Source organism: Oncorhynchus mykiss, chromosome 6 (assembly GCF_013265735.2).
Source record: "Oncorhynchus mykiss isolate Arlee chromosome 6, USDA_OmykA_1.1, whole genome shotgun sequence".
NCBI lineage: Eukaryota > Metazoa > Chordata > Actinopteri > Salmoniformes > Salmonidae > Oncorhynchus > Oncorhynchus mykiss.
This window is the reverse complement of record NC_048570.1, coordinates 28,441,667-28,585,845: the sequence shown is the minus strand read 5'-3', so window position 1 is coordinate 28,585,845 and position 144,179 is coordinate 28,441,667. Positions and strand designations below refer to the sequence as shown.

Below are 144,179 nucleotides of genomic sequence, written 5' to 3'. Positions count from 1 at the left end.
GAGAGAGAATAGGAGAGAAGAGAATAGGAGAGAAGAGAATAGGAGAGAAAAGAAAAGGAGAGAAGAGAATAGGTGAGAAAAGAAAAGGAGAGAAAAGAAAAGGAGAGAAGATAATAGGAGAGAAGAGAATAGGAGAGAGAATAGAAGAGAATAGGAGAGAGAATAGAAGAGAATAGGAGAGAGAGAATGAGAGAGGGAGAATATGAGAGAAGAGAATGGGAGTGAGAGAATAGGAGAGGGAGAATATGAGAGAAGAGCATAGGAGAGAAGAGAATAGGAGAGATAATAGGAGAGAAGGAATAGGAGAAAATAGAATAGGAGGGAGAGAATAGGAGAGAGAGTATAGGAGAGAGGGAATAGGAGAGAAGAGAATAGGAGAGAGTGAATAGGAAAGAGAGAATAGAAGAGAGATAATTGGAGAGAGAGAATAGGAGAGAGAATAGGAAAAAGAGAATAAGAAAGAGAGAATATGAGAAAATAGAATAGGAGAGAGAGAATAGGAGAGAGAGAATATGAGAGAAGATCATATGAGAGAGAGAATAGGAGAGAGATAATAGGAGAGAATAGCAGAGAGAGAATAGGAGAGAGAGAATTGGAGAGAAGAGAAGACAGAGAGAATAGGAGAGAGAATATGAGAGAGATAAGGGGGTGAAGTATGAGTCCTTTGCCAGTAATTCTGTCCAGAAGTAGACTGTTCACCATTTACATTCTTTGAAAACAAAGCCATAAACTGAGATTAATTAGCTCCACATGTTGATAAACCCCCCCACCTCATTTTTGTCACGGGGGTCCCCTATTGCAAACTGGCCCTGCCAAGAACATAGACTGGAGTAATAGAGAATACCCATAGAACATTTAATTCTTTGGTAAAATCATGAGAAATGTTGGGAATTTTAACAGGTGGGATTTTGTTTAAACCTTTCTGTTTATGAGTTATTTTGTTGGCGTGTGTCCAACAGATTGATGATATGCTCCATGGAAATGATAGAGATCACTATTCTGCTGCTGCCAGCCGTTACAGATGCTATCTGTGTGGTCAAACAGCCTGACCTCAGAGCCATACAAAACATACTTGAGTTTGTATTTCTGAAAAGAAAGACATAGTTAAAGAAAGAAAGAGTCAAAGAAAGAGAATGTCTCAACATCTGCCTTGCAGCTGAGAGGATTTTGGAGAGAGAGCGAGACAGCAGGAGAGAAAGGAATTAAACATAAATGGGGGAAGGGGGGGGGGGGCCTCGGGGAAGGGTGGGAGAACAGAGAGAGAGGAGCCAAAATGGCAGGAGTGGAACAAAATGGCAGGGGTGAGGGAACACTAATGCATTTACTTGCTGAAGTCAGACAGGTTTAATACCCCATGCCATTCACATCTGCCCTCCTGTGCCCTGCCCCTATTGGTTTAGTTTGGCGATTAGGCCTTGTCTTGGTGCACCCACAGCTGCAGAGAGGTCAGTAGTGGTAGTGTTTTAGCTTGTTACCTTGGAACTCACAGCACTGAAGTACCCCTTCCCTTCTTTCCCCTTGGCTGGCTGGCTGTGTGGCTGGCTGTGTGGCTGGCTGTGTGGGGGGCCCAGCTGTCACTCCTACAGGGCCTGACAGTAATCAGGAGAAGTGAGTGCTGAGGACGTGTCAACAGTAACAAACCCTGCGCTTCGTTTAGGCCAGATTAAGCAGATTGCTCATTGCCAGTGACATAATTTAGATGAATGGTGGGTGTAATCCATCAGACGGGTGTGTGGGGGGGAGAGGAGACAGAGGGGGGCCCAGGGAGTACAACCTTCTCAGTGCCTAGCTGCTAGTAGAGATCCCATTACCCTACACCTGTTAACAACACCAGTCCTGCAGTGTAAACAGTAAAGTGATCTCTTTATCGGAGAGTGGGAACAGGACAGGAGAGGAAGGAAAAGAGAGGAAAAGAGAGAGAGGTTTAGAGAGATGGAAAGATGGGAGGGAATCGTGAGGAAAAGAGGTGTTTTCTTCTGATTTGGGTGTTGGAGGGACTAGCACCTCTGGACATGATGGATGAGCTTGGGCTCTGGAGAGACAGGTCATGGACAGACGCCGCCACAAGGAAACAAGCGCCTGACACTGGGGCAACAGGGACATCTAGTGGCCAGGAGCCAGGTGCATACAAGACCTATAACATGTTCCACAGGGATGTGCTCTGTGTGAGTAGAGAAGGACAGCGGCAGATGAATACCTCCATTTCAACTTCAACCTGGTCCTGGATAAATATCACTCTGATAAGTCAATGATTACAGTTACTGTGACTGCTAGAGAGGGCTCTTGACCCCACGATGTAATTCATGGCACACAAAGTATTTTATCTGTTGAAAACCATGTCAACAACCTTAATGCAGTGCAAGACAGAATCAATGTAACAGACTACAATCAATGAGAGGCAGTACTACAGTTCTCCACAACAGCCTTAAGTATATCATAGTAGTACTATGAAGTAACAGCAGATCTGCCCCAGACACGTGATAGAGATCCGTGTAAATATGCTGCTGGGAGGTATTGTAGAATGTTCCGAGTTTATTTCTCTCCCCCTGGCTGAACCGAGGCCCTTGTGACTGAATACCCAGAGCAATGTGTTAGCACTTACAATTAAGAGGAGCCAAATATGCACTGTGTGATTACTCTAATGGGAGCTTCATCTGCACACACACAGAGCTGTTGGAATTATTCCTGGTTTTGTGGATGCTAGTGGGACTTTTTCTTCAAAGGTACCAAGTCTCAGTTGAAGCATATGATTATATGAACCTGTAGATTCTAGTGTGAAACACAAGATAAAATACTGACTGCCAGCGAAGGCATTTTGCCTTTAATTGGTAATTGCATTTGTAGAGATTAGCAACTAAATAAAAAAAGCCCAAATATTAACTTGTAAATAGTTATACAACCTCACTTTATTTTTCCATGTGGAAAAATCATGTATTCTCCAGTTTAGAACATCTCCCTCCTCATAGCCATACAGGAGTATGAAGGTATAGAAGCACATATAATTGGACACTCCTCACATTGCACTCTCCCTATCATCTCCCCTGGCAACAACACACACACCACACTAGGCGTACAAGTAAAAGTTTGGACTGAGTCACCTGACTATTCCCTCTAGACAATGCTAGCTAAAATACTTCATAGCGGCTTCATATAATCGTTTTTCCAGAGTCCTCCTCCCTCCCTACTCTGAACATTGTGTCTCTTAATTCAATTATGATGAAATTAAAGCTATTTTCCATGGCCAGTGTTTGCCTCGGTAATAACCGCGGTGAGATAGGCTTCATTCGTTCAGAATTTTAGTTCAGCTAAATTCCTGTCACATTAGGCAGAGGAGCAAAATCAGTGTCACTCAGATATTCCACTTAATGGTTTGGTGAAGGCCTGGGATTTTTTCTCTTCCTTTCGCAATCCTCCTAACCCTAGCTCCCCGCCAATTACGCCTTTTAATCTATATGTAGATAATGGTGTCCAGGACCTCCCTGTTGAAATGTCAGGTGTGAAGAGGTTATTAGCTAACTTTTAATTACTGTCCATCATTCAGCGCCGTGCCTGATAGATTGGGCCTCTCTGCCTGTCCGCTTATCTAGCCTCGCTATGTTGGCTGAACGCGGGGGTAAAGGTGACAGTTTAGAAAGCACCGGGTCGCTGACTTAATATCACCATTTTTACACAGGACTTTGGGGTGGGGAGAAATGAGATGAGGAGGGGGGGGGGGGGGGGGGGGGGGGGGAATGTAAAAGGAAACAAGACAAATTGTGTCGAATGGTAAAATGGAGGATATGAGGAGAGAGAGAGATCAGGAAAGGGGGAAGGACAAGAAGGAAGAATGAGGGTAAAAAAAAGGGTTGTAGGGAACAGCTCTGGAGCAGCATCTCTAGCCACAGGTGAAGTTATGAGGTAGATTCATTCTATGATCAGTGGTTCGGACATACGCATTTTCTCATTCGAATAATGAATTGCAGATAAAACTAATTTTTGCAAGTTTAAAGTCACATGCAAGGTGCACCATCCATCTATTCATATAGACACATACACCTGCCCTTCACTGTCAGAGAGAGATCACGCTGTTCTTAGAAATTACTTTTCAATCTCTCGCTCTCTCTCTCTGACCATTTTCCTGTACTGGCCTGGTGTAAAAGCCCTTATTGTACTTCCACAAAAAACCCAACCCCATTCATCCTCCCCAATACTTCTAGTCCTAAATCCCAGAATAACATGACCACTGAGGCTCAGAGCTCTGTCTGTATCCATTAGCAATTTAACAAGCTGCAGATTACTTTGGCTAAATTTATGACACAGGAAGGAATTAGATTACCTAGCAATAAGAAAAATAATAATAATTAAAAGGAAAACATATCTTTTGTTTCGTTGGCCATTTTTCAGGGGTGAGATGTAAAAAGAGTACTCTTGCGGTTAAACTTTTAAAAAGCAGTTTGCTTCTCAATGTTATGGGATTGGAATGAATCCACACTAAACAAAAATATAAACACAACATACAACAATTTCTATGGTTTTATTGAGTTTCAGTTCATATAAGGAAATCAGTCAATTGAAATAAATTCATTAGGCCCTAATCTATGGATTTTACATGATGCGGCAGGGGCGCAGCCATGGGTGGGCCTGGAATAGCATATGCTCACCCACTGGAGAGCCAGGCCCAGCCAAACAGAATGAGTTTTTCCCCACAAAAGGGCTTTATTACAGAGAAATCCTCCTCAGTTTCATCAGCTGTCCAGGTGGCTGGTCTCCGACGATCCCGCAGGTGAAGAAGCCGGATGTGGAGGTCTGGTGCTGGCGTGGTTACACGTGGTCTGTGGTTCTGAGGCTGGTTGGATGTACTGCCAAATTCTCTAAAACAATGGCTTATGGTAGAGAAATTAACATTCAATTATCTGGCAACAGCTCTGGTAGACATTCATGCAGTCAGCATGCCAATTGCAAGCTCCCTCAAAACTTGAGACATCTGTGGCATTGTGCTGTGTGACAAAACTGCACATTTCCCCCTGTACGGTGTGCACCTGTGTTATGTACATGCTGTTTAATCAGCTTCTTGATATGCCACACCTGTCAGGTGGAGGGATTATCTTGGCAAAGGAGAAATGGTCACTAACAGGGATGTAAACTAATTTGTGCACAAAATTGAGAGTGAAATAAGCTTTTTGTTCATATGGAAAATGTCTGTGATCTTTTATTTCAGCTCATGAAACATGGGACCAACACTTACATGTTGCGTTTATATTTTTGTTCATTGTAAACTGTTCCCCCAGTTTATAGTCCCCCAGTTTTCAAATCAGCTTGTATGCTTCATTTACTATATGGTTCATTTTAAAGCTTTCCAGAGCATAACTATTGTGTTCTTTGAGAAAAACCTAAACTCAAATCCTGTTCCCAGCAGCGGACTGAAATGTGACATGATTCTGTGTGTTTATTTGAGTGTGTTAGCTAATACAGTATATGTGCTTCATTTGAGAGTGTGGAAGTGTGTGTGTGTACATTTTCCAGTCTCCCAGAGTGACCCATCAATAACACTGGAGCAAGATCATTACTTTTAATGTTGTGCCATGGTATTAAACCCTGTGTATTAAACCATAGACGCTTCATCATAACGTTGTTGAGACTCAGTGTACTCCTGGGTTTTTCAGGTGACTTACAACCTGTAATGTAAAACACGTTTTGTTAAACAGCCTTGGCACAGAAACAGATACATGGACATGTGTTTATTGGCTGTTTTAGAGCACTGAGTAATGCTGCTATTTAGGGTGGTTTTGAGAATGCACCAGGGAGGATTTTATGCAATCTACCCACACTTTGCCCTCCTTCCCCCTCCCCCTAGAGGTGAATTGGGGGTAAATTTAAAATACTAGGCCAACCCCATTTATCCCCCTTTCCTACTGCCTGAGGTACATAGATACAAACACTCAAAAACACACATGTGCTTATTCAAAACCACAGTGAACAGGGTTTCTTCCTCTTGGTCCAGCATGGAAAAGACTACAGGACAGTCTGGGATTTATAGGTTTCCTGGTTGTCTGATATGTTCACCAAAGTGTTAGATAAACATACAGCACATACAAAAACATACAGCTGATAGACATACTTGCAATCAAGACATTGGCTGAAACATTTTCACAAGCTCCCATTCACAACTGTACACAGCCTCGCACGGGCACCCTCACTGATTCAGGGAGAGCCATCACTATTCAGCCCTTGAAATGTCTTCGATCAGATTTACTATTGTAAACTGTGCATGGCCAGGCACTGTCACAATGATTAGAGCGCTGTGGAAATACATATTTCCCAAGCTTAGTTTCTCTCTCCTCCCTCACCATCTTTTACAGCTTAGAGACTAATTATGTTTGAAGCAATCTGCTGCTATTCCAGCACACAGTATATCTGGTTATTCCAGGGAACTCCCTGCTTTAGTGTTGAAGAGGAGAGGAGCATACAAAGGACAGAACTAAAAAAGTAAAAGAATTGGTCAAATCTAAAACATTCTTGCAAGAGGAGTTAATTTAGACCAAGCAAAAAAAGAAATCTAGCCAACCTACTTTTCCCTCTGTCTCCCTCATGTCTCCCCCTTACACCAGATATATACAGCACTGCTCTTCAGCTAATTTAATCTTTATACATTTAGAAGAAATGTTTATATACAATGATAGCATCCAATATGACAGTGAATCCCTAAAAAGTCATGCTTACTGTGCAAAATAAACAAGAAACTCTACTTGATGAATATGCATTTGCATGCTTACATAAATGCCAAACAGTATTGAAAAGTATATCTTGTAAGCCCTTGAGTTACCACTTGATATGGTAATGAATAAAGGTGTGACGTGTAAATTATTTCCTGGCCTGTTCTGTGAAGGGGTCCTGTGTGTTTTGATTCTGTGGGCTGAGCTCTGTGGTAAATTAAAAGTGACCCGTGAAGACCCTGGGCCCGGCCCCGCCGCTCCTACCTATGGAAACCCCTCATCTGGATCACATTGGGCTCAAATGGAAAGCAGAACCCCTTTTCTGATACAGGGAGAGGGGAGGTGGGAGTAGGGGTCTATCGGGAGGGAACAGGGTGGGGGCACTGGTGTTTCTACTCAAGCCTGTCCCTATGTGTATCAATGTGCAATACAATATCTTGGGCTCTCTCTCACACACACACAAACACACACACACTTTCCAGTCAAGTTCTCAGTATGGAGAATGAGAGACAGGTGTGTCCTTAAACTCAGTTAACATCTGAAATGGTGTGCAAGTTTCAATGCTTTAGTTACCCGAAGCAAATAAATGACCAAGTAAGAAAATACTACGGAGTGGCTGTGGATCAGACTATTCCTGGACGTTTCTTCCTGACAGCTAAAGGTCCAAGAGGGCCTGAGCATGTGCAGATGTAAGTAGCACAAACGTCTCTGTGGACAAATGGATATTGGTTACCATTGTACAAATGGTGGCTGCATAGCTTTACCATTAGAGAGAGTCTCTCAGTCTCAGAGAAATGCAGACAGCTGACATTTTGACCATGGTATCCATGGCAACAAGGATGTGAGGAAAAAGTGTGTTCCAGGTGAACTTTTTTTGTGAGCACTCCTGAACTGTTTTTCATTAATCGTCTCGACAATGTGTATTATCACCAATCTGAGTTTTCTGAGTATTAAATAATCATTATCATCTACGTAATTTAATGGTCACAATTATGTGTGTGTGGTTTTGCTATCCTTGTGGGGACCAGAAGTCCTCACAAGGGATTGTAAAACAAGGAAAATTCAAACAACTGGGGACATTTAGTCAGTCCCCAAAAGGAAAAAGGCATTTTAGGCCAGTGTGTGTGTGTGTGTGGTTGTTTTTCTACCTTATCAGGACCCCAACGTCCTAACAATTAACCCGAATGTCCTGACAACGTATAACTTTTTTGTTCTGACAACTTTTTTCATGTCCTGAATTTGTTCAAATGCTATTTTAAGCTTAAGGGTTAGGTTTAGGGTTTGGGATCAAGGTTAGGGTTTTTGGGGTTAAGGGTTAAGGTTTAGGGTTTGGGATCAAGGTAAGGGTTTTTGGGGTTAGGGTTAAGGGTTAAGGGAACATTTTATTTTTAATGGTCAAACATTTTTACTTCCAAAAAAGTCCTGAAATGTAATGAAAGATAATCTGCTTGTGAGATCTGCTATTATGATTTATTTATAAGCTATATTCTTAAGCTCTATTCTTCAAGAATCATTGGGTACATTTGTATAGCCATTTAAGGCCATGCGATTGCATATACTATTAGTCCTAAACACCCCAGGTGGAGGCATTATTGCAACAATTGTAACTTAATCCAGGATAAACACATATGTTTAAAGTGGAATAAATGACTCCTGTAATGTGATTGAAAATTCTGAGTAAAATAGAGCTTTCTTACACCATAAAAGTGTACAAATTCACATAAATAAGTAAAGTACATGCAGTGCTGGTTCAGAATGTTATCGCCCAATCATAATATATGACATCACTTTAAAGGGGCAGTCCGCATTTTAAACAAAGCGTTTCCCCACCACTGTCTTGGTAAAAAGCTGAGGGATGGGGCTGGAGAAATGTAACCAGTCTCAAAATCATAGACAGCTGTGGCCGCAAGGACTGACCCTCTATGATATCAAAAGTATAGTCTTAACCATGTTGAGGCTATACAGTGTTTGGATAGCCTTAATATATTGGGGGTTCTGATGGGGTACGTGAGTTGAACTAAGCTCATGAGGCATTTATAAGCTATATTCTTCAAGAATCATTGGGTACATATAACTCAATTATGTAATTTATTTAAGTCCAAAAATGGATGTAGCAACTGCATATTGCCCCTTGACGTGCCATCTATGGAAAGTGTGTTCAATATAAAATGACAGTACTATCATCCTTATCAGCAGTGGTGCAGACCTTGGCCTGATATGTGTTTAGGGACGGATGGGAGGGCATATTGGTCCAGGAGAACAGCATAGTCTTATGTTGGCCTAATACCTAACCTGGCTGACACACCTGATGCTATGAGCTAAACCAAGCACAATCCCACCTTTATCACCAAGCTGTTGAACAATCACAACCAGAAGAATAATCTAAGCAGGTTTAATTTTCAGACAGCAGCAACACGGTCTTACTTGGGGCGTTACTGCCCCCTGCTGTTAAACCCTAGGAACACAATATGATAACAACATGGAGGGAGAGTGGGGGCGACTTTGAACACAAACTTATTGTAAGGTGCTACTCATATACAGTAAGTCAACAGTTTGGACAAACTTACTCATTCCAGGGTTTCTATATTTTTGCTATTTTCTACATTGCAGAATAACTGTGAAGACGTCAAAACGATGAAATAACATATGGAATCATGTAATAACCCCAAAAGTGTTAAACAAATCAAAATCTATTTTATATTTGAGATTCTTCAAAGTAGACACCCTTTGCCTTGACAACTTTGCACACTCATGGCATTCTCTCAACCAGCTTCATGAGGTAGTCACCTGGAACACATTTCAATTAACAGGCGTGCCTTGTTAAAAGTTAATTTGTGGATTTTTTTTCCTTTGTAATGAGTTTGAGCCAATCAGTTGTATTGTGACAAAGTAGGGGTGGTATACAGAAGATAGCCCCTTTTTGGTAAAATACCAAGTCCATATTATGGCAAGAACAGCTCAAATAAGCAAAAGAGAAACAACAGTCCATCATTACTTTAAGACATGAAGGTCAGACAATATGGAACATTCCAAGAACTTTGAAAGTTCCTTCAAGTGCAGTCGCAAAAAACATGAAGCACTATGATGAAACTGGCTCTCATAAGGACCGCCACAGGAAAGGAAGATCCAGAGTTACATTACCCTTCAAAAGTTTGGGGTCACTTAGAAATGTCCTTGTTTAAAGAAAATGACATTTTTTGTCCATTAAAATGACATAAAATTTATCAGAAATACAGTGTAGACATTGTTAATGTTGTAAATGACTATTGTAGCTGGAAATGGCTGATTTTTTTATGGAATATCTACATAGGCATACAGAGGCCCATTTTCAGCAACCATCACTCCTGTGTTCCAATGGCACGTTGTGTTAGCTAATCCAAGTTTATTATTTTAAAAGACTAATTGATCGTTAGAAAACCCTTATGCAATTATGTTAGCACAGCTGAAAATTGTTATCCTGATTAAAGAAGCAATAAAACTGGCCTTATTTAGACTAGTTGAGTATCTGGAGCATCAGCATTGGTGGGTTTGATTACAGGCTCAAAATGGCCAGAAACAAATAACTTTCTTCTGAAACTCGTCAGCCTATTCTTGTTCTGAGAAATGAAGGCTACACCATCAACTTTTCAGAGACTGCGTGAATCATGCCTTCATGGTCGAATTGCTGCAAAGAAACCACTACCAATAATAAGAAGAGACATGCTTGGGCCAAGAAACACGAGCAATGGACATTAGACCACCGGAAATCTGTCCTTTGGTCTGATGAGTCCAAATTTGAGATTTTTGGTTCCAACCGCTGTCTTTGTGAGACGCAGAGTAGGTGAACGGATGATCTCCACATGTGGTTCTCACCATGAAGCATGGAGGAGGAGGTGTGATGGTGCTTTGCTGGTGACATGGTCAGTGATTTATTCAAGGCACACTTAACCAGCATGGCTACCACAGCATTCTGCAGCAATACGCCATCCTATCTGGTTTGTGCTTAGAGGGACGATCATTTGTTTTCCAACAGGACAATGATCGAACACACCTCCAGGCTGTGTAATGGCTATTTGACCAAAAAGGAGAGTGATGGAGTGCTGCATCAGATGACCTGGCCTCCACAATCACCTGACCTCGACCCAATTGAGATGGTTTGAAATGAGTTGGACTGCAGAGTGAAGGTAAAGCTGCCAACAAGTGCTCAGCATTTTCTTTTTTTAAATTCCAGCCCCCTTCCCCGAAGGAGGCCTTTTGCCGTTGGTAGGCCCTCATTGTAAATTAGAATTTGTTCTTAACTGACTTGCCTAGTTAAATAAAAAGGTCAAGACTGTTGGAAAATATTTCCAGGTGAAGCTGGTTGAGAGAATACCAAGTGTGCAAAGCTGTCAAAGGCAAAGGGTGGCTACTTTGATGAATCTAAAATATAAATATATTGACTTGTTTAACACTTTCAGTTACTAAATGATTCCATGTGTTATTTCATAGTTTTGATGTCTTCACTATTATTCTACAATTTAGAAAATAGTAAAAATAAATGAAAACCCATGAATGAGTAGGTGTCCAAACTTTTAACTGGTACTGTACATATTCCCTGATTTACTTATAGTATAAGTAATTCAACCAGATGTCACACATAAATGCCACTCTGATAGCAACTTTATACTATTACCCCAATTCATAGGACACAAGATAATATTTCATTTCACAGGACACAAGATATTTAATTGATTGTGGACATTTTGACCATTAAAAGATGTTACAAATATTATACTTATGTTCACATTTGGACAATCCAATGTCTTGAAAGTATGCTTTCGTGATTTGATAAAAATATTTCCTCCAATTCAAACATTGGACAGGAAATTGTTGTTGAAGTGCTCTCCACAGTTTGAGGAGGTTTGTTAAGCACAGGTGTTTTTCAGCATTGTGAATATTAAGGGCTCTGCATGTGTCAAATACACTGTGGTAGTAATCACACGCCGCTATGATTACTGCAATTAGGAGACCAAAGACATAGCCCCAGTCACCTGTCTGTCACTCTACAGAGGCAGGCTGGGGTGGAGTGGGTGGTATGGGGGAGCAGTGACTGGCTGGCTGAGTGAAAGCTGCCTACTGCAGACAGAAAGAGCCTCCATGGGAGCCTTTCACACACTGGAGTACAGAGTGATAACGCAGTATGTTTGAGTGGCAACCTGCTGTTCCCACAGAGCGATAATATACATACAGAAAGATCATTCTTGGACTTAAAATTGGTCCAAGAAACACCAGGCCTGGAGAATGTTTAGCCGCTTTCTAAAAATAATTACAGTAGCGCTAAAACAAGACAAAGAGGCGCTTTTCAAAATGTCTGACAGTTTATTTCACAGTGAAAAGGACATGGGGAATGTGTTTTATCAATCCAGTATTCAGTAAATGGCAGTACACAAAGGACAGAGAAGCTAAGGAAGTAAGACCTCTTTCACACTGTGGTGGTCACTGATTAGTTAGGAGTTAAGGATGACCAACCTATGACTGAGCTATTCTGAAAAACTGCTTCATACAGTAGCTTGATCAATTTGATTGTCAAACTTTGACAGTGGTCTCATTTTTAGGCTAAATCACTTGTAAATAGGGGATGAGGACAACATTGCTATGCCATAATGTTACTCAGCAGAAAACTGATAAACATACTCATTAACACTCAGACACAGACAAATCACCTTGTCGTGCACACAGTTTGAGAATAAATGTACACACATGCAGGCGCACACACACACACACATGCATGCCCACACATGCACACGGACACACACACCAAAGTGAGGTGATGGTTTGTTGAACCAAAACCTCAAAACTCTGAGCACATGATTTTAGTTTGTTAGACAATTAGTAGGCTCGTTTTTGTTAGATGATTAGTAGGTTAGTTAGATAATTAGTAGGTTAGTTAGTTAGATAATTATTAGGTTAGTTAGTTAGATAATTAGTAGGTTAGTTAGTTAGATAATGGGGAGCTATCATGTCCCAAAAGAGCGATTCCATGCCAGCGGAAAATATTTTTTCTATCTCAGATTGTTCTGGCAATTCTCACAGAAACTTCATTAGGAGATGGATGTTTGACATGCTTTTTACATTTGTATCATCAGTTTTTGTTGCTGTTGAAAATCATGATGAAAGTAGCTATTTTAGACCCTTTTAAAGACCCCTTGAACAGTACATGAGACATCTTGGTGTCATTATTCTTCTTATAGTGTACTGTAAAATATGTATATTTCTTGGTTCTGAAATAAAACCTTACACAACTAATATGAATATCTCAAAACTACCTTTAGAATTTGTTTCATTTTAAGACATTGTTTGGAAGCATATACTTTACAACAGGAATCATCAACTAGATTCAGCTGTGGGCTGATTTTACTTGAGCGGATGGTCGGAACATATTTACAAATCATTTGTAGACTGCAAAATGACCGTAAGAAACCTAAACGGATATAATATGACGAAAACAATCATTTCAAACCTTGCTTAAATTTGTATATGATTACCTATCTCTCGTGTGGGAATACATTCCCTAAATTAAAACTCACTTGGAGATGATTTCCTAGTGTTTTTGAAGTATTTTATGTCCAACAATGAAAATTCCAATAAACCAAAAAAAGTTGGGGGGACAAATAAAACCACCAGTGAGCCTAATTCGGACCATGGGCCACCAGTTGGGGAACCTTGCTCTACAAGTAAATCTAATTTCCAGAGTGGGCTCTCCACTAATTCTGAAGGTATGATCAATTTGAGCATCACCAAAACAGTGAATGGACAAAATATTTCAAAGGGAACTCTGTGGGTGACCTAAAGGAGGACTGGAATTGGTTAGCGACCTATGTCAATATCTATGTATAAAAATGGGTCATATCATTAAAAGTATGATAGAGCCCACTCTGGAAATTCGACATGGTTTGAAGAGTATATTGTTACAATGTCTAAAAAATAAGCCAGACTCCAGCTACCCAAGTCATAGACTGTTCTCTCTGCTAACACACAGCAAGTGGTACCGGAGCGCCAAGTCTGGGACCAAAAGGCTCCTGAACAGCTCTTACCCCTAAGCCATAAGACTGCTGAACAGTTAATAAAATGTCAACCCTGACTATTTGCAGTGAGACCCTTTTTATTTGTACGGACTCTCTTGCACCGGCACTATGCAGACTCACTGGACTCCACCCACGCACATTGACGTCACACTCACACTATCACATACGCTGCTGCTACTCTGTTTATTATCCATCCTGATTGTCTAGTCAAGTTTAACCCCTACCTACAGTTGAAGTCGGAAGTAAAATTAGGTTGGAGTCATTAAAACTCGTTTTTCAACCACTCCACAAATTTCTTGTCTACAAACTATAGTTTTGGTAAGTCAGTTAGGACATCTACTTTGTGCATGACACGAGTCATTTTTTCCAACAATTTTTTCCAGATTATTTCACTGTATCACAATTCCAGTGGGTCAGAAGTTTACATACACTAAGTTGACTTTGCCTTTAAACAGATTGGAAAATTCCAGAAAATTATGTCATGGTTTTAGAAGATTCTGATAGGCTAAATGACATCATTTGAGTCAATTGGAGGTGTACCTGTGGATGTATTTCAAGGCCTACCTTCAAACTCAGTGCCTCTTTGCTTGACATCATGGGAAAATTCAAAGAAATCATCCTAGACCTCAGGAAAAAAAATGTGTAGACCTCCACAAGTCTGGTTCATCCTTGGTAGCAATTTCCAAATGCCTAAAGGTACTACGTTCATCTGTACAAACAATAGTACGCAAGTTTAAATACCATGGGACCACGCAGCCATCATACCGCTCAGGAAGGAGGCGCGTTCTGTCTCCTAGAGATGAATGTAATTTGGTGCAAAAAGTGCAAATCAATTCAAGAACAACAGCAAAGGACCTGGTGAAGATGCTGGAGGAAACAGGTACAAAAGTATCGATATCCACAGTAAAACGAGTCCTATATCAACATAACCTGAAAGGCCGCTCAGCAAGGAAGAAGCAACTGCTCCAAAACCACCATAAAAAAGCCAGACTACGGTTTGCAACTGCACATGGGGTCAAAGATTGTACTTTTTGGAGAAATGTCCTCTGGTCTGATGAAACAAAAATAGAACTGTTTGGCCATAATGACCATCGTAATGTTTGGAGGAAAAAGGGGGAGGCTTGCAAGCCGAAGAACACCGTCCCAACCGTGAAGCATGGGGGTAACAGCATCATGCTGTGGGGTGCTTTGCTGCAGGAGGGACTGGTGCACTTCACAAAAAAAGGCTTAATTAAGGACAACAAAGTCGAGGTATTGGAGTGGCCATCACAAAGCCCTGACCTCAATCCTATAATTTTGTGGGCAGAACTGAAAAAGCGTGTGCGAGCAAGGAGGCCTACAAACCTGACTCAGTTACAACAGCTCTGTCAGGAGAAATGGGCCACAATTCACCCAACTTATTGTGGGAAGCTTGTGGAAGGCAACCCAAGTTAAACAATTTAAAGGCAATGCTACCAAATACTAATTGAGTGCATGTAAACTTCTGACCCACTGGGAATGTGATGAAAGAAATAAAAGATTAAATAAATTATTCTCTACTATTATTCTTGACATTTCACATTCTTAAAATAAAGTGGTGATCCTAACTGACCTAAGACAGGGAATTGTTACTAGGATTAAATGTCAGCAACTGTGAAAAACTGAGTTTAAATGTATTTGGCTAAGGTGTATGTAAACTTCCGACTTCAACTGTACATGTACATATTGCCTCAATTTCCTCGTATCCCTGCAAATTGACTCGGTACCGGTACTCCTTGTATATAGTTTTATTATTTTTGACTATTTCCTTTTTATGTTTCTTACTTAAAATGGCTACTTTCATCATGATTCTCTCGAACAGTTTGTGATACAAATAAAAGCATTTCAAACATCCTTCCTCCCAATGAAGTTTCTATGTGAGAATTGAAAGAACAATCTGAGATAACAAAAATATTTTCTGCTCCCACTGGCGTGGGATCGCCCAATAGTTAGTGTTCTCACTCCATTTCAGGAGGTTAGTAAAATGTCATATGATCAAGGACACAAGGATGTCTATCCTCATGATGACTCAGGAAGTAAAGACAATATACTGCATGGCCTACTAGATGCTGTTTGATCTCACCAAGGGGCAGGGTGGAGTGGGTGACAGGATTAAAAGAAGAGTCACATATGAAAAAAATACTATAGTATACTATGCTCTAAATACTGTAGTATTACTATATTTATATACTATCGTATTCAGTGTAGTGTTTTATGGAAGTATATTATAGTTTTCACTGTAGTGTTTTTGCAGACATGACTAATATACTATAGTATTCACTGTAGTTTTTGCATAAGTATACTATAGGTTTCACTGTAGTGTTTTTGCGGACTTTACTGTAGTGTTTTTGTGGACATAACTCTAGTATACTGTAGTAAAGCTTACCACAGTATAAATACTGAAAATATTACTATAGTAAAAACTATAGCATATTCTATAGTAATTACTGTAGTTTTTACAGATATTGCTCTAGTATTTACTATGAGTTTTTTTGTAGTATTTGTTTGTACTTTTTACCCCATTTTCTCCCCAATTTCATGACATCCAATTGGTACAATTGACCCATCTTTGCAAACTAATGTTTGGACTCGGGAGAGGCTCAGAAATTGAGGATTTCTCCTTGAGGAAACCTGCTGGGCAAAAATAGCAAATGTTCCATAACCTGTAGGTAGGTAGAACTGGAGTCTGATCAGATAGTTCAGAGCATCTGTTATTTTTTTATAATCTGTAGGGAAGACAATATATGGTCTGTACGTGGCATGTATGCATCTCACTCATAGTTAGCACAAACTGAGATATGGGGCAATGATGAAGAAAAGCACAAAATGTTCATACTTGAGTAAAACTAAAGATACCTTACAAGTAAAAATGAAAGTCACCTAGTAAAATACTACTTGAGTAAAAGTATTTGGTTTTAAATGTATCAAAAGTAAAATAAAAATATTGTAAAATTCCAGGACGGCACAATTGTCTTGTTTTTTAAATTTACAGATCGCCAGGGGCACACTACAACCCTCAGACATAATTTACTAATGAAGCATGTGTTTAGTGAGTCCGCCAGATCAGAGACAGTAGGGATGTTCTCTTGATAAGTTTGTGAAATAGACAATTCTCCTGTCCTGCTAAGCATTCAAAATGTAACAAGTACTTTTGGGTGTCAGGGAAAATGTAAAGAGTAAAAAGTACATTATTTTCTATAGGAATGCAAAAGTTGTCAAAAATATAAATAGTAAAGTAAAAGTACAGATACCTCAAAAAAACTACTTAACTAGTACTTTCAACTATTTTTACTTAAGTACTTTACACCACTGTATGGGGGATGGGAATGTGAAGCATATGCAAATAAAAATAATCTAGTATAACTATAGTTTTAAAAAACTGTTTGTGGACATTGCTGTAGTATTTACTAGTGTTTTTTTGCAGATAATGCTGTATTATCTAATCTAGTATTATACAGTATACAATAAAAATATATAGTAAGCACTACACATGATCGAGGGATACTACGGTGTGTAGTATAGTATTCTACAGTATATAGTTAGCAGTACACGATAGAGGGATATTACAATGTGGAGTGTAGTATTCACCAGTATACTACACAATCCAATAGTAAGCACTATACAGTCAAGAGATACTACAGTGTGTAGTATAGTATTCTACAGTATACTACAAAAGTATATAGTAAGCACTACACGATCAAGGGATACTACAGTGTGCAGTATACTATTCTACATTTTAGACATTTAGCAGACTCTTTATCCAGAGCGACTTACAGGAGCAATTAGGATTAAATGTTTCACCTTGTCGACTCAGGGATTCGAACCAGTGTCTTTTCGGTTATTGTATACCGAAATGATATAGTAATTTCTACACATGATCCAGGGATACTACAGAGTGTACTATAGTAAAATGTAGCATTGTTTTATGTGGGAAGATACAGTATGTTAGTAAGAGCAATGAATCAATGGCCAAATTGTTAGGCCTCATATGGGGTGGTTAGTATACCAGTCAGTTAGTTGTAAAGCAGGAAAGGGTTGCTATTTCCTTTGGTTTATCTTAGAAGATAATACACATCAGTGTCTATGCAGACTGCAAACCAAGCACTGAGCTGCAACACAGGGATAAACATTTGTCAGCCATTTGTTAAGATAGAATACTTCAGCTTTAATGAAATACAATTATTGAGCATAGTTAACTGTACGATTTGTAATATATATATTTTTTTGATCAATCGTCACCCTGAGCAGAAGTGTATGGTCGACCTAGGTGCACTTTTTCTTTAAATCTATTGGTTGATCCAGCTTTCCATCCCAGATCCTGGAATCACTCACCATTGTGCTTTAGGGGGCCAAAAGTAACATGTCTCAAGAAACATATCACACTTAAGGTTATAACAGATTGATAAATACATAGTTCTTGTATATGGTTTTGGGTGATCTGTGTCTGGCGGAGAAGGGTTTCAGGAAAATGTGAGAGGACTGTCTCAGACTCAGGGCACAAAGCAAAGGGTTAGTGAGTGTGTTAGAAATTACAAGTCCAGCCAACATCATCCATAGTACAGTTGAGTATTAGTACCAATAGGTCTGTTAGCAGACGTTAGTACTGTTAGGTATTAGAGTGTTATTGTATTTATTAAGGAATGACAAGAGAGCTGTTGGCAGTTGGGGGTTTGGTTTCAGAGTGAAAGAATATTAATGATAGTAACAGCCCCACTCTTAAACACACAATGTACACCCACACACACAGTGGTTTTAACAGACCATTAGGTTAAGGATGGTTTTAACCAGGGAGAGTCAGACAAGGCACTTCTCCAGTGCTTGGGTTTCAGTTTGGTTGATTAGTGAATGTTAGACTGTTAGTCCAGGTTAGTAAACCAGGATTACCCCAGTGTTGGTTAGTTCTTTACGACTCCAGCTAAGGTTACTCAGAGTTACCAGTACATGCAGCAATCACAAGACAAACCAGGCCTCGGGAAACCATCTAAAAACTAGGGTGGTAAGATTGAGAGATCTTAGAACCCCCAACACAGCTACACACACTGACAATTCTAACATCCTCAACACTCCTGTAACGTTAGGGTAGACTAATGTTACTAAACCATCCGCACAGGCTTGTCATGGGTATGCTCCCTGCTAGCTTGCTTGGTTAGGAGCACATCATTGAAATTAACAGCAAGGCCATCTCAGCAGACTCAATCTTGTTAGTCATGTTAGACGTCAGAGATCGGAGGTGAGTAAGGCGTTAGTGTTGCCAAGGTTACAGAGAAGAGAAAGGACAGTGCTGACAGCATGAGGAGAAGCAGGCATCAGAGAGAGGTGTTAGTCAACTGCAGTGTCAGTGCTTTGATCAGCTGAACAGTGTGGAAGGGGATCAGAACGTGTTAGAGTTATTTTACAAAGGAGGGGGGAGAAAGCATCCCTCAGTTAAACAGTATTTCAGGGAAGGAAATGCAAAGCACCAAAGTGTCAGACACACAACACTACAACCCCACCCCTTATGAGTCTCTCTTATGGCATGAAATGTGGTCCTATCCAATAAAGTCCTGAGTAACGTGGCATAAAAGACTACAAGTATCCCTTTCCTGCAGTCAAATGACCAAATCTCCATCTAAATGGACTCATGGGTGGAATGTTTTTCATATATTTTATCATTAATAAACGTTATTTCAAAAACCTGCCGAAAATTCTGTGTTTCTATGGTTTTGCAATGTTTGTTCGTCTTTGATGTATATAAACTGTAATATTGGGATGCAAACTCCAAATTGAATACATTTCAAATGTATTTCTAATATGGTACAGGTATTTTTTTAAAACCCATAACCATGTGTGTGAGGTGTATACTCTTGTTGCATAGTAGATTTGTTTAACTTCTTGGTGACAGGGGGGCAGTATTGAGTAGCTTGGATGAATAAGGTGCCCAGAGTAAACTGCCTGCTACTCTGGCCCAGATGCTAATATATGCATATTATTAGTAGTATTGGATAGAAAACACTGAAGTTTCTAAAACTGTTTGAATGATGTCTGAGTATAACAGAACTCATATGGCAGGCGATAACCTGAGAAAGATTTCCCACTTCCTGGTTGGATTTGAGGTTTGTAGTTTTTCAACTCTGCCATTCCAATATACAGTGTAAATGGGGTCATATTACACTTCCTAAGGCTTCCACTAGATGTCAACAGTCTTTAGAACGTTGTTTCAGGCTTCTACTGTGAAGTGGGAGTGAATGAGAGCTGATTGAGACAGTTGTCTGCCAGAATGCCACAGGCTCCGAGGCGCGGTCACGAGAGAGTTAGCTCTCGTTCTATTGCTTTTCTACAGACATAGGAGTTCTCCGGTTGGAACATATATGATAAAAACATCCTAAAGATTGATTCTATACTTAGTTTGACACATTTCTATGGGATGTAATATAACTTTTTGTCCGACTTTCGGCTGGACCTGAACGCGCGTTTTGATTTGTTTACCCAACGCGCTAACAAAAGAAGCTATTTGGACATAAATGATAGACATTATCGAACAAATCAAACATTTATCGTGGAACTGGGATTCCTGGGTGTGCATTCTGATGAAGATCATCAAAGGTAAGTGAATATTTATAATGCTATTTCTGACTAATGTTGACTACACAATATGGCGGATATATTTTTGGCTGCTTTGTTGTCTGAACGCTGTACTCAGATTATTGCATGGTTTGCTTTTTCCTTAACGTTTAAAAAAAAAATCTGACAGCGGTTGCATTAAGGAGAAGTACAGTGCCTTGCGAAAGTATTCGGCCCCCTTGAACTTTGCGACCTTTTGCCACTTTTCAGGCTTCAAACATAAAGATATAAAACTGTATTTTTTTGTGAAGAATCAACAACAAGTGGGACACAATCATGAAGTGGAACGACATTTATTGGATATTTCAAACTTTTTTAACAAATCAAAAACTGAAAAATTGGGCGTGCAAAATTATTCAGCCCCTTTACTTTCAGTGCAGCAAACTCTCTCCAGAAGTTCAGTGAGGATCTCTGAATGATCCAATGTTGACCTAAATAACTAATGATGATAAATACAATCCACCTGTGTGTAATCAAGTCTCCGTATAAATGCACCTGCACTGTGATAGTCTCAGAGGTCCGTTAAAAGCGCAGAGAGCATCATGAAGAACAAGGAACACACCAGACAGGTCCAAGATACTGTTGTGAAGAAGTTTAAAGCTGGATTTGGATAAAAAAATATTTCCCAAGCTTTAAACATCCCAAGGAGCACTGTGCAAGCGATAATATTGAAATGGAAGGAGTATCAGACCACTGCAAATCTACCAAGACCTGGCCGTCCCTCTAAACTTTCAGCTCATACAAGGAGAAGACTGATCAGAGATGCAGCCAAGAGGCCCATGATCACTCTGGATGAACTGCAGAGATCTACAGCTGAGGTGGGAGACTCTGTCCATAGGACAACAATCAGTCGTATATTGCACAAATCTGGCCTTTATGGAAGAGTGGCAAGAAAGCCATTTCTTAAAAATATCCATAAAAAGTGTAGTTTAAAGCCACAAGCCACCTGGGAGACACACCAAACATGTGGAAGAAGGTGCTCTGGTCAGATGAAACAAAAATTGAACTTTTTGGCAACAATGCAAAACGTTATGTTTGGCATAAAAGCAACACAGCTGAACACACCATCCCCACTGTCAAACATGGTGGTGGCAGCATCATGGTTTGGGCCTGCTTTTCTTCAGCAGGGACAGGGAAGATGGTTAAAATTGATGGGAAGATGGATGGAGCCAAATACAGGACCATTCTGGAAGAAAACCTGATGGAGTCTGCAAAAGACCTGAGACTGGGACGGAGATTTGTCTTCCAACAAGACAATGATCCAAAACATAAAGCAAAATCTACAATGGAATGGTTCAAAAATAAACATATCCAGGTGTTAGAATGGCCAAGTCAAAGTCCAGACCTGAATCCAATCGAGAATCTGTGGAAAGAACTGAAAACTGCTGTTCACAAATGCTCTCCATCCAACCTCACTGAGCTCGAGCTGTTTTGCAAGGAGGAATGGGAAAAAATTTCAGTCTCTCGATGTGCAAAACTGATAGAGACATACCCCAAGCGACTTACAGCTGTAATCGCAGCAAAAGGTGGCGCTACAAAGTATTAACTTAAGGGGGCTGAATAATTTTGCACGGCCAATTTTTCAGTTTTTGATTTGTTAAAAAAGTTTGAAATATCCAATAAATGTCGTTCCACTTCATGATTGTGTCCCACTTGTTGTTGATTCTTCACAAAAAAATACAGTTTTATATCTTTATGTTTGAAGCCTGAAATGTAGCAAAAGGTCGCAAAGTTCAAGGGGGCCAAATACTTTCGCAAGGCACTGTATATCTCAAATTCCATGTATAACACTTGTATTTTCATCAACATTTATAATGAGTATTTCTGTAAATAGATGTGGCTCTCTGCACAATCACCGCATGTTTTACTACTGAACGTAACGCGCCAATGTAAAATTAGATTTTTTTTTATATAAATATGCACTTTATCGAACAAAACATACATGTATTGTGTAACATGAAGTCCTATGAGTGTCATCTGATGAAGCTCAAATGTTAGTGATTCATTTTATCTCGTGCTTTTTGTGACTCCTCTCTTTGGCTGGAAAAATGGCTGTGTTTCTCTGTGAGTTGGTGGTGACCTAACATAATCGTTTGTGGTACTTTCGCTGTAAAGCATTTTTGAAATCAGACACTGTGGCTGGATTATCGAGAATTTTATCTTTAAAATGGTGTAAAATACTTGTATGCTTGAGGAATTTTAATTGAGATTTTTGTTGTTTTGAATTTGGCGCCCTGCACTGTCACTGATTGTTGGCGAGGTGGGACGCTACACATCTCCCAGAGAGGTTAAGACAACCAAGAAACACTGACTGATTTTGCTCATTGCAGTAAAAGGTTAAAGGGGAACCAGCAATGTGCCAATTATAATCCCATTTTAAGTAGGCTAAGTAAAATATCCAAATAATCACAGAAAGTTGATACACTTCTACAACATATTGATAACTAAAGAAGTGTGGCTGTGCCCCATCAGCAGTGGGTGAATGCCAATGTTGTGCCCCTTTCTCAGTGGGTGAAAGCCATAGGTCCCAGTTCCCGTCCCAGTTCGGTAAGGATGAACCACGTTGACAACTGCAGGGGGAATGACATGACAACAGTCACTGAGTTCTGTTTTACACAATACAGTAAGATGTGTAGAAAACTGAGCAGCAGAGAAAGATGAAGACGAACTGAGTAGTAGACAGTTTGACAGGCTCTGAGAAATAGTCATTGTGGCAGTTTTATTGAAGACACCTCAACTAAGACAAATGGAGGGAGCAGAAAAGCAGGCATTGGTTCAGGCTGACATGGTGCTATGGTGAAGAGGACAACAGACATTTAGTCTGCACTTTACTGTTTCAGTCTGCACATGAAATGTCACTAATTTTGTCACAAACTTCAAGTCATAAACAAGAGGGCTTGTGTGAGTGCAATCAGGTTTTTGCCACTGGGTGGGATTCTAAGAATTACTACAGTTCCAGGACATGTGGGTTATCTTGGTCAACCACATATGTAGGTTACCCTTCCAAATGCAGCCTCTATTTCTCTCTAGCTCCTGGTTGACCTGACCCAACCAAACATTTTATAGGCCGATCTGGCATATGTCAGACATTAACTCATCAGCCATGAAAGCAGATTAGACTAATCTGATTTAGTTATGGTTCTGCTTTCAGGTTGCTTTGTTCTCCGCCTTTTTTCTCTGGCAGTATAGGTCGACTGCTCTGTTAAAATGCAGTGGATTTATATACAGTTGAATTCGGAAGGTTACATTCACCTTAGCCAACTACATTTAAACTCAGTTATTCACAATTCTTGACATTTAATCCTAGTAGAAATTCCCTGTTTTAGGTCAGTTAGGAACACCAATTTATTTTAAGAATGTGAATTGTCAAGAATAATAGTAGAGAATAATTTATTTCAGCTTTTATTTCTTTCATCACATTCCTAGTGGGTCAGATGTTTACATACACTCAATTAGTATTTGGTAGCATTGCCTAAATGATTTAACTTGGGTCAAGCGTTTTGGGTAGCCTTTCACAAGTCTCCCATAATACGTTGGGTGAGTTTTGGCCCTGTCCTCCTGACAGAGCTGGTGTAACTGAGTCAGGTTTGTAGGCCTCCTTGCTCACACACGCTTGTTCAGTTCTGCCCACAGATTTTCTATAGGCTTGAGGTCACGGCTTTCTGATGGCCTCTCCAATACCTTGACTTTGTTGTCCTTAAGTCATTTTGCTACAACTTTGGATGTATGCTTGGAGTCATTGTCCATTTGGAAGACCCATTTGCAACCAAGCTTAAACTTCCTGACTGATGTCTTGAGATATTGCTTCAATATATCCACATAATTTTCCATCCACATACTTTTCCTTCCTCATGATGCCAACTTTTTTGTGAAGTGCACCAGTCCCTCCTGGAGCAAATCACCCCCACAACATGATGCTGCCACCCACGTGCTTCACGGTTGGGATGGTGTTCTTCAGCTTGCAAGCCTCCCCCTTTTTCCTCCAAACCTAACGATGATCATTATAGCAAAACTTTTCCATTTTTGTTTCATCAGACCAGAGGACATTTCTCCAAAAAGTACAATCTTTGTCCCCATGTGCAGTTGCAAACCGTAGTCTGGCTTTTTTATGGCGGTTTTGGAGCAGTGGCTTCTTCCTTGCTGAGCGGCCTTTCAGGTTATGTTGATATAGGACTCGTTTTACTGTGGATATACAGTGGGGCAAAAAGTATTTAGTCAGCCACCAATTGTGCAAGTTCTCCCACTTAAAAAGATTAGAGAGGCCTGTAATTTATCATATGTACACTTCAACTATGACAGACAAAATGAGAAGGAAAAAAAATCCAGAAAATCACATTGTAGGATTTTAATGAATTTATTTGCAAATTATGGTGGAAAATAAGTATTTGGTCACCTACAAACAAGCAAGATTTCTGGCTCTCACAGACCTGTAACTTCTTTTTTAAGAGGCTCCTCTTGTCCTCCACTCGTTACCTGTATTAATGGCACCTGTTTGAACTTGTTATCAGTATAAAAGACACCTGTCCACAACCTCAAACAGTCACACTCCAAACTCCACTATGGCCAAGACCAAAGAGCTGTCAAAGGACACCAGAAACAAAATTGTAGACCGGCACCAGGCTGGGAAGACTGAATCTGCAATAGGTAAGCAGCTTGGTTTGAAGAAATCAACTGTGGGAGCAATTATTAGGAAATGGAAGACATACAAGACCACTGATAATCTCCCTCGATCTGGGGCTCCACGCAAGATCTCACGCCGTGGGGTCACAATGATCACAAGAACGGTGAGCAAAAATCCCAGAACCACACGGGGGGGACATAGTGAATGACCTGCAGAGAGCTGGGACCAAAGTAACAAAGCCTACCATCAGTAACACACTACGCCGCCAGGGACTCAAATCCTGCAGTGCCAGCCGTGTCCCCCTGCTTAAGCCAGTACATGTCCATGCCTGTCTGAAGTTTCCTAGAGAGCATTTGGATGATCCAGAAGAAGATTGGGAGAATGTCATATGGTCAGATGAAACCAAAATATAACTTTTTGGTAAAAACTCAACTCGTCGTGTTGAGAACAAAGAATGCTGAGTTGCATCAAAAGAACACCAAATCTACTGTGAAGCATGGGGGTGGAAACATCATGTTTTGGGGCTGTTTTTCTGCAAAGGGACCAGGACGACTGATCCGTGTAAAGGAAAGAATGAATGGGGCCATGTACCGTGAGATTTTGAGTGAAAACCTCCTTCCATCAGCAAGGGCATTGAAGATGAAACGTGGCTGGGTCTTTCAGCATGACAATGATCCCAAACACACCGCCCGGGCAACAAAGGAGTGGCTTCGTAAGAAGCATTTCAAGGTCCTGGAGTGGCCTAGCCAGTCTCCAGATCTCAACCCCATAGAAAATCTTTGGAGGGAGTTGAAAGTCCATGTTGCCCAGCAACAGCCCCAAAACGTCACTGCTCTAGAGGAGATCGGCATGGAGGAATGGGCCAAAATACCAGCAACAGTGTGTGAAAACCTTGTGAAGACTTACAGAAAACATTTGACCTCTGTCATTGCCAACAAAGGGTATATAACAAAGTATTGAGAAACTTTTGTTATTGACCAAATACTTATTTTCCACCATCTTTTGCAAATAAATTCATTAAAAATCCTGCAATGTGATTTTCTTTTCTCATTTTGTCTGTCATAGTTGAAGTGTACCTATGATGAAAATTACAGGCCTCTCATATTTTTAAGTGGGAGAACTTGCACAATTGGTGGCTGACTAAATACTTTTTTGCCCCACTGTAGATACTTTTGTACCCGTTTCCTCCAGCATCTTCACAAGGTCCTTTGCTGTTGTTCTGGAATTGATTTGCGCTTTTTGCACCAAATTACATTCATCTCTAGGAGACAACGCGCCTCCTTCCTGAGCGATATGATGGCTGCGTGGTCCCGTGGTGTTTATACTTGTTCATCTGTACAAACAATAGTACACGTGGTACCTTCAGGCATTTGGAAATTGCTCCCAAGAATGAACCAGACTTGTGGAGGTCTACAATTGTTTTCCTGAGGCTGATTTTTTTTATTGTTCCATGATGTCAAGCAAAGAGGCACTGCGTTTGAAGGTAGGCCTTGAAATACATCCACAGGTACACCTCCAATTGACTCAAATGATGTCATTTAGCCTATAAGAATCTTCTAAAGCCCATGACATAATTTTCTGGAATTTTCCAAGCTGTTTAAAGGCACAGTCAACTTAGTGTATGTAAACTTCTGACCCACTGGAATTGTGATACAGTGAATAAGTGAAATAATCTGTCTAAACAATTGTTGGAAAAATGACTTGCGTCATGCACAAAGTAGAGGTCCTAATCGACTTGCCAAAACGAGTTTATTAACAAGAAATTTGTGGAGTTGTTGAAAAACAAGTTTTAATGACTCCAACCTAAGTGTATGTAAACTTCCGACTTCAACTGTATAAACACACTGAACTAATCCCTTACTTTCTGTCTCACCCTCCCTTTCATATTCCCCCTCTCTCAGCACGAGGAGATACTGTACAGCACAATGGTAACACTGTTCTTTGTGTGAGTATAAGGCCCTTGAACCAGTGTGTAACGAGATGTCTCATTGCTCAAACGCCTAACAAAGCCTCAGTCATATCTAGAGAACAGAGAAAACAGTCTACCTCAATGTAGGTTACCAGATGGTCTCCTTAATTATCAAGGTCATTCAGCAAAAAATAGTGCCGTCTTAGTCAATGACTTCAATGGAAATCTACATTAGCTTGATAAATAGTGTTACCTGTTTAAAAACAGCTTTGTTGACAGCCTTGTCAGTCAGGACATGTTGTGGACTCATCTAAATAGGCTCTGAGGGCTGGCACCTTCCCAGCATCTTCCTCAGGATATATCTGGAGATAAACACAGAGCAGAGAGCAGCAGAAAGTGGAACGCAACCCCCTGGAACACCTGTCCCCAAAACCCTACCAAGGACGTACTGGACCATTGGCCTTGACCACTGCCAATAGATACTATGAACTGCAGTAGGCCAGAGTTACTAAATTAATCTGCAAAATCACCAAGAATCATAGGCGTTGAGGAACAGTATCTAATGGACCTGAATAACCTTTTTCTTCTAACTTATTTGACATATTTTACCTTGAACTAACCTAATTTAAATGAATAACTTGTTACGGCAGCCCCCACTAATACCAACAATAGTCAATAAAAAAATATCAAGGAATAGAGCACACAAGACAGAATTACCATCAATAACGGCTGTTAAACCTCTGCCTTTACAAGAACCCCCTCCACAGTATGAGGACACATACCCATCTGTCTCTCCCTACTCCTGTATTCACCAATCCGTCAGGGACACCAGGGAACCCCAGTCATCATGGGGACTTGCATCCTGCCAGCTGGGCTGTGGGTTTGGCCACTGTATACAGAGGGCATCCATTAGCACCATTTAAATGTCAGCAGTGGAGGTGGACAGGGGGAAATAAGAACTGTTTGTAATAAAACTAGATTGATGCACACTAGCCCTGCATCTTCACATGCTGATGCCATAGAGGGGCGGCAAGCATGAATGTCTGCCCAAAGAAAAATACATGTTGATTATTTCTATCCTATGATTACATTTTTTAAACTCCATAGTGGAACAGCAGATTGCCAAAACGGACAAGGCACGTGATGCTGTGGTGGCTCACACACACTCACTGCGCTGTTGCTGCATTCAAATGTCTCAATTATTAATGTAGGGTTAGACTAGTTGGTCCTGCGGAGCTTGTGTGTGCGTGTCTGCTTGTATTAGGTGTTTGCCTTTAAACTTCACTGAAATGGGTGTTGAAAGGGTATTTAGCTCTTATAAATCTGTCGTGCTACACGAGCGCATCATAAAACATAATTTCAAAATGCACCTCGCAATGACGATTTGTCAAACCCAGTTTGAATGATTAAACACCATACATTATGATTGTTTTAATGTTCTCCTGCGCATGATGTATATGGGACAACAATTGTATGTCTGAGGCTACGGTCTTGGAAGCTAATCACATATTAAAATGTAGAAGGAAATGTCATGTTATTAAACGAATATCAGAAAATCGGTCAATGGTCTCCCACCTTTTGCAATGATGTAAATTTGACCGCCGATCCACAATGCACCAGTCTCGCAGCATCTGTGTCAGTCAGTAAGGGTGCGATGAAGCGCTCGAGCTCTCCAATTCTCTTCGGGTAGGATGAGAGATGTGTAAAAGTATCACTCATATAGTGTAGATATTCTTAATTAAAAGCGAATCCTTACCAAATGTTTTGTGAAGCACAGTGCACAAAAACCTATTCCAACTTACCCATGCGTCGATCTCCTCTAAAATGAGGACGTGCAGTGGAGTGCGTCACGTTGCTTTGGGCAGAGGTCTGGTAAATGGCGAGCAGCTGCCTCTGATTGGCGGTTAAAAGAGAGTAAATAAAAAGACTGGACAAAGGAGTGTTTGGATGGCATGAGGAATTACTAGTATGCAGATGTCTGTATTTTGTATGCAAGCGCGTGTAGGCTACGGACTCCAGCTGCCATAAATTGTTACTGCAAACTCGTGACAGAATGCCCGTAGGTCTCCTCCACCATCTGCGTCCCCTCTGTAATCGAAACGTGTCTATGCGCTGTCCCAACCTTTTCAAATGGGCTACAACATCAACAATCTCTGCGGTGAGATAGAATATAATGAAGCATACTGTAAATATGGGTTCTATCCTATGCCACAATGTAATCCGTGTCCAGTTTGGTTTAAAAAAAGAAATAAATTATCACATGAATAGCCTTGTCTGCACAACATTGAGAAATTAAATGTAAACACACTCCTGTCTGTGACCACCTATAACCTAATCTCAATAAGAACTTAATCTCATACAGAAAACAATTATACACACACACACACACACACACTACCAGTCAAAAGTTTGGTCCCGTCTACTAATTCCAATTTTCTCCATTGTAGAATAATTGTGAAGACATCAACTATGAAATAACACATATGGAATCATGTAGGTACCAAATAAAGTGTTTTGGAAGAATCTGAAGAATCTTATATTTGAGATTCTTCAAAATTGCCTTGATGACAGCTTTGCACACTCTTGGCATTCTCTCAACCAGCTTCATGAGGTAGTCACCTGGAATGCATTTCAATTAACAGGTGTGCCTTGTTAGAAGTTAATTTGTGGAGATTCTTTCCTTCTTAATGTCTTTGAGCCAGTCAGTTGTGTTATGACAAGGTAGGGGTGGTATACAGAAGTTACCAAATAGGTCTAAAACCAAGTCCATATTATGGTATGAACAGCTGAAATAAGCAAAGAGAAATAACAGTACATCATTACTTTAAGACATGAAGGTCAGTCAATACGGAAAATGTCAAGAACTTTGCAAGTTTCTTCAAGTGCAGTCGCAAAAACCATCAAGTGGTATGATGAAACTCTCTCATGAGGACCGCCACAGGAAAGGAAGACCCAGAGTTAACTCTGCTGCAGAGTATAAATTCAAGTCAAAAAGGCAAAGGGTGGGTACTTAACACTTTTTTTTTGGTTACTACATGATTCCATATGTGTTATTTCATAGTTGATGTCTTCACAATTATTCTACAATGGAGAAAATAGTAAAAAAATTAAGAAACGCTTGAGTGGGTGTGACCAAGCTTTTGACTGGTACTGTATATACATACACACAGCACCTGTTGCTACCAGACTTAACTATTGCTAATACTGTACAATTTAAAACACTTGCCCCCCAATCCCCCTTCCCTGATACATGTGTAAATATTATACTAGAAATTGGACCTTGCTGTATTATACTTATGCTAAAATGTCTACTTCATTCATCGCACACACAGCACTTTGTAATTTCGGTAAACTATCCCTTTAAAAGAAACGCGTTGTAAGATGTGGTCACTTCGGGATTCCGTAGCGGAGAAATGAACAGACGTCACTTTACTTCTTCCTGAAAAGAATGTGAGCCCGCGAACTGAATTGAGGTAGTTTGTATTTATTTTTTCAATGTTTTATAATTGGTAAATTATATTTTGGCAAAAGTATTGAACTATTTGAATAAACATCTCTGTACAAGTTGCTGTTGATTAGCCGCTTCCTAGCAACTGGCTGGCTATGTTAGCTGCATGGAGATATTTTTACATCCCCCGGCGGCTCCCCATTAAAGCGCGTTAAAGGGGCACCTGACGCCTTTGCAATTGAATGGAGCATGTTTAATGCAGAGCCGGTCGCCGGGGGACAAGTGTGTGTGTATAGCCGGCTGCATACGTTCCAGTCGGACGCAGCTGAAACGACGTAAAAAGGAATCGCGCAGTCACCTGGTCGGTTGAGGCTAGAGATTCTGGCTACGTTCCAGGCAGTTAGCTAAATATTTCAGACTCGTTGCACAAATAATTACGAGGTTAGTCATACAGAGCTGATCATACATTTATTAGTATTTGGGATGCAAGGTCAGGGGACTTGTTTTAGTGATTCTGCTCCGTTCAATCCCCTTGAACGTGGTGATAAAATAATCAGTTAAAGCTCATTTCCTGAAATTCTACACTTGCCATGTTAATGATATCTGATATGAGTGACTAAATCAATGGGGTTCCCAAGCCCGGTCGGTATTCGGCCATAATTACTTCAAGTTTAGGTAGACGACTAATTTACCAATCTAAAATATTGTTGAGTGACTGACATAAGACCACATCTCGAAATTGCAACTTGTGTAGTCTATTCTAACTCTAAGTTGAGCCCCCGACTGAGTTCCTAAATATTGTTTCAAAAGCTGCAACATACATACTTTAAGGCCGACTTACACAGCTCTAGCACAATATTAACTCTAGTGCCCCAAAGCCTGTTTTAGCATGGTCAGTGCCATTGAAAACTTGTCAAAGTTAATGGATAAATGTCTTACTCAGGCTGCTTACCATTGAAAATAAATACACTTGTCTGCTCAAAGCAGAGTTTTCCAACTCTCTCCTTTGGGGCCCCCATCCCCAGATCTTTCACATTTTGGTTTAAACCCTAAACTGGCACACCTGATTCAATTAGCCAACTAATCATCAAGCCTTTGACTAATTGAGTCAGGTCTGCCAGTTTAGGGTTAAAGCACAAATGTGAAAGTCTGCAGGGGCCAGAGGAGAGGGTTGGGAAACCCTGTCTTAAGGGGCTACTGTCCCATAGGCACCAATACCATTGCAGCTGGGTCTGGTCTGCTTAATTCAGGGGTGTCAAACTCATTCGACAGAGGGCCCAGTATCTGCGGGTATATGTTTTCTCTTTCGATGAAGCCCTAGACCACCAGGTGAGGGCGTTCCTTACTAATTAGTGACCTTAATTCATTAATCAAGTACAAGGGAGGAGCAAAAAACCCACAGACACTCGGCCCTCCATGGAATGAGTTTGACACGTGCTGTATATGAACCAGAAAAAAGTGAGTGAGATGTCTCTTCTGTCTCTGGACTTGACTTTCACCATTGTGAAGTAGTCAACTGGATGGGACTTCCTATGGGTTAAGGAATAATCACATCATTCCCTCCAGGTCATCAGGAGAGATCGGCCAATGAATTATACTCCAGAGTAAACGTTCCATAATTGTAGAGGGCAGTAAATCAGCAACCTTGTCTTTTATACCTGTTCAGACAACACACTTCAGGTGGCAGTAAACACCCTTGACTACTTTAAAAATGGAGAAAGCCCTCAATGGTGCTGCCCATTTTAAGGTATAGCTGTGATGTTCAACACCTGGCACGTATTCATTACGCCGCTGCAAAAAGTTTCTTAAACAAAATGGTGAGGGATCTACCTGAATTTGCAAGCTGCGTGACGAATGGCGCTTTGACTCCGATCTGCAGTTGCTCTCAGCTCAACGCTAGGATTGCTGTGGAGTAAGTTTGAGGGGTGAATGTAGCACATGGGGATGTCCACATGCACTGCCAAATAACTAGCTTTATTGCGTGGCACAACTGGTAAGACACTTCGTGCGAGCGGTCACATGTGCTAACAAGGCAGAGGTCCTGGTTTCAAGCCTCGGTGTGAGCCTAATCAGGAGTAGGGGGTACTTGCTAAGCAGGCAGCGTGATGTCCGCTACATATGGCCATGACACACTTATTTGCTTCCCTTCAATAATTTGAAAGGAAATTACTGGTCTAAGAAATATAGTGGAAACACCCCTCCCTAGCCCAGCCCATGTGTGCGTCCCAAATGGCACCCTATTAGCTGCCTTTTATAGGTAGCTACTTTTGACAGGAGCCTTATGGGCATTGATCAAAGTAGTGCACTACATAGGGAGATTTGTGAAAGATGGAACCCATGTCTCTACCAAGCCAATGCTTTTAGATTTGTGTTAAATAGTCCGCAGGTGCTTGGAATGCAGCCAGATTATTCTATCAATTCATGTGTTGTTGCCTAACAAGTCTTTCTCCCATCTATTTTAAGTGTCATCTTGTCTGCCAGTCAGCTGTGGTCCACACACAACACTGCCTACGTACTTCCTTTGGTTAACCTGTTTCCATGCATCAGTCTGGTGAACAGAGACTTGCAGGTTTGTGTCAAATTACCGAACACCTTTTCCTCAGCAACGGCAGAGCTGCAAATGATAAGGCTGTCATATCTCGTTTCAACATCACTTGCATCATCAATGCCACACAAAACATCACAAACACTTCCACTGCAGAGGTGGAATATGTCCATATACCTGTTACAGACTCTCCATCTTCTCCTCTGAGCGACTTCTTTGATGAGGTAGCGGATAAAATCCAGCTTGTTGGGGAGCAGTGTGGACGCACATTGGTTCACTGCAATGCAGGTGTGAGTCGCTCAGCTACGTTATGCTTGGTGTATCTAATGAAGTACCATGGAATTACACTTTTGGAGGCACACAAAAAGGTCAAATCTTGTCGACCTATTATAAGACCAAACAGTGGATTCTGGAAGCAACTCATCCAGTATGAACGCAAGCTCCGTGGTTGTGCCACGGTCACAATGATCACATCCCCCATGGGTGAAATACCTGACATTTATGAAGAGGAGACCAAAGATATGCTTCCTCTTTGACATGCACTGTTTGTTAAAGTGATTGTCAACCCCATTGTAAAAATGCATTAGTACTCGTTTTATATCCAGTATGTTGAGTTGGAAGTGGTCCTCTCAAATGTATTTGTAAACTTTGATTCAGAAATAAAAATGACAGTTGTACAATGTCACTTTACGATTTACAACTAAAAGGTTTGTCTGTTTTGTAAAGGCTACAACTTCAATAGTGTCATCCAATGTAAGAAGTGTCCACGGGTAGAAAAGTTTAAAATAAATAAATTCAAACGACAATGAATTGTTAAATACATTTTATTCATTTCAACTCCCACCAAAAAAGAAAAACATTTGCATTGTTGTGACAGTGACCAACCACGGCAAGTATAGTAGAAAATGTCATTTCTAATCCAATTTAGCTTAAATTGGTCCAGCATACAAAAAGGATCTGTGCAAAATGACTACTTCCATTTGCCATATACTCAACTATTGAAAAGCACATTGTACGGAAAGTTCTCTGTGAAACAAGGCCCTGGGTAGAAATATAGTCATCATTTAGGACGCAGCCACAGGAGAGAAATATACACTGGCTCAGTCTTAGATATTCTTCAATTGGATAATATTTTTATCTTCTACATTCCTCGGAATGTTAATCAACTCTTAATTTTGCCAAAATGTCTACCCTACCTAAAGCCCTCAAAGGACAGCTTTGTTGAGACCATGAAAAGTTTGGGACAGATCAGCTATTTTTGGGTCCTGAGTGGCGCAGCGGTCTAAGGCATTGCACCTCAGTGCAAGAGGCATCACTACAGCCCCTGGTTCAAATCCAGACTGAATCACATCTGGCCGTGATTGGGAGTCCCATAGGGCTGCACACAATTGGCCCAGCATCGTCCGGGTTTGGCTGGGGTAGGCAGTCATTGTAAATAAGAATTTGTTCATAAACTGACTTGCCTAGTTAAATAAATAAAAATGTCCCTCTTTAGAAAGAACATAAATTACATAATGCCCCCCTTCGCATGCTAGATAGCTCAAATCCTTGGGAGAGCCCTGCACGTGCATTAATTTTCGCACTAGCCTACCCAGGCCCAATTTACTTCTGCCAAATTTAGTCAGTACATCAAGGTATTATGGACTGACTGAGAACAAAGGATGCCCCAAAGTACCACAATAACACAAGAGTGCAAACACAAGCATGCTTATCTTTCTCAGCAACAGTATCCTCTGCATAGTCATGCAATAAGCATCCAAAGACAAACATCTATTAAGTAATACCCATTTGTAAAAAAAATATATATGTTTTGATTAAACCAAGCAAGTCTTCTTTCCCCAGGAATCAGTTTGGTGCCTTATTTCATCTTAACACCTATATCCACAGTTTTCTGGCAATGACTTCATGACATTCTTCACTACTGAAGAAGAAAATAAACAAAATTAGTGCCAGACAGGGAAAGACCCTACAATCTGCTTCTGAAACCCTACAACGCACACAGGGAGCGTCATATCTTTATTCAGAACCCTCCATGTATGGACAGAGCAATAAATAAAACAATAAAAAGGGATTGAATTGACTATGGAATCCATATTTTTCATACTTACATTCTGTTCCAGCTTGGTGTACTCTGCGCCTTTGGGCCGACGTCCCGATCTCGACCTCTTTCCCTCGACGCAATAGGCAATGATCTGACAAAAACAGACAATAATAGGCCTGTGTCACAACTTGTTTAATTGACTGTTCTCTTACATGTTTTTAGCTAACACATTCATATCACTAGTGTCTTGGATGTGCTTGTTCTGGAGGTATCTTTTTATGGACTAATTCATATACTGAAGGAAAAATATAAAAACGCAATATGCAACAATTTCCGAGATTTGACTGAGTTACAGTTCATGTAAGAAATCAGTAAATTGAAATGCATGAATTAGGCCCTAATCTATGGATTTCACATGACTGGGCAGGGGAGCAGCCATTGGCCCACTCACTCGGGAGTCAGGCCCAGCCAATCAGAATTAGTTTTTCCCCACAAAAGGGCATTATTACAGACAGAAATACTTCAGGTTTATCAGCTGCAGGTGGCTGGTCTCAGATAATCCTGCAGGTGAAGGAGCTGGATGTGGAGGTCCTGGGCTGGTTACACATGGTCTGTGGTTGTGAGGCCGAGTGGACATATGGCGGCTTATGGTAGAGAAATAAACATTAAATTCTCTGGCAACAGCTCTGGTGGACATTCCTGCAGTCAGCATGCCAATTGCGAGCTCCCTCAAAATGGAGACATCTGTGGCATTGTGTTGTGTGACAACACTGCACATTTTAGAGTGGCCTTTTATTGTCCCCAGCACAAGGTACACCTGTGTAATTATCGTGCTGTTTAATAAGATTATTGATATGCCACACCTGTCAGGTGGATGTATTATCTTGGCAAAGGAGAAAAGCTCACTAACTGGGATGTATACAAATTTGTGCACAACATTTGAGAGAAATGTGTTTTGTGCATATGGAACATTTCTTGGGTATCTTATTTCAGCTCATGAAACATGGGACCAACACTTTACAGGTTGCGTTTATATTTTGGTTCAGTATAATAATGAATGTATTTTATATAGAATCTCAGACGCTCATTATGACCCAGATTATGACCAAGAATCAAAAGCTGTAATGTGTAAATCGATATTAGCCAAGTACCTTCCGCTTATTGTGGTAGCTAATGTAGAGCACTGCCACCAACACAGCTGAACACACAAGATAAGCAAAGAAGTGACTGCTCTCTGCCTCATCACGTGTGCCATGGGTTTCCTTTCCAGCCGGGTCTACTGGTGCCGTTTCCTTTCCAGCCGGGTCTACTGGTGCCGTTTCCTTTCCAGCCGGGTCTACTGGTGCCGTTTCCTTTCCAGCCGGGTCTACTGGTGCCGTTTCCTTTCCAGCTGGGTCTACTGGTGCCGTTTCCTTTCCAGCTGGGTCTACTGGTGCCGTTTCCTTTCCAGCTGGGTCTACTGGTGCCGTTTCCTTTCCAGCTGGGTCTACTGGTGCCGTTTCCTTTCCAGCTGGGTCTACTGGTGCCGTTTCCTTTCCAGCTGGGTCTACTGGTGCCGTTTCCTTTCCAGCTGGGTCTACTGGTGCCGTTTCCTTTCCAGCTGGGTCTACTGGTGCCGTTTCCTTTCCAGCTGGGTCTACTGGTGCCGTTTCCTTTCCAGCTGGGTCTACTGGTGCCGTTTCCTTTCCAGCTGGGTCTTCTGGTGCCGTTTCCTTTCCAGCTGGGTCTTCTGGTGCCGTTTCCTTTCCAGCTGGGTCTACTGGTGCCAGTGTCGTTTCCTTTTCAGGAGAGGCTCCTGGTGCCAGTGTCGTTTCCTTTTCAGGAGAGGCTCCTGGTGCCAGTGTCGTTTCCTTTTCAGGAGAGGCTCCTGGTGCCAGTGTTGTTTCCTTCTCAGTAGATACTCCTGCTTCTGGTTTATTTCCAGTAGATACTCCTGGTGCTGAAATGTCCTTTGCAGAAATGTTCTGTGCTGGCATATCTCTTACAGATAGAGAATTTGGTAATAGATCCTTTGAGTCTCCTTGAGGAGGACCTATAGATTAAAAAAAAAAAATTACACTTTGAGCTGATTTCAAATGTTTTGAAAAACATTTGCTGGACTGCTTAGTGAAAACTAAACTGAACGCAGCACTTATTTATAGTTAGACCTGGAGCGACCCCACACCCGAATACATATGAGGAAGAAATCTGCAGCAGAATACAGTGTGTTTAAACCAAAATGTGAATAAAAAAACTAATGTGGCACTGGCAGTAGTGTCTGATTTGAGCTAGCTCCCGCCATTCAACAATTATTTGATCAGATTAAATAGCCAGTTCAGTATAACATTAGGACACTAGCAAATCTAGCTTTCAAAAACACTTCTCCGCAGGGTTTTCAGCAGTTAGCGTTGCCCACGGTTGCCTGTGTTTGAACTACAATTCAGACGCTGTGTTTTAACGTTTAGAAACGTAAAAAAATCACCACTTGCGAAACATATGCTGAAATGATATCTTTCATATCAGCGAGAAAGATACTTTAATTTTTTTTTTAAATATACACTTTGTGTAGCAGTTTTGTACAGATCCACAAACTGTGTGTGCCTCCAGTTGACAAACTACACTTCCTCCCCAGTTACGCTTACACAGGTGTTCGGAGCACACTAGATAGTACAGGTGAGCACCTCTTGTGAATCGCAGACTACTACCTTGCCCCTAGCAAGTCTCTCAGAGGGCCCTCTGTTTTCACCTGTTGCTGACGAAACTGAGGGTAACTTCCAGAGAATGGCGTGGGATCAATAAACCCATGACACACTCGTGACTTAAATGATGCAATTCATGTTCCACTTTTAAATAATAAAACAAGCATGAAACTCAAATGAACAAATATCCTGTCGTTTTACAAAATGTAAACCTCAGTAACAGTTAAACATTTAATTTGGGAGGTATTTATCTTTTACGTGTCAAGTCTCGACATCAGATGTAAACAAAGCAGGTGTCATAATTAGGCACGACCTCTCCATTATTTTGCATCAAGTTGCGCAAACTCGTGGGATTCCACTTTACTAAGAAGCCGGCAGCATTGCAGGCTCAGTCAAAGTTCATACCAGAGGGGCTAATTAGTCCTTGCACCCTCAGTAATTTCCGCTCCCTCAGCTTTTGCAGATGCCTGAGTGAATGTGCAAATGGAGGGGCGAGGGTGATTTGGGATTCAGCCACCGTCTTCAGTCTGTCCGCGGTAAACAAGCACTGTAACATATGGCCAGTGTGGGAACAAAACCCTATAAAAAGGGGCCTCCTGAGTGGCGCAGCGGTCTAAGGCACTGCATCACAGTGCTAGAGGCGTCACTAGACCCAGGTTCGTTCCCGGATTGTATCACAACCGGCTGTGATCAGAGTCCCATAGAGGTCGGCGCACAATTGGCCAAGGGTCATCCGGGTTAGGGGAGGGCTTTATCTGGCTCACCACGCTCTAGCGACTCCTTATGGCGGGCCGAGCACCTGTAGGCTGACCTTGGGCGCCTGTAGGCTGACCTTGGGCGTCAGTTGAACAGTGTTTCCTCTGACACATTGGTGTGGCTGGCTTCCGGGTTAAGCGGGCGGGTGTTAAGAAGCGTGGCTTGGCATGTTTCGGAGGACGCATGGCTCGATCTTCGCCTCCCAAGCCCGTTGGGGATTTGCAGTGATAAGACAAGATCGAAATTGGGGCGAAAAAAGGGGATAAAATATAAAAAATATATATCTAATACAAAAAAATATATATAAAGACGTAGTAATTTTAGCTTTTTCAAAATTGTTGATATGAAAGATACATTCCTTAATGTTTCCAAAACCGTTCCGCAAGCGATGCGTTTTAACGTTCAGAAGGAGTGTCTGGGCTGTTAACAAATTTACACTGGACAGAAGATACTACAGATGGGCTCGCTGACATCACAAAAACGATGTGTGCTTCCATCGGACAGAAGTCAGCGTGTTGTTATTCTGGTTGGCCAGATTACTAGCAAGAATGACAAGAAACTGTCATGTGGGAAATCGTAAACTGCTCGTTTCAGCTCATTATTGATATCATGTCTTCTTTTGACTGATTTCATGTCAAAGCTAATATGGCTAAAATTCACTAGCTTGCTAACAACTGTAACAATGTATTTTAGAGATGTGCTCATTGTGCAAATGTATTTATGTTTTCAATAAACATTGGAGAAGAAATATAGCTTACATGTTGTCAACAGTCTACGGGTGTGTTTGTAAATTCACTCTGTAGAGCCAGAGTGCGCTCTGGGCGTTCGTAAATTCAGAGTGTTGTCAGATTGTCCATTCATAAATTCAGAGTGTTTCGCTTTAACACACTGGACGCTCTGGCCGAGGAGTAGGGTTGATCGAGGGTTTTAACCTCACAACAGCAGTCAAGCACACAAGCTAACTGGTTAGTTGGCTACCTTGCTTGCTACCTACCTAGTTCCAGACAAATGAGAGAACACCTCACTCTGGCCATTTTACTACCCATAGTAGAGGTGGTTCATGCTATCTACAGCGTTGGTGACTAACTGTGCTGCTAACAACAATATAATTACTTTTTTTTGCCAGTGTTTACTCATACCAACCATATTCAACGGGTGTTGTAAATTCATCAGTTATTCTACGCTCTGGCACACTCAAGTAGGCTGGACACATGAAATGTTTAACAATGCTTTTTTCTAATAAAAAGTAGTTCATTACATCCGCGGTGGAGCCCAGTTTCATAATATTACCATATCCCAGCTGCCTGCCGTAGTTTTGAAGTAATCACGAAAAAAAAACAGGCATTATTTTAGGGCCTTTTTGACCCTGCCAGCTCCTATTAGTTCTATTGAGCACTGTGGCACCAACTCGCCTTCCGAACATTCTAATCCAATTTCGTTGTACTATGTAACAATGGCAGCATTGCTATAGTTGGCAATGGAGACCTGCTCACGTTGTTTATATTTAAAATGTAAACAAAAATTACTCATGTTACTCTGAGGTCGTCCCATTGTTTACTATAGGGAAATATAGGTATGTCTGTCTATTTTCCAAATATCTCGCAATATGTATATTTAGATTTGAATTAACTGTACACCATTTTAATCATGAGAATCTCCTCTCTAATTATGTAAGGCTGGGCAGTGTATCTCGTTGTCATCAAACGCTAGTCCAGAAATAGTCAGAAGTTACAATTTTTTCCCTACTTCCTCGTTATGCAGACAAGCACACTTGGCACCATTGAGGTGCGGATGTTTACTTTCTACACAAGTTGTTATTTTTTCAGTTTCATCCTAAGAACAGATTGTAGTGGTAAAATAAAAAGGGATACATTGTTTTGGTGCCATTTAGACTAAATGGAATTCTAAGCTTCACTCCAGTCAAAACAGGCTCTGCGAACGTTCGATTCCGTTTTTCAGCTTTGGGTGAATTTTGACTCGTTCTATTGTCCAGCCTAACTCAAGCTTCATGTCCAACAGATGCATTCAACTTTTTGCGTTCCTGCGGAAGTCAAGCCTCGATCACCCCAACAGTGTTTTTGCATTTTGGTACACCAGAGGTACATTCATTTTCAATGGAACATTACGTTTGCCTTGCAGAAGCAGTTGCAGTTGTCCCGTGTTGGATTTATCAAACATATGCATCAAACGGCTTGACAGAAATGGTAGAAGGTAAATGTTGAACTTTTGTTGCACACATATCCAGATGATGCTGTGTACCATTTTGCGTAATGATCCTGTCGGTGTGATCAAGGCGTCATTCATTGTCAATAGAGCAGTCTGCAACGCTACATTTGGGATGCCGCACTAGGGTGCGGTGTATTCCATGTACCGCGTGCAATCAATATTTTCAACTTGTGCACTGCATGACTTTGCGGTGGTACAAACGCAAGATCATAAAAGTTCCCATGGCGGGGGTGACACCATACAGTTCCAAATGATGATGACTATTGTGTAGTTAGAGAAGAGACCGGCTGAACGACTAGAAAGTTGTCTCAGGTAAGAATGACACAGACAATTCATCATTACTACACTTGGGTAGTGCGCCCTGTTGGCTAGTTTTCAGGAAACCAGCAAACAGAATGGTGTGCGAAATTAATTACGCACAGAACTGTGCTGTGCACAATTTAGCCTGCCATCATGCAGGACAAGCTAGTGATTTGAAATCAGTACTCTATATCTGAACAACCAGTTCAATGTATTGATGTCTCTAGTGATGAGTGACAGGAGAATAGAAACAAACTAGATTAATTGTTGCAATGCACCCTTCTGTTTACCAGCCTGTTGGTAGCTCTGCCAGCCTAATAAAAAACTAGGTGAATAGGATAATAACTTTAATCTGTTCAAATTATTAGCTTTGGTCGAACAGGGCGAAAATTATTTTATCCCATGCTTCAAAACGCTCTGAAGCCTTGTGAAGCACATGTGCAGCAAATACAGACATCTGGCAAAAACATACAGCAAAACGCATGTGCCTCTGGTGGGCATACGGCATCAGACGAGAGTGCTCTGAAATCGGAGTAGATAGCCAGAGTCAATTTAAGAACGCACCCTAAACTAACCCAGTCTGTTTGGCCCCAATCGGTGTTTTGTCAAAAGGCACTAAAAAGTAGTTAGTTTTGCTATAACCCATTCATAGACGCTATGTAAATTGGCCCACGTCATTGGGGTAGCTAGCTAACGTTAGCTAACGTAAACTCACCCCATTCTGTACAAATGTGCGCAACCGCAACATTCAAACGAGGCTACAAAGAAAACTAATGGGACTGTGTTGACTTCAAAATCGGGGGTGTGAACTAGGTTTCTATTCAAGCGTTGAGCGACATGGTAATGGCTCTGTAGTATTGGAGAAAAGTTGAAAAAAACTGACCCTCCGTTACATCTTGACGTGTCGTAACGTACAGCACGCATAAAGCAACTATTTCTGTTTTACAATCTCTCTCCACCAGGTGTAGCACTTCTCTCATCCTTTAAAAACAATGGACGGGGTAAGGGAGGGATACCTAGTCATTTTTTGCAATCATCATTCTCAAAGCCGCTGTTTACTTCTAAGATCACTTTAGCACCGCCCTAAAAACCTGATTAAAATTCGACACAAACCTTCAAATAGGTATGTAATGACACATTATATAAACTCTTTAGTGTTTTATTTACATTTTAGAGGCGATAAGGTGATAAATTGGACAGCTCAAGTGAAAAAAAGCCATTTTCCCACACATATCCTCTTTTCACTATCACGCATTAGTTTCGCTTCCCCACCTGACATTTTTAAAAAGACCCAATGGGGCTCATTGCTGTCTTGAATCATGCAGAAACGGGCAGCGTTTAGGTCATGTAATTGGTTCTATTGGAAAGGGGAGAAATTGTGCTTTACAATGGTATTAACAATACAGTTGATCTGAAAGTATTACGTTTTGGGGGCGCTAAAATAAGGGCAATTGTTCAGATCAAGGCGATGTACGAGTTTACTATAGCTGTCTCATGTTCAAATATCCCTCAGATCAAATCGATTATCTAACGTATAGCCAGTCTCGGTACACAACACGCATAAAAACAAAGATTGACTGTTCAAAGTTATTGTAACGTTACTTGAGGTAAAGCATTTGTTTAAGTAGCGTTATATAGTAGGTATGGCATGCACCTGGTCTAGGCAAATTAAGATTAGCAGATTGAACGCTAAATTAGCTAGCTATTTAAAAAAAATATTTTACAAAAACTCTCACCTCTGACACCACCAGACAAATAAACCAGCACGATAAACAACATAGATATTGTTTTCATTGTAGCTTTGAGGCAAAACAAACCTAGTCAGATATAAGAATTTACTACGGAAAGAGTTCCCAATAATGCTTGGCTCAAAGGTGATGACTCAAATCCTGATATAAACACTTCCTTCTTCCTCCTACTGTTCAAATCTGCCAAAACCAAGAGTGTAATCATTAGTCCAAACAGTTCCGTTTTGCGAGTAAAACGACAGTTTCTATTGGACAAATTCAGCTAGATCCCGCCCCGTTTCTTTCCGTTTGCTTCCGTCTAAGAAACGTTTTGCAACAGAATAGGCGTAATGAATATACCTCTGATATCACGTCACAGATTGAATCATTGTCAAATAAATGATAAACTCACGATTTCCAATATCCGATTTTTGTACATTAAAAGTTGGCTATGCAACTGAATGTGATGTGCGTTCACACAACTCCAAGCGCTCCAAAATGTAGATTTTTTTTGTCTGCCAATTGCAATATTTAAAGGAATCCAGCAGAGATCAGTACAGGCCTACTGATGATGTGATAAACCTTGAAGTTGATCACCAGTATCATAGAATATCACATTAAACCATGTTTTCCAATATGTCTTAGAAGTGTATATTAGAAGAATATTTATACCGGTCTGTTTAGACGCCTATATATATACAGATTCATATTACATTTGTGAAACATTTCCTATAAGCATAGGCCTGCTAGCTACTAGAGCCTGTCACAACCTGTATAGGAGAAAGGCCAGTTTGCAGCTAAGGTCTAATGGGAGATGTTTACAGACCAAAATGCTACCTGGTCTCAGAGCATTTCGTATTATTCTATATGTAAATCCGAGACACTCCATTTAGTATAAAATGTTACATAAGACAGATGGTTACTTGGTCAGCGTGGATGGATGGGTGGGTGTATAACGCAAATGTATAGTAACCCAAAGGTTGTGAGTTCAAATTTCATCACAAACAACTTTCTAGCTACTTTGCAAGTTAGCTAACCCTAACCTTAACCCTTTTAGCTAACCCTTCACTTTTATTTTTTTAATGTAACCTTTATTTAACTAGGCAAGTCAGTTAAGAACAAATTCTTATTTTCACTGACGGCCTAGGAACAGTGGGTTAACTGCCTTGTTCAGGGGTAGAACAACAAATGTCTTACCTTGTCAGCTCGGGGATTTGAACTTGCAACCTTTCGGTTACTCTAACCACTAGGCTACCCTGCCGCCCCACATTGATTCTGTACCGGCACCCCCTGTATATAGCCCCGCTATTGTTATTTACTGCTGCTCTTTAATGTTTTGTTATTCTTATCTCTTACTTTTTTTGTTGTTGTATTTTTTTAAACTGCATTGTTGGTTTAAGGGCTTGTAAGTAAGCATTTCACTGTAATTTCACCTGTTGTATTCGGCGCATGTGACAAATAAAATGTTATATATGAGCCATAATAGCAGTCAGAATGAGTAAGTAATCCACATTCTACATGGGCTGTCTAGGAGGGGTAGGGCTGCAAAAAAATAAATGTAGTGCTGCTTATCTCAAATTTCAATTATGTTATTGTCTGCAGACAGAACGGAAAGAGTCTACCAGATTATCAACTAAAGTAATACATGCATACAGGGTTCAAATATAGGGTCAAATATGTCATTATTTCTGTACTTATACAATCACGCCTGCTTTTTCCTTTGCTATCCTCATCTTGGTGCCCATATCGATAGATATCAGGATGTTGGAAGTGTCTGGAAGGTTCCAGTGTGTTTGCTTCTACCCTGCTTTCTCAACGTGATATTAATTGATTGTTTCCCCCCCAGTTTGACAAGACTCAGCTGGCACCTCTATGAAGACAGGTATCACTTGCTGTGAGCTTAAGAACCCCATTCTTAATGTATTATTCATACCCATTTGACCTTAAAGAAGGGAATGCAAATGTAACTCAAGAATGAGATAGATGATCCAACTTTCTAAATGTCAAACACCATAATGAAGACACATTCATGACAAGAATCCACAGGTCTCTCGTTTCCAGCTGAGATGTAAAATACCTCTCATTAACATTTGGATGATTATCACTCCCACAATCTCAGGTTGTGTGCTCAAACAAGTTGCCTTTTATTGATGATTCCGTAAGGAAGATTATCTCAAGGCTTTTGCACATATTGAATGTTTACTTTTAATGTTTACTTTGCTGCGCCTAGGAGGATCTAGAGCTTTTTATCGCACAAATTGACAAACAGCTCCATGGTAGTAGTCAGACCCCACTGAATCTCTCTGTATTTGCATATGAATGTGTTCACAGTAAGATCGGCATGGATCCCAATGTAATTTAATATGACACCATAAAATAATAATTATATTTGTCCTATTTCACGCAACTAGCAACATTTCGTTCACTGGCCCAACACTCCAACCGCTATGCTCTGCTGACAAAATACATAAGAAACCTTTACTTAATAAAAACAATGGATTTCTTAAACCAATCCACCTTGAAGGATCAAAAAACGCTCCTTATGGGATTTGAACCAACAACATTGAAACCTGGTCTCAGCACATTTCGTATTATTCTGTACGTAAATCCGGGACACTCCATTTTGAATGATATTTACATTTCGTATGGTATGTATTAAATTGTATGATATGTTACGAACTACAATTTGTGTTATATATTATGAATTTGCAAAACTTGATATACACTGAACAAAAATATAAAACGCAACATGTGAAATGTTGGTCCCATGTTTCATGAGCTGAAATAAAAGATCCCAGAAATGTTTAATACACACAAAAAGCTTCTCTCAAATTGTGTGCACACATTTGTTTACATCCCTGTTAGTGAGCATTTCTCCTTTGCCAAGATAATCCATCCACTTGACAGGTGTGGCATATCAAGAAGCTGATTAAACAGTGTGATAATTACACAGGTGCACCTTGTGCTGGGGACAATAAAAGGCTACTCTAAAATGTTCAGTTTTGTCATACAATACAATGCCACAGATGTCTCAAGTTTTCAGGAAATGTGCAATTGGCATGCTGACTTAAGAAATGCCCATCAGAGCTGTTGTCAGATGATTGAATATTCATTTTTCTACCATAAGCCGCCTCCAACATAATTTTATGGATTTTGGCAGTACGTCCAATCGGCCTCACAACTGCAGACCACGTGTATGGCATTGTGTGGGCAAACGGTTTGCTGATGTCAATGTTGTGAACAGGGTGCCCCATGGTGGTGGTGGGGTTATGGTATGGGCAGGCAGGCATAAGCAACGGACATCGAACCCAATTGCATTTTATCAATGGCAATTTGAATGCACAGAGATACCGTGATGAGATCCTGAGGCCCATTGTTGTGCCATTCATCCGCTGCCATCACCTCATGTTTCAGCATGATAATCCAAGGCCCCATGTCACAAGGATCTGTACACAATTCCTCTAAAATGAAAATGTACCAGTTCTTCCATGGCCTGCATATTCACCAAATATGTCAACCATTACGCACGTTTGGGATGTTCAGGATAAACGTGTACAACAACGTGTTCCAGTTCCCACCAAAATCCAGCAACTAATGCACAGCCATTGGAGAGGAGTGGGACAACATTCCACAGGCCAAAATCAACAGCCTGATCAACTCTAAGAGAAGGAGATGTCGCGCTGCATGAGGCAAATGGTGGTCACACCAGATACTTACTGTTTTTCTGATCCACACCACTACCTTTTTTTAAGGTATATGTGGCTAACCGATGCAAATCCTTATTCCCAGTCATGTGAAATCTATAGATATAGGGCCTAATTAATTTATTTCAATTGATTGATTTCCATATACGCATGTTGCGTTTATATTTTTGATCAGTATAGATTTGTACAATATGTTACGAATTCTAGCTAGGTGGCTAATGTTAGCTTGCTTGTTAACGTTAGCTAGGGTTTAGGGTTAGTGGTTAGGGTTAAGTTTAGGAGTTAGGTTAAAGGGTTAGGGCTAGGTTTAGGTTTTGGGCTCCTGAGTGGCGCAGCAGTCTAAGGCACTGCATCTCAGTGCAAGAGGTGTCACTACAGTCCCTGGTTTGAATCCAGGCTGTATCACATCCGTCCGTGATTGGGAGTACTGTAGAACGCACAATTGGTCCAGCGTCGTTCAGGTTTGGCCGGGGTAGGCCGTCATTGTAAATAATAATTTGTTCTTAACGGACTTGCCTAGTTAAATAAAGGTGCAATGTGCTAGCCAGACCTGAATATTGTAGCCTATAAGCCACTACTAGGATTTTATGTCCATGCTACCTGCATATAATAACAGGATGTGAGAGTGTCTCCTGAATGCCAATCTGAATGGATCCTTCTCTATAATCCAATAGTATTATTTATTGAATTCAAGAATTAACCACTGATATTCTAACCTGAGAGGAGTCATATTAACTCATCTGTCTAATGGGGTACTTATTTGGGTCTCTACAGTGGAGACTTGTCTATGCAATGTCTCCATGTCATGCATTTGAAATATCAAAGGGTTAACCTGGAATGAATTTGAGATCAAAGGAGGGCCCAAAAAAGAACCTTGACAAGAGACTGCAAGAATTTAATGAGCAAAATTAACATGTATTAAATCTGACCTTGTGCACATGCAGATATCTAGTAGAGGCAACCAAATACAAAACTTATTATTATAAACTTATTATTATCTCATTCCAAAATCATGGGCATTAATATGGAGTTGGTCCCCCCTTTGCTGCTATAACAGCCTCCACTCTTCTGGGAAGGCTTTCCGCTAAATGTTGGAATATTGCTGCGGGGATTCAGCCACAAGAGCATTAGTGAGGTTGGGTACTGATGTTGGGCAATTAGGCCTGGCTCACAGTCAGTGTTCCAATTCATCCCAAAGGTTTTGGATGGGGTTGAGGTCAGGGCTCTGTGCAGACCAGTCAAGTTCTTCCACACCAATCTCAACAAACCATTTCTGTATGGACCTTGCTTTGTGCATGGGGGCAATGTCATACTGAAACAGAAAAAGGCCTTCCCCAAACTGTTCCCACAAAAATGGAAGCCCAGAATCCTCTAGAATGTCATTGTAGTATGTAGCATTAAGATTTCTCTTCACTGAAACTAAGGGGCCTAGCCCGAACCATGGAAAACAGCCACAGACCATTATTCCTCATCCACCAAACTTTACCGTTGGCACTAGGCATTTGGGCAGGTAGCAGATTTGCCTGTTGGAATGCCAAATAGTGAAGCGTGATTCATCACTCCAGAGTTGGTGAGCTTTACACCACTCTAGCAGACGCTGGGCATTGCTCATGGTGATCTTAGGCTAATGTGTGGCTGCTCGGTCAAGGAACCCATTTCATGAAGCTCCAGACGAACTGTTGTGTTGACGCTGCTTCCAGAGGCAGTATGGAACTCAGTAGTGAGTGCTGCAACCGGGACAGACGATTTTTACGCGCTACTCATTGGTCCCTTTCTGTGAGCTTGTGTGGCCTACCACTTCGCGGCTGAGCCGTTGTTGCACCTTGACATTTCCACTTCACAATAACTGCACTTTCAGTTGACCTGAGCAGTTTTAGCAGGGCAGAAATATGACGAACTGACTTGTTGGAAAGGTGGCATCCTATGACGGTTCCACGTTGAAAGTCACTGAGCTCTTCAGTAAGGCCATTCTACTGTCAATGTTTGTCCATGGAGATTGCATGGCTGTGTGCTCGATTTTATACACCTGTCAGCAATGGGTGTGGCTGAAATAGCCGAATCCACAAATTTAAAGGGGTGTCCACATACCTTTGTATATATAGTGTATGAAACAAGGTACATCTAATACTATTGCCTCATCACAAATTCTGCACCTGTATTCCTATGATAATTTTTAAACAATGATGCAGTGATGGATATTGACTGAAATTCATTGACATTGCTTGATGCAGCCATGTTTTAAAGCAGTATTACATGGCTTGAAGCCAGCCTGGAATAGCCAGCATATTTTAAGTCATTCACCTGGAGTCTCTGTTTTATGTGTTACTGACTATAGAGAATGCAACATTACAATAGATGTATAGCCTTGAGGAGACCGTTTCATCGGCTGTTTTTGACAACTCATTACCTGTCATTTCAGTGATGGATTGGAGAAGTAGCTGAGGGTAGGCAGGCATGGCACCAGAGACCACAGCCTCTGCCTGTGGTGACATAAACAAGCAGAGACTAATAATTAGTTAAAACATTGCTGGGAGACTGACATCTCAGTATCTCACCGCAGGGCAAAAATTGAAACAAATCCTCTGTGTGCACATGTCCGTCAGTCTGTCGTTCGCAGTTCAGGCCATAAAGAACCCAGTCTAAGAGAGAGCGAGACACCCTTGTCTGAGGGCATTGTCCTACAGCTGTGTTTAGGAAAGGGTTCAAGTTATCGATTATGGATAACACAAATGAATGACAGCTATTGGTATTGGTTGCATACATATAAAATTAGAATAAAACTCATTGTGTACAGAGCCATATTATTTTACTCTGCTCCATCAGAACTAGTCTAATCTGTATGTTCATAGCCTCAATCAGAGCTGATAAGGATGCTGAGCAGGAAATGAGTGTGCATGTTGTCAACCATCGTTAGTGTGCCACAGGAGGGGATACCCTGGGGAAACCAAAGAGGAGTGGATTTGGGACAGGAAGGCTGGTCAGTCTCCTACCATATGGATGTTGCAGGAATACAATGACTAATTGCTTACTTCTTCCATTTGATTTTTAGAATACCCAAACTACCAATTATCTCAATGGCAATCTAACTGTAGCTCTCCTCTCTCTCTTCTTTGTGGGAAGTGTGGTTAAGGACAAGGTAAGGTCTAAAACATAGAGTCACAGGGCAAAGGAACTTCAATGTGCTCTTCCAGGCTAGTACCACAGCTAGAGGCTAATTGGACCATCCCTGGCACTGGTCCTCATCTCCAAAGCCACCAAAAACTGTAACCTACCTTGTGTATTTTTGACTAACTGAATATCCTAATTAGGTCCCAGGAGCTACATCCCATTACCTCGGAGTTAATTAAGCCTCAGCACTGTGCCAAACGGTGAATAAAGATGCAGTAAAACTGTGCGAGGGAAAGGGCTTTGGTGTGCTGGGGAGGAGGCTGACCTGCTTGTTTGTCGTTGTTATGGAACTCTACATTCCAGGATGTCTTTTATTTTTTATTTGTATTTATATTTGGCTTAAAATGTTGTTACCTTGGCACAGGTTCTCATTTTCCAGCATGGTTAGCCTAAATTCACCCTATTAAAGATGAACTAGTGATTCTTCCCCCACTATCGTCATGATACATTTATTATCCACAACTAAAGTGCCCAAAATACAACATATCTGTTACTAACCGATGAATGACCACTTCCAATATTTATCTTGAAGAACTTCATAGTGCCTCCATCAGCTGTTGATAAGTTTTAAAACTCCCAGCAAATAGGCTTCTTCCAACTTAGTATCTGCACCTGTATTTACATCTACCGGTTTGAATCTGTAGGAAATGTGTACATTGTTTCAAAATTCATATAAATGTAACAATTATGTTATTGATTCATATTCAAAGGAATGTGCATGATCAGAGAGTGATGAAAATAACACTCATCTTGCAGAGTGCATGGAAGAAAAGAGAAGCAGGCATTTCTAAGAAACAATCTCAAAGGTTTATTTAACATGTCAAAAGGAAGGTCACACACTTGGGAATTTAAAAGGGATCGTTGAAATTAATGAAATAATTGGCAAAAACTATGAATTAAACTCAATACTAACATTAAATCAGGTTTTGGTTAAAAGAAGAGGGTGTTTTTTTCTTAAAGAAACATTTTATACATGGGTTATTTTATACAACTGGTTCATTGGATAAATGCATCAAAAAGAGAAACCAGTTCTGTAGTAAACTTTACAAAAAAATACACTTTGTTTCATTGAGAGTAGAAAAGGACAGGATCAAATATTGACCAATAATATTTCTTCCTTTTCATCATTTAAAAAAAAGTTGTTCTAATATCTATTTTTTGAAAAGTAAAAGCAATATACAGCACAATAAAAGAGAAAGGAATTGCTTTTGTAGATTTAGTCAGACGATTTGGTTACCAAGGAGAGGGGCTGTGACTGGAACAGGGCATGATGGGAATGCAGGGCTGCTTGATGGAAAGGAGAGGGCGGGGAGAGCATTGAGTGGTGTAGGGAGCTGAATGGGATTGGCCGAGAGAAAATTGGTGCGGAGTGGCTGCCTGAAGTACCAATAGGGATAGAGATGCTTGGGTGGGACGAGGAGGAAGAGGAAGAGGATGAAGATGACGAAGAAGAAGCAGATCCAGAGGGCTTGCCAGTTAGGAAATGATGGTGCAGGCGTCCCTCTGGTTTGGTGGTGAGGGACAGTGGCTGGGCCTGCTCTGAGTGGGTGGCGGCGGGCGCAGCCGGGGAGGCCAGAGCTGCAGAGGGTGTGGCTGGAGAATCCAGCATGCTGCCGTGAGACGAGGCAGGGCTGTCACACATCTTCTCTGAGGGTAGGTACTGCACACACTGATTCTTGTTCCTGATTGAGAAGTCTGGGTAAACAAAAGGAAGGGGCTTCGTCAATATTGCTGTTAAAATAGCCGACAATCTTGTCTTTCAACAGTGCCCATTTTCTTGTACACATGATAGCCGGCCAAAAAATACAAAACATTCACAGACAATGTACAGAACATGGAAAACCAAAAGGTCTGGGACAAATAGATCAACTTTGAATTCATTTATTTAAAAAAAGGTGAAGTTGCAGAAGTGAAATTAACATCAAAATGGCATATGCTTTTATAAATAAAACAAATCGGGCGGAAAAACATCTGTGATCATATAAACAAAGTCGATGACACGTTAAATGCCTGCATGTAAATGAGGTTTGAGTGTTGTGCTGCAACAGACCAAACCACTGCGGGTGGAGTGGAGAGCAGTGGCCTGCAGTTCAGCCACACTGGTTCATAACAGCAGACATACCTGCCACAACGTCACTATTAGCACTGAACCTCATATGCTGCTTGTCAAAGTATAGAGGGAATAGAGGAGTTAGTAAAGAAGGAAAAAACTGAAGTCAAAAACATAAAAAGGTGTTATTTTGCATATTGCATGTTATATTGGACCACTGCCAAGTCACATGACCAGCAAAGTGAAGCTTGAGGTACTATTTCACACAGGCCTATAGATGGAGTTCTTTCTGCCCTAAATCGAGAAGTACGGTCCAAGAGAAGGACAGAGAGAAAAGGGCCCCTTACCCTCTGGTGTTGAGTCTGGCTTATTATCTCTCTTCCTCTTTTTCCGCTTTCCCTGAGCAGATAAACAAAACAATGTGTTTAGAAAAAAAACTGGTCTCTATCCAAGTGACAGCAACATGCTTCAGCACTACCTCATACAACTTCAGTGTATGAGAACAACAGTACAGCTATTATTACAAATACAGTATTGAATCATTTTTAAACCAAGTGGAAATGAGGGGGCGCTTAAGCAACCCACATTTCCCTCATTGTTAAAAGATCCATGGAAAGATGTCCTACTCACATAGTTATCTCGTGCTGACCAGCCTGGGTAGAGTTGGGAGTGGAGTTGCCTCTCTTTCCTTGCCAGCTCATAGTATTTCGCTTGCTCTTCTCTCGAAAGTGAGTGCCACTGAACACAAACATGACAAAAGTCAGAGAACTAGTCGAAGCATGTACAGAATTTACATCCACAAACACATTCCCAAACTGTTGTGTGTGTGTTTTGTGTGGTCAGGCAGTGTGCTATGCTCACCCTTCGACCCAGTATCTGGTTGATGGCAGCGCTCTCCTTCAGAGTGCACTCAGCCACCACCTTGGCCCTCATCTCCTTCATGTACAGCATGAAGGCATTCAGAGGCTTCTTGATGTGGGGCTTCTTGTCCTCCTCCTTCTTCGCTGGGCCAGGAGACTTCCTGCTGAGACAACAAAACACACATTCAAATGTCACTTAAAATAGTCCTTTTGTGTGAGGTCTGATTCCCTTCCAGAAGACCTGGCTGACCCATTAAAAAGGTCAGGATATTCTTGAATCCTGGCCCTTTAAATGGAACTATGAATAGAGACTGGATACTCAGTCAATCATCCATTTGAATAAGATCAGAGTATAAAGAGTTTATATGTTTGGCAATAAGTAAATGTGAAGAATCTGTTAGTTAATGGTCCTTACGAATGCATAGAGGGGCTCATGTGGTCATGACTGTTGGGCTCCTGCTTGATGGCTGGTGATACGATAGCAGGATGAGGGATGCCAGTCTGGTGCATGCCGTGAGGGTGGTGGGGCATCATGTGGGGGGAGAAACGGCTAGACACCAAGCTGGAAAACAACAAAGACAAACACCTGTTAAACTTTTCACAGGCACTTTTTGTCTGCCCTGTCAAGTCAACTTCGACTGCTTTGACTGTCTGTCTGGAGTCTAGACTAAAGTAATGTCCAAAGTTAGCTACATATTTTTTTTCTTCTTCAAATAAAGGCTCAAAAACCCCTTTATCCGACCATGCCTGGAGAAAAGTGGAGTGTGTGGTAACCATGGTGACCAAGGGGCCCTGACACCTGAAACCACTTTCCTCCCTGTGTTCCAAACCATGGAGGGACTTCCACAGCTACCAGAACAGAACATTCAGATAACTGTCGGAAAATGAGAGTGGTGCTAACACAACACAATGGTACATTGTACATGGACAAAGGGGGAAATTAAGGTCCGTGCTCCTCTGCCACGCATTCCTGTTAAATACATGATTGAATGGAAAATCCTTTAATGCTTCATAAAAATCTCATAACATTTAAGACAGATATGGTCCATGATTTACTATAGCCTTGTACCGTAAGTTTGTGAGTGTGCACAGACGCTTTCCTTGCTTTACTTCCCCAGAGTCAGGTGAACTTGTGGATACCATTTTTATGTCTCTGAGTCCAGTATGAAGGACGCTCGAGGTAGTTTTCCGAGCGGTTCCCATAGACTTCCAGTCATTGCGATAATGCTAGTTAGCAATTGCGCAAACGTTAGTTAGCAACTTCCATCAGACTGCACCCAGACAAATGGTATCCACAAGTTCATCGGTCTCCAGGGAAGTAGATAAAGGGCTTCATTGCCAAAATCCTAAAGTATCCCTACAACAGTAACAAGTCAAATTGAGGATAAGGATAGGGTAAATTTTATGAAAATAATCTCTCCAATATTTTTGGACTTAAAACTATAATCTCATACGTAAGAGGGGCGGGCCTCTTTCAACCATTACCATCCCAGCAGCCCAAAAAAACAATGAGGAAAAGAAAATCTAAAACATAAAAAGTCAAGCAGACATTTTGCTACATACTGTATGAGATACCGTACATAAAGTAATATACTTGTGACGAAACTGTCAAGTATTACCTGACACACGTATCAAGTCTTGTTCAAGGGGGGCGGATGGTAAGACAAACTTTGTAACAATGTGGCAGGAACTGAGAGTACTATTGATCCCATTGAGACCCTGATGAATATTTCATCCCATACTAGCACCGGAAGGCTCGCTACAAATCTTTCACATTTTGACAGAGGGCAGAGAGTTAAATCAGATGGGAGTTGTCGGTTCAGATTAGCTTTGATTTGTCCTAATCGATTCTTAGCCCTTTCATCTTTGTGTGTGTGTGTAACAGAGCAACTCAGAACATTGGCCTGAGCGAGAAAATACAGTGCTGTCTACCGGGTAAGGTTTTGAATGCCAATAGTCTGTTCGCTTTCTCTTTGGAAGGAAGGCTGATCTCATCTTTAGAAGACTTAGCCCCCACATTCCTTTGTAGTCCCTACCCCACTGGCTATCCATGGTTGGATACCCCTGTCCTAATACTGTTATAAACTAATGAGCAATGACAAGATCAGAAACATGACTACAGAGTGTAATGTAACCACTAGGTAACCACCAAGCACAATTTTTAGGTAGGGTTAGGGGTGAGACTGGGTGACAAAAAGCAGAGAGATCCACTCACCTGGACATGGATGCATTCATTGCGAGGGCGGGATAGGGGTGACGGAACCCCCCTGGGGGGATAGAGTACATGTGCTGGCCCTGCCTGAGAATGAGAGAACGAGAGGGAGGCAACAGTGAGAAGAGGATCCGACACAGCTGAGAGAGAACGCAGCAGTACTAATCCAGCCCTCATCAACTGCAATCCTCTGCGTGAGGAACAGCACCATTCAAATTGATTACAAGACCCATGGCAAAACCCATCGAATGTGAAGTATTTATCGTAAATATCTCAAATATGACAGTGTTTTAATATTTGAATATCAGAACGTGCTTTAACGTTTAAGAAATGTATCAGATTGTAGTCAATGTTTCTCCTATACTATAGTTGAAGTCGGAAGTTTACATACACCTTAGCCAAATACATTTAAAAACTTGGTTTTTCACAATTCCTGACATTTAATCCAAGTACAAATTCCCTGTCTTAGGTCAGTTAGGATCACCACTTTATTTTAAGAATGTCAAATGTCAGAATAATAGTACAGAGAATGATTTATTTCAGCTTTTATTTCTTTCATCACATTCCCAGTGGGTCAGAAGTTTACATACACTAAATTAGTATTTGGTAGCATTGCCTTTAAATTGTAAAACTTGGGTCAAACTTTTCAGGTAGCCTTCCACAAGCTTCCCAAAATAAGTTGGGTGAATTGTGGCCCATTCCTCCTGACAGATCTAGTGTAACTGAGTCAGGTTTGTATGTTCGCACACGCTTGTTCAGTTCTGCCCACACATTTTCTATAGGATTGAGGTCAGGGCTTTGTGATGGCCACTCCAATACTTTGACTTTGTTGTCCTTAAGCAATTTAGCCACAACTTTGGAAGTATGCTTGGGGTCATTGTCCATTTGGAAGACCCATTTGCGACCAAGCTTTAACTTCCTGACTGATGTCTTGGGATGTTGCTTCAATATATCCACATAATTTTCCTCCTCATGATGCCATTGATTTTGTGAAGTGCAGCAGCCCCTTCTGCAGCAAAGCATCCCCACAACATGATGCTGCCACCCTGTGCTTCACGGTTGGCATGGTGTTCTTCAGCTTGCAAGTCTCCCCCTTTTCCTCCAAACATAACGATGGTCACTATGGCCAAACAGTTCGATTTTTGTTTCATCAGACCAGAGGACATTTCTCCAAAAAGTACAATCTTTGTCCCCATGTGCAGTTGCAAACCGTAGTCTGGCTTTTTTATTGTGGTTTTGGAGTAGTGGCTTTTCCTTGTTAAGCGGCCTTTCAGGTTATGTCGATATAGCACTCATTTTACTGTGGATATAGATACTTTTGTACCCGTTTCCTCCAGCATCTTCACAAGGTCCTTTGCTGTTGTTCTGGGATTGATTTGCACTTTTCGCACCAACGTATGTTCATCTCTAGGAGAAAGAACACGTCTCCTTCCTGAGCGGTATGACGGCTGCGTGGTCCCGTGGTGTTTATACTTGCATACTATTGTTTGTACAGATGAACGTGGTACCTTCAGGCATTTGGAAATTGCTCCCAAGGATGAACCAGACTTGTGGAGGCCTACATTTGTTTTCTGAGGTCTTGGCAGATTTCTTTTGATTTACCCATGATGTCAAGGTTTGAAGGTGGCCCCTGAAATACATCCACAGGCACACTCAAATTATGTCAATTAGCCTATCAGAAGCTTCTAAAGCCATGGCATCATTTTCTGGAATTTTCCAAGCGGTTTAAAGGCACAGTCAACTTAGTGTATGTAAACTTCTGACCCACTGGAATTGTGATACAATTAATTTTAAGTGAAATAATCTGTCTGTAAACAATTGTTGGAAAAATGACTTGTGTCATGCACAAAGTAGATGTCCTAACCGCCTGGCAAAACTATAGTTTGTTAACAAGAAAGTTGTGGAGTGGTTGAAAAACTAGTTTTAATGACTCCAACCTAAGTGTATGTAAACTTCCGACTTCAACTTCAATATGAGATTTGGACTGTATGATTTAATGCTGTGTGTTACTCACTGTGGCACCAGCCAGCCCAGAGGATGAGGGATCTGTCCCACTGCACCTGGAGACAGGGGGTAGTATGGAGAGAGCTCTGATGGGTGGGGAGTCCGAGGAATGCCTAAAGGGAACACAAAAGGGGACAGTTTAAGCATTTAGGTCATTATACTAGTCACAGTCAAGGTTATTCTCTCTAAGAAATTAGCCAATGATTAAGTCAGACATACCTCAGTTAAAGTTGAATGCAAGCCATGCAATGCTTTTGGATCAGAGGCGGTATTAGGCAGCAACATGATATTCCATGAGGTTGTGTGTGTACCTGTCTTTGGGTCAAGGATCTCCGGGGAGAGGTGTGAGGGAGGGGTTCCGGGGGAGAAGTGTTCGTTGCTGTAGGTGATGAGGGGGGTCAGCGGGTGGACGTGGTGAGCATGCTGCACCACTGGGACCTTGTTGGACTGTAGGAGAGACAAGAGGAACACACAGAGGGACTTTAGACATGGGAAAGAGAGGATAGGTTAGAGCAGGGGTTTACTGGTATTCCTGGGTCTCCAAACACTCTCACAGAAATTGGCTCATTCATAACTTACAGATAACACAGTCTGGCATTTGTAACACGTTGTGCATGATGTTTGACATATTCATTGACATACATGTATAGCCTTCTGCATCATAATGTTCCAAATCCACCATGGAGCCAGTGAGCATGAAGGTACAGTGCATTCGGAAAGTATTCAGACCCCTTGACCTTTTCCATATTTTGTTGCGTTACAGCCTTATTCTAAAATGGATTAAATTGTCCCCCCCCCCCCCCCCCCCAATCTACACAAAATACCTCATAATGACAAAGCAAAACAGGTTAAGAAATGTTTGTTAATATCAAAAAAAATAATAATACAAAATCGTAAATATCACATTTACATAAGTATTCAGACCCTTTGTTGAAGCACCTCTGAATGCTATTACAACTTTTTTAGTTACTACAAGATTCCATATGTGTTATTTCATAGCTTTGATGTCTTCACTATTAATCTACAATGTATAAAATAGTAAAAAAATTAAGAAAAACCCTTGAATGAGTATGTGTCCAAACTTCTGACCGGTACTGTATATTTCCCGAGTTGTATAATATCTCCTAGATATAGGACAGACACTTGTGTTGTTTTCTCATTGTTATTATGGGGTATTGTGTGTAGATTGATTGTAGAAAATAAATAATTTCATCGATTTTAGAATAATGCTGTGACGTAACAAAATGTTGAAAACGGGTCAATGGGTCTGAATACTTTCTGAATGCCCTGTATGTGGTTGGTAGTCACCGTGACACTGAGTCATGTGTGTAAAGATGATGGTGAGCCCCTATGTCTGTGTCTGCCTGTCGCTCTTCCTCCCTGGTAAACAAAACAGGCTGTGGCAGTGCGTGTGATGATGATGCAATCTGGATCCCCACCAAGGCACAGTGAAAGCCTGTGGATACATGCCAACACCATTACGGCCATTTAGTGGCGGAGAGAACTGTTTGTTCAGCCTAACAGGCAAAACAACAGGGCCCAATATCCAAAAGTCACACCTGTAAGTACTCTAGGTACCTCAATGCCCATACACATGACTGGATCCCTTATCTCACGCCGCTAACTCACCCATGTTACCCCTATACACATTTTTAGGATCTCTCATTGATTTGGTCTGAGTACACTACACTGGTATTAGATCTATCTATATGGTATATGGGAATAAAATCCTATATACACTCAAAGCACTCACAATACAGCATAAATCACAATGGGAGTTGGGAAATACACTTCAATAAGTTTTTTGGACCAGACTCATTGTTATTTCAGCTTTTTTAATAGAGCTGTGTGGTGCCAGAGAAACTCCAGATCCCCATAGTCTGCTAGCTAACTGCACTAGAGCTGGCCAGGACAGCCAGGAGGATGATGATGATGATGATGATAATAATAACCAGCGTCTCTACTTTCATTAGGCAGCGTTCAGCCTCAGTCATTTCCCCTGGCTGCCCCGCTCAATGGAACGCTTGTTGGCCCAACTCGTCACATGGGAGGGTCAGTGGTGGGGGGGGAGAAAGGAATCTTGTTCCTCCAGACCTAACCTTTCTTCAGTATCCCTCCCCAACTCCTTCTCAACCTCTCGTCTAACCAATGAGGTCCAGGAGGGAACAAGGTTTGCATTGAGACGGCTGTACGCTCTCTTACTTCACGCTGCTTAGAATTGTTCCAAATATCAGGCATACTTTTTCTTCCCTTTTTTATATCAGTTCCAACCGTTTCCCTTTTTTATATCAGTTCCAACCGTTCCCCTTTTTTATATCAGTTCCAACCGTTCCCCTTTTTTTATATCAGTTCCAACCGTTCCCCTTTTTTATATCAGTTCCAACCGTTCCCCTTTTTTTATATCAGTTCCAACCGTTCCCCTTTTTTAAGTCTTAGCAAACTTGTTTCTCCTGCTCCCAAAGCCTGCTTTGATTTCAGAAATGCCAGTTGTGACGAAGATAATATGCAAAGCGAAACGAGATAAAATTCACTTAAAATGTTAAACGCCTTGTAAAAGGTGAAGTATACATTTGTTCAAAGTGCACATTAGGTGTAAACAAACAAAGAACCCATGATACGGATAAAGCTTTCATACAGTGCCTTGCAAAAGTATTCGGCCCCCTTGAACTTTGCGACCTTTTGACACATTTCAGGCTTCAAACATAAAGATATAAAACTGTATTTTTTTGTGAAGAATCAACAACAAGTGGGACACAATCATGAAGTGGAACAACATTTATCGGATATTTCAAACTTTTTTAACAAATCAAAAACTGAAAAATTGGGCGTGCAAAATTATTCAGCCCCTTTACTTTCAGTGCAGCAAACTCTCTCCAGAAGTTCAGTGAGGATCTCTGAATGATCCAATGTTGACCTAAATGACTAATGATGATAAATACAATCCACCTGTGTGTAATCAAGTCTCCGTATAAATGCACCTGCACTGTGATAGTCTCAGAGGTCCGTTAAAAGCGCAGAGAGCATCATGAAGAACAAGGAACACACCAGGCAGGTCCGAGATACTGTTGTGAAGAAGTTTAAAGCCGGATTTGGATACAAAAAGATTTCCCAAGCTTTAAACATCCCAAGGAGCACTGTGCAAGCGATAATATTGAAATGGAAGGAGTATGAGACCACTGCAAATCTACCAAGACCTGGCCGTCCCTCTAAACTTTCAGCTCATACAAGGAGAAGACTGATCAGAGATGCAGCCAAGAGGCCCATGATCACTCTGGATGAACTGCAGAGATCTACAGCTGAGGTGGGAGACTCTGTCCATAGGACAACAATCAGTCGTATATTGCACAAATCTGGCCTTTATGGAAGAGTGGCAAGAAGAAAGCCATTTCTTAAAGATATCCATAAAAAGTGTTGTTTAAAGTTTGCCACAAGCCACCTGGGAGACACACCAAACATGTGGAAGAAGGTGCTCTGGTCAGATGAAACCAAAATTGAACTTTTTGGCAACAATGCAAAACATTATGTTTGGCGTAAAAGCAACACAGCTGAACACACCATCCCCACTGTCAAACATGGTGGTGGCAGCATCATGGTTTGGGCCTGCTTTTCTTCAGCAGGGACAGGGAAGATGGTTAAAATTGATGGGAAGATGGATGGAGCCAAATACAGGACCATTCTGGAAGAAAACCTGATGGAGTCTGCAAAAGACCTGAGACTGGGACGGAGATTTGTCTTCCAACAAGACAATGATCCAAAACATAAGCAAAATCTACAATGGAATGGTTCAAAAATAAACATATCCAGGTGTTAGAATGGCCAAGTCAAAGTCCAGACCTGAATCCAATCGAGAATCTGTGGAAAGAACTGAAAACTGCTGTTCACAAATGCTCTCCATCCAACCTCACTGAGCTCGAGCTGTTTTGCAAGGAGGAATGGGAAAAAAATTCAGTCTCTCGATGTGCAAAACTGATAGAGACATACCCCAAGCGACTTACAGCTGTAATCGCAGCAAAAGGTGGCGCTACAAAGTATTAACTTAAGGGGGCTGAATAATTTTGCACGCCCAATTTTTCAGTTTTTGATTTGTTAAAAAAGTTTGAAATATCCAATAAATGTCGTTCCACTTCATGATTGTGTCCCACTTGTTGTTGATTCTTCACAAAAAATACAGTTTTATATCTTTATGTTTGAAGCCTGAAATGTGGCAAAAGGTTGCAAAGTTCAAGGGGGCCGAATACTTTCGCAAGGCACTGTATTATATGATGGTTGCATAAAGCATTATTGCATTATGTAGAAAACCCAGTGCTCAAATGTCATGTATACTTTAGGCAGGCTTTGTTGTTCTACTTCATGTACAATGTGATACAATTTCTCCTATATTGTGGATGCTGTTTGAGACCTCTGGACCTGAGTGCCAACATATTTTGGGAAGCACTTCAGTGAGAATTGGAAATGATCGGCATTAATAATTTGTACTTTGGAATACACCAATCGCATGTTCACTACGAACGGATTTTTAAGTTTAACAGCGCCAGCTTCAACATGGATACCAGACTCTGCATTTTAGTAAAGCGTTGCCAAAAAATGTGTGGAACAGAAATATGTACTGTAGGTGTGGGCTGTTCACATGCAAAACCATTTTGGCCAGCAGCCTACCTGCTTAAACAATCTCCAGAGGAGAGGTCCCTCTGTGGTCTACCTTAAGGGACATAGATGGTTACCTCATCAACTTCTACTGGCTTATTAGGTACTGACTGAAAAGTAAGTAAGTCCCTCCCACTAGATCTGAATATTATGAGTGGCTACAATTAAATAAGAAAACTTTTAAAAATGAAGGCAATGGTATTACACTTCTTCAGTCTGTCACTTGAACGTTCAGCTGGAATGCAGTTCAACAGTAATTACCAGTTACTAAATGTGAAATTCCCACGACAAGTCGTCTTAACATGTAAAAGTGATTAAAAAAAAATACTGATTTAAGTTAGTTTAAGATGTTGGGGGGTGGGGTTCTAAGCTGACATATGGAATTGTTTTATGAAGGTCATACCATGGATCATTTAGCCATTTGATTTTGAATTTTAGGACCCCTTTAAGTAGGCCTCAAAAACATTAAATTTGATAAAATATTGAATTTGGCCTTTACTACTATAGCCCATAGATTAATACATTAAAGAATTGAAAAATAGACAGTCAAAATAATACATCATAAAGAAAAAGGTTTTGAAGTGTCTGTCCTATATCTAGGAGATATTATAAAACTCAGGAAAAATACAGTACCAGTCAGAAGTTTGGACACGCCTACTCATTCAAGGGTTTTTCTTTATTTTTGCTATTTTATACCTGGTAGAATAATATAAAACTTCAAAGCTGTGAAATAACACATATGGATTCATGTAGTAACCAAAAAAGTGTTAAACAAATTAAAATATATTTTATATTTGTGATTCTTCAAAGTAGCCACCCTTTGCCTTGATGGCAGCTTTGCACACTCTTGGCATTCTCTCAACCAGCTTCATGAGGGATGCTTTTCCAACCGTCTTGAAGGAGTTCCCACATATGCTGAGCACTTGTTGGCTGCTTTTCCTTTCCTCTGCAGTCCAACTCATCCCAAACCATCTCAATTGGGTTGAGGTCAGGTGATTGTGAAGGCCAGGTCATCTGATGCAGCACTCCATCACTCTCCTTCTTGAATCAAATAGTCCTTACACAGCCTGTTTTGGGTCATTGTACTGTTGCAAAACAAATGATTAGCCCCACGAAGCGCAAACCAGATGGGATGGCGTATCGCTGTAGAATGCTGTGGTAGCCATGCTGGTTAAGTGTGCCTTGAATTCTAAAAAGATCACAGACAGTGTCACCAGCAAAGCACCCCCACACCATCACAAATCCTCATGAGAGCCAATTTCATCATAGCACTTGGTGGTTTTTGCGACTGCACTTGAAGGAACTTTCAAAGTTCTTGACATTTTACATATTGACTGACCTTCATGTCTTAAGGTAATGATGGACTGTTATTTCTCTTTGCTTATTTGAGCTGTTCTTGCCATAATATGGACTTGGTCTTTTACCAAATAGGACTATCTTCTGTATACCACCCCTACCTTGTCACAACACAGCTGATTGGCTCAAACGCATTAACTTTTAACAGGGCACACCTGTTAATTGAAATGCATTCCAGGTGACTACCTCATGAAGCTGGTTGAAAGAATGCCAAGAGTGTGTAAAGCTGTCATCAAGGCAAAGGGTGGCTACTTTGAAGAATCTCAAATAGAAAATATATTTTGAATTGTTTAACACGGTTTTGGTTACTACACCATTGTGTCCAAGAGTGTCTCCCCTTTCTACAGTGGGGTCATATTAGTTTGTAGCCCAAACGGTTTGGAAGCAACAGACAAATGTTGGGACATCAACATTAGCATCTTCAGATGAGTCCCGTGGGGCTTGTAAGAGCAAAACAGAGAACACCACTGTGTTTGTGAGTCTTCCCTTTCGATAGAGTGATCATATCATTTTGAAGACCAAACCGTTTAGATGCTACAGTGCTTTTTGTGAGAAGACCAAGAAGTCTCCTGGTCTGACAAACAGCGCTGTAGCGCTGCCACTTTCCACCGCAGGGCGACATGTGGGGATGCAGCTGATTGAGACGCAGCCCATTCAAAAAGCTAGACACTGTATTTCTAGCTTAAACGGACAGATTTTGATGGGGATTTTTTTTTCTTATGCTGCGTTTAGATGGTACGAGGTAGACAGCAAACCAGATGTCATTCTTTTCAATGAGACCCCGAATGTAAATGCTGTAGAGGATGGTGGCGGAAGACGAGACTTGCCGCCAGAGTTCAAATATTTAAAGCTTTGCCGTCTGCTGCAGCATTTGTTTTCTACCGGATGTTGATTTGCACTGTTTGTTTACTGAAATCTCCGTAGCAACACATACTGTCCTGCTGGCTTGCTTTTGCTGTCACCCTCTTTCTTGCTTTCTTGTCCCGCTTTGCCAACAGGTGGTTTTTGCATCCCTCGTCTAAACGCAGCATTAGATTCCAGGTGTGTCAATAGACACTAACTAGGTCAATAGACTCTAGCCCATCAATACCTCTATTCATCCTCTAATAACACTCCTACCCATGACAGCTTCACATGCTTGGCTTCATGATCACACGGGCAAGGAACATAAGATATGTTTGAAATATAAACATCTACATGACGGCCGGGACAGAGAAAGTGCAATCTGGAGCCAGATGGGCTCTGCATTGACCTGCCTTCATGTTGAAAACTGCCCAATCCACTGTACCAAAACACAATGCCTTCACAAATGGCGTGTGGCAACACTGACTAATGATATTAGATTTGAGTCGACACGGTACCAGGAAGAAAAGTTGCTGAGCCAGTGCAGAGACAAGGTCGCTGTCTGTTAAGCAGTATGAGGTGAAGTAGGCCGAGGTGGCAGTACCTCACTGGGCCATTAAACTTGGAACACTGCTAAGAAAACCACACTCCTTGGTCAATGTGGGTGTATGGGGTGGATTTCATTCAAGCAAACATGTTTTTGGATCCTGCACATCTGAATTGAATTACTACGCAAACAGCCGATGGGGAAAGAGAGCGCAGAACAAACTTTGTGTATGCCTTTCTACTACGCAATCACTTCAGGGTGGGAAGCTCAGAGGCCTTTCAAAACTACAGGAAAGAAAGTGTGAAAAGAGCACATGGCATGCTGAGAAATCCAAGCCTTGTTTGTCAATGACAAAAGGAAACAGACGTAAGAGTTGACTGACCGTGACACATGATTTTAGAATCAACCCACCAAAAACTATGCCATTAATCACAGATGCGCTACGCCACTTTGTCTGACCAGTCATCCCCTCTGAAAGGGTCAATTGCAAGAATGTTTAAGGTTAAGAAAATGACTGTGTCACTTTTCAGTGGCACGACTCAGCACCATACTCTACAGACCAGTGATGCATAACCAAATCAGGGCTGCACTATCCTTATATGCAAATAGACCATTGCCATATATGGATGTGTGCAATTCAATTTTAACTGGACTGTCTTTACAGCATTAATGGTGGCGAGTAGATGCGCTTGTTTTGAGATCAAAGCGAGAGCAGCATGTAGCCACGCATGCACATTTGTACATATAATTTGCTAGTAAGTGAGTTATTAGCACAGTTATAGCTCATTTCTAAATCAGCAATGAGAGAGTGGTTGCTTCCTACAAGAGCACAAAAAGTATGCATTTCTATCCATCTTTGAAAAGCGAGTCAGGTAAAGATATTTTTTTCTGTCTTAAAGGGACAGTGTTGTACTTTGAGACTAAAGAAGCCAATAGGCAGAAGGTAGCATTTGTCTGATTTTCTGTAAAAATGGTATGGGAATAATAATTCACTTTATTTTGTAAAGTGGTTCCTTCTTGCATTAAACAGCACATTTTCAGTCACCTCCTTGTGTCACTTTCTGACCTTAGTTCCTTTGTTATGTCTTTGTTTTAGGTTGGTCAGGGCGTGAATTGGGGTGGGTAGTCTATGTTCTTTTTTCCATGTGTTTGGCCTAGTATGGTTCTCAATCAGAGGCAGGTGCTGTTCGTTGTCTCGGATTGAAAATGTTTTCCCCATTTTAGTTGTGGGTGATTGTTTTCTGTTGGTCTCATTCCAACGACAATCGTTACACCTTGTCTGAAGGACAAGCGGATAAACAGGGTAATGTCAAGCCCTGCATATTTTTTTCCAAAAGTCTTAAGGAATGTTTGCCTACAATGAACACCCCACATTGGCTGCTACTGTAGGCTGAATGATAGAACAGCTATTTCCATGTTAAAATGTTATGGGATGCATTTTCTCTATTGTTTTTGATGGTAGGCCACTTGATAGGCCTACATTATGATCAAATAGCCACAGTAGTCTACTTTGCCACTGTTATAACTGTAACTTAAAGCAAGTACAGCCTCAGTGTTCACAATAAACGCATCCCAGAAGTTGCACGGAATTTTGTTGTTCAAGTGTTCAAGTTTGCACTCAGCAGACCTGAAATTTGCTCAGTGCCCCCAAGTGCACTTTCTTGTTTATTAGTGGCTATGTACTTGGATATTGGGACCTGATTCCTATCAGTGTGTGTCTATAAAAGCAGTGTTTCTGCAGAGCCATGGAAGGACTGCAGCCTTTCCATCAGTATTCAGTTCAGGCTTCCCAAAGCCTTTGATTTCATGATGGACTCTGGTTGTTCAATGCGTAATGCAACACTGGCAAATCTCAGAGGACACCCAGTCGAAGGTCTTTCAAACTATTTTGGACTGCGAGCTAGCAGAAAGTATCTTTGGCAAACCCAACCGGTACCATTCTCTGTCGTCTTTACAAAAACTTCTACTCAGTCTAATGTGCTGAAAAATGCACAGGCACTTCATGGAGAAGCCATCTTTGGAATGGAAACCCATGTCAATGCTGAGGTCTTACCACTTCAATTCAATTAACAAGCAACCAGGTGACTGCCATACTCCACTAAGTGAATTATGACATGCTGCTGACACACAGGGAACCAAGACAGCGCTCCTGTCATCATGATTGCGCTGTAATGGGGTATTGAAACACAGAGAAAATAATTATTCTACCTTTGTCAAATTCAGAACAGGAGGCCATATTTGAGCTGAGAGTACTGATCATCTGATGACTGAACTGGGCAGATAGACACTGAAGTCAGGACTATAAGACCTCGTTAGGAAGCCACATTACTTCGTAAACTTGCTTAACAGTGAGTCACTTGTTACCAATGACATGTCTAACATGGAAAAATCAGTAGGAATGGTAGAATGACTTGAATGAGCGGAAGTGTGTGCTAATGACACAGCTTGATCACCATGGTGATGATTAGGCAGAGTTAGTCTAGTCTGAGGAGTGTGTTATTACTGCTGTGATCTGAGGAGGCAGAAGGCAGGCAGTTCTCTCCCTGTCCAGTCTAGTCCGGCTGGCATACCACTACTGGTGACTGACAAGGCTGAGGCTGACACCCACAATGCATCACCTGGCCTTGCATCGCCTTTGATGTATAATACATGAATAGGCAGCTCTCTGAACACAGGGTGTGATATTGGGACGGTGGGGTGGTATTCACAGACAAGCTTGTTCCCTTCTCCATATCCAGCCCCCCACCCCAACTCCAAACCCCACCCCCATACTACCAAAAGCAATACCAACTGAATGCTAAATAAACCTGTCGTCTCGTGAATAATTGAGGATCTCGGCCGGAGCAGGCTCTGATTAGCATACGGGCCTTATGGACCCAATCTGCACAGCAGCGACAGGACAGACAGCCTTCCCTGTTTCCGGGCTTCTCAAATGCACAGAAGGGTTTCATTTCTATTTCAGACTCCTCTCACTCCTGGTCCACTAACACAACGAGAGACCAGCTCCATCATTCATTACAATGCACATTGTCTGCTGCAGGCCAGGCACCGTGAGGGACAATTGGTGATCTGAGGCACCAGGAATATGATCATAACCAATGGCTGCAGCTAAATGCTACAAACACATTTGAGGGCAGATAAGTCGTATCAATTAAGAGCCATATGTGCATGAACAGTGGAAGATACTTGACGGTCATCCCCAGAAGTCCCACATAATCAATACCAGACAAAAACTTGTCTCCACACCAGCCGTCATGAATATACAATTATAACATGTAATGAGTGCTTGCAGAAGAGAGCAGGAATACATAAAGATGCTGCTGTCCCCTGGCTCCCTCTCCTCAGGTCCCTCTGACTGGCTGGCCCTGGCCCCTGGGCAGTAATCCCTGGACCCCCACGGACCCCATCCGCTCCCCCTGCTCTCATTAGTGCAGTGCTGGGGCCCTGCAGGCCTGGGGAGCCTGCCTCCTGCTCCCCCTCTCTGCTGCTGGGGTAATGAGCACATAATCAGCCTGGCTCCCTGGCAGCAGCTCACCAGAGGGGCACGTGGGCATATGGCCATGGTGTGTGTGTGTGGGTGGGAGGTGGTGGATGGTGGGGGTAAGGGCACAGTGGGGTGTTTCAGTCTGAATGGGTATCAGAGGACACTTCTGCTCACACATCTGATGACCTTGTCTCTCAGATCACCTGATTTTCTCTTGGCTACATCCTCTTCTGGTTAACATGACCACTCTAAAATACTCTGTGGACCGAAGAGATTTAGCTGAAGGGCAAGAAAATATAAACGAGAAAGGAGACCGTGACTTGAAATGGGAACAAGCAAACTGTCCACTACAAAATCGAAAGTTAGGCAATTAAAATAAGTAAAATATTCTCCTTCAAAATCAACTAAATCCTTCACATCTGAATGTCAAAGTCCTGGTCCTCATTCACTATAAGTCTCTCACTATCAACCTTCCTGGTTCAATGGACATTCAATAAAGATGAAGGTCGCACAAATATAGAAGGCTCGTCACAGACAAACATTTGTAGGTTTCTTTTATGCGAATCTTGAGTTCAGCCAAGGTAGGGCAGCATGGAACCAAGCCAAAGACCTCAGGTTCCTCGTCAAGTCTTCAATAGCCCCTTTCATTTCCTCCTAATTCAATTGCAATTACCCTGCTCCTTATTCACATTTTTTTGCTGCCCTAAAATACAGGCCCATGCATTTCATAATGTCATATATTAAGTAAATAAAATAAAATCCATTGGCAGGAACAAAACAGGGCACAGCGAGCCCTGTGTCCCGCAGACAAACGAGCCATACTCACAGAGAGTCACTGACAGGTCAGCACTGACAGGTCAGCACTGACAGGTCAGCACTCTAATAAAATATATTTAATTGGCTTCCAATTGAGAGGGAAGTCAGCTACAGAGAAGCTATGGATTCCCCAGGGCAAGGCCTGCACTGCTCCCACTGACAACAGCTTCCCATTGACGCCACTCAATGAAGACTTTGTCAAGTGCATCATTGTGTTTATGCGATCCGACAAACACACCAAACTAAACAGACCCGTCTAGCCGGAATCACTAAGGTCACAGGCTGAGTCACTGTGATTATTTAACCACAGTGTGGTAACCATGGGTGGCTCGCTGAGCACAACTACAGATCACTTCCCTAACCCCAGATCACCCAGATATGAGGTACAATACTGGGAGCCGTTACTAGACACAGTGAGTGGCTGGCTGGATGGTGTGGTGTACTCACTTGGTGTCCTGGGGTGGGGGAGCAGGGGTGGCTGGATGGATGGTGTTGTGTACTCACTTGGTGTCCTGGGGTGGGGGAGCGGGGGTGGCTGGATGGTGTACTCACTAGGTGTCCTGGGGTGGGAGAGTGGGGGTGGCTGGATGGTGTACTCATTAGGTGTCCTGGGGTGGGGGAGCGGGGGTGGCTGGATGGATGGTGTGGTGTACTCACTAGGGGTCCTGGGGTGGGGGAGCGGGGGTGGCTGGATGGATGGATGGTGTACTCACTAGGTGTCCTGGGGTGGGGGAGCGGGGATGGCTGGATGGATGGTATGGTGTACTCACTAGGGGTCCTGGGGTGGGGGAGCGGGGGAGCGGGGGTGGCTGGATGGATGGATGGATGGATGGTGTACTCACTAGGTGTCCTGGGGTGGGGGAGCGGGGATGGCTGGATGGATGGTATGGTGTACTCACTAGGTGTCCTGGGGTGGGGGAGCGGGGGTGGCTGGATGGATGGTATGGTGTACTCACTAGGTGTCCTGGGGTGGGGGAGCGGGGATGGCTGGATGGATGGTATGGTGTACTCACTAGGTGTCCTGGGGTGGGGGAGCGGGGGTGGCTGGATGGATGGTATGGTGTACTCACTAGGTGTCCTGGGGTGGGGGAGCGGGGATGGCTGGATGGATGGTATGGTGTACTCACTAGGTGTCCTGGGGTGGGGGAGCGGGGGTCTTTGAGTCCGGCAGCTCCAGGGACATCCAGTAGAGGCCATTTCATCTGCAGGTACTGTGGGGTGAAGAATAGGTAACATGAAACACACATGTCTGGACACTGAAATAATACAGTAAGGACAAGCATACAAAAACATGTAGGGGGGGGGGGGTGAAAAGAGTGAAAAGGAATGTATTTCTAATACAATGATACCAAATCTGCTTGGTGCACACTCAAATGTACCACTCACACAATTTTACACCACATGCTGTTATCGAACTTGCTATAATGTGCTTAGACCAGCCCTTCTCAAATAGTGGGGCGCGCCCGTGTGACCCCCGGGGAACATGCTTTTTTTGGCCGCAGGGAGTATTTAAAAAAAAAAAAAAATCACCTAACAAGAGCACACAGCACAGAGCAGGAGGTATGAAGTGCAGATAACAAACCCTTAAGAGACACCATGGAAAAATATTTAACAGGGATGAAAAGAAAGGTGGAGAGAGACGGAGATAATGAGACAAACGTAAGTCTCCCGAAAGCTAAGACGAGGAAATATGACAAAGCTGGTGAAGCGTATGTAGCGCTTGGCTTCACTGTGACTACGGTGGGAGACGAGGAGATATGATGAAGCGTATGTAGTGCTTGTCTTCACTGTGACTACGGTGGGAGACGAGGAGATATGACGAAGCGTATGTAGTGCTTGGCTTCACTGTGACTACGGTGGGAGACGAGGAGATATGACGAAGCGTATGTAGTGCTTGGCTTCACTGTGACTACGGTGGGGGACGAGGAAAGACCGGTATGTTTACTGTGTCTAAAAATGTTGGCAGCGGACAGCATGAAGCCAAATAAATGAAGGCATCACTTAAAGACATTACACCCCAATCACGCTGATAAGCCGCTTGAGCAGAATATTGCCAACAATCGTCCCGCTTTGTGAACACTACTTCAGTAAACCAGCGAACACTGTTAGCAGCATATTAGGTGAGGTAAAAAAATTCACCTAACAAGAGCACAGAGCAGGAGGTATGAAGTGCAGATAACAAACCCTTAAGAGACACCATGGAAAAATATTTAACAGGGATGAAAAGAAAGGTGGAGAGAGATGGAGATAATGAGACAAACGTAAGTCTCCCGAAAGCTAAGACGAGGAAATATGACAAAGCGTATGTAGCGCTTGGCTTCACTGTGACTACGGTGGGAGACGATGAGATATGATGAAGCGTATGTAGTGCTTGGCTTCACTGTGACTACGGTGGGAGACGAGGAGATATGGTGAAGCGTATGTAGCGCTTGGCTTCACTGTGACTACGGTGGGAGACGAGGAAATATGACGAAGCGTATGTAGTGCTTGGCTTCACTGTGACTACGGTGGGAGACGAGGAGATATGATGAAGCGTATGTAGCGCTTGGCTTCACTGTGACTACGGTGGGAGACGAGGAGATATGACGAAGCGTATGTAGTGCTTGGCTTCACTGTGACTACGGTGGGAGACGAGGAGATTTGACGAAGCGTATGTAGTGCCTGGCTTCACTGTGACTACGGTGGGGGACGAGAAGATATGACGAAGCGTATGTAGTGCTTGGCTTCACTGTGACTACGGTGGGAGACGAGGAGATATGACGAAGCGTATGTAGTGCTTGGCTTCACTGTGACTACGGTGGGAGACGAGGAGATATGACGAAGCGTATGTAGTGCTTGGCTTCACTGTGACTACGGTGGGAGACGAGGAGATATGAGGAAGCGTATGTAGTGCTTGGCTTCACTGTGACTACGGTGGGAGACGAGGAGATATGACGAAGCGTATGTAGTGCTTGGCTTCACTGTGACTACGGTGGGAGACGAGGAGATATGGTGAAGCATATGTAGTGCTTGGCTTCACTGTGACTACGGTGGGAGACGAGGAGATATGACGAAGCGTATGTAGTGCTTGGCTTCACTGTGACTACGGTGGGAGACGAGGAGATATGGTGACGCGTATGTAGCGCTTGGCTTCACTGTGACTACGGTGGGAGACGAGGAGATATGATGAAGCGTATGTAGTGCTTGGCTTCACTGTGACTACGGTGGGAGACTAGGAGATATGACGAAGCGTATGTAGTGCTTGGCTTCACTGTGACTACGGTGGGAGACGAGGAGATATGGTGAAGCATATGTAGTGCTTGGCTTCACTGTGACTACGGTGGGAGACGAGGAGATATGACGAAGCGTATGTAGTGCTTGGCTTCACTGTGACTACGGTGGGAGACGAGGAGATATGGTGAAGCGTATGTAGCGCTTGGCTTCACTGTGACTACGGTGGGAGACGAGGAGATATGATGAAGCGTATGTAGTGCTTGTCTTCACTGTGACTACGGTGGGAGACGAGGAGATATGACGAAGCGTATGTAGTGCTTGGCTTCACTGTGACTACGGTGGGGGACGAGGAAAGACCGGTATGTTTACTGTGTCTAAAAATATTGGCAGCGGACAGCATGAAGCCAAATAAATGAAGGCATCACTTAAAGACATTACACCCCAATCACGCTGATAAGCCGCTTGAGCAGAATATTGCCAACAATCGTCCCGCTTTGTGAACACTACTTCAGTAAACCAGCGAACACTGTTAGCAGCATATTAGGTGAGGTACCAAATTGCTCAGTGAAAAAAAAAAACACTCCATAGCAGAGGAGCTGATACTGCCTGCAGCATTAGACATGGTCTCTGTCATGCTGAATGACGCAAGTGCTGCAAAAATAAAAGTACTTCCCTGAAAACAGTTCCCAATATGACTGGGTGAGAGATCCTTTCAATGCACCAACTCCAACTGGTTTCAGCTCTGCAGAGGAGGACCAGTTCAATGATATGACGTCTGACTCCACATTGAGACTGAGGTTCACATCACAGACACTGAGTGAATTCTGGCTGAGTGTAGAGAGGCAGTATCCACTCTTAGGGCAGAGGGCCATGGGCATTCTTCTTCCTTTTGCAACATCTTATCTTTGTGAGACTGGCTTCTCTGCTGTTGCTGCACTGAAGACCAAGTACAGGTCCCAGCTAAACATTGAGCAGGAGCTGAGAGTTGCAGTATCATGCTTCAAACCCCGCTTCGAAAAGCTGTGCTCTGCAAAACGTGCTCATTGTAGCCATTAATCCTGACTTCATTTTGATTTATTTTTTTTTAAATCAGCAAATTGTTTTATTCATTTTTGTTTTATAGGTCAAAGTGTTTCATATATTGTGCTCCTGAGTTAATGTTGCTGATCAATTTGAATGTATTATTTATTGATTATATTTAATTTTATTTTTCAGTATCAAATACAATTGATACAATGTTATGCAGAGGTGTACTTATAACAATTTTATAGACAAATGATACTATTTACAGTCGCGGCGGAGAGTTGGGGGGCACGAAATGTTTTGAGAAGCACTGATGTAGACCAACTCGCTAATGCTTGTTGAGACTGAACTGCATGAAATATGGTTGAGCTATTCCAGAGCAGATGTCATAAATGGTGTGAGAGCCAGCAGAAAGACAGAACTCTGACAGACACCTGTATGAGACTCACATGTTGTTGGAGTCAGACACTGGCTTTTGGCAGAGCGAGGGAGAGGGAAGTGAACACAGCAGACTGGAGGGGGACTGTGAAATCTCTGTTTGTCAGAGAAAAAAAACAAGAGTCCAGCTGTGGGCGCCCATCCACTAGCGGGTGGGAAGGCACAGCTGGAAGGAAGCTCCATCAGATCGGGCGGGAAAGGCAGGGGTGGGATCTCAACACTAAGCCTATGGCATCCTGGTGAATTGTTTTGGCCTTTTGACCCAAACCAAACTAATCCACTTTCCTTGTTAGCATTTTTCATCTTGTTATCATAGTCATCATTATATGGAGCATTAGTGTTTCCCTTTAAAAAAAAATTGGGGGGGGGAACACTAATTGTTATTTTATGGCAGCCCAGCCCATGCATCCTCGCATTGGAACAGGATCATGTATACAGGAGTTGTTTTATCTCCTCCTGAAAGCAACACGTTTCAAATATATCTTCCCTATCAGTCTTGGTGCTGTGTGGAGCTGGTGATCTGTTCCATGCAGAGCTCCACCATCTGCTTTGTGAACCTGTTTAAATACCGGATACAGCAGATTGTCATGCATGTGGATTTTCTCCATGGTATCCAACGACTTCAAATTCATTAAAAGGGTTTTCATTTCAGCTTATAATGCATTTGTGCGAGCACACATAGACATGTGGTATCAAAGTTCATCTGAATACCAACATGATTCCAACACCTCTGCATGTGTCATTAGTAATGTAACAGCATTGCTGTTTAGTAATGGATCCACTAGTTGCGAGAAGTTTAGCACATTACTCAGTAGTTTAATTTATGTTGAGTATGGCACTCCCCAAAATGGCTAGGTCGGAAGCAGGCTTCATAGAGAGAGAATGATGGTCCCTGTAACCAACCTCAGCCACCTATGCTTAGGTCTTATCAGTGGACCTTTGACTGTTTCACTGCACTGATCTAAAGGTTAAGACCATTTTAACAGCTCAGCTGTTTCAGGGGCTAGTGCACTTAAACATACATGTGCCCACTCACTCACTCACTCACACACACACACACACACACACACATCACATTTGACTCATACCGTAATTGTGTCCTGCTGTTCAACTTCTCAAATCCACATCCCAGAATCAAACAAATGAAAGAGTATTTTGCATGGGAAAAGGCCATCTTGTACAATAAGACATGGCACGTTTCCTCATATTACATAAACCAAGGCTGTGCACTTTCATTAATAAATTATACTGTTGCACAAAGTGATGTATATATGGTGGGGAAAACTCACTGCACGCATGTGAAAGATGACAAAAGCCTATTCAAGGCTTAAAAGACTTATCTATCATCTGTGCAGGATTTGATTTTTAAAGCTTCATTCATCACTCCGAGTTTGTAGAGAGGAAGGAAACTTGGATGACTGCGGGTTAAAAATGGAAAAGACATTATAGCAGCAGGGGGAAAGGGAGAGAGGGGAAAAAAACATTCAGGAATGAGTTTGTCGGAGCAGGCAGAGGGTATTGTTTCCTGACAGCTGGGGTCCAATAGAGTACTGAGGGAGGAGGGAGGGGGACCCTTATTCCCATCTAAAAGGGGGGGAATTCTTGGAGTTGACATCAGCCCTTTTCATTTTCACCACACTGCTCAAGGCTGAATCGCAGGTTCCAACTAATGGGCCCAAGTCCTTACAACTGTCAGAAGGCCCTTGCTTTTAGAGGCTGCTAGCTCCCCATTGAACATGTATTATGCGCTGTGCATACTGCCTAATGAATGCTGCTTTCTGGGGGGAAAAAACAAAACAATACAGTTTTCACTGTCTAATCTATGTCATTCACGAGTCCCTCCACAAATGAAACAAGCCCTATTGTGAGCGTTTGGTCTACCCTGACCATGCCTACCCCCAGCTCCCCCCTACCCCCCCCCCCCCCCCCCCCCCCGTTCCCTTATTTGACAGCTTCTGGCAGGACTGGGGAACATGCCCTAGGGCACTTTTATATTCAGAAGAGTCAACCTCCTTTAAATAATTGCCACTGTACACGATGGAGCGGCTGGTTAGAGAAAGAAACCCTCAAACTACCATCTTCCACTACCCTCCCTACAAATGACTACTCAACCTTACACACCCTACCTCACTGTAGTCAACTACACACAACTCACTCACTCACTAACAAGAGAGAGAGAACAGTCCAGTGGGCTGTGGTAGGGGAGACACGGAGAGCAAGAGGGAGAAAAACAACTCAGGAATCAACTCAGAGGAGCCTAAGTTATTCAAATGCTTCTTATAAATCTTTCCTGACACAGTCTTACACACACACACACACAAATACAGTACATTCGGAAAGTATTCAGACCGCTTAACTTTTTCCACATTTTGTTACGTTACAGCCTTATTTGAAAATGGATTCAAATAAAAAAATATCACATTTACATAAGTATTTAGACCCCCTGTACTTTGTTGAAGCACCTTTGCCAGTGATGCGACTCTTGGGTATGACATTTCAAGCATGGCACACCTGTATTTGGGGAGTTTCTCCCATTCTCCTCTGCAGATCCTCTCAAGCTCTGTCAGGTTGGATGGGGAGCGTTAATACACAGCTATTTTCAGGTCTCTCCAGAGATGTTCGATCGGGTTCAAGTCAGAGCTATGGCTGGGCCACTCAAGGACATTCAGAGACTTGTTCAGAAGCTGCGTTGTCTTGGCTGTGTGCTTAGAGTCGTTATCATGTTGGAAGGTAAACCTTCGCCCCAGTCTGAGGTCCTGAGCACTCTGGAGCAGGTTTTCATCAAGAATCTCTCTGTACTTTACTCCATTCATCTTTGCCTCGATCCGGACTAGTCTCCCAGTCCCTGCCGCTGAAAAACATCTCCACAGCATGATGCTGCCACCACCATAGGGATGGTGCCAGGTTTCCTCCAGACGTGACACTTGACATTCAGGCCAAAGAGTTCAATCTTGGTCAGACCAGAGAATCTTGTTTATCATGGTCTGAGTCTCCAAGCGAGCCGTCATGTGCCTTTTACTGAGGAGTGGCTTCCGTCTGACCACTCACCATAAAGGCCTGATTGGTGGAGTACTGCAGAGATTTTTGTCCTTCTGGAAGGTTTTCCCATCTCCACAGAGGAACTCTGGAGCTCTCATCGGGTTCTTGGTCACCTCCTTGACCAAGGCCCTTCTCCCTCGATTGCTTGGCTTGGACAGGCAGCCAGCTTAGGAAAAGTCTTGGTGGTTCCAAACTTCTTCCATTTAAAAATGACAGAGGCTGCAGACATTGCTGCAGACATTGCTGCAGACATTTTTTGGTGCCCTTCCCCAGATCTGGACCTCAACACAATCCTGTCTCTGAGTTCTATGGACAATTCCTTCGACCTCATGGGTTTTATTTTATTTGTATTTATTTTTTGCTCTGACAGGCACTGTCAACTGTGGGACCTTACATGGACAGGTGTGTGCCTTTCCAAAACATGTCCAATCATTTGAATGTACCACAGTTGGACTCCAATCAAGTTGCAGAAACATCTAGGATGATCAATGGAAACAGGATGCACCGGAGCTCAATTTCGAGCCTCATAGCAAAGGGTCTGAATACTTATGTAAATAAAGTATTTCCGTACATTTTTATTTGTTGCAAACATTTCTAAAAACCTGTTTACGCTTTGTCATTTTGAGGTATTGTGTGTAGATTGTGTGTAAAGTAATCCATTTTAGAATAAGGCTGTAACGTAACAAAATGAGGAAAGGGGGAAGGGTCTGAATAGTTTCCAAATGAGCTGTATGTTGGCAAAAGATCAGTGTTCCTCATGAAGAAGTTGACTTTACTCTAAGTACGGGGAGGAAGCTTCAAATCCAAATGGGAATGACATGTTCTCTCTGCAAAATAACAGAACATTTAGGCCAGAGGTTGCTAAAATGACCAGGAATTCTGTTAAAAATGTGTTTCATTTAGAAAATTGGTTCTCCAAGTGTTCCCATGAGAAAAAATTAAAAAGAGACAAGTGATCACGGCTCAATGTTATCTAGTTATGAAATGATTCTTATGTTCAAAACAATTGACGTGGTCAATTTGCAGTGAACAAATGATTAGAATTATGTTCCTGCCCCCTGACCATCCACTCCGGGAAAAAATCAGCCCGCGGCTGAATCTAGTGCCCCCCCCCCCCCCCCCCCCCCCCCCCCATTCAATCAAAATCAAATCCAAATGGTGTTTTTGACTAGAACACAGAAACCTGGTTAGGAGACTTCATTAAATCCCCCCCCAAATAAAAAAGGTACTTAAAACCCAGAAAGGATGGCACGGTAAATAGGAAGATACTATTGAAAAGGAGGTTCCCATGGCTGCAGTCTTATTGAATAGTCTGTAATAGATTGAAAACACTGCTAAACTAAAATCAGCAATTACATTTTACAGTAAACTTCAGGCAGTCCTGTAATGCTTGACAGATGTCCTTAATTTCATTAGAAACAATTTGAGCAGGCCTATGTTTGGCCTCCATCGAGACGCTGGTTTCACTGTAGAGACTGAAGAGTGTCAGATAAAAAGCTGTGAGAGCTGTGCAAATAGTCAACTTCTGCAAATATCTGATCCATTTCCATGCCTCTCTGTCTTCCAGCCTCCAGAACTCAAAATAGACATCAGTAGAATACTGTGCTACATGTCAGGGACCCAGATGCAACAAAGGTGGCAAAGTCGCCACAGAAAATTTCCAAAAAGCCAAGATTAACTCTTTGGTTTTTCGAACAGAGAGAATACAGCATATGCTCTGGGGCATGCTGACTGCCAGAGTTGGGTTCTAATTGTTCAATTTCTCTCACAGAGCAGGGGGGGGGGGGGGGGGGGGGGGGGACATGGCCAAGTGTCTTTGTCATCTCTGAAGTGTGTGGTGCCATACTGCTGGCCAGGCAACATCAGAGCATGGAGGAGAGGAGAGGCAGATGTCTGGACATTTGTTGTCAAAGTAAATCAGACACTGCCAGAGAGAGAAATAAACAGGCCAAACTTTTCCACCAACTATCTGCAGACGTTGGAGTGTTTTAAAAAGTATTATCAATCTGATGTCAATGGCATCCTCAGAGTCTTCTGTTCTAGTCAAACAAAACTACAAAAATGTGTCTTTGGAGTGTCTACAATGTCTATTTTAAAGAGCAATCTTGTCTTTTATTTTTATTTTACCTTTATTTTATTAGGCAAGTCAGTTAAGAACAAATTCTTATTTTCAATGACGGCCTAGGAACAGTGGGTTAACTGCTTGTTCAGGGGCAGAACGACAAATTTGTACCTTTTCAGCTCGGGGATTCGAACTTGCAACCTTTTGATTACTAGTCCAACGCTCTAACCACTAGGCTACCCTGCTGTCTAAAAACCCTATTGTAGACCCATTTTTTATGGTTACAAATTACTAACCAAATGACTTTAAAATGTTAATACACTGTTCTAAGATTCCAATGGCAACAGATTAATTGACAGTAACACTCTAGCTCAGACCTGCCCTAAAGCTGCCTTGCGCTGTGGCATCAAGCCCCCTCCCACCCCTCTCCTCTCCAAACAGCAGGGCCAGAGGAATGCTTCCAGGGATTGCTCCAGTAGATAATGTCAATCACCTACTGCGTGGAGAGCCCCTCCCTATGGTTTTCTTTTGCCCTCCAACAGAAAACAAATGGGCCACACAGCTTGCTGTTAGAGTGAGGTGTTAATGATCCTCTACCCATATGAATAGCAGCTCCACACATTTGCCTTGTCAACCTTACACCATAGTCCCCCCGTTTCTCTCCGCTCAAATCACCTGCTTATGCGAGCCATTGACACTTCCACTTGATCTATGCATGACTTACAATTATAAGCTTGCAGAGCAAAGACAATTGCTGTAAGTAGTCCCACCTTGTCACCGAGTTTGAATTAAGACCCATTGTTTGCAGACATTGCGGGCAATTACATAGACATTGGCAAAGTCCAGCCCTCATTGTGCTAATTAGTGGTTAATTGATGGGGAAACGACAAGTCGTTCCGCTGGTCAGCTTGGCTGCTACTGGGCACAGAAATAGTTGTTAGTGGGTCGTTCCACCTCATAAAGCACAAAGAGGACCCACCATCTCAGATTGTTCTGAAATTGTTTCATTATTTTGTTGAAATATAATTTGATCTGAGAAGCTAATTTATTGCACCCAAATTGGCCATTTAAATGTATAGGATTCGTTTAATATTAATTCAATATAGTACCTAGCATCTGATTTGGACTAAACCTTTTTCTAACAATGAGTTAGACATGAGGAATCCAAAGAAAGGGACAAACGCCACCCATGGGCCCTCCGCACCCCACCCCAACAACGAGTATATAGTATCAGTTCTGAGTTCTCTATGTCTCACATGTAGTATGGTGATGTTTATTTCCCCTGTTCAGAGAATTAGTCATTTAAGTTAGGTTTATGTCCCATCTTACATCCTGATATTACCAGGTTCTGGCCACTAGATGGTGCTGTTCTAGGTCTTTTTCAAAGAATCCCCACACCTCAATGTAAAAGGGATAGTTCACCCAAATTCCCAAAAAACTAAATACATTACATAGGATAAATAAATAATACTCCGAGACGCATCTACACTGTAGATGTGTTGGTTCCATGTCATACGCACAAAATGCTTATTCCTCTCACAAATTTGTTTACATCCCTGTTAGTGAGCATTTCTCCTTTGCCAAGATAATCCATCCACCTGACAGGTGTGGCATATCAAGAACCTGATTAAACAGCATGATCACTACACAGGTGCACCTTGTACACAGGTGCAAAATAAAAGGCTCTAAAATGTGCAGTTGTCACACAACACAATGCCACAGATCATATCTCAAGTTGAGGGAGCATGCATTTGGTATGCTGACTGCAGGAATGTCCACCAGCGCTATTGGCAGAGAATAGAATGTTCTGAAACAAAGCTGAAAATGTCCCAGTTCTTCCATGGCCTGCATACTCACCAGACATGTCACCCATTGAGCATGTTTGGAATGCTCTGGGTTGACATGTACGACAGCGTGTTCCAGTTCCCGCAAATATCCAGCAATTTCACACAGCCATTGAAGAGGAGTTGGACAACATTCCACAGCCTGATCAACTCTATGTGAAGGAGGTGATTTGCATGGCATGGTCACACCAGATACTGACTGGTTTTCTGATCCACACCCCTACCTTTTTTTAAAGTATCTGTGACCAACATATGCATGTCTTTTTTCCCCAGTCGTGAAATCCATAGATTAGGGCCTAATGCATTTACTTAAATTGACTAATTTCCTTATATATAACTTATATGTAATTCAATACAATTTTGCATGTTGCGTTTAGATTTCTGTTCAGTAAACATACTACTTGTCAAACATAGAAAACTGGTATTGTAAACTTCTTGTTAGAAATAAAATTATACTTCAACAAAATAATGTTGCGGGAATGCTAATATCTGTTTCTAACTCCAGAAATGATTTCAGAACAATCGGAGATGGTGGGTGTCATGGCTTGCTGAAATAACATGGAACGATCCTAGTGGAAAAACAGCCCATTATCCAGTCTGACTCTCTGCAGTAAAGTGGATTACCTTAGGAGGAAGTTGTCAATGGAAACAATCCTGAGGAAAACTAAGGAACTTACAAGGAGAAATAAAACATGGAGAAAATATTATGGTGCGTACATAATTGATGGAAATAACAATTATTTACTGTGAATATATCCACACACTGTATTTATCATGTCATACCTAAACATAGATATACACTGGCCACCTTTTATAGGGTTGTCAGTAAATAACAAGATGCTCTTCACATTAAAGACAAATATTGCCTTAAACAGTTATATTCTTAAACTAAACAATGTCGTGTTTACATTTATCTTGGTGTCTCCTACAAATGTATGAACTACTCCAAGGCAATACAAAGAGACATTATCAAATCACTTTCAATGTCCTTATCAGTGTTGGTACCATAATCCCCCCCAAAAAACTATCTTTTCAGGAAAAACTGTGTTCCAAATGCACATGCCATAAAATGGATACAATACCAACTACGCCATTTTGAATATGAGTACATCAAAAACTATAGATGTGTGTGGTAGGATATGTGAATAACAGAATGATATTGCTCAATGCCCCCCAGCCCAGAGCAAACATCCAGTTTATGTTTGGGGCTAACCCTGAGAAGGTCGCTGTTTCCAGCAGTGTCACTAGCATCCTGCTAATGGCTAGCACATTTGAAGTATCCATTAGTAAGTAGAGGAGTGAAGTTAAGTGACTGTGACAGGGGCACTCCCTCCGCTCGTTGGGCCTCTATTGTGACCCGGTTGGTCGCCCTGCTCTCTTATTCACAGCCGGGGAAAATGGGTCAAAGGTCAGCCATCCAGAGTGCACTGGTTTCTATGGCAACATGGCCTATGAAGGCCAGGCTCATTTGCCTCTTAACATGCTCTTGTACACAAAATAACTATTTGTGCAAAGAGGGAGAGAGGAGAGTGAAGAGGGAAGGCAGGCTGAGGGAGGTCTTAAAAACACAGTGGAGGGGCTTTTCGAAGATTCCCCAACAGACTGTGCCAAAGAGTCCCAGATAAATCCAACATAACATTCATCGATGCTTTCTCACAACTATCAGTCTTAGTCCAATACAGAGCTGACATCATTGCCATAGTCGTCTACAAGCTATAAAGCTGAGGTTTAAGACACAGACAAACAACTTGCTAATTCATCCACACTTTTGGTATTGGTTTGATACTCAACAGGGAAAATACTTCTAAATATTTCACAAACATACCAGAGATTCAATTTCATTGAACTCAATGAGCTTTCGTGTCATATGACTATCTCATGCATATTTAGAAAAATGCCAGACTGGTCTTCAAGCCCTGAGTTATTTAGGCTGCAAACATTAGGTTTTGTTTGTAAAGTCCCACTAATGAATTTGGACTTCAGTCTCAATACACCATCTCTTTTTACATGAACATGAAGTGCAAGCCCAAGTTATGTGTTGGATTTTGCTTACTCTTATTTTGGCCTTTCTGAATAGTGCCTTGGGGGTTTTACTAGAGAGGGAAATACTGTGGCTTTACTGAGACTATGCATTTTTACAGCTCACGCAGTTATTTCAGGGTTAATTTTTTTTATTTTTTATGTGATCCTGAATTATTGCTTCCTGTAGCCAGAGCTGTTGCTACGGCAGCAGAGTGAATGCCTTTTTTAAAGGAAGCACAGTATAGTTTTTATTCTATTTAATTGACTTTAAGGCAATTTCAATAAGATGTGGTTAAGGAAAATAAGCACTTTGTGAGGCCTTGTTGGGGCGAAAGTTTGGAATAAGTGAGCAATTGTATTACAGAACACAACAACAGGCAGGTCAAATAAAACAGAATGTATAATTAGAGCCACAAGAAAAGAATCATGCGTCTGGCATGAGAGGACAGGAGGCTGCCATGCTGTTGTAGTCAGTTATGTGGTTTTCCATACCTGGGGTATCTGGTTTAAATTCTGATAGGCTTCTCTGTTAAGCCTAGTGTTAATGCAGTCCAATATCAAACCATGCTACACCAATAACGAAGAAGACGTTGTCTGTCTTTCGCATCATTTCTACTGGCATTGTTGGTCCAGTTGTGCAGGGACACAACATTTTATTGTTTGGGGAGCAGCCTACTTTCATTGAAATGCACGGCCGTAAACCTCTGTGTAATTAACTCCAGAACATGTGGTGGTTAACAGTGATTGGCTGGATGTTTACTGTAAAGCGCAACAGAGAAATCAAATGAACTCTATGTGCATGTGTGTGCGTGTGTGCGCGTGTCTGTGTGTGTGCGTGTGTGTGCATGTGTGTGCATGTGTGTGCGTGTGTGTGCGTGTGTGTGCGTGTGTGTGCGTGTGTGTGCGTGTGTGTGTGTGTGTGCGTGTGTGTGTGTGCGTGTGTGTGCGTGTGTGTGTGTGTGTGTATGTGTGTGCATGTGTGTGTGCGTGTGTGTGCGTGTGCGAGGGACGGAAACAAAAGTGCAACATCTAAACAAATGGCACATCATTGAAACCTGCATTTTTCATGTTTAACCAAAACACAGACTAAAAGGGACAGCATGGGTTACCAATATAATGGAGAGTGTGGTGCCTGCCAAGCTGATTAAGACGCAATAATAAGTCCACCATACAACCTCACACAACAGGGAAAATACCACTACACAGTAATCACTTCTAAACTGAGGGAGAAACATAGAAATACACTTTTTACAGAAAATGTAGATAAATATTTACACCTCAGAGTAAATGCGATGATAAGTCTGCCAACTTTTCTATAAGTGCTTTCTGACAGAGCAAACCAGGCCGATTTTGTCTAGTCTTTTAAAACTTCCTCAGAGCAGCGGACAGAGGTAGGAGACCATGAAGCATCTTTAAGAAAAAGCACGTTTGAAAAAGTGGGGTCAGTGGGTGGGGTGCTGGGGAGAAGGGGAGAGAGAAAAAGGGCCTAAATTAAACACATTTGTTTCTGCTCTCACATACCACAAGTCTTATGAAAACAGAGGGATGATTGTGTTCTCTCTGCAGCCACCCCCCAATGCCACCCAGCCTCCTCCACCAGCTCCACCCTCCCCACCACACACACACACACACACACAGCTGCCTGCAGATGCCTCCAGTGTTTGCATTGCAAGCAGGCCCAAATCTCAGGGCCTGAAGTCTCAGCCCTGCCTCGTCTCAGTTTTACTGCCTGACATCCCTCTCACCCCACTGCTAACTCTCTTTCCCTCACACACACACACACACACACACACACACACACACACACACACACACACACACACACACACACACACACACAGGGTATCTATGCCTGAACACTATGTTCCTCTTGCGGTACTTCAGCCCATACATCCAAGTCACATTGTTCAAGTTCAAGTTTAATATGGCAGCATTTTGGACATCGTATTCATGTAAAAATTATTAATCAAACAAAGTTAGACTGTGTTGCTGACTCACCTTTCAAGACGAAAATGTTCAAATGGGCCAAACAACGGTTACCATATAAAATCATTCAAATGTTCACTAGTACAAGTGTAAATAAAATGACACTTTCTTAAGAAAGTCCATTTAAACCCAGAGCAAGCATCCAGCACATACTCCTGCTTGCCAGTTTCCTAATTCCAGAAACATCCGCCTTTAGGAGGAACACAGAGCAAAACGAGCCTGGGTCATAAGGTCATTAAACCTCTTCAAGGATCACCAAGTCGCCTGACAGCTAAACAATGGAGTAGTAAACATGTGCAGGGGAATCTTCACCTTCCTAAGCACACATTAACCTCTCAGTCCCTGTCAATACTTAGGAAAAACCTCTTGAACAAATCATTTTGAGAGGGTTTGGAGGAAAAGGGAGGTGGATGAAATTCAGTGATCTTAAAGAAATAAAATCTTTACAGATAATAAATGCCATGTCAAATGAAATAAAATGATCTGTATCTGAGAGGAAAGAAAGGAAGTCCCAAAGGCACAATGTTAGCCAGTAGTCTTGATGAATGCCAATGATATCATGGAGGCTTTTATCAGGGAGAATGGAGGGCCACTAAATGCCAATGGAAAGATATTGAAACCCATAAAGATGCTGTAACTACACCGACATCAACTAAATACTGACCTTGCCATTTTCCAAAAATATTCCAGTCGCTGCATATTACTATAATTCAAATCGGTATACATTCGTATGAGAGGGGCAAGGTGGTTATGTTCAGGGGCTGCAGCAAATATCAGATTCCCAGGCAGGAACAGGGCAGTGTACCAATTACACTGAGAGTGTTGGGGAATGTAGAGCCAAGACCACGCAGCCACAGACCTGAACACGGACCACTCTCCACAATCACCACTGGCCATAGCAATACCGCACATGCTGTTTAGCTCACGTAGTAGTTTTGTTGATGCAGAGTGGAAGAAAATATATTTATTTCCAGATATATTCTTTCCAAAAAAACTAAACCTATCCTACTTTACAGTGTAACAAACTTCTTCCAAATCCAAAGTGCTCACTCCTGCAAAAAAAATGGAGATGACCCAAGCACTGTAAGCTGTGTCTCAGAGTGAGACAGAGACAGAAAGAGAGAGGGGGGGGGGGAGAAAGCTGATGGAGGAAGGAAGGGGGAGGGTGGAAAGAAGGGAGAGGGGAGCTTGTGCACAATTACAGTAGGGATTTATGGCCTGAGAAACAATTTATAAATCACATCGCCTGAGATAATGTGATCCAGATTGCTCTCCATGCAGCTGCAATTTTGGTCTGCGTGAAACTGCATAATAAACCTGACTGGAGGACATTTTGGGGGTGGGGGAGGTGGGACGGAAAGAGGCTGGAGTTGTTGGTGGGGGCTGACGAGAGAGGTCTTTGGCTCACAAACTTTGGAGGTGTTATGGACAAAAAGGCTGAGAGTCTTTTATATGTGTGGTGTGAAATTTTGCTGAGGTGCAAAACAAGATTGTTGATCTTGAGGCGGAGAGTCCTTGCGTAAACCTCACAATATGGCTTTTCACATGCAAATAATAAGTCAGACGTTTATGAAAAGCTCAATCAATCTAAATGCCATTATGTATGGAGGTGAAGGGTAATTATTGAGGGAGAACCAAAAAGTAGGCCTGCAGAAAAAATACCAATAACAGTTATACAACAAGACACCATATCCATATCTCAGGTTCTAAGCCAATGTCATTACATCCATGTGAAAGTATTTAACCACCATAATCACATCAATGGATTAGAGTGAACCCAAACATTTATTTGAGATAAATCATGGTGATATAATTTTTTTTTTTTTTAAACAATAGAGTGGCTTTTTCCCTCTCTTTTCACAGCTTAGAGCTGGTCCGAAAAAGGGAACGGATGTGCTCGGTGGGGTTTGGTGCCCACTCAGCCAAGTGGCCCTGAACCTTGACCTCTCACCCTTCACCTTTGGGGGGCAAACAAAGCTCTGAGTGACATCTGAAACAGGAGACCCTATGGGGAGAGAGTGTCTGGACAGGGCTGAACTGACCCATTAACGCTGCTGATAAGATTGTGCCTTTTTCTTCTTATGAGCATCTTAAACCATGGGGTAGCAAGCACACTGCTCAATCAAAATAACGAAGCAAACAACTAATTTGAGGTCAAAGTCTTCATCTCATTTAATCTAATTTATTTGCCAACACCTCCGTATTATCCGAGAGCAAACAAAACTGTTCCCTAATGAACAACTTCACCCGCCTGACGCCAAGCAAAGCTGTGGTTACCAACAACAAGCGAGAGAGAGGTTCCATGGAGCTAGTTATACATGTTTAACGAGGGGCTTTGCTAAGCCAAAACTAATATGAGTTATAGCAAAGAAGGAGAAAATAAATGGAATAACATGGCAAAACAAATTATCGAAAAATAGATGAAACAAACCAATAATAACCAGTCTGTTTATAAGGAATTCACTGAGGCATATGCACTTCTCTTCCAAAGATTCAACACAATAGCTCAACTAAATAGCCTCCAAGCAGTAGCATGTTGTAAACAAAAACACTGGAGAGTGTTGATAGCAAATGTGGCATATAGAAGTGAATGTAAGCCTTGGTCTCCAGAAAGCTTAAAGCCACTGTATTATTTAAATCAGGCAAGGAGAGAGGAACATTGGGCGAAGGCAGCATTCTGTAGCTCAGCTGTGAGGCTCGAAGTAGTTGCCCTGGGGTCTTTGTCCTGCTTTTTAGGGCAAGTCTGAGGTAGTCAAAGACCCTATTCATGACCAGCGCTCTCGCTGCCAACACAACCATACAGCCTCAGTCAACTCAGCCCACAGCTATAGATCCTTCCCATTTCACATGAGAATCAAACCTGCCCCCCAAAGCCTGCTTCAGGGATTTCCAATAGCAGGCCTTTCCAGCCCATGTACAAATCAAACAAAAGGACTCCTTGGCTTACTCCATGTCATATAGGCTTGATTAGAGATTTTTTTATGTAGCTAACTGGTCTAACTATGCAGCAAAAAAGTCATTCACGTTTGTAAGGATTTTGTATCAAACCATGTAAATTGAGGAGAAATTATACCAATGGAAGGTGTGGAGGAGTTGGCTTCTAATCATTCCCACTCGCCATATTGCAACTGCACCTATAAAGACCCCTCTCTTAAACATGTTTAATTCTGGACATTTTTCCAGAATAAATTTGAAGTCTTATCTTTTATTATACTATTGATCATGCTAGGGGACAACTGTTTCAAAGTTTTGAAAACATCTTTAAGCCAAATAAGGACAAGCGTCAAATGAACAAATCACAAGGATAATCTAAAGAATCAAAAACACAGAGAATCTCACTTCCTCTAGGTACTTATCACAGTAGGAGGCCATTTCTACTCTTGCTAGAACAAAAGTGGTACCTCCTGCGTGCCGACATGGTAGTGACGAATCTGCCGTTCCCATTTGTAGAATCGCAATGCTAGTCAGTGGCCAACAACTTGACTTTGAGTCAATCAGTGAGCACAACCCCCCATGTGGGGGAGCCAACAGGGGTGACAACAAAAAAATAAGAGGGAATTGTCAGTACATTCACGGTTAAATGTCATGAGCCAGTCACACTTAATATTTTACATTTTAGTAATTTAGCAGACGCTCTTATCCAGAGCGACTTACAAGAGCATTTCGGGTTAAGTGCTTTGCTCAAGGGCACAGACAGATCTTTCACCTAGTCGGCTCTGCGATTTGAACCAGCGACCGTTCGGTTACTGGCCAGCTAGGCTACCTGTCGCCCCATATGAAATGTAGGCTATGGGATGGTAGCTAGCTGAGTGCACAGACGCATTGCAAACAACACTAAATACTTCCTCCAAGCTAGATAACCACAGTAGCTAGTATTGCCATTATAATGAAATCACAGTGTATTAGTGTCCTGGAAACAACTGCCTTTGTTAGCTGCCGAGTCGGTGCAATGTCCTTAGCTAGCTAACCAGCTATGTTGTGCTAACTAATGAATATGCTAACATTAGCTAGCTAAACATTTGGCTATGGGCTGGCACTGGCAGTATGTGATTATGGAAAGTGAATTAAATAGTTTCTTTGTCATCTTGGTAGGTAATTATCTAGCTAGTATCAACAAGGGCTTTCTACAAAATAGCAATATTAGTGCAGCTAGCAAACTAACATTCGAATCTAGACCATAAACTAAGCAACACAAACGGACAAGCATTGCCAAACAACGCTACAGCCACCTTCTGGTTCGGAGTACTTTAACCAGGCTGAGTGACTGACGACCAAAGTCTTTGCTGTGTGAACACAAAAGAGAGTGACTGCCGACACTGTTCAGAGGTGCTAATTATTCGCGGCTGGCGAACGTTAGACAATCCTATGTGCATGTCCCTGCTAAAAGGCAGGAGAAGGGGAAATCCCAAAATCACTTGAAACCAAAGCTTGACGATCTCAGCTGGAATTCATCAGCGTGTATTATTCATGGTAATCAAGTACATTGCATAATGGTTTGAAATATTCCATGAAAGGACATAAAAACTACAAATCAAACAATTAAAAGCTGTGACCATTTTACAACTCGTCTGACTAACTAGATCCACAAGTGGAGACAACGAAGCTACACATTTCAGGTGAATTGTGTCTTTGCTTTAATCAAATGTGATGCTCTGCAGAACATTGGGACTCCTTAACAAGTACAATTGGTATACAGGGGTTACATGGAGGCAGCTAAGGCAACCAGAGGCAAATGGGGAATTTAAATGTTAGGACAACATCCACATCAACAAGCTGAATGATAACTAAATAACCATTTCAGTTATGGCCTTACACTGAAAGCCCTGTCACAGGTCCAAAAGTGATGTTCCACCTACATGCCTTATCCAAAGAACCTTGTTTGAAAGTCTTGCATCTTCCCCAGACATCCTCCACTGAACAAGTTAATCCTTATCTCCAGAAGCTTAAAGTGATTTAAGAAATGTTGACATTCAGTCAAATGGGTAGCAAGCTACTCTCTTCCAAGAAACATTCCAATACATCCATCTGCTGCTTGTAAATGTATGCAAGCTTACATTACACTACTGTACTATAAACACTAGTGTTATTACACTGTAAATATGTATGAAATTGTAATAAGAGTTGAAATGGGAGTAGCACACCAGTTCACACTTTGGTGAACTTGTTTGACATTGTATTGATTCCATGCACTGCGTGTTCATTAACACACGTTTCTCACAAATCTTTCAAAGTGTCATGTAATCACCAAGCACGTAGGTCTTATGACAGAGGGACACTATGTCCAATGTCCATGTGTGTCCAAGAAAATATGTCCTCATCTTACTGTGTTACGGTGGTATCTAGGACCTTTTAGAATGCATGCAGGTGCAACGTGATGGCTCTACAGCCCTTCACCAGGAGACTTAAGCCGGGACCAGCAGTGCTGGAATGAGACACACTGATTTACAACTTCAACATGAACAACAGCTGCTCCGCTCACTGACAACTAAACTCATGCTGGAAAGATACCCAACCATTTCTTTATATAGTATAGATTGGAGAGTCTAATCTGGCCCTACTAGTATATACACTTCACAATTAACCTATGGTTACCACTTTATCCTGCGTTCCTGAGAGTAGAAATAGCAGAGTAAGCCTTAAAAAATGATTTCCATGGCCGTTATATGAATTTAAGTGAGACCAGATTAAGACCAGTGAATCTAGATCTGTAGGATCTGACAGTGTCCTGCAGCTCTCTGATTGGCCTGTGAGGAAAGGGCAATGCATTCTGGTCCATAACAGAGTAGTGCAGCTCTGTGGGGGAGAGAATCCCTCAAATGAGAGCCTCAAGGTCTGGAAGCTGGCCGACCTCGGGATAACAAGCAAAGGAATAGTGAGGCCTATATCTGCCCCAGTTTATGCTCCCACCACCACATCTCATCAACAATCTCTCCTCTTACCTTCTCTGCTCCCCTCTCCCTCTTCTGCTGCATGCACAACTTAAACTGAAAACAGCTGTTTGTAATACCAGACTGATAAAACCTATTTAGATTAGATTTTGTTTGCTGTTCAATCAGGTTTTATTAGCATGGAATGAAAACTTTAGTGTACACTTTGAGAGCTAACCTTAGTTAATGTAATATAAACAAGTCTCTGCAAAGTGCGGGGCCACGTACAAGGAACCCCAAAGCCGTGAGTAGTGGTGTCGTCACTGTGCCCCCTTCCCCATCAATCAGCCATTGGCCCAATCACCTGTGAGGCAGATTGATTACTCAGATCCCCTGATAAAACTAGGGAGAAAAACTCCCTCTTAAACGGAGGCTTACTCCTAATAACGGAGACCATAGACATTAGTGAGCATGAGACATGCTGGCATTCATATGATATATGATCCAACCCCCACAACCTCCTGCTCATGTTATGGCAACCTTTCTACTTTCAATACAGTTAACAGCTGTATGGCCTTGCTGGGAGCTCTGTTGTTTAGTGGGAGAATTCCACATATCACACATGGCTTAGCCCTTACCTTCATGCCAAAGATGACAGGTTTGTCAATGAGAATCATATTGCATTTCCACTACATTGACTCCTCTGACTCTCTGAACCCCATCATGGCCTATCCTAAAGACACTAGAAAAATAGGAGAATCTGCTAAAAGAGGGCTGCAAATATCAACCCATCCATGTACATCAAACAGTGCTGTGCTGTCTTTCTTTTCAGGCATGGAGAGGGTCAGGAAACTGCCTACACAGTAACAATGTTGAAGATATTAGGTGAAATTAGTGATAGACAGGTATATATGATCAACGTGTGGTTTCCTGAAACCTGCTGCTGGGGTTTGATGTTGCACAACATTACATTGACTCAAGCCATTGACTCATGGTCATAAAGACTTACTCAGATGCCTTCTAACCTGCTCCTAACGTAAACCTGGAAAACTAGGCCAGGTGATTTGTTTCACAAATAACATATACATTTCTACTTACTGTATCAAGTAAAACAGATGCTATCAAAGTGGATTTGAAAGGTATCCATGCTTTGGTTGGCAAAATATCTATCAGGTTTGACAAAAAGTAGTCCCAATTTTTTTTCATGAAGACAAGTACTGTACTACATCTCAAACTCTGCAGTAGTTCTGGTTAGACCAACACACATATCTGGGATAAATTGATAAAAACACATTTGCACACATATTCATATGGGCACTTCAAAAGGATTCATTGATGTCACAGAACGTAGGGAGTCTGCGGCTGAGGGGGTGGTTATCCTTTCCTCAAAGGGTGCCGAGATGCTCCTGATGGGCCCTGCTCTTGAGAAGCCAGCGAGTGCTATAAACAGAATTTCTAATGGCAGGCGGGAGGGAGGGTGGGTAGGTGGTGCGCTAGTAGGCGAGGGGATGGCGGTAGGATTTGACGCCAGCTCATGCTTTCCACAGAGACCAAAGAGGGAGGAATAGAGACCAGGACTGGCACCATTTCACACACTTCAATACAAGTGCTGTTATGAACCGAACATGAACAACCCTGAGTCCGAAAGATGAAATACGGAGAAATATCCATCCTCCCCGAGACACAGGAAGATATTTGGGCTGAGAATCCAGAGCAAAGACCTAAGTAGCACCTTCACCACTGCATGAAGTAATCAGTAGAAAACCAAAATCTAAAAAAGTGTAAAACATGGTTTATACTCTATTCATTCAATTAATATGGGTGGGTACTAGAGAAAGGTTTTCAAACCATCTTTAAGACATATCAGAACTTCATCTGGGTTAGAGCTGTATATTCAAGGGTTAGTAGAACCCCGTTCTTCAGATCTGTAGTTTACTTCAGTTTAGCCAAATAATAATGCTTTTTGAGCATTTAATTTCCCCCATTGCAAACAATAAGACCATTTATGACAAATAAATAATTTTAGTTGTGAGATGTTAGCTGGTCTTGACGTCCCTGAGGGCGCGTGCAATCTTTTTTTAATCAAAAAGCTGCTACTAAATTGATGTAGACTTGTTTGCCTTTGAAGAAAAAAAACTTTTCTAAAACATAAACCTAGTAAAAAAAATGTTAGCTCTGTTTACACAGTCCTTGTAAAAAAATATTTGCCAGCTAACATTGAGATTACTTTCAGCAGTCGCACAGTATCGAGGCTTGTCAGAATGAGCGTCCTGGACACTGTCCCCTCTGTAGCAGAGCAGCCACAGAACCTCCCCTGATGCTCGTCTCCTCAACCGCCCCTCCACCATTGGGACTGCAAGGTTAGTGGAAAAGGCAGTGTCTTACCTGATGAAAAGACTGCTCCACACAAACACTGTTTGCTTATACAAGGAGAGGTCCGTTTATTCAATAGGACAATGCCACTGTTTACTTGTCTTTGTCTACCCATTTTTAAACACCAAAACCATCAGCAAGGCTGGAAAAATGAAGACGTCAGTGAAGCATGCAATTGTAGTAACTGACATGTTCAGACATAGTAACACCCCTCTTTTAAAGCCCATGATTGACTAGCATACATGCATTTGATTTTGTTGTAGTCAACTGACTTTAGCCGAAATGACAGACACCTCTCACACAAGAGGTAAATCACTGTTACTGACAACATTGTACAAAGGGTGTCCCTTTAAAAAAAGAAAACAATCTTGACTAAAATATAATAGAGCCGATGAACATCGTAGTCTGGAACACCTCCTCCAGCACTCGTCACTGAGAGATCTTAATTACATCTACACTAGGCCTAAAAACAACACCGTCTGACATTCTACCTCACAGGGGACAGCCTCCTTGGCCCTCCACCCATGACAAAAGTCTAGTGAAACGGAATTCCAAAAGCAAAGTTCCTCCTGAACCCTCAGCGGATTACAGTGGAATGTCAGCTCAGAACAGCCACTAAATCAGTTATGCTTCTCCATCTAGGGATTTGTGTTGTGCTGAGCCAAAGTGTCTTACCATTGCTCACGTTAGGGTTGTCATATCCACATTCTCAAGTTGTGCCTCTAAACAATTGACATACAATACTAGATTAAACCAGAAACACTAAAAGAAACCAGGCGTATTCTGAGAAATCATGGTGGTCTCTTGAGAAGCCTCTGTCCCTGCTCTCTTCGTCTGGACATTACACTGCTTCTTCTACAACATGGCATATCAATTGACTGAAAATGCCCATGTATTATCATAGTATCTATATTACTGGGGGAGGCCAGAAGGGGGAGTTGTCGACAACATTGTCCCAGAGACAGAGAGAATGCACCTTGGGGAGAAAAAGCAAGACTTCCCAAACAATTCCACATAAAGGTTAGAGATATGAAGCATTCACTAATTACTACTAAAGTTATGATACATCCATTACGCTTGTTATCAATTGGTTGATGCAAAGCGAGGAAGACCGTGTTGTCAATGTACCCTTACTGCTCCAATATCTGTGTTTACATTCCTTATTCTGAACTCTGTTTTAACTGAGCTCCAGAACAGAATATTTGCAACACCAAACTACTGTATGAAACTGATTTGAAGTTGAAGACATGCTCCGGTACTTTGGCAACTAGTAAATATTTTTTTAAACCTCCCGCTTTAGGCCGGGATGTGCCAATGTGTAGTTCATACATGCATAATCTATGTGCAGAATTACAGTTTTACCTCAATTAGCCACAAAATCCCTAATTTGAAAGCAACATTTACTCCCCCAACGTGGGCCTGCCCCCTAGCAATTCGAGTTTCAGCCAATGAGCTTCAGCCCTCGCCATTTGAGTGACAGCTAATAAGATGCACACACAGTAGAGAGAGAGAGAAATATGATGTGGTGCACATATCTGCACATTGGTGACGTAGTACGCACATTTCGGGGATCACTTTTGGCTCGCGGGCGCTACTTTTAGAACTAATGGATAAAAAGTATACAAAAGTACTATAGAATATCTTTCTGCCCTTAATTCATTTCTGCCCAAATCTGGAGCAATGCTGTCAAACTCAAGACTAATTATCTACTCTACGAGCCTGTATAGAGACCTCAGTCACACTCTCCAGCTAACTAACCAATTAGGAAACCTTGAAGGTATGTACAGAGCAAATGTTACTGTGGAACTCATTAGGTTAACAAACTTGTTAACCCAATGTTTGAGCGGAGACCAGTGACAAGTATTCTCTATTAAATGCAGCTGTATCCAACTTGGCATAACGGTTCAATATCTGTCATTGTCGGCTTAAAAGATGATAAATTATCAGACCATTCGAATTCAGAGCATTTTCTGTTAGATCCCAGGCAATGAGTTTTATTCAGCTCAATGGGGCAATACCAGTAAATGTGCAGTTTAGGACTACTTGTTCAGTAAATATCCTGAGTATTCCAGCCAGCCATTGTCTCACTGTAGTTTCTCTACCATGGTTGTGCTGATTGACAGAGTGGGCTCAATACATCCCATTGACCTGATTCTGTCCTCCCCATGTCATTAAGGGGATATAGCTCTAAATTGGAAAGGCTTAGAAGGAATGTGGATCCCTCCCTAAAGCGTATAACATTGAGAAAGAAAACTGACAGCTATCCTAACTAACTTTTTGTTTAAGAGTTTGTTTTTCTAAACCAAATCAAAACCATGCGGAGGTGGAGCTCTAGGTCCCAGCATGTTTTGTGTGAGGGGTCATGGAGGAACAACGCGAGTTCAAGACAGGGTTAAGTAAAATGTACTTACTTATTATTTTGCTAACGTAACATAATAAATAGGCTATTTGATCACAAGTTCTCCTAAAATACCAAGTGCTGCAAGGAATACAACATGGAAGCTTATTAGTAAATAGGGCCTGGCACATTTGCAAAAAATAGCCATATTTTTTTCTGATATCACTGACCTTGGATAGGATTTACATTTTGGTCAACTCACACAGAAAAAAAAGAGGAAGTGATGAAAAACATCAATAAGGAAACAGTGAGAAGGAAAATATTGTATATTTGTCCACACAATTAATATTTTTGTGATGTGAGAGAGCAGCATGGATTGCTTGCACAAACATGGACCATACAACATTTTGTAAAGAAAATTATCTTAATTTGAAAAACTTTTTTAATCTCATTGCCAAAGTCAGGCAAGGAGTGTACAAAAAAAAATGGTATGGTTCAAACCATAGATCGAAGGAACCGAAATTAAAGCAAGAATTGGAATAGATCTAGATAATGTCCATGAGAATGAAATTTAAACATGGAAAAAACACAGGCATGCTAATTAAATGCAACAATTATGCTAATTGCCTATCCCTACAAATGGCTTGAGGAACAAAAGAGGATCTCCACAGTGGTATGCAACTTGTCTGTAGAGAGTAGCCATTTAGTTAATGAGCCCCAATGGAGACCTCCAATGAAGCCATCAAGCGCCTGCTCAGAATAACAATGGTCAACAAACGCCTCCCTAATTGAATGGAAGGTACAGGGAGGCAGGGAGAGTTGGTATGGAACAGTGAAAAGGAGGCAGGGAGAGTTGGTTTGGAACAGTGAAAAGGAGGCAGGGAGAGTTGGTTTGGAACAGTGAAAAGGAGGCAGGGAGAGTTGGTTTGGAACAGTGAAAAGGAGGCAGGGAGAGTTGGTTTGGAACAGTGAAAAGGAGGCAGGGAGAGTTGGTTTGGAACAGTGAAAAGGAGGCAGGGAAAAGCAGAGGAAGAAAGGGGATAATTGCTTTTCACTGAAATGCTTGACTGGTCCCATCCAAATCACTTGCTTTTTAGGGTGAGAAGGACTGGGGGATGGAAATGCTCTTAACAACAACATTATTTCATTAGGTGGTATTTTAATGACGTTTGCACTATTATGTAGTTGATAATGATGCACATTATTTAATTGTGAATTACATACACAATGGATAACATTATCTACATGAAATGCATACAGATATCTAAGGTGATAAATTATATTATTTTTATTATTAAAAATATATATTTTATGCAGAAAACTAGAATTTACCTGAACAGGCAGGTCTCAGTATTTTTACAGTGGGCATTATTTTAAAGAAGAAAATGACTTTCTAAGTCATGGGCATATGATTTGGGGTAAATAACTGGGCTAAAACAAATTTTGACAGGACAGTCAACTCCTGAAAATAAGCACATTCAGAATGACAGGTTATTGGACACTACTGTGGCCTACTACATCATGTTTTGCTCAGGTCTCTTTGACTGCAACATCTGATGATGCCCTGTGCATAAAGTGTCTGTTTGTAAGAGTACATGTTGGCTATCACCCACAAGTTATCAGTATTGCAAAGTTTTCCTTCATACTTATTGTTGAATTTGGGCTCTATGGAACATTAGATGGGCTTTGGAATTCATGGTTCTCAATGTAGTATGTACTTAGTACCTAATAAGTTGTTAACCACCCGAATGCCACAGCTTCCGTTGAATAATCACATTTACAAAACACTTAACTGCTCATATTTATCATAATCACTTCTGCTTCGAAATAAATAGACCAACACATAGATAATCATGGACTTCATCTGAATTAGAGATCGAGCCTAAAAATGTGAAGTTAGTACCCTACAGAAGGCTGACAGGAGGAAAAAAATCCCAGAAGAACAAAGAACTAGTTAGCCTACTCCTTGAGAGGCCACTCGAAGGGAATATGGCGGTCTGGTTGTGCATAACCAATTTTTACACATGCCTTCAGTGGAAAGCAACGCGGATAACTGTCAACACTAAATAATAGCCTACATTGTAGATTAATGTTGTTATGGTCACTCACCGTTCTTGCGCTAGGGGAGAGGGCCCCATTGGATAGGTAGGGGTTGGTAAGATCTGGGATCATAAGAAACGGGTACCCAGGATAATGGGGACTCTTGAAAAAGCCACCATCTTGCTGTCTTCTGAGGGCTGCAAGGACAGAGCATGAATGTCAGTAAATAGAAGGGACATCACATACATATGAAATTCATTAAACAAATGTAAAGAAAATGTAACAATGTAGCATTGCAAGTGACAGATTTTACCTTCACTAAAGTAATCCCTGGTTTTCTCGTAACTGTCCAAGTCCGGTCTTGGTTGAGGGCGCCGCTCTGCTTGCTGACAAGGACAGAGGCGCACACAGAACAAAAAGGGGAAAACATGTAATAGTGGTCTACTTCAGCAATAGGCTATACCAAAAATAAATTAAAAAAAATTGGCATGTAGTATAAAGCATATAGGCTATAGACACGCGTTTGCAATAGATCAGACTTCAGATCAGCATACAACGGCCTTACCTCGGAGTCTGACGAGCTACTGTTGTTTTCCGATTCGTTCACTAACGAAGACTTCAGATCATCCAAATCCCTCTCCGCTGATACATTTTCGGATATTTTTTCCTCTTGCTCGCCTTCATCTTTGAATGATATCATTTCATCATTCGCCCCCAAATCATCACCACCACCTCCGTTAAGTTGTGGCATTTTGCTGATGAAAAAGTTTCTCCCTGATAAAGTTGACAAGAATGCACGATCGCTCCAACAAACCGAAATAAATCGACTATCTGCAAAGGTTTACGCACTAGAATAAACCCAAAACTGACAGTGTGAAAACAAAGTGCAACGTTTTCACATCTCCATTTTGATATACTGAATAATCTCCAACTTTTCCATGATGATGAACTCCCCAATATAATCCACCAAATGCAACTGTTTTAATTTCGGCGTCAATAGCCGGATAAAGCAACTTCCCAGAAGTGTCTTCTTCACTCTACCCAGTGGGCTAGTTGCAACCCACTCTCCCTCCGTATGGGTGCTGAAGAATGCAACTTCGATATTCTTCCCGAGACGCTCACAGGCAAACAAACTGGGCACGAACCAATTTAAATTCAAGGATGACGTCCCATTTCACTTCCTAATATCATATGTGAGTTTCAATTCGACAGGCAAAAGATGAGTCTTATTATAAGCATGGAAATCGAACCACAGCTATTGCTTTCTTCACAGGACACTCGTTCAGTCAAGAGTTTCGATCAAAACTATATTTACTTCGAGGAAGTTTACCTTTAATAACCGACCTTCGTATGTTCTTATATTAACTGTCAAGTGATATCCGGTGCCAAATCTATATTTTCGGGTAGGTAAAAAAAAAAGAACCCGCTTTCCCTCCACATTAGCTAACGGGGAATGCGCTTAGAAACTACTTGGTTGTTCAAGTGTAAGAAACAGCGCAACTTGTTCAGAATGCAAAGGAGGAGTTAGCGCTGAAAAACGACACTTCATTCACCATGTAGACGGGTATGCTTAAAGGAACAGTTTGACCATATTATACATTACAACGTTACCATTCATATGGTAATAGTATCCTGTTGTTTCAACATCAGCAAGATATCAATGGTTATTATGTGACTAACAATGCTTCCAAGATCCATGACAATGTCAACTAATAGGTCTATACTTTAATTTAAATCTTTAAAATTCTACGTAGCCTGCCTGCAGTAGCTACTTTTTGTTGTATCTTATTTTTAGATATATTGTTCTACGAAATAGAGAAAGTAATATTCATAAACATTTGTTCCAGTGGGCACTTACAGACAGAACTTCACTTTCTGACAGAGAGAGAAGTCGGGTTTTCTATCAAGCAGACCAAATATTATGATATGATAATACTATACAGTAATCTTTAGAAACACCTAATCCTCCAACAACACTGTATTTATTTCCTTAGTGCTGCTGTATCCATCAGCAGCACTATCTCTCATGCTCATGTCATCCCATGCATCCCTAACTTCTGTCCAAGCTGTGAACCCAGCAGCAGCACTATCTCTCATGCTCATGTCATCCCATGCATCCCTGTCTCCTGTCCAAGCTGTGAACCCAGCAGCAGCACTATCTCTCATGCTCATGTCATCCCATGCATCCCTGTCTCATGTCCAAGCTGTGAACCCAGCAGCAGCAGCATGCAGGAACCATGTTGGGCTAAAGCCATGTGATAATGACAGGCTCAGAGAAAAAAGTCTTAATTACACGCCGCCATGCTAATTGTGTGTTGGTGTGTTCCTGGAACAATACACTTGGAAAGGCAAGGCTCAGCAGCATGGGATAAGCATGGTCTGTTAGCAGAGCTTAGGTTTAGTTTGGTAATGAAATCCTCTTGTTATGAGGTTGGATCTCCAGCCCTCCCACCTAGACAGGACTGTCCTGGCCATTGCACTAACCCCAGCTGCATGATGCCCTCTGCAGTGAGTTGGGGCTTTTGGAGGTACCTTCGAGGGGAATCTACATGTGTGATGTTGACTAATAAACAGGGACGACGACAACACGTATACCCATTCCAGCTAATATAAGGAGAAATAAATGATTAAAGACATTTTTCTACGATACTTATATATTTCCAAAGAGGTGTGCTATATTCTCAAAGATAAATAGATTGCTTATTTTAAATGCACCTCCCCCTCTGACCATCACCTATTACGAATCATGTCTATCGCTGTGACTATCAGATGAGTTCAGAAATGTGGCAAAAGAAGAAAAATTGTCAAATGATACCTGTCACTGTGCATTAATATTCTAGTACCTGTCTGTCGCATGCGATCTTTTCCTAACCCTGGAAATTGTGCATTTTTCTATGCTCAGCATTATATACTGGTGTAGCCTAGTGCATTTAAGTGCACAGCTGTGAAGCTGAAGCTGACCCATGAAAACTTTATATATTGATTTCAACTCTATATAGTCATTTTTCCCTGCATGGAATCTATGTACAGCATCTATTGATCTGTACTGAAAATAAAAAGGGCGAAGTATCATTGAGGAAGGGCATAAATGATTATAACTGTCAGAAAGGGATCTGTCTGATCATCTAGTTGAAGTCAGAAGCAAGTTGCCCTCATCTGAGGCACATACTTCACTCTCTTGCACTGGCTTTATGCACACTCACTGGACTCTAACCACACACATACTACACTGACACTCCAACACACACACACTACATTCGCTTACACACACAAAACACAAAACACACACATGCATATTGACGCCACACTCACATAAACACACTTTCACACGGTATATTATCTATCCTGATTGCCTAGTCACTTTTACCCCCACCTATATTGTATGTACTGTACAAATGACATCAATCACATCAATTACCTCGTACCCCTGCAGATTGACTAGGTACCGGTACTCCTTGTATATTGGCTCCCGAGTGGTGCAGCGGTCTAAGGCACTGCATCACAGTGCTAGAGGTGTCACTACAGACCCTGGTTCGATTCCAGGCTGTATCACAATCGGCAGTGATTGGCAGTCCCATAGGGCAGCTCACAATTGGCCCAGCATCATCCGGGTTAGGGTTTGGCCTGGGTAGGCCGTCATTGCAAATAAGAATTTGTTCTTACCTTACTTGCCTAGTTAAATAAATATAGCCTCGTTAATTTATTGTGATACTGTTTCCTTTTTTTATTTACCTACTTTTTCTTACTTTTTAACTGCTTTGTTGGTTAAGGGCTGGTAAGCATTTCACCGTTAAGTTTTCACCTGTTGTGTTTGGCGCATGTGAGAAATACAATTAGATTTGATTTACTGAATGATTCATAGTAAACAGATCTACAATATTATTCTGGACGAGTGGCACAACAGAAAATACACTACATGACGAAAAGTAGTGGACACCTGCTTGTCGAACATCTCATTCCAAAATCATGGGCATTAATATGGAGTTGATCCCCCTTTGCTGCTATAACAGCCTCCACTCTTCTGCGAAGGCTTTCCACTAGATGTTGGAACATTGCTGCAGGGACTTGCTTCCATTCAGCCACAAGAGCATTAGTCGGGCACTGATGTTGGGCGACTAGGCCTGGCTCGCAGTTGGCGTTTCAATTAATCCCAAAGGTGTTCAATGGGGTTGAGGTCAGAGCTCTGTGTAGGCCAGTCAAGTTCTTCCACACCGATCTCGACAAACCATTTCTGTATGGACTTCGCTTTGTGCATGGGGGCATTGTCATGCTGAAACAGGAAAGGGTATTCCCTAAACTATTGCCTCAAAGTTGGAGGTATAGAATCCTCTAGAACAGGCCTGGGCAACTCCAGTCCCCGGGGGCCTGATTGGTGTCACACTTTTCACCCATCCCTAGCAAGCACACCTGATTGAAACTAATTGCATTTTTAACTGAGGATCATGAATAGTTGATTATTTGAGTCAGGTGTGTTAGATGGGGCTGGGACAAAAGTATAACACCAATCAGGCCCCCGAGGACTGGAGTTGCCCAGGCCTGCTCTAGAATGTCCTTGTACGCTGTATTATTAAAATTTCCTTTCACTGGAACTAAGGGGCCTAGCCCGAACCATGCAATACGGCCCTAGACCATTATTCTTCCTCCACCAAACTTTACAGTTGGCATTATACATTGGGGCAGGTAGCGTTTTCCTGGAATCCGCCAAACCCAGATTCATCCGTAGAACTGCAAGATGGTGAAGCGTGATTCATCACTCCAGAGAACGCATTTCTCCTGCTCCAGAGTCCAATGGCAGCAAGCTTTACACCACTCCAGCCAACGGTTGGCATTGCACATGGTGATCTTAGGCTTGTGTGCTGCTGCTCGGCCATGGAAACCCATTTCATGAAGCTCCCGACGAACAGTTATTGTGCTGACATTGCTTCCAGAGGCAGTTTGGAACTCAGTAGTGAGTGTTACAACTGAGGACAGACGATTTTAACACGCAGCACTCGGCGGTCTCGTTCTGTGATCTTGTGTGGCCTAGCACTTCATAGCTGAGCCGTTGTTGCTCCTAGATGTTTCCACTTCACAATAACAACACTTATAGTTGACCGGGGCAGCTCTACTGACTCGTTGGAAGGGTGGCATCCTATGACGGTGCCACGTTGATAGTCACTGAGCTCTTCAGTAAGGCCATTCTACTGCCAATGTTTGTCTATAGCGATTACATGGCTGTGTGGAGATTTTATACACCCATCATCAATGGGTGTGACTGAAATAGCCGAATCCACTAATTTAAACGGGTGTCCACATACTTCTTGCTATACTGTATAGTGTACATTTGGAGGGAAGAAAGGTTTCACCATCATCTTCTCTTCCATGCCCACAATTTCTTTCTCTCTGGCTTTTCATTCATTTTCTTCTCTTCTTCTTTTTTTACTCTTGCCCTCTTTCCTTTTGCTTTTACTCTTCTTTCCTCATGTCCTCCCTCAGCCCTCCCTCTTCGTCTTTCTCACTGAAACTCCTATGGACTTCTGATCCCCTTCTCTTCTGATGCAATCTGACAGGCTTTTATCTGTTTGGGAAAAATATCATTGATGTTGTCGACCGCGTGTCAGCATGCAGAGGCTTGATTGACGATCCAGCAGTCTCCAAGGGCCTCATTAGAGCCCCACTCCCCCTGTGTGTGTGTGTGTGTGTGTGTGTGTGTGTGTGTGTGTGTGTGTGTGTGTGTGTGTGTGTGTGTGTGTGTGTGTGGTTTGCAGGTATGGTGATCATGAACAATAGACCCAGCTTAGAGTTCCACACATGCAGATGAATTTTTGCTCCAAGGGCTACATCCCAGTGTCTTCTTGCCCTACCGCATACCCAGCACACAACACAAAACCCTTTCCCCATGATGCACAGGAAACTCTTGCTCTATTGTATGTCAAAATGGATAACCTAACCACAACCCCAATACTTACTCCTACCGATTGTTGGCGCTTACACAATTTTTCAGGCATAGATTATTTTAGACAAGTCAATTATCATGAGGAAAGGTACAAATTATTTTCTATGTTTTATCCAATTGTTTTCAAGGATTTCAATTTCTAATTGAAGGGCACCTTGCATCACATTACATAATAGTCCTTTGACTCCTTCCAGAGTGTGTGGTGTGTGTGGTGTGTAGTGTGTGGTGGTTGAGCAAGCGTGAATGAATGTGTGTATGTGATTTTGATCCTGTGTCCCAGTAGACATAACCACACACTTATGAAGGATTTACCCAATCAAATGTTTAATTAATTAATTACAACGACATAGATTTTAGGTCTTAGATCGCCCTGAACCAAAAATCTCCAACACACTGACAATTATCATGGATGCATCAATGTCACTGAGCTATGAAGTACTACTGCTGAAAAACATGCTGTTATACACGTAACCAAAAGCAACACACTGCGACATAGCACTTATACCTGAACGATGAAGTGAAAACTCAAGGGAGTATACAGCAAGGTAATGATTAATACAGTAGTGCTTCATTAATACGTACTATATATTCTTGAATAAAATTGAAGGCTCTTTAACCCATTACAGCACTTCTACAGTTGATAATAGAATTCCTCTCTCTTCTAAATATCCACTCTTATCATGTTTTTCATCTCTCATTTTCTCCATGTCTTCCTTGTTCGTGAGGGATTCGTTTTAACTGGGAGCTCATGAGGGGTCAGGAGAGATGCGAACAGCCACAATCTTAGCCTGAGGGCAGATCGACTGGTGGCCAGAAAATGTATTCAGATGGTGCTATCCCTGCATATGCCTTACTTTGAAGTTGTTCTCTAAACTCTGGCTTGTCTTACGTGACTTTATGCCCATTTTTCCTTTCTGAAGAGAGAGAGAGAGAGAGCAAAAAGAGAGAAGTAGAATGAGTGTGTGTGTGTGTGTGTGTGTGTGTGTGTGCGAGAGAGGAAAAGAGAGAAGGGGTGGGATAATCTGTGCCTATCCATCCTTGCTTAAGCAAATTCAAGGTCATTCTATTAGGTTTTGCCGATCTTCACTCAATCAGTTTTCCATCAAAGTAATGTTTAATTCAGAGCTAATTCCGGCCTCCTGTTCACGAATTTGCCTCACTGTTTTCTAGGTGCTCTTTTCTCTGCTCTGATCTGCAGTGCTATGTTGAGCACATTATGGCATGCAGAGCCCACCTAGTCACTGTGACATGTATGTATGGCTGGATAGAGACATGTCAGACCCCACACTGGCTGTCCCCTCTGTCTCAGTCCTTACAGGCTCAAGTCTCACTCCACTATCCACAACTTCAAAGCTTTCCTAAATGTACATGTTGATCCACACATGAACATGACACATGTTTTATTAACCCTTAGGACCATTCAGTGTGTCACAAATTGAACAATGAAGCCAGTTAGCAACTGTGAATATAAAGCAGGTTGAACTTATTCAACTGGTTTCACAGGTGGAAAAATTCATAAGTTGTTCTTTCTGTCATACTGATCTTTGATTTGATTTACTTCAGAACGTACAAGTTCTCTCTTCAAGTGGGATTTTTCCATAACACCTTTATTGTTATTCAAAGATCTTGTTTATTAGAATTGTTGCTGGAAGTTACTCAAGCATTTTCCCTTAGTTATTCAGAGGCAACCACATATTTTTTCCACTTCATTGGGAATGTTTTCTGATGTTTTGTTGATTGACAGGGCTACCCGCAACTCATACAGCCATGTCCCCATGTTTATTTATTTGTCTAACTCCCCCTCCTATCTCCTCCACAGACAGCACTCTGACTTTGAGTGGGAGTGCCTCATGCAATCATATGTTTTATTAAATAACTTCATATCCGTTTTCTCTAAAGAAAGGCCCCTTTTTCAAGCTGGTAGGGCGTACGTGGTAGTTAAGACTGTATGATGACACTATATTAGATGACAGTTTTTACTGCCAAGAGGGTGTAACTGAAACACTAAACTGTGCAGAGAAGAGAAAATAAAATACTGTTTCAGCGTTTTATTCATTCAGTTTCTCTTGTGTTGCCCTTAAAGTATTCCTTTTCAAAAGCTATATTTTTCAAGATACAGTAAGGTGTTTATTTCTACATTGATTCAAACTATGTTTTGTTCACACTCAAGATTCACATTATCTCTGTCTAAAAACAGTGAATCTTAACACTGAATATAATCCCAATTTAGCCGGTTTTAAAGCTCACATGAGCACGTTTTAATTGTTCATACTGATAATCCTGTCATACGTTATACAGTTCGGCTTTATAAGACTCCCCAAAAACACAGTCAAAAGGAAAAAGAGGAAACATGTATCAGTGCATCTTCCATTGTGTGTTTACGGTTTACATGGCTCCCTAAAATTGTGCCCGGTCCTTTGATTGAAATACCTTTTTGTGTTCTCTGTAATGCAGAGGTTTCTTTTAAGGTGCATTATTGCCAAGAACTTCAAAGCCTGCCAAATGCACTCTCCTCTCCTCTTAAAAACATCCTTATATTTTCCAAATGGACAGGAAGAGGCACTCGCTGGTATTGAGGTAATGTTAATGCAGTGCGGCGCTTGTTTTCCACATAACCCTGTTTGTCCCCGGTGACTGAGCCAGTACTGTACTCTGCACTATGAAGATCATTCATGTACAACTCTAGATTAACCCTATTTTCACTCTAATGAAAACTGAAAAGGGAAGAGTGCCATTCATGACAACAATTTTACTAAATTGCTTGAAGCAAATCAATATTTTAAAAACTGAAAAAAGCTCTGGTACACAATGTTAAGTTTTACAATGCAGTACAAAATGTAAAGTTACAGTAATATTAACTATACCCTCTGGCTAGTTTATTCCCAATTAGTGCAGTTGGAATCCCAACGCAAGATTACTGTAATTTACCTAAATCACTGTTAAAAATGTAATATACTCTACTGTCCCCTGTATTGAACTGTGCAAAATAAATTTAGTCTCTCTCCAGATATGGGGCTCTCCCATTCTGCCATCACACATTTTATTGATCCAGTTAGCAAGGCAAGCACTTCTGAACTGTCTGGTGTTTTGTCAGCTGAGGATGCACAGCAGAGCTCCTTGGAGGATTGGAGGTCCTTTCCTGTGATGTAAACCCTATACAAGTGAAAGAATGTTGACTCCATTTAATATGTCCACCAGATTTGAGGAGTTTTATGTGTATGAGATGGTTTTCATTATGCATGAACCATACGTTGAGCAGAGGCATGCATAGCTGTAGACAGCTGGAAGTAACTCGAGACTCTCAGTCACTTATCAGTACTGGCATCCCTGCCATTTCCCATAGCCATCCTCAACCAAGAAGAATCCACCCATTGTTTTCATCTCTGTGGGCCCTGTGTTAACCCAGCAATGCCTTGCTGATTGTTGCAGAGATATTTAAGAAAATGGCTTTGTCCACATAAACCCGCATCTTGTGACATTCAAGCTGTGTGCGTGTGCGTGTGTGTGTGTCAGTGTGTGTGTGTGTGTGTGTGTGTGCGTGTATTGAGGGGGGTTAGTTGATAGGGTTTGAGGGAGCAGCTGCACCTGTCCTGTATGTCAACACAGGGGACTGGAGCAGACACTGAAGTAGAGAGATGGTTTTCACACCACTGCCCTCACTAAAGTTGCTTACTTTGCAAAGACAACAATAACCATGGTGCTCTGCTGTAGAATGGCCAAGGCCATACTACAACACCATTAACTGGGCGCCTGGTCTGTGTGGGCCACGGATTATCTCTTGACTGAGCCCTGCTATGTACAGGCTTACTGGCCTTCCTCATGTCCCCTGATTCTTTTGGGTTTAGAGTTTCCAGGATGCTTTTTGACTGTCTGTTTTACACATAGAGACAGGATCCCCCGTGGGGGTTGTTTAGAGGTTACAGGGGTAGTGAAGAGGTCAGGGAGAAACTGTCAGACTATTTCCTTTCTCTGTCCTTGGGAAACTGCACCACAAGTCGTTTGCATATTTTTAGTGTCCGAGCTGTTTTTCTCAGAATGAATCCACAGGAGAAGTTGCAGTTATTCCCAGTTTATAGGATCTTTCATTTCTCTCATGGATTACTTTTTATAGTTTTTTTTTCTTTCCCTTTTTCACATAAGATCCTGTCCAATATAATGGACAGTCTGGAAGCCATCATTTTTATGTGTTAGTGTGTAAAACTCTGGACCATAAAATTACTACACAACCTTCTACAGGCATTTGCCTCGTGCTCCTGGGTACCAACCGTGTGTCTACAGCTGTGATTTGGGTGTGGAAGGAATGAATGTTGTGGAAAAATAGGCCTGTGTTATTTCTAGGCTTTTCTCTCCACCTTCGGTGAGACTATACTAATGGGCACAGGAAAAATCTCTGTGTGCTGATCTACGATAATACAGTATCTTTATTTATTAGCTCAGAGAGAAAACACTCTAGGTGAAAAATAGATACAGGGGTTATTTTCTGGTGATGTGGAATTATACTGAAGGCTCTCTTCAAATGTCGAGGTCATCATGTTTGAATGGACAACTTGTTTTTATTTTTCAGCGTTTAAAGGCTGGCATAGATATTATGTTTTGGTAAAGAGCAAACCAGGATATTCAGTGAAAGGCTGACCCCCTTTCCCTCTGTGACGGATCCGTCCTTCCCAAGGCCTTGCCAAGTATTGAGAGGGTGCATTCAGATGTGAAGGTACTCATAAACCTGCTGAGCGGTCATGCTCATTCACATTCAACCTGTCTGAACCGTCTGACCAATCGCATGGAAGGTAGTCCTACCTGCTGCTCCACATTCCTTCTTTGTGTTTAGGAATCACACATGCATCACAATACCTCCCACTACTTCATCACGTTCTGTCTTTATCTGATGATGGACACACTGACCAATCACCCCACAGTAATAGTTGATAGTGTTAAAAAGAGTAGTTGATTGTGTTAAAAAGAGCTACTGTAAAAAAATAAAAAAAACATATATATATATTTATTTATATTTAAATGTATATATTTATTTACTAACAGCATAAAATACTCCAAAACGCCCCAAAACAGAAGACATATTTGCGCACATTAAAATTGTCTTAGCCAGACTGTTGTTCTTTTCTCTACTCATTTTGCCACACAATTATCACTTAGTGAAAGGGATCGTATGTGCCAATAAAAACAAGTAATTTCTGCTTAGCACTGGCCTACTTACTTTTAAATGCTTGGCTGTGCAGCTGCACCGTGCTCTGAAAAACAAACAGCGCCGTGCAGCTGGGCTCTTCAAGACACAGCAAAAGGGGAATTTTAATCCCATGTTTTTTTTGTTCTTTGGCACCGGTCAGATTTATTTGGTCATAAAGAGAGTAAAAGCACCCCACCATCTGAAGGGGCTGGGGAAGTGGGAAACCAAGTCATGCCAGACCCAGTTGTAGACAAAGAAACACAACGGGCCAGGAAATGTATTCTGAGGGGTCAAAGTGCACCCAGAATATTCAAACCATACATAGACTAATCAGCTCAGATAGTGGCACATTACTAGCATACCTGGAGATTTTAGGCAGATAGCCCAGACCACTCATGATGATGAATACTACTCTGGGTTTGTTATCAGTGTAGAACAGATAACATGCAGAAATACAGGTTTTATAATAGTGACATCAATGACAGTGTTGTTTGTCTCATTAAACATTTGACAAAGGACTGAAACCAATAGTTACATGTCTCCAAGATCCATTTCCTGCAGCCTGATATGAAAATAACCCCCCCCCCCCCAAAAAAGCAGGGTGAGGGCAAGAAGGGGTGAGGGTTGAGACTCGAGGAAAATACAAGATATGTAACTCAAACTACAAGTACTATGCTCCGAATCGCTGTTGGATGAAAAACAAGCCAAGTATAACACATACACTGAATCATATTTCAGTTGCATATAACTTTAAGCCTTCACACAGATACAACTACAAAGCACTCAGAAACATTTTCTGTATGCAAAAAGTTTGAATGCTTGTTCAAAGTAGAATTTCAATCTATTGAGTAGCAATTAGTTCATAGCAGTCAGAGCTTTAAGGACTTTGAGAGCTGCAGTATTATTACACAAATACTGTTAACAAACTATTTTGCATCTTTATAATTTACTGTAATGTACCATAACAACCTGTGTGTTGATGACACAACAGATAACATGTCAAGATAAACATGCAGTAACCTGACAATATCCTGGCCAAAGAGCATCTGGAATATCACAGAAAGCTCAAGTCCTAGTACCATAAAAAAATATGGATGTGTCTCTGAGAATGTCCAGAGACCGCACATAGACTCATCCAAATCCCTCAAGACAAGGTTTGAAGACAGACTGGAGGTCTTAAATCTCTCTTTGGTTAAAGTGCACTAAGCTCAAGGGCAAGAGCATGTGTACACTGAGCAATATAGAAATAATTCACATATTCCCCTGTAAAGCAAGCAGGGCATTTGAATCCCACATCAAGCTAATTTTAGATTAGGACATGCACAACAATTTATGATAAACAATTTAAACATTGTACTCTACTGATTTAGATGTATTCTTAAACCTCTGCACCACAACCACTCTGGCTGTCATACACTTCTGCCACTTCTGTCTCTCTTTAGAAAATGACTCTTACCCTTGTATATTTGGCTTTCATTATTCTGATTTTACCTGAGGTACCCACAGGTACCCACTGTGGCTAAAAAAGCTCCTATGCACTTCTATCCCCCTGTACACTTCAGTTGAGTGCAAGCATAATAGCGTTGGCATATGCCTCAGCTTGAAGAAAGGTCTGGGAGGATGATGTGTTATTGTTTAGATAAATGCAAATTATTGGGAGAGATCATTACATTATCATACTGTATATAGGTATGCATGACCGCAAGCAGTTACTGTGCAGCTGCTGTGCATCAACTTTAATTTTGCAAAGCATAGCAGTTTCAAGAGAGAGCAAGTCTGAGACATTTCTTCGATTTTTGTAATGGTTGTCTGCTTCTTCTTTGTATGTACAATTCCAAGTCGTACTACGAGATTCAAAAACGAGCTTTGTATACACAATGTCACACATTGTATTTAATATTCTGTTGATAAAGCTGTTAATTTATCAACTATTCAGCATGATTTTCAGACAGGACCTTCCAGTATAGACTTTGCCAGGCCTGTCGTTCTGTAGCTGAGGTATAAGCAGCATTGTATGCTAGAGAACCCAAGACACAAGCAGTCCTTTCTTAGTTGTTTTTTCTATTTAATGATCTGCATTACCTCCAATTTGGTCAAAATGTAATTCCCATACTTTTGTGGGAAAGCATGTATACTATGTCCCCCTTTGAAGGAAATCACTATATTGAAGTACCTAATTAAGACATACATAGAACGCGAAGAGGGAAGAGTGGTCTACTCAGATGAGAAAATAACTAAAGGCAGTAAAGTCAGGAAGTTTATTAAGAAATGGTCAGACGTTCTATTCTAACCAGAAACTCTACTTTAGTTTGAACAAAACTCTTGAAATAACAGTGTTTCAGAATAAAAGAGAGAAAGACAAGAGAGCAAGAAGAGTACATTTTAATGTTTTCTTTTCTCTAGAGGGGAAGGCTCTTTATCATGCTTCACATCCAACCTCTCACCTCCCCCTTTGGGCCTTTAGAAGCATCCTGTGACCCCTGACCCCTGGACAATAGAGGCCAGGACGTTTCCCAGTGATCAGCGACGTAGCCAACAACAGGAACATGAGGGGTGCTCCTGGGAAACAAACTGTTTATTGTGCGACAGGATGGACAGGGCCCTCACTTACTTTCACACAAACCCGTACACATACACACACACATACACACACACACACACACACACACACACACACACACACACACACACACACACTCACAAATGCCTCCTGTTGATTCATAAAATGCAAGAACAGCTCCACACGTCTTGTCAGCTGATGTATGCACCGTCCAAACCTGCTGCTCTGAAATTAGCTATAGATTACTTAATGTTTGGATGTGCTATTGTTACACTAAATAGGGACACGCCCGTCACTTATCTGTGGGCTTCAGTGTCTGCTCATGTGGGGGATGGTCCCTGGTAAGGAGTGTGTGGGGGGTAGGGGTTAGGGGGACAGAGAGAGAGAGAAGAGAAAGAGGGAGAGAGAGAGAGAGAGAGAGTAATAGATGAGGACATGGCTAGGGAAGACATGTTGTCTCTACTCACAAAAGTTTGCATCCGTCAGAGTGCATCATCTAAACAAGTTTAAGGATTTTAGTTATTTTCTTTTTTGTTTGCCTTTTGCCTTTCTTTTTGTATAGGTTGACTGTGCCCTTTTTTTTAAGGTTGACTCATGAAGTAATTGGACTTTCTATCTTTTGTTGTTTTTATTCAACAAGACATAAAAAGCCCTCTGTCATGGACACAGTCAATAGAGAGGGTACTTCTTTTGTGGAGAAATAAAGCGCCTTTCTTACCAACCCCCCTGGTTCATATAGAATATATCCAGTTGAGAACTACATTTGTCCAAGCACTACATTTGAATAAGTTGACGAATACGACGGCCAATACATATATCAAAAATTCTGTCCACCCTTTTGAAAAAATATAAACAACATCAATAGGAAATACGAGTAAAGAAGTAAATCAAATCTTCCAAATTCCACACTTGTGTGGTGGTAGTATTCAGAAACAGATCTTCTTCTCAGAATGGAAGGTGAGAGCGGCAGCATGGTGTCAATAAGCACACGGAAAAGTGTACTAGTACCGCCTTCTTTCTGCCTAGCACCAAAACATGCCTGAGAAAACGAAGATGAGATGTACTCTGGTCTCATGTTACTGATTTTTTAAATTATCACGTGGCTGGGTTGGCTCAGGTAGTCAATCGTTTATCTCTCTGACTGATGTTTTTTCTGATTAGACTAGTACCAGGAGTACTTGGTACTGCCACCATCTGTCTGTTTGAGAGGAAATCCCTTCTTTGTTTCTCAAGGAAGCTTAGCGAAATGAAAACCTGAATAAGACATCAGAAGTCAAACGGCTGGAAAGCATTTACTAATGCTCAGGCTGTGATGGTTCCAGATACAGCAACAACTGTGTTAGTTAATGCAAAGGACTATACCTTACCTAAGGCTCTGGAGACTACTCATAGCAATGGCAGTGTAGTAAAACAACTTTTCCAGCAGGCACGTTGTCAGCTTTGCAGTTAAAGACAGACAGAAAGACAGACACAGGGGGTACAAGGCTCCTCCCTAAAATGCTTACCCCCCAAGGATCACTGGCTATGGTTGAGTGTGTTTAAAGTTTTCCTCCTTTCTCAACATGCTCAAAGTCTGCATGTGGTGGGTTGAATATCAACATTAACTACCTTTCAAAAGTTTGGGGTCACTTAGAAATGTCCTTGTTTTTTAAAATAAAAACACATTTATATCCATTAAAATAACATAAAATTGATCAGAAATACAGTGTAGACATTGTTAATGTTGTAAATGACTATTGTAGCTATAAATGGCAGATTTTTTAATGGAATATCTACATAGCCGTACAGAGGCCCATTACCAGCAACTGTCACTCCTGTGTTCCAACAGCACGTTGTGTTAGCCAATCCAAGTTTATACAGACGCCTCACAAGTCCTCAACTGACAGCTTCATTAAATAGTACCCACAAAACACCAGTCTCAGCGTCAACAATGAAGAGACGACTGTGATGCTGGCCTTCTAGGCAGAATTCCTCTGTCCAGTGTCTGTGTTCTTTTGCCCATCTTAATATTTTATTTTTATTGGCCAGTCTGCGATATGGCTTTTTCTTTGCAACTCTGCCTAGAAGGCAAGCATCCCGGAGTCGCCTCTCCACTGTTGACGTTGCCAGTTGAGGACTTGTGAGGAGTCTGTTCCTCAAACTAGACATTCTAATGTACTTGTCCTCTTGCTTAGTTGTTCACCGGGGCCTCCCACTCCTCTTTCTATTCTGGTTAGTGCCAGTTTGCACTGTTCTGTGAAGGGAGTAGTACACTGGGTTGTACGAGATCTTCAGTTTCTTGGCAATTTCTTGCATGGAATAGCCTTAATTTCTCAGATACTCAGATACTCAACTAGTCTAAAGAAGACAAGTTTTATTGCTTCTTTTATTAATCACCACAACAGTTTTCAGCTGTGCTAACATACTTGCTAAATGGTTTTCTAATGATCCATTAGCCTTTTAAAATGATAAACTTGGATTAGCTAACACAACGTGCCATTGGAACACAGGAGTGAAGGTTGCTGATAATGGGCCTCTGTACGTCTATGTAGATATTCCATAAAAAATCAGCCATTTCCAGCAACAATAGTCATTTACAACATTAACAATGTCTACACTGTATTTCTGATCAATTTTATGTTATTTTAATGGACATAAAATTAGTTTTTCTTCAAAAAACAAGGACATTTGTAAGTGACCCCAAACTTTTCAACGGTAGTGTATATAGAGAGGATTTGGCTCCCTCTCTCCTCATCCAATGGCTAGGAGGTCTGTGTAGGGCCGTAATGTGCATAGCTCCTTGGGGGGGGATGGGTACTCATGTCTGTCTGAGACTATGAGGGTCTGTCAAATAATCTTCGGGGAGGGTGGGGTGGCTGACTGCTCTTATTGTTGCTACAATGGCCTCCCTGATGAACATGCTGATGTAATCCTGTAGAGGACAATGGGCTCTTATTTAACAAAAAGGTGCTAAAATTGTTTCTGATGGCCTTGTTTGACTTGGCCCACCTCCTCTTTTGCACATCCCTGCTTCACTTTGTATTAGTCAGTTACGGTGTTATAGATTATACATTTCAAGCAAACGGTGTGTAGGCTAGCTGTTTTTTGCATAACATATTTGTAACATATTTGTAACATATTTGTAACACTTTGAACTACCAATGTCATGTTATAAAAGCCCATGAGTTGTTATGATTTGTTATAAGAAGTCTTACATTGTAGTGCGATTTGGGTGCAGTAGAACGCAATATAGATTCATTAAACAAAGGCGGTTGGAAGAAAGTGTTACTTTAAAAAGTTATCGGAATGCTTTTGATTGATCCAATTATGAACTTGTAAGCACAAGAATTAATGAAAAGCCTTCTTAAGAAATGTCCATATTGGAATCTCCAAAGTAAATAATATACCCCCACTCCTACAGGGGGGAGCGGTCCCGCTGAAACTATGAAAATACCAGGGGCAGATAGTCTCAGTCTCACCCCTGAGTTATGTCTATAAATGGCATGTCTGGGATCATGGGCTTTTAACTATGTTAATCAGGTAAACAAATAAATGAGGCGTTATTGGGCAAGGACCCCTGCTTCTAAATGAGACACCCCCTCAACTGTTCACCAATTAATCCAATTAAACACTGCAGAGTTCACTCTGGTAACTGTTAAAGCAAATAATGCCATTTAATGAGTACATCCCTGAGGCCATAAATGTTTACACCACTGTATCATAACAAGATTTGAACATGCCCCTCACACAACAAACCAATGCAGGCTAATGCTTAGTCCTGCACCAGCTGGTTTGAATTTCCATTGTCTAAGATAGGGAGTAACTTCTGTAGACTTTTATATTGCACCATTAAAATGGATATATGAAAATATATACAGTGCCACAAAAGTTGTTATCTATGCCTTGGAAATATTTGTTTCATTGTTTTGTAATTTTCATACTTCACAGTAATGTGTGGTATGATGTCCCATGGTCTTTATTAATATATCTGCTTAGTCAAAAAAAAACTATTGTGTGGATTGCTGGTCTGAGTCCATGTGGTTTATTGAGGTCAGAACCAGGCTCAATAAAGACCCGTCCTATTCATTAAATTTCTATGCATTTAATCCTATCCGATAGATGAAATTTGGATAGGTAACTTTTGAAAAACTGTGCCCATGGAACTCTTGCTAGTCAGTCTGGTCTACCTGTCAGAACCTTTATAGATCAGGGAGGTTTAGTCAATCTGAGAAGGATTTGGTGTGTCGGATTGGTAGGTTGTGGCAAACATCATGCACACGAGTGCTTACACTGTCATGCGGAATAGTTGTGGGCTGATTCAGACCTCCTTTAGACTGGGTCAATGGGCCATCATCTGCCACCTAAACGTTGACAAACCAAATAAAATCAGAGTCAAGGAAATTGACCATGAATCAGTGATTGCACTGCACATAATTCCCTTTTTCAATAGCCTAGTCAAAGAAGGATGGGATTGTGCCCAAAGATGCTGACTTCGCTGCAAACATGAGAATTGACTGCACACAATTGAGAGTGTATAATCAAATCAAGAACATTAATACAGGGAGTGTACAAATATCTCTCTGTAAGTAGGAATTATGGATCTTTGTTCCATATAAGAACCTCTGAGAACAGCCATGGACTTGGTTAAGGTAGAGTACCTCGAGGGGCTCTCAGAGGCTGAGCTCAACTTTAATTGGTTGAGCGTTTATTGGATAATTCAGACATAAGCAGGACCTATTTGGAATTATTGTGAAAATTATTGTGAACCTATGTGCATTGTTACAGCAGATTTAGCTTGGGGTTCTGGCGGAGACTAACTCAGTAAAGGAACATGTTAAAATATAGCTTGGGTATAAGAAATTAAATGACAAGAACCCTTCGTTCCTGATAGTGGGACAATCCTCTGATGAATCCTCTGACTCTTGGTCCAAGAGAGACATGTCATAAGAAACAGACACCGCCATGCTCTCAAATTACACCACTTTATTACATTGTCTTCAGTTGAGAGAGTTCAGCCATCCCGCCACCCTACCCATATCATACCTGTCCCTGGGCATCCACACCAAGACACATACATAACTTTAGGTCTGGGGGCACCAACGTTGTAACTAAAAACTCCCCACTACAAGGGATAGGTGGGGATTTCCCTAACCCCTTGGTAATAGGTTACCCAAGAAACAAGCAAACTGTACTTGCTCTCTGCCAAGAAAGTTATTTTTTTTATCCATATCACCCTGACAGACCGTCCTAGACTCTTAGAAAAAAGGGATCCAAAAGGGTTCTTCAGCTGTCCCCATAGGACAACCCTTTTTTGGTTCCAGGTAGAACCCTTTTGAGTTAAATGCAAATCAATTATTTAAAAATCATGCAATGTGATTTTCTGGATTTTTGTTTTAGATTCCTTTTCTCACAGTTGAAGTATACCTATGATAAAAATTACAGACCTCTACATACTTTGGAAAACCTGCAAAATCAGCAGTGTATCAAATACTTGTTCTCCCCACTGTAAATGTAAAACCCTTTGTGGGAAGGGTTCTACCTGGAACAAAAAATAGTTATTCAAAGGGTTTCCCCTATGGGGACAGTCAGAGAAACCTTTTAGGTTCTAGATACTGTAGGAACGTTTTTTTAAAGAATGTAGATCTGCTATTGGTGCAGGATGTATGATGGGTTAGGGCTCTCTAGTGGTAGTCACCCAGATGATCTAAGTTTAAAGCCCACAGTAGCCAAACAGTGCACATTTAAATTTCTAAGAGGTGGAATGACTGTGGGAAGTTTTTCGAGCTTAGGCTTGAGGTCAACAGAGAGTGTGGGGGAAACAACTCCATGCTGAATGTTCTTAGCAAGTAGGCAGAATCAGCACACAAGGCCCCTGCTGCACAAGGCCTGAACTGCTACCTCTACTGCTGGGCTGGCTGAATCTGATTATAGGCAGGCCCTGAGGACAGGCAGGTCATTGAGAGCGCAGAGATGAGCAAACAATAGATATTATCTTAAGGAATCGCTAGCTTTCCAAAGGAAAATGGTCCTCAGTGTCACATTGACGATGGGATCATCAACCTGACATTGAATCAGCCATTTAAGAAGGATGAACACTGCCACCCATTCATAGATACTCACTAAAATAATGAGAGCTCTTTTTTCACCTTTGTTTAAGACATATAAAGGGAAACTCATAGAGCTTTGCAAGACAAGGCTGTGCAGAAATTGGAGGATGCAGCTGACTCACAGATGAATACGCCTTTACAATGATTGGATATTGACTGAACAATCCCTTGGTCTATCACCATTGTAATTGACAAAGCTATATAGAAAAATCTATTTTAAAGCAAATGTATACATTTAAAAGTTTCTGCTAATGAATGTGCATGTAGTGTAGCCTATTGTTGGATAAATGTTTCATACATTTATTTAGAACCTAACAACTTGCATAACTGTTGTTTTGTATCATGCTGAATAAATATAATAGAATACATCTAGAATATAGAGGCACCGAAAAATAAGAAAGAGATATATTCTACTACATGGTTATAAATGGCAAAAAAAATATCAATCTAAGGTGTTTATGCAAACTCTGCAGAAAAATTACCTGCACAAATTTGGGATCCAAACATATTTTTCTCATCCCAGTCAAACTGTGTGAGAGTGCACCCCTATACTTTTGAAATGTACACAAATATTGTTGACAAACTGATATAGCTGCTATGGAGCTTCTTAATAGCACTATCAGTATACTTCTGATAATGGTGTGCATGATTCATCAGCTGAGTGAGTTTACTGCAGGGCCCTTAGATCAGTGGGCCCTGCTTATCCTTGAAGTCAAACAGGGACATCTTGTGGTCAGAGGCTCACATGTGGTTTATGAAGTTTTGTATGTGCTGCTGTGTGCTAAATGGTTGCAGATTGCCCCTGTAAATGTATGCTTAATATGGTAATTTTGTTTGAGCTCTCCATTAAAATGAACTGTAATGTCTTGTACCACATCTTGGCAGGATCAGACTCTTTTTGGAATAACCGTAAATCATGTTGAAAATCTTTGTGGTCCAAACAGGATACCCACTTAGAAACCAAAAAATGTTGGTTCTTCTCATCCAGCTAAAACACAATGATTACATGATCTAAATCAAATATGAATAAATATTAACCAAAATATGAGAAGCATATAGATTTTCTTTACTTACAAAAGGGCAGTCAATAAATCGATGCTCATGTCTATAAAATAACTGCCTTCATTGTCAGATAGGTAGCTAGGCCAAAAAGCGTAGGCCTAATAGATTGTAAATGGCTATAAGGCCACATCTTACGCCCCAAGCCGATATTTCATTTCAGAATGTATAAAAAATTGTTTGCGACACAAATATATTTTAAATTAATCAGATACTTTAGTGGCCACTCTAAGCATGAAAATAAATGTCTTCAAAAATGGAACGGCAGTCGGGAGAATGTAAAACCGAAAGGTACCTACGTTTTTGTATGGAGGTCAATGAGTGTTTAATTTGGTTAACAAAACATTGACTAGCTTATTTGATCAAACAGACGTTTTGTAATGATTAGGTTGTAAAGAGTGTACCTATATAAGTATTTATCCCGCCAACCTTGAGGAAAAAAAACACTATATCGGCGTTGTGCCTAGTCGTCACTAGTTATTACAGCCACAAAGTCATAAAACACGCATATTTCTACAATGTATCTTCTTAAAATGTGATTTTAAACATAAACCTAACCACACTGCTAACATTATGCTATCTGGGCCCTGTTATCCCTCTCGTTTCGCCTCTTCCTGTCTGGTTAGGGTCAGCTGTCCAATGCATTTCTCGTCTCGCGATATTCCGGAACTCCTCTCCAGCAGCAGTGGAAGGAGAGAGGGGGTGAGAACGTTCTTATATTATACCTCAGTGGATGAGAAAGCTAGCCAACCTTCTACCGTGGAAACTACAGTTATATTCGAAAGATCCCACGATAGTTACATTATTTATATACATAAAGTAACTGGTTTGAAAAACATCGTAATTTAACCCAAATTATCTGTGGCAGTGTATTAGAGAGACATATCTAATTAAACGAGCAATGGCGTTGAAAAGAATTCAAAAGGTGAGTGTTTGTTATTGTTTGCTTATTTCTTCCTGTCATCCTGCGTTGCAACTAACGGAAACGTTAGTCAACTAAATAGTTATGCTTACAATCAGAAACGTTATAGTTCTCCACATTTCATGTAACACACACTTATTTGTGCTCCCCTTGAATACTTCACATATAGACAAAGACGAGTAACCAATGGTGGCCCTTTGCAATTGACGCATTGCATGCTAGTAAGCTGTTAGCTTGCTAACGTTAGCTTAGCAGGACAGTATTTTTTTTTTGCAGGTTAGCGGTCCTCCCATCTAGTTAACGTTTGTATTATCTAAGGGGCCTGTACCAATTGCATTTGGTTGGTGTACAAGTAATATGACTACATTTAGCGTGTTTTTGTTATTTTTTAAATCACTAGTTAGCTAGTCATTTATTTGTCAGACGAACCCGGCAAGAGTACAATTTGGGGCTAGGTTGCTAATGCTAGCTAGCGGTAGCTATCTTTTGCCATCTTTGCTCCATCATGAATGAGTGTGCTGGAAACTAATGCGCACGCGTGACATATGACAGCTGTTTGCAGGTTGCCAAATACTGAACCCCAATGTCAATGTTGCCATATATGGAATGGCAAATGGGGCACTGGGGCAAGCAAGTGTATTTATAACAGAATGGACAGCGTTTGCATAAATAGTTAACTAACTAGTGTACTGATTGCTGTAGAACAATAACAGTGATGTCATTCCATATAAACTCAAATGGTACACTGCTAGTAAACACCATAACTGCTAACACATTTGGTGAACAATTGAAACAGCAGTGGGCTGTTTTTATTTTGTTTGTATTCTCACTGTAATGAAACTTTTCATTAGTAGGGATATTTAGTTTTGTGAATTTGGCGAACAATTGAAACAGTGGTCTGTTTTAATTTTGTCTCTATTCTCACTGTAATAAAAGTAATACCATTTGTAGGGTGTAACATTATCATCACTTCACAGTATGGTACAGACAGGGCCTGTATAGTAATTGGTCATGTTAGCCTAAATTTCAAATTTGAGAAGAGGCTTTGATAGTTAATTTGGCTGTTACATCTTTCAACCAGACAACCGTTGTCAAACGATGTGGTGTAGCCTATTTCACAATATCTGAATAATTTTCCACATCAGTTTCCTCAGTCAGTGTGTGACTGTGTCTGAATCAGGGTCGTATTCACTAGAAAACAAACAGAAGAGAACAGACTGAAACGGGTATGGACTACCAGTCCAATAATACGACCCAGTGAACTCAACCCAGATGTGACTACCTATGCCAAGTTTTTTCCAAGATATGCAGAATTGCAGAGACAACAGCAGCCTGCTTAAAAAAAATATACGGTACTTGTCAATAGTTTGGACAACTACTTATTCCAGGGTTTTTCTTTATTCTTACTATTTTATACATTGTAGAATAATAGTGAAGACATCAAAACTATGAAATAACACATATGGAATCATGTAGTAACCAAAAAAGTGTTACATTCTTATGGCCAGGGGTTCCGCTAGCGGCACCCCTCGACAACATTCCGCTGAAAAGGCAGCGAGCGAAATTCAAAAATATTTTTTAGAAATATGTAACTTTCACACAAGTGCAATACACCAAATGAAAAAAACTTCTTGTTAATCTACCCATCGTGTCCGATTTCAAAAAGGCTTTACAGCGAAAGCACAACATATGATTGTTAGGTCAGAGCGAAGTCACAAAACACAGCCATTTTTCCAGCCAAAGATGGGAGTCACGAATAGCACAAATATAGATAAAATGAATCACTAACCTTTGATGATCTTCATCAGATGACACTCATAGGACATCATGTTACACAATACATGTATGTTTTGTTCGTAAAAGTGCATATTTATATCCAAAAATCTCAGTTTACATTGGTGCGTTACATCCGGTGATTTTTGCAGAGCCACATCAATTTCCAGAAATACTCATAATAAACATTGATTAAAGATACAAGTGTTATTCACAGAGTTAAAGATATTTTTCTCCTTAATGCAACCGCTGTGTCAGATTTCAAAAAAACTTTACAGAAAAAGCACACCATGCAATAATCTGAGTACGGCGCTCAGAAGCCAAAGAGATATCCGCCATGTTGGAGTCAACAGAAGTCAGAAATAGCATTATAAATATTCACTTACCTTTGATCTTCATCAGAATGCACTCCCAGGAATCCCAGTTCCACAATAAATGTTTGATTTGTTCGATAAAGTTAATAATTTATGTCCAAATTCCTCCTTGTTGTTTGCGCATTCAGCCTAGTAATCCATCTTCATGAGGCGCGAGCACTAGGTCCAGACAAAGTCCAAACATGAAGTATAGAATCAATCTTTAGGATGTTTTTAACATAAGTCTTTAATAATGTTCCAACCGGAGAATTCCTTTGTCTGTAGAAAAGCAATGAAATGAGAGCTACCTCTCACATGACCGCGTGTCATGAGCTCGTGGCACTCTGCCAAACCACCGACTCAAAGAGCCCTTATGAGCCCCTCCTTTACAGTAGAAGCCTCAAACAAGTTTCTAAAGACGGTTGACATCTAGTGGAAGCCTTAGGAAGTGCAATTTGACCCCATAGACTCTGTTTTCGATAGGCCAAAGCTTTGAAAACCTACAAACCTCAGATTTCCCACTTCCTGGTTGGATTTTTCTCAGATTTTCACCTGCCATATGAGTTCTGTTATACTCACAGACATCATTCAAACAGTTTTAGAAACTTCAGAGTGTTTTCTATCCAAATCTACTAATAATATGCATATATTAGTCACTGGGACTGAGTAGCAGGCAGTTGACGCTGGGCACGCTTTTCATCCAAACGTGAAAATGCCGCCCCCTATCCCAAACAGGTTTTAAACAAATAAAAAATATATTTTATATTTGAGATTCTTCCAAGTACCCACCCTTTCCTTGATGACAGCTTTGCACACTCTTGGCATTCTCTCAACCAGCTTCATGAGGCAGTCACCTGGAATGCATTTCAATTAACAGGTGTGCCTTGTTAAAAGTTAATTTGTGGAATTTCTTTCCTTAATGTGTTTGAGCCAGTCAGTTGTGTTGTGACAAGGTAGGGGTGGTATACAGAAGATAGCCCTATTTGGTAAAATACCAAGTCCATATTATGGCAAGAACAGCTCAAATTAGCAAAGAGAAATGACAGTACATCATTACTTTAAGACATGAAGGTCAGTCAATCTGGAACATTTAAAGAACTTTGCAAGTTTCTTCAAGTGTACAGTGGCAAAAACCATCAAGCACTATGATGAAACTGGCTCTCATGAGGACTGCCACAGGAAAGGAAGACCCATAGTTACCTCTGCTGCAGAGGATAAGTTCATTAGATTTACCAGCCTCTTGCATCCCAAATAAATGCTTCAGAGTTCAAGTTAGACACATCAACGTCAACTGTTCAGAGGAGACTGTGTGAATCAGGCCTTCATGGTCATATTGCTGCAAAGAAACCACTACACTACATCCTTTGCACCCCAGTATCTCTACTTGCGCGTACATCTTCTGCACATGTATCACTCCAGTGTTTAATTGTGAAATTGTAATTACTTCACCACTACAGCCTATTTATTGTCTTACCTCCCTAATCTTACCTCATTTGCACACACTGTATATAGATCTTTTCTATTGTGTTATTGACTGTTGGTTTGTCTAACTCTGTGTTGTTGTTTTTGTCGCACTGCTTTGCATTATTTTGGCCGGGTTGCAGTTGTAAATGATAACTTGTTCTCTACTGGCCTACCTGGTTAAATAAAGGTGAAATATAAAAAAATAAACTATTAAAGGACACCAATAAGAATAGACTTGCTTGGGCCAAGAAACACGAGCAAATCAAATCACATTTTATTGGTCACATACACATGGTTAGCAGCTGTTAATGCGAGTGCAGCAAAATGCTTATGCTTCTAGTTCTGACAGTGCAGCAATATCTAACAAGTAATCTAACAAATTCACAACAGCTTCCTTATACACACAAATATAAAGGGATGAATATGTACATAATATATGGATGAGTGATGGCCGTGCGACATAGGCAAGATGCAGTAGATAGTATAGAATATAGTGTATGAGATGAGTAATCTAGGATATGTAAACATTATTGAAGTGGCGTTATTTAAAGTGACTAGTGATACCTTTATTAAATCAATTTATTGAAGTGGCCAGAGATGAGTCTATGTTGCAGCAGCCTCTATGTAAGTGATGGCTGTTTTACAGTCTGATGGCCTTGAGATAGAAGCTGTTTTTCAGTTTCTCGGTTCCAGCTTTGATGCACCTGTACTGACCTCGCCTTCTGGATGATAGCGGGGTGAATAGGCAGTGGCTCGGGTGGTTGTTGACCTTGATCTTTTTGACCTTCCTGTGATATCGAGTGCTGTAGGTGTCCTGGGGGGGCAGGTAGTTTGCCCCCGGTGATGTGTTGTGCAGACCACACTACCCTCTGGAGAGCCTTGCGGTTGAGGGCGGTGCAGTTGACGTACCAGGCGGTGATGCAGCCCGACAGGATGCTCTTGATTGTGCATCTGTAGAAGTTTGAGTGTTTTTAGGTGACAAGCCAAACTTGGGGCTGAGAACGCACCCTTGTGGGGCCCCGGTGTTGAGGATCTGCAGGGTGGAGTTGTTGTTTCCTACCTTCACCACCTGGAGGCGGCCAATCAGAAAGTCCAGGACCCACTTGCACAGGGCGGGGTCGAAACCCGGGGTCTCAAGCTTAATGACAAGTTTGGAGAGTACTATATGGTGTTAAATGCTGAGCTATAGTCAATGAACATAATTTTAACATAGGTATTCCTCTTGTCCAGTGTGATGGCGATTGCATTGTCTGTGGACCTATTGGGGTGGTAAGCAAATTTGGATTGGGCCTTAGGGTATCAGGTAGGGTGGGCGTGATATGATCCTTGACTAGTCTATCAAAGCACTTCATGATAACAGAAGTGAGTGCTACGGGGCAATAGTAATTTAGTTCAGTTACCTTAGCTTTCTTGGGAACAGGAACAATGGTTGGCCACGGAGGTGCAGATTCAATGCATGAGCAGCACAGCCAATGGGTGTGATGTGAGGGTAGGACTCCTCCGCTTTAGACCAAGCAGCCTTCATGTTCCTCCTGGATGATGTATTTGGGGAAAGAGTGGTAAGCAGCCTGAAACTCCTGAAACCAAAAGCAGTAGCCATTGCATGGATTGAGGGAGACAATTCCATCCTATCAGATGTTCAGACTCTGCTTGCAGATGTAAGAGAAGAAATCCATACGGCCCTGCCCACTTCACTGTTACTCCAAGCGGAGGAAACGGCAGTTCCAAAATAAATCAAAAAGCGTGAAGACTTCTGCCTGAAGCCCATACACGCCTCCGCGTACATGTTGGATCCCAAGTATGCTGGCAAGAGCATTCTGTCTGGTGCAGAGATCAACAAGGCCTATGGTGTCATCACTACCGTGTCTCGCCTCCTTGGCCTGAATGAGGGCAAGGTTCTTGGCAGTCTGGTGAATTACACTTCCAAGCAAGGGCTTTGGGATGGAGATGCAAATGGCAGTCGTGCCAATATATCTCATCAGCCACCTGGTGGAAGGGACTTTGTGGATCTGAGGCTCTTTCCCCTGTTGCCTCCATCATCCTCCAAATCCCACCAACATCAGCCGCCTCAGAGCGCAACTGCTCCTTGTTTGGGAACACACACATCAAATCAAATTTATTTATATAGCCCTTCGTACATCAGCTGATATCTCAAAGTGCTGTACAGAAACCCAGCCTAAAACCCCAAACAGCAAGCAATGCAGGTGTAGAAGCACGGTGGCTAGGAAAAACTCCCTAGAAAGGCCAAAACCTAGGAAGAAACCTAGAGGAACCAGGCTATGTGGGGTGGCCAGTCCTCTTCTGGCTGTGCTGGGTGGAGATTATAACAGAACATGGCCAAGATGTTCAAATGTTCATAAATGACCAGCATGGTCCAATAATAATAAGGCAGAACAGTTGAAACTGGAGCAGCAGCACGGCCAGGTGGACTGGGGACAGTAAGGAGTCATCATGTCAGGTAGTCCTGAGGCATGGTCCTAGGGCTCAGGTCCTCCGAGAGAGAGAGAATTAGAGAGAGCACACTTAAATTCACACAGGACACCGAATAGGACAGGAGAAGTACTCCAGATATAACAAACTGACCCTAGCCCCCCGACATAAACTACTGCAGCATAAATACTGGAGGCTGAGACAGGAGGGGTCAGGAGACACTGTGGCCCCATCCGAGGACACCCCCGGACAGGGCCAAACAGGAAGGATATAACCCCACACACTTTGCCAAAGCACAGCCCCCACACCACTAGAGGGATATCCCTGTGACTGTGAAGACGAGGCCTCAGTCTGATGTTCAAGAGGTGGACATTGAGTAGGTCCAGGGAGAAGACATGGAAGCCTGAGAGGAAGACAACCAAAGCTTTAGTTTCTAGACTATATAATTTTACAGATGTATGTTGAAAATGTTTTTGGGAGATGCGATGGATCATTGGGGATCATTCAATATTCCCTTTCTTTTGTTCAGTGAAATCATCCCATGTGAAAAGTCAACTCAACTCAAAGTCCAATTCATAACTAAATAGTTATTTTTTTCTATTGGAAGGATTTAATCATTTGCATTTGTCTCCATATGATATGGTAAATATATCCAATGCAAAAAACATCTACATTTAAATGGTATTAAGTTTCCACCTCTGAATATTCCCCAAAATGTGCAACCCTAAACCCTAGAATGAGTATGTGTGTCCATACTTTGACTGGTACTGTATATCTGTAACATATGAGACAGGTATATCCATGACATAATTTTTTTCCTTATCTGCCACATCAGCTAGAAGTGGACTCAAAAATGTTATTGATCTATTATTGTTAATCTCTTTAGGAACTGACAGATTTGCAGAGGGATCCGCCTGCACAGTGCTCAGCGGGACCAGTTGGAGATGATTGTAAGTAACTATGGGATAAATCCTATATATTGATCACATGAAGGACATATTTGTCATGTTTTTAAAAACAGTCTGTGCCAGTCTGTTAGACATTCAGTAGTGTGAAATGCACACCTACACTATACATACATTTAGGTAACTTTTGAGTGGGACCCATGCAATGGGCTAGGCTATGACATTGCATTGTTCTGTACTAATTGTAACCCATTTGAAATTGTATTTAGTGTTTCACTGGCAGGCGACAATAATGGGTCCGGTATGTGATTTAATTTCCCTTTTCTCTTATTAACATATAGCTTAGCAACAATTAAGCTTTTATGGGTATTCTTCTCCTTCTAAACATGTTTTTCTTCTATTCTTTTAGAATGACAGTCCTTATCAGGGAGGGGTGTTCTTTTTGACTATACACTTCCCTACAGATTACCCCTTCAAACCACCAAAGGTGAGTTTTAAAAGCACATAAGATCAGTTTACATTAGGAAACAATTCATAGTGCTAGCAGTATGTGCTGGTTGATAAAATGTTTCAATTCAATTGCAGGTTGCGTTCACGACAAAGATCTACCACCCCAATATCAACAGTAATGGAAGCATTTGTCTGGATATATTGAGATCTCAATGGTCGCCTGCACTCACTGTATCAAAAGGTAAGCCCCTATGAATGTTTGTCTATAGTAGAGCTGGGATGATGAATAGAAAATTGATACCGATCAAACCAATTATTTCAGACATTTTACTGATATCGATGCATACTATAAACGTATTGTTCAATTTATCGTTATTGTGAAAATTCTGTCAATTTATCATGGACTTCTGTCCATATCGCCCAGCTCTAGTCTATAGGATCTGACATGAAGTTGGAATTAAATATTTCCAGGGATTACTTCAATATAACTTATTATGATGAGGGAAAATATATTTAAATATAATGCATAGGACCTTTTCAAATGTTAGCATTGATTTAAGGACAGAGACAGCATATCTCTCCAAACATGCTAATTTTAGAACTGTAGGCTTACACATTTAGTTGGTTTGTTTACAAGGCTTACCATTTTAAGAAACAATTGTTTGACCTAGTCAATGTCTCTCCAGGTATTTAAGTTTTATTATTTGAATGTAAAGGATACACATGGTATACACCATCCAACAAAATGTTTACTTGCAGGTTCCTTCTCGACAATGCAACAATAAGAAATAATAAAAGATAAGAATACGAATATAAAGTATATGGCTCAGTAGAATCACTTTTTTTTTTGTGCATAAGTATAGTACAGGAAGGCACAATTTATAATCTAATATTTATGTGTTTTGGGAAGGGGTTTTTGGAGGGCCAGTGTTTAAATTGTGCAGTATTTAGTAATAATAATAAGTCTGGCAGCAGCAGTTGTGATGTGTGTATCATGAATGTACCGTATATGGGTGTGTATGGTATAATGTACAAGACAATTAGTTCAAATTCAGCAATCCATTGTTATTTTCTACTTCAAATGGTTGTCAGAATAGTAAATATATTGTTTTTAGACTTGAAGGGAAATCGTTATCATGTGCCACTTTGTCTCCGGTGAAGAGGTGGTCGGTCAACACAACAGCTGTCATAGCATTATGGATGAAAGCTGTGTGTAGATGTATTCAAGGCTCTTAGTTCCCCTAAATAAAATGCATGGTTAAGAGCTGTTACAGAAGCATTTGGCCTCCTTTTTGCATAATAAAATATTTAAAATAAACATTTTATTGACATGTTGTGTGCGTGGGGGTCTGCAGGGTGAGGGGTTTCAGATGTAGTTATTGAATTTTGATGATTTTCTTGTCAATTCTTTTTTAGTTCTCTTGTCAATCTGCTCTCTGCTTTGCGATCCGAACCCAGATGACCCTCTTGTACCAGAGATTGCACACACCTACAAAGCTGACAGGGAAAAGTGAGTGTGCCATGGTGTTTGATTCCTTTGCTTTGAAACTCCAGCATACTGGTATTCCTGAATAGGGCCTACTCCTCAAACAGTTAAATGTATATTTTAATGCCAACATTTTGGTCAATAGACCTTCATTTGATACCAATGTTTGTCAACCCTGGTGAAGTTCTAGAATACCAGTGTGCTAGTTCTGTTTTTCAGGTATAGCGCAAACCTTCCATTTTGTTTTACAGGTACAACAGACTAGCAAGAGAATGGACACAGAAGTATGCAATGTGAGAATGCCTGTGAAATGAAAACACTAAAAGAAGAAACACATGTTTAATATTAACACAAGGCAAACGAACAAGAGGGGAAACATAACTACACACTCTGGTTGGAGAAGGAAGCGATAAAATAAGGGACAGTGCAACCTGGCTGCTAAGTGCCGAGCTGCTGCCATGTGCCATTCTTCATGACTTGTATGGATCAGCTGAGCAAGGCCTAAGGGACTCCTGAAAGCACTCCCTTATGGAATACTGGAACCTCCCCATAGTCCAGACCACACCCTGACTTTAACTATTACTACTTCTATTGTGACTATTATTATCAGTGTTACTATTCATATTCTTATGATCACTTGTTATTATAATGATATCATTGTGTTATTCTACTGAATGCTGAAACATTGGGTTTTGAATTTGGAGGGGACTAGTTAGCAGCTTGGTTCGCACTCCTTTCAAAGGTACTTTCTTTGCCCCTCTGAATGTCTTGTATTACTGTATGTTTATGTATTCCGTGGCCTTGCTGTATTATTGTAACAACCTCCTCTCAGACGTTAGAAGTGCAATTGAGTTGGAGTGCTCAGCACATAAAGGTGCATGGCTATATGCAGCAGCGTGGTTCAATGGCTCACTAAGACTCTGGAGATGGTTCTACCCAAACTCTCACACCCGGACATAATGTGAGACGATTCAGACAGTCATTCTGTATCCCCCTGAGCCAATTAATTTTATCCGTCAATGTATTTGGAAATGTCCCAAATGCAGTGACAGGTGGTCCTTGGAGAGGTGCTATCAAGGTGAGCTGACCTGGGTTGGACTGGCATTTGTGCTCATGGGCAAGAGACCAGGGAGAAAGTTCTGGAACCTCTACCACGTTTCTCACCTGTGTCGTCTATGTCCCTGCTTCTTGTCCTAGATCCATCCAGGGCTAGCATCTTACTTCATAAAATCCTACTGTAAGGTAGCACTTAAACCCTGGTAAAGCTCATCTCTTGAGTTTAACTACTCCCAGCCATACAGTTGAGTACACGCATAGCGTAACAGAATGTAAACTTGTGAGATTGGGATGGTTCATGAGGCTGGCGTTAGTGCAACCCTGTAAATACAGTAGCTCAGGTATATATTGAACTCACCTGTCTGAAAGGGCACTGTAGTGACCTGTGATGTGATGAAAATGACCAGATCTGTGTTGCACACTGACATGCTGCTTTAATCCAGAAGTTGTCTTTGGAGACTTTATCTGACATGGGTCATTCATTAGCTTTCCCTACTCAACTTCTCGCCGTTATCACAGATTGTTTTACTGTACAACACAATGATGTGAATGTTTTCAAACTGTTTTTGTTCATACATGCTATTGCTTTGAATATGCCATTGGTTAAAACTGGAGTCATTTTTAATTTAGATGGGAGCTTGAAAATACGTTCTTTAATGACAACTGTTGCAGATCTATGAATGAACATGTAGTTTTTTGTTCAAGTGAGTAACTTTTTCATCTTTTGTTTATTGTGAAGTTTCATTAGGTGTTTCACATGTTTCCCATGCCTTTTACATCTTAACATGAGCTGTAACCTGGGTCATGCCAGCTGCATATTTGTTTTAGCACATGTCTTGAGATTTTGTTCTTATCATTGGAACTTTACTTTCTCTTTATTTTTAGAGGGTCCACAATAGTGCACATAGGCAATACATTTGTAACCTAGTATTCTGCAAGCTTGATTGTAGTTTTTTTTGTCACTAAAATGACCACCGTTGTGATTAATCTTGCATTAGTAATATCACATTTGAAGTAAACATAATCCAGTGGAGGTGCTGGACTAGTTAGACTGCATCTGTCTTGAGCTATAAATTGTCTGTTGCCATGGAAAGGGAATAAAAAGTGTGGGGGGGGGATATGAGAAATTTGGTCATCGAAACGCTTAATGGATTTAGTGAAAGATCATTTAGGCTGATTGGGGTGGAAAAGAGGTTGTACTCTAGTCTACACTATACTGTAGCCTGGTTTTGATTTAGGAGCCCGATGCATACTGTCATTATGAATTACATTTAGAATTGGTCATGAGGCTATGATTTTGACACACTGCTTTTTCACAATTGTTCTACAATTTAGCAGCAACGAATTGAATATCCACTGACTACAGTCAATCATCTGGCAGTCAAACCATTTCTTAAAAAGACTGAGGCAGTGAGTAATGCCACTGGACAAAACGTATTTCTTCAGCTTGCTTGATTTTGCGCCATATATGGCTTTGTTTGGTTATTTAGTTTTGTAATCTGTCTTCCAGTTGTCCGTTTTGTACGCAGTCAGCCTCAATCCATCAAATGTTTCTTTCAGTATGACATCCTTGTTTGATCCAAAGAGATACAAACTGAATGATCTCATTGGTCCAATGGGTTCTTAATGGAGGTCATGATAGGCAGCTTGGCATGCTTTGCACTCTGGAGAACATTTTCACAACCATTTGTCAGATATCAGGGATTTCTTTACAGTTCATTTGCCTGACACCTCTGACAAAATCTTAGCCTTAACCATCATTTTGTGTATAGATACTGTAAATTGCTATCAGGGCTAGTTTCCCCTAAAGGGAAATCAATTTAATTTTATCACTAGAGACTTGCAATTGATATGTAAATGGGACAACTAATTTTTTTAATGTACAGCCTTGCTAACTTGAAATTCAGGACCAGCCTTCATAAATAAATGCATCTCGATTTTCTAGGTATGTCATTAAGACTTCCCATCCCCATAACAAATTATCTCCCCTTGCATACACACATGACAGAAAATAACAATTGGGTTGTCAATTTAAAAAATAAAACTCCTTTTTGTTTTATGTTTCTGCAATTAATTCCATTACTCATTTCTTGACTCATCTAAAACTATTGTAAAATATACATTACCTCATCTGTGTAGTTTTCAGTGTATATTTTTTTATCCATGTCTGGTCTGACGGGCTGTTGTCAGGGTTTTATCAACTTTGTAACAAATAATGAAATATCAGAGATTAAGAAGTTCAGGTTTCTACTCCATGGTTGCCTATACTGTGCAGACAAGACGGTTAAGAAAGAGTATGGCCAAAGAGACAACCAGCTGAAGGCCATGTTGAATTGTCAATTATTTCAGAGACAAGTCAGTGGATTTCACGAAACACAAACAGTATGAAGACAAATGTGCTTTGTGTTCTATGGAAAACAATGAATGATGTAGAACTGACCTTCCATGGAGTTGCATTTTCCAGAGAATGCATAGAGTTGATTATGCCTTTTTTACGATGCCTATAATTTAACACATTTGCCACTAGAAATGTGTTAAACATCCACTGAATTAGTTAGCAAGTTTACTAGATACCTACAGTAGTTGTTAATTTAGCTAACCAAACCATCAGTCCTTTCTTGCCATTATGCAAATCAAATTCAACAATGTGAATCTTTTCAATATGACTTTCTTTCAAAACCATTTAATTCTACCGCGCAAATATACCATGCATTATTGGGAAAGAATGCACTCTAGCATGCCATTCAAGCCAATCAGAAACAAGTATTCAACAATGCCATGGCATTAAGTTAATTGAGCTAGCTGACCTGTGGCATGGCAGCAGCGGGCGATACTGAGTTTCCAGAAGTCCCACTCAGAGATAGAATTCATGTTGTAGGAACGAGTGAGAAGGATGGCGAGAAAGGCAAGACAGGTAAAACGGCACGAGGTCCGAACCCAAACCAACTGATAGACAAGCTAAGTACTTTCTCCTTGCTGAGACAAGTGCAGGATATAACTGAATGCTCTGAGCAGTCGATGGATAGTGATCTTGAAATTGATCCTGACAAAAGTGAGGAGAAATAACCTGTGTTATCAGGTGAGAACCTCACCCCAATGATCAGGAAAATGTCAGAGGACTCTGACCCAGTGGGAGTAAGATTCATGGCCGATCTGTTAGTTGTATCAGGCTGGGTAAAGAAGGAGTTGGGTTCTGTCAATTCAGTCAAAGTATCCAGAGATGGACTTATGTAGAGTTTTTGCGTAACTGCTGCTCAGTGGGAGAGGACGCTGCATGTTTCGAGACTCGGGATGAAAGTGGTGTTATGCTTTGTTTTCCGGAGCAGAGCACTGAAAGGAGTGATGAAGGGTGGGGTTGAGTGTTAAGGTGAATCAATTGAAGTTGGGGATCCCTGCCTTTGGTGCGACGCTGACCCGGTGCGGTGGTGAGCGCGAGACTGAGGAGAACCTGTGTTCTTTTAAGTTTTGTTGCAGTGTTTTGATGTGCTTGCTGGATAAAGTCATGGTAGGGTATATAACATTGGAGGCTGCTGGGAGGACGGCTCATAATAATGTCTGGAATGGAGTCAATGGAATGGTATCAAACACATGGAAACCTCATCTTTGACGTGTTTGATACCATTCCATTGACTCCATTCCAGACCTTATGAGCCATCCTCCCCTCAGCAGCCTCCACTGTATTTAAGTTATCCCGTGAGAACTTTTGTTCCAAACCCACCATGGTGTTTCATGTGCCGAGTTCATAGTTATGTTGCAGCAGTACATAGGAGGGAGATTGCGAAGTGTGAGAAGTGTTTTGTTGGAAAAGGTGGAGCGTTTCAATTGTGGGAGTGACCATGTTGCTAGAGATCAGAAATGTCCTGTGCAAGTAAGACAGATTTACATTTCCAGGATGAGGGCAGTGCAGAAAGTGTCATGCTGAGGCAGTAAGGAAAGTATAGGATGGTGGGCAAAGGGTGAGGGAGCCTGAGAAGATCCCTGTGAGAAGTAGGCAAGTACAGAGTGACCTGAACAGTTTGTGTAAGATTGGCTTGTTGCCGTTTATTGCTATGGTTATTAATTGTACAGCACAGATGGAAAGGAAATCCCAGAAGATTGAATTGGTTGCAGCAGCAGATATGTTTTTGGGTATCAGAGATTTTAGTGCAGAAGAACTACAGGTGGTTTGGTTTTGAGCGAAGGGGTTTCAGCCTACTAGGCTGATGGCCTGGAGTAGGTTCTGTTGGGGCCAAAGTAGTGGGAAGGTATGGTGGGATGTATTGGGGATAGTGGAATATACACTGAGTGTACAAAACATTAGGAGAACCTGCTCTTTCCATGACATCAACTGACCAGGTAAATCCAGGTGAAAGCTATGATCCCTTATTGATGTCACCTGTTAAATCCACTTCAATCAGTGTAGTTGGAGGGGAGGAGACAGGTTAAAGAATTATTTTTTTAGCCTTAAAACAATTGCGACATGGATTGTGTATGTGTGCCATTCAGACGATGAATGGGCAAGATAAAATATGTAAGTGCCTTTGAACGGGGTATGGTAGTAGGTGCCAGGCGCACCGGTTTGAGTGTGTCAAGAACTGCAATGCTGCTGTTTTTTTCACTCAACAGTTTCCCGTGTGTATCAAGAATGGTCCACCACCCAACTTGACATGACTGTGGGAAGCATTGAAGTCTCCATGGGCCAGCATCCCTGTGGAACGCTTTCGACACTTTGTAGTCCATGCCTGATGAATTGAGGCTGTTCTGAGGACAAAAAGGTGTGCAACACAATATGAGGAAGGTGTTGCTAATGTTTTCTACATTGTAGATGGAGGTGCAGTATCCTTTTTTCCCCATTTCCCTTTTGCCTTTTTTTTTGTGAACAAATATGTAATGCACTTTCCAAACTGAAAGGCAGCAATACGCAACATAGCGTCTACACGAAGAAGATGTCCAGTCTGTCTTGGTCCCTATGGCCACATTTACTTCAATCCTCCAGAAGAGGGCGCATAGTCATTGTATTTTGTCTTCATCCCTAATGGGAAGAGTGGAGGATTGGAATGTTCTCTTCATGATGTGGCAAATCGATTACCGTTCTCTCAGCAGCAGGATCTTATGCTGGCTGCTCGATCGCAGATAAAAAATAATAGAGTCCCTCTACATGCTAAACTTTGGGAAAATACTTTTTTTTGCGCTCTGTTGCAGTACAACTTTTTTTTCACAGCATTGCAATCATATTTTTAAAAAAATATGGAAAGTTTGACATTTTAATATTGTATTATTTATACAGCATTTATTTTTAACTTTACACAAAGACTGGTGTGTTGAAAGCTATTGTGTACGCTATATTTAAAGAAATACACTTTTAAGTCTTCAAAACATAAATAGGTCTCTTGTGCTGGGCAATGGGTTTAATAGAGAGTACTCCACCCACTCCTTTCAATCAAATGCAATACATGGTATATGGGATACTTATGGGCTTGTAGAGAACTTTTCTACCTGTCTCAGCTAAAGTGGGGTGGGAAATACTCAGTAGGGTCTCTACTGTGACTGTTGTACATACCCAGCAACACTTCACTCCCCTCTATAGCGCCCAATGCAAAACACTGTAATAGACTGAACATGGGATACATATTTACATATTGGCTTGTAGAATCTAACCACTGCCTGACCCTACCCTGCTGCTTGCCCCCTCCAGTCCCTCCACCACCAGACCTCAGTGACCAATTCCCTTCTCCTACTCTCAGCTTTCTGGTATGTGTTAGACAATTTATTAAATAACAGTTCTCATCAATCTACACACAATCTACACACAATACCCCCATAATGACAAAGCAAAACAGTTGTTTTAATACATTATTGGAATTACAGAAATACCTTATGTAAATAAGTATTCAGACCCTTCGCTATGAGACTCAAAGTTTCCATTGATTATCTTTGAGATGTTGCTGCAACTTGATTGAAGTCCACCTGTGGTAAATTCAATTGATTGGACATTATTTGGAAAGGCACACACCTGTCTATAGAAGGTCCCACAGTTGACAGTGCATGTCAGAGCAAAAACCAAGTCATTATGTCGATGGAATTGTCCATAGAGCTCCAAGACAGGATTGTGTCGAAGCACAGATCTGGGAAAGGGCACCAAAACATTTCTGCAGCATTGAAGGACCCCAAGAACACACATCATTCTTAAATGGAAGAAGTTTGGAACCACTAAGACCACTTCCTAGAGCTGGCTGCCCGGCCAAACTGAGAAATCGGGGGAGAAGGACCTTGGTAGGGGGTGACCAAGAACCCGATGATCACTCAGGCAGAGCTCAGAAGTTTTTCCCATCTCTGCAGCACTCCACCGACCAGGCCTTTATGGTAGAGTGGCCAGACGGAAGCCACTACTCAGTTAAAGGCACATGACAGCCTGCTTGGAGTTTGCCAAAAGGCACCATAAGGACTCTCAGACCATGAGAAACAAGAATCAATCAATCAAATGTATTTATAAAGCCCTTTTTACATCAGTAGATGTCACAAAGTGCTACACAGAAACCCAGCCTAAAACCCCAAACAGCAAGCAATGCAGATGTAGAAGCACAGTGGCTAGGAAAAACTCCCTAGAAAGGCAGGAACCTAGGAAGAAACCTAGAGAGGAACCAGGCTCTGAGGGGTGGCCAGTCCTCTTCTGGCTGTGCCAGGTGGAGATTTTAAGAGTATGTGGCCATTAAGGCTCGATTGTTCTTAAAAATGATCAAACGTTCAAAGATGACCAGCAGGGTTGTAGATTGTGCAACAGGTAAGTACCTCAGGAGTAAATGTCAGTTAGCTTTTCATAGCCAAGCATTCAGAGGTCGAGACAGCAGGTGCAGTATGGAGAGAGAGGGAGTTGAAAACAGCAGGTCAGGGACCTGGTAGCACGTCCGGTGAACAGATCAGGGTTCCATAGCCGCAGGCAGAACAGTTGAAAATGGAGCAGCAGCACTACCAGGTGGACTGGGGACAGCCAGGATTCATCAGACCAGGTAGTCCTGAGGCATTGTCCCAGGGTTCAGATCCTCTGGGAGGGGAGGGAGGAGGAGGAGGATGAGAGAGAGAGAGAATTAGAGGGAGCATACTTAAATTCACACAGGACACCAGATATAACAGACTGACTGCAGCACATAGACTATTGCAGCATAGATACTGGAGGCTGAGATGGGGGGTCGGGGGACACTGTGGCCCCTTCTGACGATACCCCTGGACAGGGCCAACCAGGCAGGATGTAACCCCACCCACTTTGCCAAAGCACAGCCCCCACACAACTAGAGTGATATCAACAGACCACCAACTTACTACCCTGAGACAAGGCTGGGTAAGCCCACAATGATCTCCTCCACAGCACAAGCCAGAGGGACCGCAAAACCAGACAGGAAGATCACGTCTGTGACTCAACCTACTGAATTGATGAATCTCTCTTAGGGATGGCATGGAAGAGCACTAGTAAGCCAGTGACTCAGCCCCCATTATTGGGTCAGAGGCAGAGATTCACAGTGGAGAGGAGCTGGCCAGGCAGAGACAGCCAGGGCGAGTTGTCGCTCCAGCGCCTTGCTGTTCACCTTCGCACCCCTGGGCCAGACTACACTCAATCATAGGATCTACTGAAGAGATGAGTCTTCAATAAAGACTTAAAGGTTGAGACCGAGTCTGCGTCTCTCACATGGATAGGCAGACCATTCCATAAAAATTGAGCTCTAAACCCCTGACTCCAGCTGTTTGCTTAGAAATTCAAAGGACAATAAGGAGGCCTGCGTCTTGTTACCGTAGCGTACGTGTAGGTATGCACGGCAGGACCAAATCGGAGCGATAGGTAGGGAAAAGCCCATGTAATGCTTTGTAGTTTAGCAGTAAAACCTTGAAATACAGCTATGTTTAGCACTAACTGAAGTTTATTTAGTGCTTTATCCGGCTAGCCAGAGAGCACAGCATTGCAGTAGTCTAATCTAGAAGTGATACAAGCATGAATTAGCTTTTCTGTATAATTTTTGGACAAAAGGTTTCAGATTGTCTCCGGTCTGATGACCTGAATGCCAAGCGTCACATCTGGAGGAAACCTGGCAGCATCCCTACAGTGAAGCATGGTGGTGGCAGCATCATGCTGTGGGGATGTTTTTCAGTGGCAGGGACTGGCAGACCTGTCAGGATTGTGGGAAAGATGAACGGAGAAAAGTACAGAGAGATCCTTGATGAAAACCTGCTCCAGAGCGCACAAGACCTCAGACTGCGGCTAAGGTTCACCTTCCAGGGTGAACAGGAGTTGCTTTGGGACCAGTCTCTGAATGTCCTTGAGTGGCCCAGTCAGAGCCGAGACTTGAACCCGATCGAACATCTCTGGAGAGACCTGAAATAGCTGTGCAGCAACACTTCCTATCCAACCTGACAGAGCTTGAGAGGATCTGCAGAGAAGAATGGGAGAAACTCCTCAAATACAGGTGTGCGAAGCTTGTAGTGTCATACCCAAGAAGACTCGAGGCTTCTAAGTACTAACTTAGTACTCTAAGTACTAAGTAAAGGATCTGAATAATTTTTCTGTTTTTATTTTGTATAAATTTGCTAACATTTCTAAACCAGTTTTTGCTTTGTCATTATGGAGTATTGTGTTAAGTTTGATGACGGGGGGACAATTTAATACATTTTAGAATAAGGCTGTAACGTACCAAAATGTAGAAAAAGTACAGGGATCTGAATACTTTCCAAATGCACTGTATAAACCAATAGCAACATGATTTTACTAGATTACTGCCTAAAAATGACTTTTTGTCAGGCTAAGCGATTGACCTGATGCATTTTTTTGAATTGCCAGTCCATCATTGTGTCTGTCTTTGTGTACATTTCATTTCACACTGGAAGCAAACAGGGTAAGCAAAAAAATATTAGTGTTTTGTCTTTACAACTGATATTAAACACAACAGTACATTAATGTATTGTTTTGGAATGACTATAATGTATAGGACTAAATGCATATGTCTATAACACAGTCCCCCTCCAAAACTACACATATTTGGTAAGTAGAGACCCTACTGAGTATTTCCCACCCCACTTTAGCTGAGACAGGTAGAACAGTTTGCTCTCTACAAGCCAATATGTATCCCATGTACAGTCTATTACAGTATATTGCATTGGGCGCTATAGAGTGGGCTGAGGAAGTGCTGCTGCGTATGTAGGACACAGTCCGCCTCCAAAACCACACATATTTGGTTAGTAGAGACCCTACTGAGTATTTCCGACCTCACTTTAGCTGAACCAGGAATAATCGTTTTCTCTCTACAGCCAAATATTCTCAACGTATCAGTGTTAACATTGCATTAATTCATTACTGGGGGTAGAAAAATGTTTTTTTTTAAACCATATTTTTTATTACATTTTTATTTTAATATATTTGAGTGAGTTATCTACATTGCAATGTTTTGAAATGTGGGCTTTTATTTGGAAGCTTTCTTCATTACCGTACGAGTGACGTCATCGTTTGTGTTGCTGGAAGGCGAGCTTCCGGTGTGCTGAGATCTCAATCAGAAGTCAATTCGATTCGGTTTTACCGCCTCTCCTCCGTGAGTAGGACGGGCTTATCACGGCAATACACAACTGTTTCAGTGACTGAACGATGGCAGTGAACCTAAGCAAAAATGGCATTGCCCTGACAAATGCCTACAAGGAGGTGGTAGATGAGAAATCCAACACCAATTGGTAAGGAGGGTAGCATCGCAGGAAAGCTCGCTAAGGTTATCTAGCGATCTAATTGCATCGCCATAAAATGGTGCATCCGCTATTTTTAGTTAGCTAGCTACGTTAGCTCCTAGCATTTAATTTCTCTTGCCTATCATGTAAGTTAGTTAGCTGGCTTGCTTGTTGTGCAATAACGTATTTTGTATCAACGAAACAGTAAAAATATTATTGCCATGTTCGTACAGTAGCCAATTATACAAATCGGATGACCATGTCATGTTTGCCAATTTCCTTAGCGTTTTAGCTTGCTAGTTAGCTAAGTAAGGATGATGCTAGATAACATTAGTAGCTACGTTAGCGGGTTGTGGTTTTTATTTTGTTTCTTGTATTTCTTAGGTTATTGCAATGCTAATTTTAGCTAAAGAAAAGTACTTGGAGCAAATTATTTCACTCGTCATGTGAGGTTCAAATGAAACCTGTTGGTGGAAGTGTTTAAAGATCAAGATGACCTGAATTAATGAATTAACCTGGTTTACCTCTCAAGAGGTTTATCAAACCCAGAGGGTTTAATTCTTAGCACACTTCCTATTGCTGAATGGGGACCAGACTCTCAGAAGTGTTTTTTTTTACCATATAATTACATAGTTCACTATTACAGGATCTCAGTTGCTCACGTTAATGGTCTGCTCCAAAGTTATGCAGTTCAACCCAGTGTCATGTTTTTGTTTGATCAGGGCACATCACCTAACCAGGATGCTATTCTGCAATAACTTTTTAAGCAGTGGCTAAGTGTTACATGGATGTGAACAATGATGTTGACAGTATGGTAGCCTAATAAGCAGTGTAAACAACAATCTACTATTTGCAATGCTAGTGTGATCCTGTAACCTGGCATTCTTCTCTGCAGGGCATTGTACACCTACGAGGGGAACACTAATGATATCCGATTGGCAGAGAAGGGAGGTGAGTGTGGTACACAGGAACTTAGAAAGGCTCCAACATTTAAATGTTTTCCGTTTGGAATCGAGTCTGCAATGTTGTCTTAAGATCATCATCACCTTAACTTATGGTGTGCCACTGAATTGCTCTCAAAGCACAGTAAGGCAATTTAAAAGATGAAAGCAAAGGTAGTAAGTAGTTTGCAGTCTTTTATTGTTTCAATAAGAACAACTTTTATATGTGAAAAGATAGGTAGCAACCAAAGCATGTATAATGCAGGAAGAATCTTACAGCACATACCCTGTCAAAACGGAACATGTTGAAAGTGCCTACGGGCATTATTGTCTGCCATGTAGCCATATTGAATACAAAATGTAAGCTTTACACAGTAATGTACGTTACTTTGCATAGAACATACATTCTACAATGTGACAACATTATGATACTGTTTCAGATGGTGGACTGGAGGAACTGGTGGAGGAACTTAGCAGCGGGAAAATTATGTACGCGTTCTGTCGTGTCCAGGACCCAAACTCTGGCCTGTGCAAATATGTCCTCATCAACTGGGTGAGTGCTGTGCTACGCTCCCTTTTCTTCTGAAGGTGGCACTCCTCTGTATTTTGAAATTTAAATTGAATGATGCTCATGACTATTTGTGTTTCAGACTGGAGAAGGTGTGAAAGATGCCCGGAAAGGACTATGTGCCAATCATGTCAGCTCCATGGCAAATTTTCTCAAGGTATTTCATTTGGCATGTTATAGACATTTTCTCCACACAGACAACTTGTGTTTAGCTAAGGAAGAAAATCCATTGGATGCAACTTTTTGTGTGTACACTTGTAACACTGGCCTCAACAGGATATGAAATGTATAGCTATTGCAGGAAAGGAATAGACACCTCTGTAAGTGCCTGTAATAGCATGTTGGTGTTTAAGATAGGTCAGTCAAAGTTAATGCGTGACATGTTTATTGGCACATTTTTTGACTGCGTTAAGCTATTAAAACATTCTGATGTAGATCATTTTGTGTTTCCGTCTCTGACAATTAAAGCGTAGTATGCACTGTTTTTTTAAATGGATAAAGGCCCAAATCGCTATGGCCGAAATTGAGCAAATCCAGACATTTTGATTAATCGCGATTAATGCCTTTAACTCAATTATTTTAATCGTTTGACAGCCCTAGTTTGAGTTAAGCAGCAGCAGCAGTTGGAGGCTGCTTTGGGTGAAGTTGTGGTTTCTAAATAGGCGCTTGAAGTAGTCCCAGTTATCGGTTGTTATCATGAAAGTCACCGTGCTAACTGCATGTCAACAAAATCTATGGGTGGTGGCTGTCAGATATCAAATATCCCTCATACGGACAGCCCTTTCATGGCCTTATCTGGAATTTGTAATGCGTGTTATTTGTAGCTAAAATGTCTGCTGTAATTCCAGGGCGCCCATGTTACAATAAATGCCCGTGCAGAGGAGGATGTGGAACCTGAGGCTATTATGCAAAAGGTGGGCAAGGCCTCGGGGGCCAACTATAGCTTCCACAAAGAGTCCAACAAGTTCCGAGACGCTGGTCCCCAGGGACCTGTGGTATGTACCAAATACAGCATCTTATTCTTTTTAGAGATTAAAACATTTTAGTTGTGCATTATGAGCTTGTTTCCTCATTTTATCAGGATCTGTGCATACATTATGTTGGAAACTTGTACAGTGAGGCAAGTTGTGTTGTGGTCGAATGATATGCTCTCATATAGCTAATTTGTTTTCGGTAATAACTTCTCTGCCTGTGGACGTTTTGGTTAGATTTACTGCACAAGTCTGCGGATGAACAGCCTCTGGTAAGACACGTGGCGGGGGCCTATGTGTATATGTAAACAACAGCTGGTGCACGATATCTAAGGAAGTCTCTAGGTTTTGCTCGCCTGAGGTAGAGTATCTCATGATAAGCTGTAGACCACACTATCTACCTAGAGTTTTCATCTGTATTTTTCGTAGCTGTCTACATACCACCACAGACCGATGCTGGCACTAAAACCGTGCTCAATGAGCGGTATACCGCCATAAGCAAACAAGAAAACGCTCATCCAGAGGCGATGCTCCTAGTGGCCGGGGACTTCAATGCAGGGAAACTTAAATCAGTTTTACCTAATTTCTATCAGCGTGTTAAATGTGCAACCCAGAGGGAAAAAAATTCTAGACCACCTTTACTCCACACACAGAGACGTGTACAAAGCTCTCCCTCGCCCTCTATTTGGCAAATCTGACCATAATTCTATCCTCCTGATTCCTACTTACAAGCAAAAATGTCATCAGGAAGCACCAGTGACTCGGTCTATAAACATTTTTAAAAAGTGGTCAGATGAAGCAGATGCTAAACTACAGGACTGTTTTGCTAGCACAGACTGGAATATGTTCCGGGATTCTTCCGATGGCATTGGAGTACACCACATCAGTCACTGGCTTTATCAATAAGTGCATCGAGGACGTCGTCCCCACAGTGATTGTACGTACATACCCCAACCAGAAGCCATGAATTACAGGCAACATTGGCACTGAGCTAAAGGGTAGGGCTGATGCTTTCAAGGAGTGAGACTTTAACCTGGACGCTTATAAGAAAACCCGCTATGCCCTCCTCCGAACCATCAAACAGGCAATAACGTCGTCAATATAAAAGGTAAACAAGAAAGGCACTCTCTCTGGTCGCGCGCTTGAAAAAGCTCTGTGACACGGCAGGGTCCACTCATTCAGACTGCTCTTACTCCCTCATTTTTCAGAATACAAGCCTGAAACAATTTCTAAAGACTGTTGACATCTAGTGGAAGGCATAGGAACTGCAATTTGTGTCCTAAGTCAATGGATACTGTAATGGCATTGAATAGAAAACTACAACAACCACAAAGTCCTACTTCCCGAATTGATTTTTCTCAGGTTTTCGCCTGACAAATCAGTACTGTTATACTCACAGGCATTATTTTAACAGTTTTGGAAACTTTAGAGTTTTCTATCCAAATCTACTAATTATATGCATATCCTATCTTCTGGGCCTGAGTAGAAGGCAGTTTAATTTGGGCATGCTTTTCATCCAAAATTCCAAATGCTGCCCCCTACCCTAGAGAAGTTAAAGAAGTTAAAGCTTGGTCGTAAATGGGTCTTCCAAATGGACAATTACCCTAAGCATACTTTCAAAGTTGTGGCAAAATGGCTTAAGGACAACAAAGTATTGGAGTGGCCTTCACAAAGCCCTGACCTCAATCCTATAGAAAATGTATTGGCACAACTGAAAAAAACGTGTGTGAGCAAGGAGGCCTAAAAACCTGACTCAGTTACACCAGCTCTGTCAGGAGGAATGGGCCAAAATTCACCCAACTTATTGTGGGAAGCTGTTGGAAGGCTACCCAAAATGTTTGACCCAAGTTAAACAATTTAAGGCTATGCTACCAAATACAAATTGAGTGTATGTAAACTTCTGACCCACTGGGAATGTGATGAAAGAAATAAATAATTAATTCTACTATTCTGACATTTCACATTCTTAAAATAAAGTGGTGATCTTGACTGACCTAAGACAGGGAACTTTTACTAGCTTTAAATGTCAGGAATTGTGAGAAACGGAGTTTAAATGTATTTGGCTAAGGTGTATGTAAACTTCCGACTTCAACTGTATTTGAGAATGCTATTCACTGACTACAACTCAGCGTTCAACACCATAGTGCCCTCAAAGCGCATCACTAAGGACCCTGGGTCTAAACACCTCCGTCTGCAACTGGTTCCTGGACTTTCTGACAGGCTGCCCCCAGGTGGTAAGGGTAGGTAACAGCACAACCACCATGCTGATCCTCAACACTGGGGCCCCTCAGGGGTGCGTGCTCAGCCCCCTCCTGTACTCCCTGTTCACTCATGACTGCACAGCCAGGCCCGACTCCAACACCGTCATTAAGTTTGCTGATGACACTACCGTGGTAGGCCTGATCACCGACAATGATAAGACTGCCTACAGGGAGGAGGTCAGAGACCTGACCATGTTGTGCAAGGACAACAACCTCTCCCTCAACGTGATCAAGACAAAGGAGATGATTGTGGACTACAGGAATAGGAGGTCTGAGCACGCCTCCATTCTCATCGACAGGGTTGTAGTGGAGCAGGTTCAGAGCTTCAAGTTCCTTGGCGTCCACATCGCCAACAAACTAACATGATCCAAGTACACCAAGACAGTCGTGAAGAGGGCATGTCAAAACTTATTCCCCCTCAGGAGACTGAACAGATTTGGCGCAGGTCATCAGATCCTCAAAAGGTTCTACAGCTGCACCATCAAGAGCATCCTGACGGGTTGTAACACTGCTTGGTATGGCAACTGCTCAGACGAGGCAGGTTGTTTAAAGCCTGTTAATTCCCCAACATGCTGCGTCAGTATTGGATCTGGGTAGGGGTTGGTGTCCAGGAGTGACAACTTGTTTGGAGCATAGGAGATTTTTGTTGTTCTCTAACACATTTTGTTATGACAGGGCTCTGTCTATCAGAAGACCAACGCTATGTCTGAAATCAAACGCACCAATAAAGACAACTTCTGGGCGCAGGCAGAGGTAAGCCAGCTTCAACACCTTTCTCCCACTACAGGGACTCACTGATCCTCTACAGACTGGTTATATTTGTTTGATCATAGCTCAGCGTGTTCTGGTGTCATGCAAGGCCGTTATGACACATTTTACATTACCCTAACCTTGTGCTCATGGCCCGTGTGTCTGTCTCAGAAAGATGAGGAGAAGCGGCGACAGGAGGAGCGCTGCAAGGCAGACGAGGAGCGCCAGAAGCTGGAGAAAGACAGGAAGGATCGAGAGGCCAAGGAGGCAACTCTCAGAGAGAAGAGAGACAAGGAAAGGGCCTCTATGATCGACCAGCAGAAGTGAGTAAAACTGTGGTTAGTTCACTTAGCTGTTGGTTATCTAGCTGACATTATTGACAGACTGGTTTGCATTGTCTACTTCCTTCTTTTAACAACCATTTGTTTAACAGGAAGTACCAGCAGCAGCAGGAAGCTGAGAGCAGAGAAGATGAGAAACAACAATGGGTGAGTTTTCTGCTGGCTTACAGCAGGACAGGCCTGCAGTCTGAGGAGAATCAGTTAAAATCAGTTATGTTATGTTTAACTGGTAGTTTATCCTCATGTGGGAGGCAGTAGGTCAGTCTGCAACATGCACCCCACCTCAATTATGTTTTTAAATGTCAAAGCACAAATTTAGGACATAAGATTAGCACAAGAACAAACTAAACAGAACCATTAGGTGTAGCCTCTGAGGTAGTGTTCAATTATGTGTGATGCACCATCAGGAGGAGCAGGAGAAGGACTTCCAGGCAACTCAGAAGAAAGGGATGAAGCGTGGTGTATCTGTGGAGAAAG

The 144,179-nt window shown here is 41.6% G+C and overlaps 5 protein-coding genes and 1 long non-coding RNA gene across 16 annotated transcripts in view; 3 read left to right on the top strand and 3 right to left on the bottom strand.

Annotated features, from left to right (window-relative positions):
• Window positions 1-22,521: 22,521 nt before the first annotated feature.
• Window positions 22,522-29,041, bottom strand: LOC110525677. The gene is made up of 4 exons (XR_002473808.2): window positions 28,686-29,041; window positions 28,459-28,563; window positions 27,137-27,772; window positions 22,522-22,923 (listed from the first exon to the last, which is right to left on the bottom strand). It is a non-coding gene; the product is annotated as an uncharacterized LOC110525677 (long non-coding RNA).
• A 791-nt stretch (window positions 29,042-29,832) lies between these two features.
• On the top strand, window positions 29,833-33,582 carry zgc:153044 (dual specificity protein phosphatase family protein). Of its 3 annotated transcripts, none has more exons than XM_036979786.1 (2): window positions 29,833-29,885; window positions 32,795-33,582. In XM_036979786.1, exon 2 carries the CDS (start codon window positions 32,870-32,872, stop codon window positions 33,410-33,412), a length of 543 nt encoding a protein of 180 aa, XP_036835681.1. In that variant the 5' UTR covers window positions 29,833-29,885; window positions 32,795-32,869; the 3' UTR covers window positions 33,413-33,582. The 3 variants fall into 3 exon arrangements, with proteins under 3 accessions (XP_036835681.1, XP_021461695.1, XP_036835682.1); XM_021606020.2 differs by lacking the exon at window positions 29,833-29,885 and adding an exon at window positions 30,253-30,356; XM_036979787.1 differs by lacking the exon at window positions 29,833-29,885 and adding an exon at window positions 31,455-32,243.
• Window positions 33,583-33,684: 102 nt separating this feature from the next.
• On the bottom strand, window positions 33,685-42,825 carry tgoln2 (trans-golgi network protein 2). Of its 4 annotated transcripts, none has more exons than XM_036979784.1 (5): window positions 42,614-42,825; window positions 36,785-36,949; window positions 36,069-36,637; window positions 34,985-35,068; window positions 33,685-34,797 (listed from the first exon to the last, which is right to left on the bottom strand). In XM_036979784.1, exons 1-5 carry the CDS (start codon window positions 42,669-42,671, stop codon window positions 34,795-34,797), a joined length of 879 nt encoding a protein of 292 aa, XP_036835679.1. In that variant the 5' UTR covers window positions 42,672-42,825; the 3' UTR covers window positions 33,685-34,794. The 4 variants fall into 4 exon arrangements, with proteins under 4 accessions (XP_036835679.1, XP_036835680.1, XP_036835677.1 ...); XM_036979785.1 differs by having other exon boundaries at window positions 36,069-36,607; XM_036979782.1 differs by having other exon boundaries at window positions 36,069-36,949.
• A 7,435-nt stretch (window positions 42,826-50,260) lies between these two features.
• LOC110526333 (transcription factor 7-like 1-A) lies at window positions 50,261-98,033 on the bottom strand. 3 transcript variants are annotated; one of them, XM_036979781.1, is made up of 13 exons: window positions 97,103-98,033; window positions 96,851-96,923; window positions 96,607-96,734; window positions 69,420-69,503; window positions 56,914-57,049; window positions 56,613-56,715; window positions 54,602-54,685; window positions 52,802-52,948; window positions 52,388-52,550; window positions 52,157-52,264; window positions 51,874-51,925; window positions 51,599-51,635; window positions 51,037-51,171 (listed from the first exon to the last, which is right to left on the bottom strand). In XM_036979781.1, the coding sequence occupies exons 1-12, from the start codon at window positions 97,286-97,288 to the stop codon at window positions 51,616-51,618; spliced, it is 1,284 nt and encodes a 427-aa protein (XP_036835676.1). In that variant the 5' UTR covers window positions 97,289-98,033; the 3' UTR covers window positions 51,037-51,171; window positions 51,599-51,615. The 3 variants fall into 3 exon arrangements, with proteins under 3 accessions (XP_036835674.1, XP_036835675.1, XP_036835676.1); XM_036979779.1 differs by lacking the exon at window positions 51,599-51,635 and having other exon boundaries at window positions 50,261-51,171; window positions 97,103-97,288; XM_036979780.1 differs by lacking the exon at window positions 51,599-51,635 and having other exon boundaries at window positions 50,693-51,171; window positions 52,388-52,547; window positions 97,103-97,288.
• A 19,947-nt stretch (window positions 98,034-117,980) lies between these two features.
• Window positions 117,981-130,256, top strand: ube2d4 (ubiquitin-conjugating enzyme E2D 4 (putative)). 2 transcript variants are annotated; one of them, XM_036979778.1, is made up of 7 exons: window positions 117,981-118,058; window positions 125,185-125,248; window positions 125,473-125,504; window positions 125,613-125,690; window positions 125,789-125,894; window positions 127,070-127,163; window positions 127,391-130,256. In XM_036979778.1, exons 1-7 carry the CDS (start codon window positions 117,996-117,998, stop codon window positions 127,434-127,436), a joined length of 483 nt encoding a protein of 160 aa, XP_036835673.1. In that variant the 5' UTR covers window positions 117,981-117,995; the 3' UTR covers window positions 127,437-130,256. The 2 variants fall into 2 exon arrangements, with proteins under 2 accessions (XP_036835673.1, XP_021461693.1); XM_021606018.2 differs by having other exon boundaries at window positions 118,041-118,281.
• A 7,406-nt stretch (window positions 130,257-137,662) lies between these two features.
• dbnlb (drebrin-like b) overlaps window positions 137,663-144,179 on the top strand; it is a 15,825-nt gene continuing 9,308 nt past the window's right edge. The window contains exons 1-9 of one of the 3 annotated variants that reach the window (XM_021606013.2): window positions 137,663-137,879; window positions 138,766-138,821; window positions 139,252-139,364; window positions 139,462-139,536; window positions 140,228-140,374; window positions 143,287-143,364; window positions 143,533-143,684; window positions 143,795-143,849; window positions 144,110-144,179. The exon at window positions 144,110-144,179 is cut by the window's right edge and continues 5 nt beyond it. In XM_021606013.2, the coding sequence (XP_021461688.2) occupies window positions 137,797-137,879; window positions 138,766-138,821; window positions 139,252-139,364; window positions 139,462-139,536; window positions 140,228-140,374; window positions 143,287-143,364; window positions 143,533-143,684; window positions 143,795-143,849; window positions 144,110-144,179 (829 nt within the window). In that variant the 5' untranslated portion in view covers window positions 137,663-137,796. The remainder of the gene's footprint in view (window positions 137,880-138,765; window positions 138,822-139,251; window positions 139,365-139,461; window positions 139,537-140,227; window positions 140,375-143,286; window positions 143,365-143,532; window positions 143,685-143,794; window positions 143,850-144,109) is intronic. The other 2 variants (XM_021606017.2, XM_021606015.2) reach the window with 2 other exon arrangements.

Bases quoted from the DNA above. Each gene is read 5' to 3' on its own strand.
- zgc:153044 (XM_036979786.1), top strand. From the start codon at position 32,870: ATGCATCAGTCTGGTGAACAGAGACTTGCAGGTTTGTGTCAAATTACC.
- tgoln2 (XM_036979782.1), bottom strand. From the start codon at position 42,671: ATGAAAACAATATCTATGTTGTTTATCGTGCTGGTTTATTTGTCTGGT. The intron at 36,950-42,613 runs GTGAGAGTTTTT...TTTAATCTATAG, and splicing joins TTTGTCTGGTGGTGTCAGAG to GTCCTCCTCAAGGAGACTCA. The intron at 35,069-36,068 runs GTACTTGGCTAA...TGTTTTTGTCAG, and splicing joins GCTACCACAATAAGCGGAAG to ATCATTGCCTATTGCGTCGA.
- LOC110526333 (XM_036979779.1), bottom strand. From the start codon at position 97,288: ATGCCACAACTTAACGGAGGTGGTGGTGATGATTTGGGGGCGAATGAT. The intron at 69,504-96,606 runs GTGAGTGACCAT...TTCACCCCACAG, and splicing joins TCTCCCCTAGCGCAAGAACG to TACCTGCAGATGAAATGGCC. The intron at 57,050-69,419 runs GTGAGTACACCA...TCTCTCCTACAG, and splicing joins CCCCCACCCCAGGACACCTA to TCCAACAAGGTCCCAGTGGT.
- ube2d4 (XM_036979778.1), top strand. From the start codon at position 117,996: ATGCATTTCTCGTCTCGCGATATTCCGGAACTCCTCTCCAGCAGCAGT. The intron at 125,249-125,472 runs GTAAGTAACTAT...AATTGTATTTAG, and splicing joins GGGACCAGTTGGAGATGATT to TGTTTCACTGGCAGGCGACA. The intron at 125,691-125,788 runs GTGAGTTTTAAA...ATTCAATTGCAG, and splicing joins ACCCCTTCAAACCACCAAAG to GTTGCGTTCACGACAAAGAT.